Raw genomic sequence first — 144,179 nt, forward strand, 5'->3', positions numbered from 1 at the left:
AACATGTGAGCTTGGGAGAGCTGTAGGCTTTAAACAGTTCATTATAATCTTCCAATTTGTAGTCTAATTGAGAGCTCAGGCTGATATAAGAACGGGTCAAATTGCAGGGATAGGGCAAAACGGGTTGTGTTGCGAAGCCAGCATTGCTCAATAAGGTTCTCAACCTAGAAATCTAATTAGTTTAAATTACAGCTTTGATCTAAATGGATGTTAATTATGCAAGGCATGGAATTTGGCCTTTTTTAAAGCTACTTGAATCTGTCATTTTGGACAGAATAGAGAAGTGAAAATGCTGGAGAATCTCTGATCTGGCAGCATCTGTGGAGAAACAGCCATAATACTTTGAGTCTGTAATAGCTGTTCTTATGTTATGAAAACTTGTTATGAATATTAGGCTCGACACAAACACTATTCCTATCTCTGCAGATATTGTCAGCCATGCAGGTTTCTCCAGCATTTTCTGTCTCTTCAGATTTCTAACCTCTAATGTTTTGTATCTCAGGCTTTAGCAGTTGTAAGCAAACTTGTGGCTTGGGTATCAGTACATGGAGAAACCCTGTGTATAGCATGGAAACAAAAATTCTAAGAAGGATTTGATGTTTTAAAAGTTTACCTATTGTTGACATTTATATGGAACTGTTCCAAATCTAATTATGCATAATTCCCAGTGGAGGCTCACTGGATTGCTTCCTGGCCTTTGAGGAGGGATCATGACAATAAGAATATATTCCCTGGCATTTAGAAGAATGAGAGGTGGAATTGAAGCATCAGTTTGAAGGGGTTGGTAGGCTAGATACACTGAGCATGTTTTCCCAAGCTGGGAAGCTTGGAACCAAGAGTCATGGTTTCACAACCTGTCATTTCGGGCCAAGATGAGCAATTTATTTCCTCAAAACATTTTGATCCCAAAATGTACGACACCAAAACTTGGCTACTGCAATATGTCTTAAGACATAAAGGAGAGATTTTTGTTTTGAGGATAATCAACCTGAAATTTTTTTCCACAGAGAACTGAAAGGCATATTCAAGACAGGTTTTAGAACAAGTAAAGGCAAAGATTATGCAGGCAAGTGGAGTTGAGAATTATTGGCTCAGCAATATCATTGTTGAGGAGCAGAGCAAACTTGGCTTGAATGACCTCCTTCTGCTCCTTTTTGTCTTGGGCCTTAGTGGAATTCTCTGCCCCAGAGACCCATGAATGTTCAGTTATTGGGGACGCTTAACAGACAGTGACCTGTTTTTGGATATTGAAGGATGTAGAAATCAGTGAGAAGGCAGAGTTCAAGTAGGAAGATTAACTGTAGTCGAGAAGTGGGGAATGACATATTCCTATTTCTTAATTTGTCTTTGGTTAAAGTAGCTGATGGAGTTTAATTTAGATAAATGTGAGGTGCTGCACTTTGGGAAAGCAAATCTTAGCAGGGCTTATACACTCAATGGTAAGGTCCTAGGGAGTGTTGTTGAACAAAGAGACCTTGAAGTACAGGTTCATAGCTCCTTGAAAGTGGAGTCGCAGGTAGATACGATAGTGAAGGCAGCATTTGGTCTGCTTTCCTTTATTGGTAAGAGTATTGAGTACAGGAGTTGGGAGGTCATGTTGCGGCTGTACAGGACATTGGTTAGGCCACTCTTGGAATATTGCATGCAGTTCTGCTCTCCTTCCTACTGGAAGGATGTTGTGAAACTTGAAAGGGTTCAGGAAAGATTTACAAGGGTGTTGCCAGGTTTGGAGGATTGGAGCTCGAGGGAGAGGCTGAATAGGCTAGGGCTGTTTTCCCTGGAACATCGGAGGCTGATGGTGACCTTTAGAAAGTTTTATAAAATCATGACAGGCATGGATAGCGTAAATAGGCCAAATCTTTTCCCTGGGGTCGGGGAGTCCAGAACTCGAGGGCATAGGTTTAGAGGGCGGGGAAAGATATAAAAAAGACCTAAGGGGCAACATTTTCATGCAGAGGGTGGTACGTGTATGGAATGAGCTGCCAGAGGAAGTGATGGCGGCTAGTACAATTGCCACACTTAAAAGGCATTTGGACGGGTGTATGAATAGGAAGGGTTTGGAGAGATATGGGCCCGGTGCTGGCAGATGGGACTAGATTGAGTTGGGATATCTGGTCGTCATGGCCAAGTTGGACTGAAGGTCTGTTTCCGTGCTGTACATTTCTACAGCCCCATGACTCTGACTGTGTTTCTCGTCCAGCTTGTGTTCGTCTTCCTCAGTGTCTGGGTCAAATTTTGTATTGTGTTGATTCCACAAAACAGGAACCTGGCTTATCTCGAGTATACAAATCTGCAGCATGTCTACAGAAATAGTTTCGAGTATTTACAACTGTCATGGATGTGAGGCTTTAGGAATTGGACTTGCAAGGTTCAAAGTACTCCCAAACAATAGTTTTCAATCCCATTTCTAATATCAACTTTATATAAACTGAAACAGCTTTTATCACCATGGAGCTGGTTTTTGTAATGTTTTGAGACCAAACATTATAAAGCCTTTTCTTGTGACCATGTGTCTTGTACAGTCAGCTGCCTTCTCATTGCTGGAGCTGAAGACGACGGGTTCTTCAGAATCCTGTATTGACCTCGGCAGTTACCCCTGCTGGTGATGCATGCGTTAGCTTGAAACTGTTTCACGGATATCTATGACTGGGAACAGCTGGTTCAGTATCCCAGCCACTTGGCAAACGTGGACAATATGGCTTTTGGAATTTAAAATGAGTACTAGAACAATGGATCTCACTACATGTTAGTAATAGTTGGGAAAGACTGCTTCTGTCTGATGAGCCTTTCCTTTGGAAGTAAAATATTTTGCGTAACTGGATATCATGAACAATTAATTTATTTTGGATCAAAAGCTCAAAGGATTCAAGTATTCGCAATGACCTATTATGTAGCACATTGGGGAAAGCAAAAACTTTTGTTAGTAATTTTAAAAATTGCATAGGATCAAAATCATAAGAATATTTGCAGCACAGGAGGCAGCAATTTGGTCCATTGTGTTTGCACTAGCTCTTCAAATTAGCAACTCTCCTAATGCCATTCCTTGCGTTGTCCCTGTAACCTTACGCTTTGTTCACTTTCAGATAACTGTAATTTGAGTTTTTGATCAAAAGTCTTTTTGTCTGCAGAACCACCTATGGTTAACAAAAGTGGTCAAGGAGAATATGTGGCTCAATGGTTATCATTGCTGCCTCACAGCACCAGGGACCCGGGTTCGATTCCAGCCTCTGGCGCCTGTTAGTGGAGCTTTCACGTTCTCCCAGTGTCTGCGTGGGTTTCCTCCAGATGCTCTGGTTTCCTCCCACAGTCCAAAGATGTGCAGGCCAGGTGAATTGGTCATGCTAAATTGCCCATAGTGCTCGATGTATTAGGCAGAGGGAAATGGGTCTGGGTCTACTCTCCGGAATGTCGGTGTGGACTTGGTGGGCCGAAGGGCCTGTTGCCACACTGTCGGGAATCTAATTTTAAAAAAAGAAAAACTAAGACATAGAAAGCGGTGAAAACTCTCTGCCCTGGCACCAGTGTTAATTTGTTGGAGCCAACAGCGGCTGACAAGAAAGCTAATAGAGGGAGAAAGTTGATTATGGAAGTAAATCGGCAAGAAATATAAAAACAAACAACAAGGGCTCCCACATGTCTATGTGTGGAACCCTTGGAAAGTGCAGGCCGAGATTTGTAACAGGGAAAAGACAGGTATTTAAACTAATATTTTGCAAGTTTTTACTGCAGAGGGCACTTAAGGTGCACATGGGAGAAAAGATCTTTTAACAGGCTGTATTGTACAGAACAAAATATTTGGTAAGCCATTGGAATAAAAGGTAGGCGTGCTGCAAGGTCAAGGAACTGACTGCAGAGATAGAGGGGTTGGTTCACCTACTACAGGAATCTTCCAATGGATTGAAAAACTGCTGATATGATGTTCAGGGGTGGGGAGGGGCGTCTGAAGAAGGAGACAAAGCACGAAACTGTGGGCCAGTTGTCAGGCAAAATGATAAAAACGTAAGTAATAGTAGGACATTTTGAGAAAAGCTTAATGCAGTCATCTGAGTTAACAATAGTTTTGTGAAAGGAAAACAAGTTTGGAAAATTTGCTTGAGGTCTTTGAGGACCTAATGAGCAGATTTGATTAAAGAGAACCAGTCCGGCTAGTATATTTGGATTTTCAGAATGCAGTTGATAAGGTGCCACATAAAAGGTTATGACACAAATATTAGCTCCGAGCCCCATCAGGGTACTGTATCAGCATAAATTGAGGATTGGCTAATGTACACATGGCCAAATTTGGATTAATGGGTCGTCTTCAGGTTGGAAATATACAACTAGTGGAGTGTTTTAAGTGTCGGTCTGAAGGGGACCAGACTATAAATGCAGAGGTGGGGTGGATAATAAGTTTGCAGATGATGTGAAGATTGGACAGGCAGTTAACAGTGAGGAGGAGGGTGTTCGGTTACAGGAGGATTCAGATGGTCAGGTCAGTGGCACTTGAGATTTTAACCTTGTTAAATGTAAGGTGATGCACTTAGGAAGAAGGAACAAGACAAGAGTACTTAATGAATGGCAAGAGGAACAGAGGAATCTTGTCCACAGATCCCTGAAGGTGGCTAGACAAGTTAAAGCACACTGGATGCTTGCCTTTATCAGTTGAGGTATAGGTTACAAGAACACTGAGGTATGTTGGAACTGTACAGAGCTGTACGAGGATATTGCCCGGGATGGAGAATTTCAGCTGACCAGCGGCTGAATAAACTCAGATTGCTTAAAAAGAAAACATGAGATGGAACCTGATTGAGGTATATAAGCTTGAGTGACATGGATAGGGTTGGTAGAAATTGCTGTTCCCCTTAGTCCAAGGGTCAGTAACAAAGAGGCATAATTTTAATACAGGAGATTTTGAGGGAGTTTAAGGAAAAATCTTTTCTTCCAGATGGTGGTGGGCGGTCTGACATGCACTGCCTGGGAGAGTTGTAAAGATTGGAAACTGCAAACGTTTTTGTTTTTTTGACCAAAAATATTTGGATGAGCACTTGAAATGTTGTGTCATTAAAGGTTGTGTCCCGAGTGCTGGAATGTGGAACCAGTGTAGGTAGTACCATATTTTTGGAGGTGGGCAAAGGGTGTCTTTTGTACAAGATGATTCTATAAATATATCCGGATTTGCTGACGACACGAAAGTAGAAAGGTGGGCTTTTTGGTGATAGTTTGAGTACGTCAGCAAAACATTTGGCATGCAATTTCATGTAGGAAAGTGAGAGACCATGCACTTTGGTAGGAAGGCTCAAAAGACAGATTATCAAATGGAGAGAGACTCCCAAAATGAACCATCCGGGTATTCTTGTTAACAATTGTTAGCCTGCAGGTGCAACAAGTAATAAAAGGACAAAATGGAACTTCAGGCTTCATTACAAACAAGGTTAGAGTTTAAAAATAGAGAAATCTTAACTGTTGGTTACGCTACGCCTGGAGTACTGAGCACCATTTTGGTCCCCTTATTTAAAGGTATTTGAGGCAGTTGAAAAGAAATTCCCAGGATGAAAGGGATTCTGTACATCCTGATGATTCTGTGACTTATCAAGAACAACTAAATAGATTAGGTCTTTATTCATTGGAGTTTAGGAGAGTGAGGAGTGACCTTATTGAAATATACAAGACAGAGAGGCAGTTGGACAGATGTTAAGATGTTTCTACTTGTGCAATTTCAAACAGAATAAGGGGATACTTGTTTAACACTAAAATGTAAAGGAATTTCTTCTCCCAGAGGATAGCTCATGTTGGCATTCTCAATCCCTGACTGTTGTGGAGGTTAGGGCATCAAAAGTTTTTTTTTTGTATTTGTAAAATGCAAGGTTTTGTACAACTTGAGTTCATGGCTATGTGCAGTTGGCATAAATGAGGAATTGAGGATTTCTGCAGATCTGCCATTGGCGGAAGTCCGCAGGTGGTTTCCTCAGTTGATGCTGGTTATGGAGTGATTTTCTTATGAGACGTTGAGTAGGTTGTGCTGAAAATCTTTGGAATACGGAAAAGTGAGAAGTCATCTTAGTGAAACATAGAGGATTGTTAGGGGGCTTGAGAGGGTAGCTCTAGGAAGCTTGTTTCCCTTTGTGGGTGAGTCTAGAACTGGAGGGCATTCGCACGAGTTTGCCCATTTGAGACAAATGAATGGAAACAAAATCAGGAATTGCTGATAAAACTTAGGTCTGTGGAGAGAGGGCAGAGTTAATGTTCAGGTCCAGTGACCCTTCTGAACATGAATGCATTTGATTTTTTTGTTAGCGTAATTAATCTATGAAATTTGTTATTGCAGAGGACTGTTGAGGCAAAGTCATTCAATAGATTAAAGGCTGAGATTTACTGATTGGAAAAAATGTTCTTCTCAGTGACAGAGAGCTACCTGCTGCATGAAAGACTGCAATCATTAGGTTGCTGTTCTAATTTTTTCCCCTACAGGAGTGCAAACATTGCACAGATCTGCTAGCTTGCAAAAGCATGGTTCTTACAACTTTAATTTTGTTCATGAAATGATCAGTGTACAATACTTGTCATATATTTATACTGAGCTTAATATTTTTTCATAGCTTCACATCTTATTTTGTGTTTTCTTGTCAGAACTTTGTGAATTTCAAACTGTTGTAAATTGAATCTGAAGAGGATTAATAGACAACACACTTGCTTTACTTAACAAAGGATTTCAGGATGCATAATTCTCAAACGAGATTTCAAGGGAAGATAAAGGTTGCTTGAGAATGATATAGCACAAGTCTATCTTGAATTTGTACATGATTTAAAGCTTTGATTGTGTTACCTCCTTAATTGAATTATGTGTAACTGCGTTAATATATATGTTCACCTGTGACGTTGTCCTGCTTTTTATACTTCAATGTTTTTGACTTTCGGGTCACTCTTTGCAGTAATTCAATTATTCAGATCTTTAGTCATATTGCACCAATTCTTGCTGCTCCCAGATGCATAAATGCACTTAGAAAGTGAACTATTTTAATTGTCTAGTTACACTGTGGTTTCACTTGAAAAAAGGGATAGAACTGCAGGACATAGTTGTCCAAAGTGAAGTAAAATGTGCCAAAAAATTGAGAGATTCCAGTTGCTTAACATCAAAAGTCATGTTGATCCTGTAACTGAAGATGTTTGCAGCCAGACCAAACCAAGTTTAATCTTTTGGTGCCAACAAAGAACAGTGTATGTGAGGAATTGCTAATAATGGCTTTATTTTAAATGAGCATTAACTTTGAGATGAGCAATTTGTTTTACACTACCAAAAGTAGAATTCAAAATGATGTTTTTCCCAATTTTTTGAAGACTATCAAAGTTAGAGGCTGATGATTTGCACGGTTCAGTGGCCCTTTGTAAATTGGTTAGACTTGGGTGTTTTTCACCTGCATGTTGTATCTTGCACTAGAAACTGTCTTGTAGAACATGCTGACAAATAACTGGGTATTTATATATGGCTTAAGGCACAACATGGTATGGAAAGCAAGTGGAATTGCACCATTTACAGCAGTAACAATGATGATATCATGTTAAACATACTTTAAAAGTGTTATTTTTTTCATGGTTAACGTAAAATGTTTGTTTAGAAAGGTTGGAGAGGTGTTTGAAGAGACCAGACATTGTAGGTTTTTGAGTCAAAACTTGCAAAAATCATCGCATGTCACAAGCAAACAAATTTCATGTTTGGCCCTGCAGAATATGCAATGCTGGATTTAAATTTAAAGCACTCTGCCTTGTTGAATGTTTGTCCAGAGTTTTTGATTGTTTCAACCTCATTTTGTTTGCAGCAACATAAAACTGCACAATCCCAATTCATTTTTCATGTCCCCCTCAGATGGACTTGTCTCAAAAGATGGCAAACTTAAAAATACAATTTTCTTTGATTTAATGGCTATTGTTTTAGTAAATGATTGCAATACAAGTTGCTTTTATTTGGTTTATTTTGAACTACATTTTTGTGTTCTTACAAGTTCAAAACTGGTCCAGCGCTTGATGAAATAATACATCTGAAGTGCAAGATGTCCTTCAGTGATGGGATTTGTATCACCAGGCGCCCAGGTATCTGCATATGTGTGGAATGGCAGAGTGAAATATAAACTCTTATGTTTGGAAAAATTAGTGATTTGTGTCCAAGGGGGAGTACTGTGTCTTAATCACTTTTAGCCAGGTGGTTGCAAGACAAAACATTGTAAAGCAACCAAATCCTGCTCTTGTCATTGGAGGCTGAGAGGTGACCTTTATAGAGGTTTATAAAATCATGAGGGGCATGGATAGGATAAATAGACAAAGTCTTTTTCCCTGCGGTGGAGGAGTCCAGTACTAGAGGTTTAGGATGAGAGGGGAAAGATTTAAAAGGGATCTAAGGGGCAACTTTTTCCACAGAGGGTGGTGTGTGCATGGAATGAGCTGCCAGAGGAAGCCGTGGAGGCTGGTACAATTTACAGCATCTAAAAAGCATCTGAATGGGTATATGAATAGGAAGGGTTTAGAGGGATATGGGTCAAGTGCTGGCAAATGGGTTTAGAATAGGTTAGGATATCTGGTTGGTATGGATGAGTTGGACTGAAGGGTCTGTTTCCGTCTTGGATTACCTAGTGTGAAAACAGGCCCTTCGGCCCAACAAGTCCACACCGACCCACTGAAGCGCAACCCACCCAGACCCATTCCCCTAGATTTACCCCTTCACCCAACACTACGGGCAATTTAGCATGACCAAAGCACCCGGAGGAAACCCATGCAGACACGGGGCGAAGGTGCAAACTCCACACAGAGTGGCCTGAGGCGGGAATTGAACCCAGGTCTCTGGCGCTGAGAGGCAGCAGTGCTAACCACTCTGCCACCGTGCTGCCCACCTGACTTGTATGACCGTGTAGGTTTGTTTATAAAAGGGATGACAAGAACTGGAGTGTTGTGCTGAACCCAAGTTAGTTACTGGTCAGAATGTTTGTGTGTGTGTGTGTGTGTGTGTGTGTGTGTGTAGTACAGTAATTAGTATTCTTGAGCTTCAAAAGTAATTTTGCAGTGATTGACAAGCTCCTCCCACTCCATATGTTTAATGATTCATACCCTGTGCTTATGTATCTTTCTTTGAAGTAATTTAAAAGTTAGGGAGAAAATGCATTTTATTTTCTCTACTAACTTAAACCTATTGCTTTAGACGGCAGCATTAACACTAACACTAGCAAATAAACCTGAACATGCCTGATGACTCAGCATTTTAGTAGGCAAGATTAGTCTTTGTTTCCAGCTCACTCTGTTTATTGACTGTAGGTTTGATTTCAGTCAGTCCACTTCTGCATTCATAGACTACTATACTTGAGACAATAAGTTACTTTTCAATAACACCTTGGTGCAATTCAGTTTTTGCTTTGAATTCTGAGCCAGAAGTAATGAAATGCCATGATTTGAAAATGATCTCTCAAAACAGTCGTCATCAATGTCAAATGAAGTCAGACTAGACTATGTACTGGATAAAGTATGATAAGAATGACTTGTCACAGCAGAGTTCCAGCTGTCTGAGGCGCACAGACTAGTTTAGAACCAGTGACAATGGAGTGAATTCATTCAGCTCTGTCATTTGCTGTGGTGAGGACAGATGGCAATTTAGCAGTAATACAGTGTTCAAGCATAGTTTTTCCGTCCAAGTCTTTTTCCCCATGACTTTCTACCTGAGTGTTACTTGGTTCAGTTTTGTTCAAGAAAGGTTAGGTGAGAAGTTCTGACTCTGCAATATCTGCAGCTGCTGTTGAGAGAAGGAAATCCGATTGGGGTGAAGGTGGGAAGTTAGTTGAGATAGATGTAGTGGGTTAGAAAATAGCCAAATTTTGTTTTATGTACTGTTTTTAAATTCTGAGGGTGACCTATTTCTATCTTAAAACTAATTTTCTTCCCAACCCCTAACCACCTGAACTATCTCACAGCTTTTCTGAGCCAGCAGTGAGGCTCACTAGGAGCTAAATAGAAGGGACAGCCAAAACGTTGTTGTTTGTTGATATTGATATACAAGGTTCCTGTTGGGTATTCTAGTTTGTCGTCTGCCATGTGTATAACTTCAAGGAAATTACGTTGGTTCTTGGATTCAACTGAAGGAGCTATAAAAACTCATGGAGCTCCTGAACTACATATGTGTAACTACAAAAATTACATGGTCCTGGTTTTACTTGGTAAATTAGCAGAGGCACCTCATGGAAATCAATTGGGTAAATTTTTGCACCCAAGTGCAGAACATGATTTGCCAGATTGTTTCATAACATTGCACCACCAAACCAGGTCAGTTGAATACAGGGACAGGTATACTTAAAATATTGGCAATGGTGATTGTGGGGCAAAGGACAGAGAAAACAATTTTCTGACCCACTTGCAAATCAAGTGTTGATATTAAACTGTTTCCGCAAGTCACTGACATGGGTCCTGTAGTAATGCCTACAAGACTTATTTCAAGCTTTTGCTGTTTGAAAAAGTGTTTTATTTAACTTCCACTGAGTTTTAAGAGTTACTTTCACCTGACTTTACCTTATTCCATCCTGCCTCAGCAGTATACTTTGTGTCTACACCTACCATGATACAAGTTGCTAAATGTTTGGCAACCTATTATTTTGGATGATCTGTGGATTTACTGATGTTTTTAAGCATCCTTTAAGGGAAGTACGATACCTCTGATGCAGTTGGAACTTGGACCTAGGCCTTCTAGCCCAAAGGTAGAACACTATCCCTTCCACAAGACCACCACTGAACTGGATTTATATACTGACGGTTTTGAAGAATTGATGTGTTATTATTTAGAAACTGTAAGTAGTTTGTTGCTGATTGCTAATTGTTGGTTGTGGTGTTCTCTCATTTCGAATTTTTGACTTTGAACAAAGTGCATGTGATAAGTAGACTATCAAGCAGCTTGCAGTCATAGGGCTAGTGGAGCTTTTTTGTTCAAATTGTTTATAATCAGTGTTAATTATATTTGCATTTGGGTCTTTAGTTGAAGAATGAAACACTATAGAGTCATTGAGTTTGTTCCTGCACAAACTGTTTGTCATTTGGACCATTGTGATCTCTATTCATGCCAGGCAATGACTCTGGGTTCTCTCTTTTTGGACAATAATCTTGTCATGGTTATACCAACAGTGAATACCCTTTATGAGCATTTTTGGGGTTCCCATTGCCCAGAAACTGAACTAGACCAGGTCAATAAATACTACAGCTACAAAAGCTGGTCAGAGGCTGAGCATTCTGCAGTGCAGAACTCATGTTCAGATTAAGGGAAGCTGATGGCCTAGTGCTATTATCACGAGACTATTAATCCTGAGATTAAGCAAAAGTGAGTAATATAGATGCTGGAATTGAATATCAAGAGTGTGGTGCTGGAAAGGCACAGTAGGTCAGGCAGCATCTGAGGAGCAGGAAAATCAATGTTTTGGGCAAAAGCCCTTCAGGAATCCCTGATGAAGGGCATTTGCCCGAAATGTCGATTTTGCTGCTCAGATGCTGCCTGACCTGATGTGCTCTTCCAGCACCACACTCTTGATATTAATCCTGAGATCCAGGTAATGTTTGGGGGGGCAGGTTTGTATCTGCCACGACAGCTGGTGGAATTTGAATTGAATTTTCAAAAACAGTCTGGAATTAAGAATCCACTCATGACCATAAAATCATTGTCAGAAAACACCATCTTGTTCAGTCGTGGACTTCTGGGAAGGAAATCTGCCATCTTCACCTAGTCTGGCCTACATATAACTCTAGACTCACGGCTATGTGGTTGATTCTCAATTGCCGTCTGAAGTGACCTAGAAGCCAGTCAGTTGTACCAGTTGCTATGAAGAAATGAAACCAGATAGATCACCTGGCATTGACCTTTGCACCAGAAAAGACAATGATAGAAACATTGAGGCAAATCTAATTCTAGAGCGAATTATACAATGAACGGAAGAGTCTTGGGAAAAGTCGATGAACAGTGAGATTTGGGAGTGCAGGTCCATTGTACCCTGAAGGTGGCTGCACAGGTGGATAGAGTAGTCAAGAAGGCATATGGTAAGCTTGCCTTCATCTGACAGGGTATTGAGTATAAGAGCTAGCAGGTCATGTTAAAATTGTACGACGTTGGTTTGGCCGTATTTAGAATACTGTGTACAGTTCTGATTAGTTTAGATTTAGTTAGATTCCCTACAGTGTGGAAATAGACGCTTTGGCCCAACTTGTCCACACCGACCCTCCTGGAGAGCAACCCACCCAGACCCGCTTCCCATATTTACCCCTGACTATTGCACCTAACTCTATGGGCAATTTAGCATGACCAATTCACCTAACCTGCACAGTTTTGGACTGTGGGAGGAAACCGGAGCACCCGGAGGAAACCCACGCAGACACTGGGAGAATGTGCAAACTCCACACACTGTTACCCGAGGCTGGAATCTAACCTGGGTCCCTGGCGCTGTGAGGCAGCAATGCTAACCACTGAGCCACCATGGTCGCCACTTCATCAAAAGGGTGTGGACGCTTTGGAGAGGGTGCAGAGACGGTTTACGAGTATGTTGCCTGGTATTAAAGGTGCTAGCTGTGAAGAGAAGTTGAGTAGGTTAGGTTCGTTTTCCTTCGGGGGGAAAAAAGAGATTGAGGGGGAACTTGATTGAGGTCTACAAAATCAAGAAGGGTATAGACAGGGGAGATAGAGATAAGCTTTTTCCCAGGGTGAAAAATTCAATAACAAGAAGTCACACACTCAGGATGAGAGGTGGAAAGTTTAAGGGGGACATACGCGGCAAGTACTTTAGAGGGTGGTCGATGCCTGGAATGCATTGCTGGTAGAGGCAGGCGCAGTAGATTCATTTAAAGTGCATCTGGATAGATGCAGGAGTAGGTGCGGAGCAGAGGGATACAGATGCTTAGGAATTGGGTGACGTTTAGACAGTAGATTTGGATCGGCTCAGGCTTGGAAGGCTGAAGGGCCTGTTCCTGGGCTGTAATTTTCTTTGCTCTTTATCTTTGAACCCCTGTCAACTCTGCCAAGTCCTACTCCGTACAATCTGGGGTGTTTTGCCCAAATTCAGAGGGTTGTCTCTCAGGCTAGTCAAACAACAGCCTGATAGCCATACTTGCAGAATCATTCCTTACAGTCAATGTTCCAGACACCACTACCACCAACCCTTGATATATAACCATGCTGACTATCCTTGATCACATTATTCCTATCTGGGGTGTTTTGCCCAAATTCAGAGGGTTGTCTCTCAAGCTAGTCAAACAACAGCCTGATAGCCATACTTGCAGAATCATTCCTTACAGTCAATGTTCCAGACACCACTACCACCAACCCTTGATATATCCTGTCTTTGCTGGCAGGACAAACCCAGCAGAGGTGGCAGCAGTGGTTTATCTTGGTGTGTACAACTTAACAAAGTTGTACAGATACAGGTCTGTAACCATTGTATTTCTGACGTTTGTTTGTTTATTTTACTTGAAGTTAAATTTACAATGTCATTTTGTCAGCAACCCCATAATCTAATTAAAGACACCAATTGTGAAACTTTGAAAAAATCAAATTAGGTCATTAATGTCAGGTCTTTGAACTATACCTGAAGTTAGATTTAATATGGATATATGTGGCACTGGGTTATTGTTTGCTAACATCTTCACAACCAGTTGGCTTTATTACATTTGACAGCAGAGTGGGAGCAGAAGCAGCAAAGAATGCTGCGTTCACCTAGCCTGCTGCTGCAGCTGATGCTACTGCACTTCATGCTCAGATGCGCTGGTATCCTCCATCTGAAGCATCTTGTCAAGATGGAAGTCTCATCAGTTTTGCTATGAATTTAACTGCCCTTCTGCAATTTAGATTTCTCCATGGAGTGGTGTGCAAGGACAGACTGGATTTTGTTTTCAGGTTGGAGTTTACTAAAGGAGTTTTTGGATAACTGACTTGTTTCCACTCAATTTGGAGGGGGTGGAGTGGTCACTGAGGACTGTGAATTTAAGAACTTTACAGATGAACACTGTTTTTTCCATGTTGGAGGATCCTGGGTATCCTATCTACAACATTGACGACTAACCTTTGTTGTTATAATCATTGTATGCCTTGTGTCAATAACTTGAATACTGGCTGTCAGATTCTTATGAATAAACTGGAAGTGCCTTTAGTTGGTTATCATGGAATGATAAAAGGAGGGAATGAGATTTTAAGCGGTTAATTTGCTCGAGTGATCTGTAAGAAATTGGATGCCCTGGGAGAATGGTGGTATGTCTCTTTTATAGGTAGAATGCATAGAATTTACAATCCCATTCCTTGACATTCAGAGCCATTTCCTAATTATTCAGAGTAAAAGAATTACATTGTCCAACCCTATTCAGAAATCAATAAAAACATTTCAATTAAAATTCTGACAACTCCCTGCAGTTTTTAAAAAAAGATTCACAACAGATCTGGCTATTAAGGGATGATTTACATTACATTGTTTCTGGACATGTGATGACTATACTGTCTTGAGTGGCATATAACAGGAAAGAGAATGGCTGGGGGTCGTCTTGTGGGCATTACTAACTGTGATGTAAAGATTTTGTATAGAAGGACTGTCCCTTTGTTCAGAGGTCCTTTGACACGCTTCGCAAGCATTGCAAAGAGTGTTAAGGGTTCCTCCACAGCTTTTGTGTACTTAATAAATTTTGGCTGTTCACAGAAGTTGGCATATTGCAGTTGCATCAAGTGTGTAAGAAAAATAAATGAACGGGTGAAGCCACCACACAGAATTCCTTGCATGCTAAACAGCATAAGTAGCAAAGTGAAGCCACAGCCAGCAGATCAGATCGAAGCTCTGCAGTTGTGCCATGTTCAGTTGTGAATGGTGGTGGACAATTAAAAAAACTCATTGGAGAAGGAGGCTCCACAAATATCCCCATCCTCAATGATGGAAGAGCCCAGCACATGAATTCAAAAGGTAAGGTTGAAGCTTTCGCAGCAATCTTCAGTGGATGTGTTCAGTGGATGATCCATCTCTGTTTCCTCCAGTGGTCCTTAGCCTTTCAGATTCCAGTCTTCAGGCAATTCAGTTCACTTCACATGATATCAAGAAATGCTTGAGGGCACTGGCTACTGCGAAGGCTACGGACCCTGACAATATTCAGGCAATAGTACTGAAGACTTGTTTCCCAGAGCTTGTGACTTGCCTAGCCAAGTTGTTCTGGTTTGGTTGCCCAGTTGATGCCAGCGGCCCAATGTGGAAACTGCCCAGCTATGTCCTCTGTGCAAAAAAGCCGGACAAATCCAATTTGGCCAATTACTGCCCCATCAGTCGACTCTCAATTGTCAGTAAAGTGATGGAAGGTGTCATCAGCAGTGCTATCAAGCAGCAGGTGTTCAGTGATGTCCAGTTTGGGTTCTGCCAGGGCCTCTCAGTTCCTGACCTCATTGCAGCCTTGGTTCAGACATGGACAAAAGAGCTGAGTTCCAGAGGTGAGAGTGACTGCCCTCGACATTAAAGCTTCATTCAACTGTGTGGCATCAAAGAGCCTGAGCAAAACTGGCATTAGTGGGTACCAGGAGGCAAATTTTTGGGTGGTATGAGTCTGGAAGATGGTCCTGATTGGTGGAGGTCTGTCATATCTGCTCCAGGACATCACTGCAGGACTTAATCAAAATAGTGTCCCTGAGCCTAACTACCTTCAACTGCTTCATCAATGCCTCCATCGTGAGAGCCAAAGTGGGAAGGTTTGCTGATGAGTGCAGAGTGTTCAGCACCATTTGCAACAATGAAGCAGTCAGTGTCCAAATGCAGCAAGATGTGGGCAAAATGCAGGCCTCAGCTGTCAAGTGGCAATTAACATTTGCACCACACAAATGCTAGACTGTAACCGTCACCAATAAGAGACAGTCTAACTACTGCCTCTTGACATGCAATGGTGTTGTCATCATTGAATCCTCCACGAAGAACATACTGGGAATTATCATTGATTAGAATCTCAACTGGACTTACTGCATAATTGCACTGGCGACAAGAGCAAGTCACGGGCTGGGAATACTGCAGGGAGTAACTCCTCTTTTGACTTGCCAACACCCCTCCACCATCTACAAGGCACAAGTGAGGAATGTGATGGATTAATCCCCACTTGACTGGATGAGTGCAAGCTTAATACTATCCAGGACAAATCGACCCACTTTTATATCCTAAGTGCCACCCCCTCTACCACCGGGACTCAGCAGCAGTGTGTACTATCTACAAGATGCACTGCTGAAATTCAACACCAATCCTCAAACAGCACTCCAAACCCACAGCCAGTTCCATCTAGGACAAAGGGAGTAGATATATGGGCATCCCACTACCTTCAAATTCACCTCTAAGCCACTCACTGTCCAGACTTTGAAATCTATTGGTATTCCTTCACTATTGCTGGGTCAAAATCTTGGAATTTCCCTCTCTAAGGGCAAAGTGGGTCAACCGCTGCAGGTGGACTGCAGCGGTTCAATACAGCACATCACTACCACCATGTCAGAGGCAACTAGGGATGGGTAATAAATGTTGGCCATCCAGCAACGCCCGCATCCAACAAAATGAAGAAAATATTATTCAAAGCCTGACCAATGTTTTACCAGGTGTAAGTCAGCAGTGTGGTGGAATATGTGCCATTGCTCAGATAAGTGCAGCTCCAAAACACTCAAGACACAGTCAGAGATTTAAAAAAAATACACACTTGATTGGCAGTCCATCTAACAGGTTTAACGTTTACTCCCTCTATTTGACTCGTGACATTTACAAAATACACTGCAAAAATTCATGAATGCTTCTTAGAATCTACCACACCTATGACCTTTTATCACCAGGAAGGACAAGGACAGCAGATATATAGGAACAACACCACCTGCAAATTTATCTCCAAGCCATACATAATCCTGCGATCGTGGTGGTGTTCTTTCACACTTTGAATCTTCTAACTCTATCCTTGACAAGATAGTTGTGCCAACACCACATGGCCTACAATTCAAAAAGGCAGCTCTCTGCTGCCGCCTTGAGGGCAATTAGGGCTGGGCAGTGAATGTTATAGTATTAGCACACTTGTATCCTGAAAATTATGTATTTAAAAATCAGGGCAGAAAATTTTAGGCATCTCAAAACATTTCTCCCTGAAGGCTAAGCTTAATACTATAACATTTGACATTGTTCTGCTGACTTTGACTAAAGTTCTGCCTGACCAGCAACCTTTCGACATGCTGTTATCCTTGTTGCATCATTGTGTTTCATGAAGTGTATTTTTTTATTGTCTACACAGTAAATCTTTGATTCTGTTTATTCAATCTTAGTAACTTCATTAATCCTCAGACAGACACTTATGCAATAATTTTAAAGAACAAGTTCATGTGGCATTTACTACTTGGGAAAGAGCTGATTCACATCTGTGACTCTTGATGAGATGCGTTGTCATCTCCATGGCAACAATTGTAGTTTACAAATGACTTGCTTATATCTACATTACTCTTAAGCATGCATTATGTCACTGTACATTCTGTGGCATTCTCTTGCCCATCTTCCCCCAACCCCTCTGTCCATATTCTTTGCTCCACTGTAACTAGACAATAGAGATTTCCAGTTTTCAGTATGCAATTTCAGTGATGCATTGGGCATATTGGGGGTCGGGTGGTGGTGAAAATGCCCTCTAACTATGTATGATTCATGGTTAGCCATCTTTTTTGTGATGTCTAAAGTGAGCTGGTGATTTAAATCAATGGGCAATAATCACACCAACTTTTTTATTTCTTGTCAATGTTCAACTCTTCATTACCCTTTTTAGCTCAAATTTGTGTATTATGTTGTCCATCAAGATTCTGAATTACTGCCAGGTTTCCCAGTCATGAATAGTAAATTATTTATTGTCTGAAAATAATAACATGACTCTCGGATCTATAGTGTAACTGTATACGTGATGTCTACACCAAATGATGATGGAAAGCTGTTGACAGCCATAGTTAATTGAAACAACCATGCATAGTCACTGTTACCATCTCTAATGTTGCTGACCAGTTACATACGTTTTAAATTTTTGTGCTCATTAAGTTGTGGGCAGTTAGTATAGAAGTGGTCTACTTTGAACTTTTAACCTTGCACAGCACACTTTCACAATGAGTTTAGCACAACCAAAGTCAGAAAGATATTTCTGTCTCCTTGGCCTTAAATGTATGCTTGACTCCAGTGCACAGAAATACTCCTTGCTACTCTGCTGAGAAACTTATTTCCTGTGGCCTCTGAGGCAATCCCAAGAGCAGCGTTTTTCTTAATAAAAAAAACTGCTTGCATTGTGTTCTTATAACTTCATCTTATTTGATTACTGAATTGTTAATTGGTCTATCCACTCTAACTTGATTCTTCTTTGAGAAGATACTGTTGAATTATTGGAGGAGAGTAAATTAATGTATGGATTCATGGTTAGTAAAACCACACAATTGGGTTACTGCAATGCAGGGAAACACATGTGCTGTGCTGCTTGTTAATTGAGATCTTCAAGTTAGATGTCTTGTCTTGTAGTTGACACATGTATAGAATTACTTTGTTGTTTTGATTTGTTTGAATGTTCCATACTTGTAATTTGTAATGGTTGCTTCTCATTAGCCATAAAATTCAAAAGTGAAATAAAAGTATGGTGAGGCCTGCAACTTGTTCAAGCAGAAGAATATTTTAAAACTGTTATGTAGAGCTAAGCATTTGTATTACTGCTGTACTGTTGAATTCATCAGCACAATTTAGGCTGAAAATACCAGGCGATTGTGTTCCCTATGCATCTATGTACAAGGGGGTTAGGAGCAGGAGTGGTCATATGGACCCTTGAGCCAGCTCTGCCATTAAATAAGATCATGGCTGTTCTGATTTGTCACCTAATTTTGCATTCTTTTCTCCTGGTATGAATGTATCCTTTTTTTGAAAAAAGGAAATTCTAAGATCTGCCAACATCTGACAGCACAATAAATATGAGCGGTGGTAATCTGCTTAATGGCATATCCTCTGCTCATATTTCCATAGTCCTGCACTTTGATGCTTGTGTTTAATTTGAGCAGTATGACTGAGGAAAAGATGCATAGGCTTAATTTTACCCCTTGAAGTGGGCACTCTCTCCTCAATGATTTCCAGTTATCTGGTCATTGTTTCTTTAAGGTTCTGGCACTTAAGAGTTACCCCAAAAGATGCACAGTTTCTGTTGACCATGGCTTGAAAGCTTAGCATTTGACTTTTATCTGGGGTGATTTGCAAAAGGGCAAGGATTACTAGTATTCGCCACCCTGGTTGTTAAATGTATTGTTTTCATAAGTCTGAGATGGTCTTTTGCAGAGATGATACGAGCTTTTTCAGAATCTAGGCAGGCTTGTGGGTTAAGTAAATTTTGGTTTTATGACTTTACCCTTAATGAACAAAACCTGATAAGATAATGTGTGGAGCATTTAATGTTAAAATGCAATTTTAATCAGAGAGGCTTGAAGAATTTGTGGGAAGCAGATAAAGGAGTAACAAGTTTCCAAGTATACAAAGACCTACTCTGGGCTCTTGGAACATCGAGGTAATGTTTCTCCCTTTCTGGACCAGAAGCTCCATCTGCTCAGGAAGTGTTGTAATATGTCTGACCTTCTTTTACAGAAATGAATATTTACTTTCCTGTTGTATTTTTAGTTTAGTGCCCTTGAAAACTCTGTTTTTCCAAGTTACTACTAATTTCTGCAATATTGAACACAGAAGCTGTTTTTCATTTGTGTGTGCCATTTATTACTTTGCAATTCTGAAAACAAATAGTGCAAAATTGTAAAGAAGAAATTTGTTTGGTTTCAACTGACCTTCTATTTAAAGCACATCTTTGAATCTGTTTGGGTGAGGACACTGCTAGTGTCTCCTTACTGCTGGTGTGCGAGTGCCTCTCAATAATTGATGCACGAGACAATGAACCTCCCTGAGTTTGATGCTGGGCACAACAGTAGCTTATCCTGCAGCTGTTGCAGTCTTCTGGAGAGAGTTTGTTTCTAGGGTGACAACCAATCAGTCTTTTTGAGGCAAGCTGTCCATGATGCTTGCATCTTTTGAGCTGGCGTATTTGGTTGCATAGTCAATTGACAGGCGTACCAAGTAAGGTTAATTTTATCTTAATTTACACAATAAACTTCTGTAACTTCCTATTGGCTTAACCCACATATAGTTTGCTTTCTCCTGTCCTTTTGTCTTCACTTTAAATTGTTTTCATCTGTTTGTTAATTTGCCTCAGTTGGGATTTCTTTTATGCTTTATTTCCCCTTTTGGATGACTGATAAGCTTCTGAATGCTGTTATCAACTCTGACAGGTAATGTCTCTTGGGATATGCGACATGTGTCTGCTAAATCTGGTATTAATACAGCTAGCTATTTTGTTTCCTGTGGTGCCATCATTGTTGGAGCATTTTAGTAAAATTTGTAACTGAAACAAAAGGCAGGTATTGTAAGTCGTTTGAAAATCGTAATTGACTTGGAATTATTTATATGCGTACTTGTGTATAGCTGAATCAATATATTGTAGGATCTGCATTTATGTAAATGATTGGCTATTATTCTTTAATATCATTTTTGAATAAGTCGATTAAGTTCTAATCTTGCTGTTCTTTTTTGAACTCCAAATGCTTTTCATGTTGCCTGTCACTGCTCATACCATGCTCTTGATAGCTTTGGACAAAAGAAACTGAATTCCCTGTTTTGCTTGGTGCTGACATTGCTCTGTTGATGGCATTTACTTTAAGGTACGCACCAAGTGCATCTGAACATAATTTCAGGTCACTTTAAGTGGTGATGTTTGATTGCCAATTTGTGATGTCTGTTTTGATCTTGAAAGCTAGATTTTACCAGATTATATGATACTATGGCTTTAAGTGTTGTCTTTTATTCTATTTCTTGATGAAGGAAAGTTAAGACAGAAGTGCTGAGTAAGTGGCTTGTGCAGCCTTGGAGTTTTTAAAAATTGTAACGATAGAAACAGCTTGAATGGATGGGGTCAAGTTCCCATTGCACCAGGGTTTTGGTTTTGGTTTTGGTTTTAGCTTTAGTTTTGTGCAGTTGCTGAAGACTTGAAGCTGGATGTAGAAGCTCTAATTCCTCTCTGTCACAGCGACAACTTGGGGGTCTCTTCCCTGCTGCTAGAATTGTATGAGAGAAAATCTATTTTAGTGAATTTGCTTTTGCCAGGGGTATGATTATGGGAAGTTACTATATTGGAACAGTTAATTAATGATTAATATATAACATTAAGCATTTCAATAGTTACAGTTAAGCCAGTTTTTTGTTTCTATTTAACTACTGTAAAAATTGTTTGGCTTAAAGTTGAATAGTTGACTAATTGAATTGCCTCTGGAGCGCAATACATTATATTTAGTCTAGGCCCTAACATTTTCTTATTTTAAGGCTATCTCAATATGTATTGAGGGGGGGTTTGATCTAGTCTGTAACAAATGATATTTGCACTTGTCATGTATGTTAGGTAATTTGCATACAGCTAAGTCTTTCTGTGACAACTGGCCTTGGATGCGTATTTGGCTTATTGATTGGCTAATTGCATATTGTCAATACATTGCTCATCTTGCTGTGAGCAATGTTGCTCATGATCAAAGAACCATTTAATAAAAATAATGCATAGTGTTCACTCCTGTGCAGCATTACATGAGGCTGTTCTTTTTCACTCATGGTAAGATTATTCCTTGTAATTTTCTTAGAGCAGCTTGACTCATGCAATTTAAGATACGACAGGGGGCTGTTGACTGTTGAGATTCTTCAATCTGCACTCCTGGCCCTGAACCCACTCTTGACTTTTTGTGTCCTTTCCACTAAATTCAGCTGTGTCACAGCCTTTGTCAAGTATTGCACTAGATGTGAAGTTTTTTGACGCAAAGACACCATATTTTGGTGTACCTTAAATGTTAATGGAAAAGGAAGCTTGAACGTCCATGTTAAGAAAATAAAGACAACAGAAATTAATAGAATTAGTTCGCGTTAACCATGTTAAAACAAAAACACCGATTGTATTTATTAGCTTATCACTATTACATAATAAAAGACAAGGTTCTGGGTTTGTTTAAAATGTGATAACGTTGAACATTTGGAAGAGAACTCTGAACCAAATGATTTATTATTCCCAGCTTTCCATGTAACTTTAACAGCAAGTCACAATTTTGTTTGTATCTCTCTATGTATGACTCTATTGCTCTGTCTTGCTCCTTCATTTGGGGAATTATGGGGAGGGGGTGGAAGAAATCCTGAATTGATTATCAGCCTACTAAATTTCATCATGGGCACTGCTTTTCATGGCTGACTAGTCTTGGCATTTGACTTAAACCCAGAACTTCTGGCATAGAGGTAACAATGTTTCAGCTGTGTCACAAGATGTCATATAATTCTTTTCAGTCGACATGTTCAAGCATATTCGAACCTGCCACTGGTAGGTAGGCCTTGAACCTGGACCACCTTGTTAAGAAGTAGACACTAGTACTGCAGCACTAAAAAAAAATATCAGCTACCATGGTGAGATTTGAGCCCGTGCCATCTGGGCCTCTGAGTTACAAGTCCAGCCATGTTAGAACAATGCCGGCACATTGCTACTACGGAACAATGTAAAATGAGAACTGTCTTAAAAGATAATGTCAGGTAAGTTAAATGAAGTGGAACAATCTGTTATATTCAGTTATGATCTATGAACAGTGCTTAAAAAACTTTTTGTGGGTCCATATTCAGCTGAATATTGGATTTCCCTTAAATACTCATCAAAAATATTTGCAAAAGATGGTGTATTTAGCTGACAGTTTAAGTTCTATTCCTGTTAAAAGCGCTGTTCATTCTTCTGCAATTGAACATCAAACTTTGCATTAATAAGTTTATGCTGACTGGAGTATAAAGCATGTTCCAGTTGGCTAAAAATGTTTCAAACAAGTCATTAATTCTGATCACAAAGCTTTTTTTTTAATATTTTAATGGCATGCTAAGTTGCATTAAGGCAATGAATGAGCCTGAATGAAAACCTTGATTAGTTGAAATATTCTTGAGACTGTTGAAGACTAATCTGCCAGTTAGCAACTTCCACAAGACTGTTGCAAAATTCAAGTTACAGACCACAAATAGTTAGTTGACACAACTAAACTGTTAAATATATTTTGTTATTCTGTGCCTCGGATTCTATTCATGTGCATTTTCATGGAAGGATTTTTTAGTTTATTCTGTAATATGTGACATTTAATGTACAGATATGCTTAAGTATACTTTCGCATTCTCTCTGCATTGAGGATGACTTCTATTCAGGTTACCTGGATTCTGTGGTCCAATAATGGATTCTGAAGGTGGCATTTGAAGTGGTCGAAAAGTCTGATGCAATGGATGTTTTATGCACTGGTCATTCTTGGAGCTTGTCTTCCAGCTGAACCTGTCAGATGTTCCATGTTTGGAGCCTTTTGCAATACTACTTGAGTTTGGGCACTCTTAGGGTAAAGGTTCCTGCTCGTTGGTCAGGATATTGTGTTTCTTTTACAGAGGAATTAAGGATGCCCTGTCCACTCAAGTGATTTAATTTTACAAGTTGGACAACTGTTGCAGATTGCAGCATGGTATTTTCTTTTTGCAAAAAATGTCATTGTTTTGTTCATGAGTCTTGGACTGAATTTGAAGATTTTTGTCCTGCAGCTCCATTTATTTGATCAAATATTTTATCAAGTTTCCATCAAATAAGCGGGATTGTAGAACAAAACTCTTCAAATTCAGTTCAAAACTCAAAACTTTCTTGCTTATGCAATTTACAATAATTAGCCAGCTTGTGAAGTTAAATCATTCAGTTGAGTGAAACATGACTTGAGAATAAACAGCTCAGTTGTCATCAACTTCAAGGGTAATGGTTCCAAATTTTGCATAGTTAAATTTGGCAATCTGCTAACAGCTGTTGAATTGCCTCCATATGGGTCGACAAAGCCTGGCTCTCATCTTGGGGAGATGTTATCTTTGCAATTTGTAGCATCACCTGTGTCTCATTGTGGGAGTGGCTAATAAAAACTGATTTTTTTAAGGCAACAGCACCAAATCATCAAGCATCATTATATCTTCAGAAGCAACTTTTGCTTTTTCTGTTTCTTTCAGTTCTCCTTGTTCTTTAAGATCGCAAGATCTGTTATTTCATAATGTGGATAAAGTAATTGCGTGTGTGCACTTGCAGAGTCATCTGCATGCTGCAGCTCAATGATGGAAGTGGTCTTGGATTGTTTTCCCACCTTCCCTGCCTGCTCTCCCTGTCTAAGTTTATGTGAATATTGCAATGCCTGATATGAAGTGAGGGATATTTTAAACTCTTAAATGTTTGTGCATCTGAATGTTGTCACTTATGCACAATTTCAATTGTTGCTCAGTTTTGAATATAATTGCACTAATTGAGTAGTTGTAGTATTGTTAATCCTTTTGTTTATAATATGTTTGCAAATCAATTTTGCCTGACTATTATAACATTATATTTCCAGTTTTATGAATGACAGTTTTGGACTCCTGTTCAATTTTGGCCAAGTTAGTTTGAGTAGAGCATTGTTTAAATACAGCTTTGAGTTTTCCTTCTGCTGCAATTGGTTGTCTTAACACAACAGGATGCCATGTTTTGCTGAATCATAGCACATTCCTTAGTTCTCAAAGTGGTCAAACTCAAGATATTTTAGATGCATTATCAATTAGAACTGAATCGTGGATTTATGTTCTGCCCTGACCAAACTAAAAATACCGCAATGGGTTTTAGGTGCAATCTGTCTAAACAATTGAATAAGCTTAATTAGTTTTAAGTGTGAAATGAAAGCTGTTGAAAATTTAGGGAACAAGATACAGTGGAAATTTGAAGTTTAGTGTCATAGATGAAATGTTTAAAGCACCTGGACTCAATGGAGGCTCATGATGGAAATATAGAATTTGAACAATAGATTATCTCCGATTGGAAAAATTTGGAGACATGTCGTGGAGTTGGACATGATCGAGGCATTGCTGAAGCAACAAGAATGGCAATTTTCTTTCAAATGTAGAGCACCCTTCTTTCATAACAGAGATGTTCAACTTTTGTTGCCTTGCCTTGTTGCTGAATCAACATTATGGAACTCTATTCACTGGTAGCATTGTGGCTGTACCAGCACTAGGCAGTGAGTCTGGAGGACTGCTGGCCACAGGCTTCTCAGTGTCCACTAGGGATGGTTAGTAGCTACAGTTAGTTATACCCATCAAGGTTCTCTCTAAGCTGCGTGGTCACACTGCCACTCTGAGGATAGGCTGTCTCTGAGGTCTCTGCAGACAGAAACATAATTACCCAGAATGCTGATGTCAACATCCATGAATTTATAAATCGCAGATGAAACCCTGGTTTGTTTTAACCCTTCTGTCCAATCATTTGTTGTCTCTTTCTCTTCAATATGGATCATATGGGGAATGGAGTGAAACAGAAGGTAAATCAGTATCCATTCCTGCTTCAGCCCTGTCATGTTCTTTTTCTTGAGATTCTTAAACGCTTGATACAACTGCAATACTCCAACTTTTTTGAACAGTCACAAATTATTTCAGCAAGTACAAGCTTTAGGAGGATCACTTAAGACTCTTCGCAATGCTTGCGGAGCATCTCAGCGAGGTTTTCTGAACAAGGGAACGGTTCCCCTTTATAGAGAATCCTACATCACCATCAGTAATGCCCACGAGCCAACCCCCTGCCACACCCCATAATCACATAATACCCAAAAACAAAGTATAGCAATTAGGTTATCTCTTCTCAAAGTGAGAGATTAGGTTATTCCTTGAAACAGTTGCGTGATTAGATGAGATTCCCTACAGTGTGGAAACAGGCCCTTCAGCCCAACAAATCCACACCGACCCAGACCCATTTCCTCTGACTAATGCACCTAACACTGGGCAATTTAGCATGGCCAATTCACCTAACCTGCACATTTTTGGACTGAGGGGGGAAACCGGAGCACCCGGAGGAAACCTGCACAGACACTGGGAGAATGTGCAAACTCCACACAGTCAGTCACCCAAGGCTGGAATCGAACCTGTGACCCTGGTGCTGAGAGGCAGCAGTGCGAGCCACTGAGCCAACTTAGGCTGTCACATCTTCCCTGCAAGAGAGGGAAAAAAAAACCCTCCCCCTCTCTGGCATCCAATTTCTTAGGTGTCAGCAAAACAAACTTAACGCTTTAACATCTCAGCCCCATTCGAGATCCAGTGAAATCTCAGCATCATAACATTTTTGGCAAGCGGTTGAAACAAAATGACTAACTTTAAACATGGGTATTAGTTAAAATGGCTTGAAGGTCTTGTTGAAGACTAGGTTGAAGAGATTGACAGTTATGAAAGCCAGATATTTTCATAACACTAAAATAACAATACTACAGATACTGGAAATTGAAATTAAACTAGTTTTTTTAAACTTCTGGGATGTAGACTTTTCTGGCTGTCCAGCATTTGTTGCCTGTCACTACCTGCCCTTGAGAAGGTAGGGTGCGCTGCCCTATAGAATTGCTACAATCCACATGCTGTCTGTTGACCCACAATGCCTTAGAGAGAAGGCTAAGATTTTGACCCAGCAATAGTGAAAAAAATGGTGATATAATTCCAAGTCAGAGTGATGAATGGCTTGGAGGGGAACTTGAATGTAATGGTGGTGTTCCTGTGTATCTGCTGGCCTTGTTATTCTAAAGGGAAGTGCTTGTACGTTTGTACAGGGTTTATTGTAAAGTTTTGCAGTGCATCTGGTAGTACACACTGCGCCTAAGCATTGGTGGAGGGAGTGGCGGTTTGAGGTTATGGTGCAAATCAAGTGGGCTACTTTGTCTAGAATGGTGTCAAGTTTCTTGAAGCTGCACCTGTCCAGGCAAGTTGGGTGTACTCCATCATACTCAGGATTTGTGTCTCCTACAGACAGACTTTGGGGAATTGGGTGAGTTACTTGCCACAGTATTCCAAGCTTCTGTTTATTAGCGAGTCCGGTTGAGTTTCTGGTCAGTGGTAACTTACATATAGGTTGATAAAATCAAGGCGAGTGGATAGATTGAGTAGCCAGGTGTCCATGTCCAGCTTCAATCTGTTATCAAATCTAGAACCGTCAAGCTCTCAGCAAGGATAGTCTTAACTATAAGTCCATCAAGGAAGCTTGTGCTTATTCCTGAAGTTGTTACTATGTGCAGCGTTAAGCTTCATATTGACTTTCTACATACTTGCAGTTGCTCATTTCAGCCTTCCTGTTGTGAAGGAACAAACATTTGAAACCAAATGCCACTCCCAGATAGAGGGAAAACGAAATGGTCCTTGTATGCCCCACCTTGTGGCTATTTGTAGGGCAATATAAGTTAAGATAATGTGATCAGATTACATTTTACATTTCCAAGTTGGAAGGATACAAGGCCAGGGATTGTGAAGAAGAGAACAACCGTTTAGTTTTTTTTTTAACTCCTCCATTCTTCCTGTCTCTTCATTTATTGAAATGTCATAAATAAAAAGTATTTACTATTTAATTAACTGAAATTTGAATTTGTTGGATGCTGCCTATCCTGTGTTGGTATGCTTGTTCAGCAGCCTATGTTCTTAAGTTTGCTCGTGAAAGTGAATTCGTCTTCAGAATACTCCTCTAACTGCAATGTGGTGCAGTTGAGAGACAAAAGGTATATTCTTAGAGGGAGCATTGCACTTTTTGGCAATTATAGTTTTGGATAAAAGTGTCAAGATATTGATTACCTAAGTTTATATCTAAGATTGCAAAGAGATACTCTTGCAGAAAAATGTTGGTAACTTCATAAATTTCTTTTGTCAATTTTCATTTGCTCCAAGCATTGAGCAAACGTGATCCCAATATGATCTTAGATATGCATGTGGTTTGTTAATGTACTTTTTAGGGACGGAAATCTGCTATTGCCTGTTTGGCATACATTTCATTGTAGATTCTGCAATATGGTCAATTCTTCAGTACCTTCTAGGCAATTAGGAGTGGGCATTATATGTTGGTGGTGCCCATATTACATGAGCATATAAAATAAAAACTTTGATTAAACACATCTGGTTCCACTTTATTTGTTAACAATGATTTTTGTATCAATCTGAGTTAAATGAGTCAAATTACTGAAGTATTTGAATTTTGTTTTCCAGCGGGGATCTGACGAGCTTCTTTCTGCTGGTCTTGTTAACGGCCCATCTACCATGAGCAATTCTACTCCAGCTACAGGTACTTGTGACTTGCCTATCAAATCTGATTAGTAATGGCATTTTGAATATCTGAAACTAAGTGACATCTTGCTTGCTGACACATTTTTAAATGTACTTAAAGTTATTATTTGACTAATCTGAAACTAATGCAACATGTTCAGTATTGTTGGATATTATAAATTATAGCACAGCACATTCTGAAAAAGTGAACACAGTGCTTTGAAAAGCTGGTGTCTTAACTATTGGTACATAAAAACTTATTTGTTTGTATAAATAGAGTTCTGACTTTGTGGTGACTTTTTGGTTGTAAAAATTAATTTCAACAATGGATTGTGTTGATTTGTAAGCATACTGTAATTCATTATAGTTTTAATCTTTTGTTCTTGCACTACATGTGGTGGTCTGGGCCCTGATTTTAATTTTGAAACTTCCCTTTGTTAAAACCATATTACGTTTTGCATATCTGCCCCTCATTATTTCATGAATCATAACTTTGAGCACAAGTTTATCTTTCTTTCCTAATTAGCGTGTTAGGGCATTAGAAATTGCAGTGAGTTGAAATACTATTTATTTACTATTGGGACTTGAATATGACTTTTAATTTTCTTTGCATGCTATTTGCTTAATGGCTCAGTCAATAATTGGCACACCGAAAATGGTTTTCAAGGGCTTGTGTTTCACCCCTGCCCTGTTGTAGGATGTTTTTGTGCTCTCTGTAGCTCTCACTCTTGCGTACTGGTGACTCCCTAGACTCATCATTTATTTACAACAAATAATATTGCCATAAATAATATACCAATGGAGAGGAAAGGCCATCATTTGTGGTAGTTGAAAGTTTATGGGACAGAAAAGGTTGCTGATGTGACTTTGAATTACTGTATAGTGTCTCATTTTAAAGTCCAGCTATTTGAATGTCAAGTGATAGCATGATTAGATTTCTTCAGACGTCCTACGGGTGTTGACCAGCAAACAAAAAACATTGTCTGGGTAGTGCAGTCTTGAAAATATTAGCCATATAAGGATATGAATATGCTTGGAACTGTACTACAACATGATTCACCACTCGTAGCCGAGGTGACAAGGAAACAAAAAATTGAGTTTGATATCATTGTTTCTCATTTGGCCTTAAACATAGGCACAAAACATGTATAAATTGTTTCAGTTAAAAATAAATTCTAATAGGTACTTAGGTTGCCAGTAGTCTAGCCTCTGGAGAATGATATTCAGGTCCTTGCCACTAGTGATTAATGATTTTAGCTAAATATTTACCGATCCAACAGAACAGCAGTGCCCAATTGGTTCATTGCTTCCTGACACATTGATTCCAACTCTGATAATTGTCAATTTTCAAATTATTTCCTGTAAAGTTTGAGTACTGTAACAGAGGATGGGTTCAGTTTTTGTCTGTGTCCATGGCAGGCAGTAGCAAGTTTCTTTTCTATACCTGGTGTTGTAAAACAAGTTCTTCCAACTAAATACGGGATGACAGAAGATATTACCAAGAAAGGCTCATGGAAATTAAATACTTGTGGCTGATGTGTCATGCATAAGCAATCAGGCCTGACTATTCCTGGAGTCACACAAAAGTTAAAGGCTTTACGTGGAGTCCCTAGTTTACCTGCCAGATATTTACAGGTTAACCGTAAATGTGGACCAGGTTTCTGTATTGAGCGTTGATTTATTAAAAATTGATGGATTATAATCACAGGAAAATAATTACAAACTTCCATTCTATCAGTACTAGTTAAAATTGTAACCCCTCCTTAACCCCCCCACAAAAAAAACCTACGCACATGTGTGCATGCACAGACCAAAACAATTGTTTTATGGCTAGAGGGGAGAATGGAACTGGGAACCTCCATTCAACAGCACAATCCACTAGATTTGATGATTTTGCTTGCCAGGACTTTGTGTCCTTGAGTTTCCTTTCTCCAGTCTCTTTTTCGCTTTGCAGGTCAAAAAACTGCTAAGTCTAAGTTAGTGGGTAGAGGGCCTAGCTTAAAGCAACTAATGGGAGAAGATAAACTGGCTTTCTTCAGCCGAGACATTTTCAATGAATAGGCACCACTTCCTCTTCCAGAGATTTAAAGACTTCTCACTTTATTGTTCATGTACACAAAAGCTGTTGATCTACCCAGGAACCAAAGTTGTCATCAGGCTGAACTTTGGCATCCAAAAGTGGTTACCATTCCTCAGACCAATTGTCAACCTGCTGTTTACCAAATCTTCCTATATATATATTCCAGTGTCAGGACCTCTCCTCTTACTTTATTTCCATTGCTTGCATTCAGTAGCTTGCCTTCTGATAGTACAGTAATTCCTTATTCAGTCTTTTTTGCAAAGTGGTGCAGTGAATTGCGAAAAAGACTGTGGTTAGCACTGCTGCCTCACAGCACCAGGGTCCCAGATTCAATTCCAGCCTCTGGCGACTATGTCTGTGCGGAGTTTGCACATTCTCCTCGTGTTTGTGTGGGTTTTCTTTGGGTGCTCCAGTTTCTTCCCACAGTCCAAAGATGTGCAGGTCAGGTGAATTGGCCATGCGAAATTGCCCATAGTGTTAGGTGCATGAGTCAGAGGGAAATGGGTCTGGGTCAATGTGGACTTGTTGGGCCGAAGGGCCTATTTCCACACTGTAGGGAATCTAATCTAAGAAAACGTAAAATGAACAAATACGACCTTTGCATTATGGTTAAAGTTGGAAGGTTGAAGCATTTACATGCTTTAGAAAACTTTTTTTAACTTAATTTGAGACGTAGTAGATTTTTTTTAACATTGCAAGTGCTGGAGAAGTGAAGGTCATCTTTACAGCATCTGCAGAGAGGAAAATTGAGTTAACATTTCTCACCAAGGGTCACTAGACTCTAAACGTTAACTTTCCTCTCTGTACGGAAGCTGTGAGACCACTGCATTTCTTCAGCACTTGTTTTTGAGCTCCAGAAAGCATCTACAGTTCGGTTTTAGATTTGCATATTCACAGAATAGGGTGGCACGGTGGCTGTGGTTCACACTGCTGTCTCTGTGCCAGGAACCTGGGTTTGATTCCACCCTTGAGCAACTGTCTGTATCAAGTTTGCACATGGTCCCTGTGTCTGAATGGGTTTCCTCCAGGTGCTCCGGTTTCTTCCCGCAGTCCAGAGCTGTGTAGTTTAAGTAGATTGGCTATGCTAAATAGCCCATTGTGTCCAGCGATGTAGAGCTTAGATGGATTAGGTATGGGAAATGCTGGACTACAGCGATAGGCTGGAGAGCTGAGTTTGGCTGGGATGCTCTTAGGAGAGTTGATGCAGACTCGATGGGCCAAATGGTCTGTTTCCACACTATGATTGTAATAAAACCATGTATGCATTCTCGACACGCGTGCACTGAGAAAGTACTCTGCTATATGTGTATTGAGATCAGATCACTGAAACTTGTCTTAGGTTTCAATGTCTGGTGACACATATTGCCTCTATCTGGCATTCTAAATGGAACAACAGAATTAAAAATAAAAAAAATTACATCCCAAAGATGAATAGAAGGTAACAAAGCTAGTCCAGAGAAGGCTAGGTACATTGACGCCAAAGGTTGGCTGGAATTTGTGTTCATCTTTTGGTTCAATTTCAGATGCCTTAAGTTAACATTTTCAGTCTGACAACAAGGTATATTTATGTACTATTGTGAATATAGTCAGTTTTTTTTTTAGGAGAATTGTAAATCCAAGTTTCTCAGCTGCATAGAAGATATTTGGGTAGAACTCCAAAAGCTTGCTCATAAAGTTAAGGTTTACAAGAATATGTCAAAAGGAGGAAAGGCAAGTGTAGAGAGTTTTAGTCAGGGAGTTCCAGACCTTTGGAGGGTTTAACATGGGGTTGCTCAATAGGCCAGCATTAGGAGTGCAGGATTCTCAAAACAACATGGAGCTGGAGAGGATTAAGGATGGAGCCCTGCAGGGCTTTATTAGCAAAGATGAGAATTTAAAAATTCAAGCGTGGAAAACAGCTTCCAATATGAAGTTAGGGTTGGACACGGTTGATGTGAGAGGAAGACTTGAAACATGTAGGCAGTTGGGTGACCTCAGGCTTACGGAGAGTTGATTTTGGAAGGCTCGTTAGGATTGTGTTGGATAAATCGCATGTAAAGATACCCAAGTACTGACTGAGGGTTTCAGTTGCATATGAAGCAAAGCAAGCATGGAATTAGGTGATGCTACAAAGGTGGAACTAGGCTCTGAATGCGATAGCTGTGTGGTCAGAAGTTTGTCACGGTCAAATCTGACACCTTTGACCTTGAGCAGTTGAGTGGGATAGGGTCACTGGTTAGCAAATTGAGTTGATTGCCATATTTAATTGGAAAAAAACTTCTGTTCATCCTGTGTTGGATATCGTACAAATTGCCTGAGGATATGTTGAAGGAGATGATATTCAAGTAGAACTGGATAGAATCATAGAGATATACAGTACGGAAACATACCCCTCAGTCCAATTAGTCCATGCTGACGAGCTATCTGAAATTATTCCAGTCTGAAAGCCAGCATTTGGCCCATGTCCCCCTCAACCCTTCCAAATTGTTTCCCTCCTGATGTCTTTTAAATGGTGTAATTGTGCCAGCCTCCACCCCTTCTGGCAGATCATTCCATACATGCACCACCCTCTGTGTGAAAAAGCTGCTCCTTTGGTCCCCTTTTAAATCTGGAAGCTTTTGTTCTGTTTTCAGTTGATGGTGCAAAGGCGCAATTTATAGATCAGAAATTAACAGTCAAGTATGGAGGCTGGAGATGTCAGACGTAATGGTGTTGGTTTCCAAAACTTTTTGAAGTTTGTTTTTCTCTCTTCTATCCCCATAATTTAAAAAAAGTCATTCAAGATACAAGCGAGCGAATAGCCAATTTCCTGTTGCTAGTTTTTGATGGTGGTTTTATTGGATTCTGTTGAATAGAACACTGATTTAACTACTTGCATCACTAATGTAACAGCATGCTCGATATACGATAGGCATATTACTTTGCCTCTATGTTTAAAGGGGTTGGCTCAACCATTACTACTTTTATAATGTTAAGAATGCTCTTATTGGTGATGCAGGCTGCTGGACTTCTAATCTCTCAATTCAGTTGCAAATCTTTACTCTCTAATCTTCTAATGGGCCACCTGTAACTTAGTTTGTGATGTGCTCAAATTTATAAAGTATTTTGAGGCCCTAGCTTCAGAGGTCATGATGTACCTGTATGATGCTTGATCAGAACACAACTTCAAAACTCTCAAGTTCTGGTCGCTAAGAAGCGAAACTATTGGGCCACAGACATTGCTTGCCAATGCTTAAGTTCATATGTCGTGGTAGTGATGGAAACGCACTGGTGCTGTCTTTTGACTGTGGTCTGGTTCAGCTTCATACAGTTGAAGGATAGGGTTGGAGTTGATAGCAGGAACAGAAGATAATTATGAAATCAACAGATTCAAAATCATTGTTTCTTTAATGTACCGACAAGAAATTGTTGATTTCATTTAAAGTAACACTATTTTCGTCTTAACCGATAAGTGTCTTCCAAGTAAAATGCTTACAGTTTGTCAAAAATTTCTAGCAGCTTTATTGAGATGCTAATATGCGAGCGGAAAGGTCCCTAATTGTTACATAATCTGAGCGCTTTTGCTTCACTGCATCTATTTGGACCCACATTTGTGTTAGTGCATGCAGGAGAAATAGCTGCTATTCTCTATTAATGTTCATTTGCTTGCATACAGGACCTTATTTTAAATTCTGTTCAGTTTGTTTGAGGCCACTTTCCATTCTGTGTACTATCTGTCATATATGTTAAGATAATCTTTTGTAAAGGCCATAGCTTACACCAGGGATCGTGTCACATACAGGTGACCCCACTGCACCACACAGATGCGCTGTCATGTGCTCACGGACGCTCCTGCAGACACGCTCTCGCTCTCTCTCGCTCTCAGACTTATACCCCTTTGCATTCTCTCATAAGTTTGTGGTCTGAATTTGTGCTTGCATAATTGCATTTTATTTTGCTCATAAACTGCATGAATCCACATAAGTTTCTTTAAATCCCTTTTTTAGATTAGAATTAGTCTGAATATTGGGCCACAGACAACCTCATTTAGGGTACCTAATACCTTCAATGCATTATGTAGGCTGACATGGCACCTATTGTTAAAGTAACTTTTTACATAAAAAAAAGTTCTGGGATTTACATATGAAAGAACTGAAACCAACATGTTCATTCTAAAAGATGAGATTTAACAAACAATCCAGGTCTTGTTAAAAATATAATTTCAGCTACATCACACTGTAAACTTTGTGCTATAAATTCTGTCTTACAATCTTACCTTATACTCCACAACCACTTGATAAAGGAGCAGTGCTCCGAAAGCTAGTGCTTCCAAATAAACCTGTTGGCTTATAACCTAATGTTGTGTGAATTTAATTTTGTACATCCCAGTCCAACACCTGCACCTCCAAATCATGACACCAAGGATTAATCTTGTGCCACATTTCCACCCTGAATGTTGATTTTTAGTGACCACACCTTGAGAGTTTTGAAGTTGTGTTCTAATCAAGCATCATACAAGTACATGGTGACCTCTGAAGTATTTTCTTTTGGACAAATGATTTTTGAAAGATGGTGAATGCTGCTTCACAACATTTGGATGTATTCAACACATGAGCTGTGTGACTTGACTTTATTCAAGGCTGTACTTATAAATAATTCATAGTCATTGCCTGCCATTTGTGTGGCATATATGTTAGTTGCCACTTATCAGCCCAAACTCTGATATTGCTCAAAGTTTGTTGTATTTGAACATGGACTCCTTTTTAATATCTGAGCAGTTGCACATGATGCTGAACACTTGGGAATTGTCAGCACATGGTGCTGAACACTTGCAATCATCGGCACATAGCTGCACTTTTGACCTTGTGATGGAGCAAAGGCCATTGAAGCAGCTGAAGATGGTTGGGCCTAGGGCACTGTCCTGTGGAACTCCTCAGAGTCATGGAACTGAGATGACTGGCCTCCAAAGCCATAATGGTCTTCCTATGTTCTTTATATGATTGTAACCAGTGGAGAGTTAACCCACCCCCACTTCCCATGGATTCCAATTTTGCTAGCTGTCCTTGATGCCATATTCAATTGGATGTGTCCCTGATGCCAAAGACTGTCATTCTCAACTCCCGGCTGGAATTCAGCCTTTCTTTTGAATTGAGGTTGTAAATGAGGTCAGGAGTTGAATGGTCCTGGCACAATCAAAACTAGACATATTAAGCAGGCTGACGCTCATCTGGTGCTGCTTAGTAGCGCTGTTGGTGACACCTTCAGTATCCACTGCTTCTGATAATTTCTTGATATCATGCAGAACGAACTGAGTTGTCTGAAGTTTGGCATCTGTTCTGGGACCACTGGAGGAGGCAGAGATGAATCATCCTCTTGACTGTTCTGCCTGAAGATGGTTGCAAATGTCTCAGCCTTCGCCTTATATTTAGCACTAATGTGCCTGGCTTTTCTATTTTTGGACGAGGCAACTTCACAAATATCCCCATCTTCAGTGCGTTGTTTAATTTTACAGTGCCATTCATGACTGATTGTAGCAGGACTTCAGAGCTTAGATCTAATTGTGGGATTATTTTACTCTCTTTATCCTTGCTGTCCTGCTGTTTGACATGCAGGTAGTCTTTGTTTGGTAGCTGCTTCAGTTTGACACCAGGTTGCCTTGTTTCTGACCAAGTTTTGTATTTCTCCACTCCCATTCTGGGAGAACAGTTTCAACTCCCATACCCATCTGTATTCTGCAAGTTATCCAATTCTTAATTCCCACATTTTCTCCTGTACTCTCCTTTTCTGTATTTGAATTACTTTCTTTTTGGTAGAGACTTAACAAAGATCTTGTGCAAGTCTTAAGTTGATCCCTTTGCAGAATTTTTCATCATCTATTTAAGTTGTATAAGGAAATTGATAAAACAAGTCAATTGTGCTTTTGAACATCTCAGACTTGCAAGATCCAAAGTCATTTCTCAAAGGAACTTTCTTGTCAGTTTATTAGTTGTATCATTTGAACTATCAAAATTGATATATGCAGTTTAACATAATACAATTTTTAAGTCCTTAAATTAACAGGTCTGTTTTTGAACACTTTTTGTTTGTAGAATTGTGGTTCTTCCTCACTACTGTTGAAATTTTGGAACGGTGCACCAAACCATGAATGTAAAATTTTTGGCCAACTTTTCACTGTGGGTGCAATTTTAATGGCCTGATTTTTGGAATGACAGAATTCTACCTGAGGGAATAGTTAAAATTATTCTGTAATAATTGATTTTTATCGTACTTTCAATTTTTGAAGAAAATGCTAGTTAAACAATGTTAGATCAAGATATAATTTTAACTGTTTTAACTTCAGTCAATTTAAAATCTAGTTGATTCATTGAGGCAGTTGTTTTCAGTGAAAATGCTTTTGTGGTGTTTCTTCTTGACTGAAACAGTTTATCTTGAAAGGGCTTACTGATACAGATTTTGAAGCATACATTGTACCCGTTAATACAAGAGGCCATTATAAGCAGATGTTTGTTGTAGCGTCTGGCTTAAACTGTATTGCTTTATTTTGTTCTGCACCATTTGATCTAGTTTTTTGTTTTGGAACAGCAATGTGTTGCACACTGAGTACTCTTCAAGGATTCAGTCTTGAGAACCCTTTGCCACAGAACTTGGGGACGGGAGCAGTTCATGGGCTTATTTTAATGGCAGAGAAATTGATTTGTGATCAGTAGCGGAATCGAGGGTTATGGGAAAAGAATAGCAAAGTGATTGTGAAGAATGTCAGGACCGACAATGATCTTGTTGAATGATGGAGCTGTCTAGAGGGGTTGAATGGCCCGCTCTTGTTCCTATTTCTTGTCTTAATGTAGTTCAACTGCATGGGAAGTAACTAGTGTGAAGGCTTAGAACAAGTAAATTTCTTAAAGATTCTGCATTCGACCAAGTTCTTCAGGTTTCATTCACTGAAAATTACTGTGAACAAATTAGGGAGATTTGTAACAAACGTTGCAGAGGGTTAGGTAAGGGAATAGTTAAGCTCCTGAAATTAATTGGTGAGGAGGGCTAGATGGAATGATGGGAAATGTAACATCCTGTGTTTGTCAAGGTTGACTTCCTAATTGTGAATTCAGCATTCCCAACAAGACCCTGCTGGTCCCATCTGCCAGCATTTGGCCCATATTCCTCTAAGCCCTTTATGTTTATATACCAGCCAGTTGCCACTTGAATGTTGCAATTGTACCCACCTCCACCACTTCCTCTAGCAGCTCATTCCATACATGCACCACTCTCTGTGTGAAAATGTTGCCTTTTAGTTCCCTTTTAAATCTTTCCCCTCTCACCTTAAACCTATGCCCTTTCAGTTTTGGACTCCCCTATGCTGGTGAAATAACTTCTGGCTGTTCACCCTATCCATGCTCCTCGTGATTTTAGGTCATACTCGGCCTCTGTTACTTCAGGGAAAGCAGCCCCAGCCTATTCAGCCTCTCTCTATAGCTTGAACCCTCCAGCTCTGGCAACATCCTTGTAAATCTTTTCTGAACCCTCCCAAGTTTCACAACATCCTTCCCAATTTAGATAAATGTGAGGTGTTGCATTTTGGTAAGAGAAACCAGGGCAGCAATTAGACAGTTAATGGTAGCACTCTGGGGAGTGTTGCAGAGCAGAGACACCAAGGCTTTCAGGTAGATAATTCTTTGAAAGTGGTGTCACATGTCGCCCAGAGTGGTGACAAAAGTATTTGATATGCTGGACTTCATTGTTTCGACCATTAAGTATAGAAATTGGGACGTCATGTTGTGGCTGTACAGAATCTTAGGCCACTTTTGGAATACAATGTATGGTTCTGGTTGCCTTCTGAGAGGAAGGATATAGTTAATTGGAGAGGGTACAGAGATGATTTACAAGGATGTTACCAGGACTGGAGGGTACAAGGAGAGGCTCGATAAGCTATACTCTTTTACACGGAGCATAGGAGGTTGAGGTGTGGCATTTATAGAAGTTTGTAAAATCATGAGGGGCATAGCTAAGCTGAATAGCAAAGGGCTTTTCTCCAGGGCAGGGAAGTCAAAAACTAAAGGGAATACGTTTAAAGTGAGAGGGAAAAATTTAAAAGGGACCTGAGGGGCAACTTTTACACAATGAGAGTGGTGCATATGTAGAATGAACTGCAGAGGAAGTGGTAGATGCAGGTACAGTCACACTTAGAAGACATGCGGACAGCTACATAAATAAGGAAGGTTTTGAGGGATATGGCCAAATAAGGCAAAAATGGGACTAGTTTAATTTGGGAAAACCTGGTCAGCATTTGTGTTGGACCCAGACTTCGGTTTCCTTGCAGTATGATTCTGACTCTTATCTTGCGTCATTTCATAGGATGACAGGAATAAGAGTTGGCCATTCAATCTATCAGGCCTGCACCACCTTTCAACTCAACTGTGGCTGATCATTCATTTCAAAGCCTTTATCTCACGGTATCAACATTTTTGGTATGATTGATCTACCACTTTAAATATCCTTGACGACCAAGTTTCCACAGCGCCTCGTATGCACAATTCCAAAAGTAAAACATCAATGCTCCTCCCACGTATGATCAAAAGTAGGATTGCTTACTGATGATTTTGACAGGGTTCAATAAACTCTGATTCCTCAGATGCTAAAGCTGCCTGTGCTGGAAGCAAGCATATAAGAGGCTGGGAATTCTACAGCTCAAAATATCCATGTCACAGCAGGCCATTTAATTGACATTAATGAATGCTTCAAATAATGTACATAATGTGCACTGACAGAAATACAGCACCAAACCTACATTACCAAATTTTCTTTGTCAGCATCTTGTACTCTACCATCTAAATGAAATAGAGCAGCTGACATAATGCCGATGACCACCTGCCGGTATTCCTCTAAAACACTTATCATCCCATCTTGGAAATATATTGTCAATCCTTTACTGTTCCTGAGACAATCTCCTGGGACACTTTTCCTAATAGTACTGTTGAGTGTACTCCAGACTGCAGAAGTTTAAGAAGTAATTTGACATCAACAGCAGTTGGGAATTGGAAATAGCCGCTGGCCTTGTGAGATTGTCTTTCTTCCCAGGAATGAATAATTTTTTTAAAAAACAAGAGGCAATATAAGTCAAAGGTGTTTACACAAAGCAAACAGTAGGGGTTATTTCTGGAAGGAAAACATTGGAAAAGTAGCCAAGTTTTTACCATGCTTGCAACAAACTTACTTGGTTAACATATACAAACATGCGCATGGTTAGGCCATAGTTGGAGTCCAATGTGCTGTTTTGGCTTTCCATATTATAAAGGGGGTATAAATGGTGACATCTTGAAAAATATCCATATTAAAGAGGAGTTGGTGCTGGATGTCTTAATGCACATGAAGGTGGGTACATCCCTAGGATCTGATCTGGTGTACTCCAGAACTCTATTGGAAGTGATTTGCTGGGGCCCTTGTGGAGATATCTGTGACTATTGATGATACAAATGAGATGCTGCAAGACTGGAGGTTGGCAAATGTGCCACTATTTCAGAAAGGTGGTAAGGAAAAGCAGGGAACTCTAGACTGGTGAGCCTGACATTGGTGATGGGCAAGTTGTTGGAGGAAATTCTGTGGGACAGGATGTGCATGTATTTGGAAAGGCAAGGACTGATTAGGGACAGTCAACACTGCTTTGTGCGTAGCAAATCATGTCTCACTAATTTGAGTTTTTTGAAGAAGCAACAAAGATGATTGATGAGGGCAGAACGGTAGATGTGATCTGTATGGACTTCAGTAAGGCATTCAACAAGGTTCCTCGTGGTAGACTGGCTAGCATGGAATACAGGGAGAACTAGCGTTTTGGATACAGAACTGGTTCGAAGGTAGTAGACATAGGATGGTGGTGGAGGATTATTTTTCAGACTGGAGGACTTTGACCAGTGGTGTGCCACAATGATTAGTTCTAGGTCCACTGCTTTTTGTCATTTATAGAAATGATTTGAACCTGAACATAGAAGGTACAATTAGTAAATTTGCTGATAACATCAAAATTGGAGGTGTAGTGGACAGCGAAGAGGGTTACCTCAGATTACAACAGGATCTGGACCAGATGGGCCAATGGGCTGAGGAGTGGCTGATGGAGTTCAATTCAGATAAATGCGAGGTGCTGCATTTTGGAAAAGCAAATCTTAGCAGGACTTATACACTTAATGGGAAGGTCCTGGGAAGTGTTGCTGAACAAGGAGACCTTGGAGTGCAGGTTCATAGCTCCTTGAAAGTAGAGTCACAGGATAGTGAAGAAGACATTTTAGTATGCCTTTCTTTTATTGGTCAGAGCATTGAGCATAGGTGTTTGGAAGTCATGATGCAGCTGTACAGGACATTTGTTAGGCCACGATTGGATTGGTGCATGCAATTCTGGTCTTCCTCAAATCAGAACGATGATGTGAAACTTGAATGGATTCAGAAAAGATTTACAAGGATGTTGCAAAGGTTGGAGGATTTGAGCAACAAGGAGAGGCTGAATAGGCTGGGGCTGTTTTCCCTGGAGTGTCGGAGGCTGAGGGGTGACCTTCTAGAGGTTTATGAAATCGTGAGGGGCATGGATAGGGTTAACAGACAAAATCTTTCCTTGGGTTGGGGGAGTTCAAAATTAGAGGGCTTAGGTTTAGGGTGAGGAGGAAAAGATCTAAAAGGGACCTAAAGGGCAACCTTTCCACACCAAGGGTGGTGTGTGTATGGAATGAGCTACCAGAGGATGTGGTGGAGATGGGGACAATTACAACATTTAAAAGGCATCTGAATAGGAAGGGTTTAAGGGGATATTGGCCAAGTGCTGGCAAATGGGACTAGATTGGGTTAGGATATCTGGTCTGCATAGAAAAGTTAGATTGAAGGGTCTGTGTCCGTGCTGTACATCTCTATGACTATATAGAGGCACTGGAGAGATTACAGAAACTGTTTACCAGGAATTTGGGGGTACTGATTCCATGAGCTGACAGGCCTCTTCTGTACTGTTATGATTGTGTGCGCATAACTAAGCTTACGTGGCTTCAAATGAGAGAGATTTTTGACGGGTGACCTGATTTGGATCTTTAAAATTGAGAGATTTTGATACCAGCAGGCACAGTGTGCTGCTTGTTATACAATGGCAAACTAGAGTCATAAGACAGTCACCAAGTAATTCAAATTTAGATTAAACTTCATTTGAAAAAGATGAACCTTCAAAGGTCAGGGTGAGAAAGTTCAACTTGCTTCCAAGTACGTCTGGTACTATAGATCCATTTAACAGAAAGCTACCAAACCATATTAGTGAGAGGTATTAGTGATCAGGCTGGTGGAAAATTGAATGAAGAAGGAGATGAGGTTCAAATGAAGCATAGACATTGGTATCGATTAGGTGTGCCAAGTGACCTATTTGTACTGGTGTGGATGTCCACAATGCAGATATCAGGGTCAAAATCATGTTATAGCTGAGCAAGTGAAGTTTGAGAGAATCTGTGCAGAACCCATTATCCCTTTTCACGAGGTGCCAAAGCCTCTTTCACATACTATTTAAAGTCTCTTTATTTGCTGTTATACAACTAACCATCCAGTAGCCATCATATAAGCAGCTAATTTGTGATTTAAAAAAAATTTAGTTCACCTCAAAATTTGTGCAAACAGTTGGAATGTTGACTGCATCATTATATCGATCATGGTCTTTCTCTGCATGCAGTTGAACATGGGGGGGCAGGGAGCATAAATGCTGTAAGCTACTTAGAAGGTAAGTGAGCAGAGGTGGGTCTAGTGGCAGGTGCCTCCTTCAGTAGAGGCGTGGAAGATATCAGGACAGTTAACGGGCTGTATGGGGAAGTGCAGTTGGGGATATGAGAGTTAAGTATGGGTCAGTTGAATAATTACTCAGGAATTAGACTTTATTTAATAGTTTACTTATTTGCTTAGTTTCATTGGAACCCTCATGTCTCTTTTTAAGAGGAGACTTTGAGACTGTTGCAGACACAGAAGAATTGCCCAGTGAAATATCCAATTTTTTAGGCAATTCCTTGGAAGTATGCTGAGATGGGAGTTTCTCTGGCTTCCTATGTGCACATCTGATCTAGACCAAAAGAATAACTCCATATTTCTTCCATGTTTGCGCTCTCCATTTGCCACACACACACACACACACACACACACACACACACACACACACACACACACCTGGGTCCTTTGATCTCCCACATTTTGTTCTACTAGATACTTGTTTAGTTTTGGCCCAGCTAAACAGGATTTATGAAAGGCTCAATCCCAATCAGTGTCAGGGATGCAGGAAATCTGTTATGAATGGGCAGGGCGGAATCGTGGCTGATCAGTTAGGTCTGGTTGAGGGCCCTGTCAAGCTCTGGGTGAGAAAATGCAATTATGGAAGAAGGAATCTGGGTGGCACAGTGGCTCAGTGGTTAGCACTGCTGCCTCATAGCACCAGGGTCCCAGGTTCGATTCCAGCCTTAGGCGACTGTCTGTGTGGAGTTTGCACATTCTCCCTGTGCCTGCATGGGTTTCCTCCCACATTCCAAAGATGTGCAGGTCAGGTGAATTGGCCATGCTAAATTGTGCATAGTGTTAGGTGTGTTAGTCAGAGGGAAATGGGTCTGGGTGGGTACTCTTCGGAGGGTTGGTGCAGACTGGTTGGGCCGAAGGGCTTGTTGCCACACTGTAGGGAATCTGATCTAATGGACGGCACAGTGGTTAGCACTGTTGCCTCACAGTGCCTCAGGCAACTGTATGTGGAGTTTGCACATTCTCCCCGTGTCTGCATGGGTTTCCTCCAGGTGCTCCGGTTTCCTCCCACAGTACAAAAATGTGCAGGTCAGGTGAATTGGCCGTGCTAAATTGCCCATAGTAATGGTGTGTTAGTCAGAGGGGAATGGGTCTGGGTGGGTTGCTCTTCGGAGGGTCGGTGTGGACTTGTTGGGCCGAAGGGCCTGTTTCCACACTATAAGTAATCTAAAATTTGAAGACATGTCAGCAGCAATTTTTAGGAAGGTGGCATCATCTGATCAGATGCAGCACAGGCGAAGGAACAGGGAGAATTGGATGAATCCTTGTAGCATGTGGGTGGGAAGAGTTGTTTGTGAATGTAGCTGTGGTAGTCAGTGGATTGCAGTGGACAGTTTATTCCCCAAAATGGAGACAGAAGTCAAAGGAAAAGAACGGAAGTGTTGGAAATGAGCGATGTGAAAGTTAGAGAGGGGTGGAAATTGGAGGCAAAATGAATGAAGTTTTTTTCAAGTCCAGATGGTAGCATGAAGTGGCACCAAAATAGTTGTTGTCCTGAAAAAAAGTTGTGGGGCGGGGCCAATATTGGGCTGGAGCAAGGATCATTCCACATAAAGAGGCAGGCATAACTGGGACCTGTTCGGGTGCTCATGGCCACTCCTTTGACTTGGCAGAAGTGAGATGAATTAAAGGAAAAATTATTCAGTGAGCAAACAAAGTTCAGCCAAGTGGAGGAAAGTGGTTAGTTCTCTGGTCAAAGAAGAATCGGAAAGCTGTCGGACAAATCTGGTGGGGAATGCCGATACAGAGGGATTGAATATCCATGGTTAACCATAGGCAGTTAGGGCCAGGGAACTGGGAATTGTCAAAATGGTAGAGGGTATCGGAGGAATTGCAAATGTAGGTCGATAGGGTATGGACAGGTGGAGAGAGGATGGAGTCCAATAGTGAGTAAGTGAGCTTGGTAGATACAGATTCCAGCATCTACAGTAATTTGCTCCCAGGAAATACAATATTCATCAAAATTGTGTGTTAACTATTGTCAAGTGGGCCAGTGGTTGAAACAGTGCAGTGTTTGTTTCAGTTGGCTGTAGGGAAGGGAAGATCCATGGTTTCTGCTAAAGAAAATGTGTAGGAATGCTGTTTGAATAAAATTGTCGTCCATTTGAACTGAAACGTTTTACTACCAGATGATTGTGAGCAAGAATTCTTGCATCTTCATTCCAAGATTTTCATAATAAGTTGAGGTTCCCATTCTTGGAGCAGATGTGAACTTGAAATTTTGATAGAATGTCAATTTCTTGTAATGATTGTGCAATTATTATAGAAGAGCAAAATCCAACAGGTACTAAGTATGTGCCCAAATGGTTCATTGTCTGTGTATTGTACAGTTGCTTAGTTGTTTAAAGTTGGCAGGCTTAATGTTAAATATACGATATTAACTAGAAAAAAATAAACAAACTGAGTAATCATACGTTTTCTTTTTTTTTAAAGCTAATGGGAACGACACCAAAAAATTTAAAGGAGAAGGATCTCCAAACCCACCCTCTCGTGTTCTTCACATTCGTAAGATTCCAAATGAGGTTTCAGAAGCAGAGGTCCTTTCACTAGGTTTACCATTTGGCAAAGTCACTAATCTGTTGATGTTAAAAGGGAAAAATCAGGTATGTGGATTTGTATACTCTATCAACTGCAAACCAGTTTTCATGCAACTAAGTTTGGTTTTAGGCACAGTACCTTGCATGTGGGATTTCAGCAATGTCTTGCTCATAAACTTAAGGCTTTTTTCCGAAATCATCATTCTGTGAATGTTAAATTGGACAAATAAACAATCATTCATCCATCTTTCAATTCTTAATGCAATTTTTAGTTTCATTGGGCTGTTAAATGACGTTAATCTTTACTCCAGGGCTGTTTTAGCCCATTGCCTGACAGCCATGAGGAATGTGGAAGAGTTTGTGCCCTCTGGTCTCTGTCAAGGATGATGCATAGTATGAGCAGAAGATGTTAGAAGCTAAGCAAAAGATGCACTGTGCCCTATTTCCATGAATTTGCAGTTAAATGCCAATATTCCACCCAGTATTCATGGTTCTGGTTACCATGTTATACATGCGAATCCTGATGACATGCATTCTACTCCTTTTCCAAATGAAAAATATATATTTTAAAAAGTCAGAACATGGCTCAGCTTTGCAAAAATACAGGGTGCTGCCCTTTATTGATAGTGTTTTGCATTCACTGCAGACTAATTGAGTTGAAGGCAGTTTATTTAGACACTCTATGCTTGAAACACAAGCCATCACCTGGAGGGAAAAGCCACCTTTAACTACTTTTTTTTCCTAGTACTGTCCTTTTATAGTAATTTTCTTTTGCAGAAATGCATTCAACAGGTTATGCTTGAATTGCAATCTTGTGAGAAGGGTTAGAGATGTAATCCTAAATGTACACATTTTGGAGAGTTGTTCTGATCCTAACTTTGTGCAGGATCTTCAGACCAAGGTAAACGATAGCAAGTAGCTGTCATGCATATGTGTGAAACTGGAATTGAAACCGCAATGCTGAATGAATTTGCAAAGTTTTCCTAATCACCTGTTTGAGGTGTTGTGATGTCTAAGACAGAGCTATGATTTAGAATTGTACACTGCATCATACGTGTCCATCACATTTTTTGTCATAAAAACATGCTGTCCAATTTTGTTAGTAGTATGACGACTAGGGATCTTGTAATTATCTGTTTACTTTCAGCAAAATATATTTTGTCAAAGCATCGTAATGATTAGGATCATAGAGCACGAAAGGAGACATGTCAGCACAGCATGTATTCTTGCTCCTTGAAAGACCTATTTCATTTGTCTGCCCTATCCTATTCTTTCCTGGTTCTTCACTTTTCTCCCTATGATTATTTATCCAATTTTCTTTCATCTGCTTCCACCTTCAGATAGTGTTCTTTTTCAATTGTGGAAATTCAAATGTGTGAGCACAGGTTGTTTTCATCATTATAATACAATGAGATTGTTCAGATTTATGAGCCTCTCCCACCTGTGGTCGTACTATAGCAGCATATTTCTGTATCTCCAATGTAATTGAACTTTTCCGAAGAGAAATCCTGAACTAACTTTGCTTCCCAAATCTCACTCCCACCTGCCTGCACACCTCCACCCCCAGCAATGTCTGTCTCACGCATCCTGCCCCACTCTTGAAATAAGAGCCAACATTCCATCAGCCCACGTACTTGATTTATCAATATCATCCTGTAAAGCTGTTGGTATGCCTCTCGCTGCCCTTGAAGGTGGTGAGTTGCCTTATGGTACCATTGTAATCCCCACACTCTTGATTGGCCCACAATGCCCTAGAGGATTCCAGGATTTTGACCCAGCAACAGTGAATGAATGACCACATAACTCCAAGTCAGGACAGAGAGTGACTGGGAGGAGAACTTGGTGGTGGTGCTGCTTGCATATATCTGCTGGTATGGACCTTCTAGATGGAAGTGGTTGTGGGTTTGGAAGCATTGGTGAATTTTTGCAGTTCAACTTGTGGATAATCCACACTGCAGGTGCTGGTGGGAGTGGCTGTTTGAGGATATGGTGCCAAGTAGGTGGGCTGCTTTGTCTTAGATGGTGTGAAGCTACACTTAGGCAACACTTAGATGGTGTGAAGCTACACTTAGGTGTATTCCATTGCACTCTTGGCTTGTGCTTTGTAAATCATGGGCAGTCAGGAGGTGAGTTACTTGCCACACTATTCCCAGCCTCTGACGTGCTCTCGAAGCTAGTGTGTTTAGTGGCAAGTCCAGTTGAGTTGCTGGTCAGAGGTGATTTTCCAGAGCTTGATAAAATGATGAGTGACGTGGACAGGGTGAATACCAAGGTCTTTTTCCCACAGTAGGGAGTCCACAACTAGAGGACAAAAGTTTATGGTGAGAGGGGAAAGATTTAAAAGGGGCAACGTTTTCGTGCAGAGGATGGTGCATGTATGAAATGAGCTGCCAGAAAAAGTGGTGGAGGTGGGTACAATTACAACATTTTAAAAGGCATCTGAATGGGTATATGAATAGGAAGTGTTTAGAGGGGTATGGGTCAAGTGCTGGCAAATGGGACTAGATCAGTTTAGGATGTCTGGACGGCAGCAGACTATCTTGGCTATACTGGAAGGCCCTCTCAGACCAGTCCAATTGTCAGAACTTCATGTTAGTATGATTGTATTGGAGATTCTAACAGAGCTGTGCAAGTCGATAGCATCCCAGGATCTGATGGTCTACATCCCAGTACACGAAAGGTGGTGGTTATGGCTATCGTCGATACATAGGTGGCCATGTTCCAAAACTCTAAAGGTTCTGAAATTTTTAAAAATTCACTAATGGGATGAGGGCATCACTGACCAGGCAGCATTTAAAACCCTGTGGATTGGAGCAATGTTGCACTAATACTAATAAATGTGTGAGAAAGAACGCTGGCACCTATGGACTTGAGCCTTAACTGATAATATGGGTAATGCTAGAATCTACTGTAAAGGTTGGAGTAAGTCTACATCTGATTGGGGATAGTCACTGTGAATTTATGAATGGAAAATAGTTTGCGATGAATTTGGCATTTTTAAAACCTTTTTCTTGCCCAACATGTTAAAGGGGAGACCTGATGAATGTAGTAGACTTGGATCTTCAAAAGGCTTCTAATAAAGTACCCAGGACATTGGTTGAAAATAATTCAAACACAGGATTCATGATTGGCTGACAGACTTTAGGAAAGATAGGGAGTCACTCTCCTGTTGGCAGTGTGATTAGTGGGATATGACCAGGATCAGTATTTGGGGCCCCAGTTGGTTACAATATAGATCACGGTTTTGGAGTTGGGGATCAAGTGCAATACTTCCAAATTTGTGAATGGTACAAAGTTGTGACTGATGTGAGGAAGATATCAAGTGGCTTCAGGAGGATTTGAACAGGCTTGAAAATGAGGTTATCTACTTTGGTAGGTGAAACCTGGGCAGTTTGTTTGTTAAATTATAGCCGAGAAAGTATAAATGAGTGAAGGACCTAGGCATCCTTGTCAATATGTCACCGAAGACTAAAAGTTCAAGTGCAGCAAGCTATTCGGAAAAGTAATATAATGTTAGCCTTCATTCCAAGGGGATATGACTGCAGGTGCAGTAAATCTCTCAATCTATATAGGAGCTTGGTTCAACTGCATCTGGAGTACTGTGTGCAGCTTTGGTCTCCTTTTCTCAGTAAGTGTAACAAAAGTTCACCAGACTTGTTCCTGGGTGGTGAGACTGTCCTGCGAAGAAATATTCGGCAAAGCGGGCTGATATCCTCTAAAGTTTGAACGAATGTGAGGTGATCTTATTGAAACCTACAGAATACTTGAACCAGGGGGTGGATGCAGGTGTTTCCTCTAGTTGGAGAGCCTAGAACTAGGAACACAATTGTTTTTAAAAAAAAAATGTGGGGTGCCACTTGGGTCTGAGATAGGAATTTCTTTTTACTCAAGTATTGTGAACTTCGGCATTCTCTACCATAGAGGGTATTAGAAGTCCTTTTGAGTATGTTTAAGGTAGAGATTGATTTGATTGATGGACTGATTTCTGATGACCAGTAGCATACAGGATTATCATGATGGTGAGTACTAAGCATTGAAGAACAATGATCTATTGAATTAGCAGGGCATATTGAATTGAGGGCAACCACAAAAGGTTGAATAGCCTATTTCCTGTTCGTAAATACAATTTGTCTTGGATGAATCCATGTTGATTCTGCCAATTTAAGCATTCTTTCCTAAGTTTCCAAATATCGCATCCTTTATAATAGATTCTGAATTTTTCCTATTAACATCAAACTGAGAGGCTTGCAGTTCTTCATTCTCCATTTCCTAACACTAACTTTTCCTCTATCTGCATAATTTTGAAAGATAATCATCAAAGTATCCTGTATTTTCTAGCCGCCTCCTTCAACAATTTGAGATGTAGCTTCTCTTGTCCAAGGGATTTGTTAACCTTCAGTCTAATTAACTTTTTAAGTACTGCCCCTTCTACAGGGGAACCTCGATTATCCGAATGAGCTGGATGGGCACTATTTCGTTCGGATAATGGATTATTCGGTTAATTGATTTAAATGGCTTTCCTCCTGGGACTGAGTTTTTAACGTCTGCTCCCCTTCAGGAGACTGTAGAAGCGCACAGTGCGCATGGCCCCACCCCTAACCCTGGCAGCCCCCAAAATACCCGGTCCAACACTGCCCCCCTCTCGTCTCCTACTCTCCAACACTGCCTCCGGCCCCCAACACCCCCGCCCCAACGCTGCTCCCCCTGGCCTCCCAACCCAGTCCAACATCTCCACACACACACCCCCCCAACCGCCCCCAAACCCCCTCCGGAGCAGCCAGACTGCACACCCAACAGTCAGACTGCTGCTGCCTTTGTGGGGCAAGTCTCCAAATAACTAATGCGCGCGCACACACAGCCACATACACAACCTTTTACTGCAGTGTTTTGATAGGTTCCACCTCTGCCCTGTACAGGGCAATGTTGGTCAGATTATCTGGAGACGAGGGGGTTTCGAGTACACCCCTCTGTAGAATTCCAGGGAAAGTGTGGGGAGAGAGAGGGCAGCAGGTCACTCATTTGGAGATGGTGCCTGTTTAATCACTTAAAACAAAAAACACGATCACTGTTAGAAACATTACAAAGATGTGTTTCCATCAGGACCTCAAGATCTCCTTCAGGTAATCTGATTTTTGAATAATTGGTATTTGGATAATCGAGGTTCCTTTGTTTCATTTAATATTTTAAGAGTTGCCTTCTGAGAAGATGGGCATAAAGAAAGATGTTTCTTTACCATTTCCCCAGTTATAAATTCTCTTGTTCCTACGTAATGGGTCCACATTTGCTTTGGCTAATCTTTTCTCTTCCATACATCTAAAATAATTTTTTACCGTCCTTTTTTGTTTTTCAGTAGCTTGCATTCGGATTTCCTTTTCCTTTCCATTATCAATTTTTGGTCCTCCTTTTCTTGGTTCTAAATTGCTTCCAGTCTTCAGGTTTAACAATTTCCTAGTGTTGTTATTACCACTCCCTTTGATCAAAGACAATCTTAACTTTTAGCTGCAGTATTTTCCATCAGGTGTTTGTCTTGGGCAAATGTTTATCTGATGTAGAGTGGGTATTTCTTGAACTGCTGTTATTGATATCTGAAATATTCTGTTCTTATGCGAATTATTTTGGTACTTTTATTTGTATTTATTCTGCAGTTATGACAAAGTTTTTTTTTAAACCTTCCTTACACTTGTGTTACCATCAAATGGACTATTGAAGGATAGCTGTGATTCATAAATATCTGAGTAGTTTGTTTGCTCTGTGTGAGCAGTTATCACAAGGTGATGCATCTTTTTTCTTTTGCCATGCAGTTTGTGGCTCATGGTTCTCAACAGACCATTTCTGTAATGTTGCAAATTGAATCTCAATCATGTCCCTCACATTATCTACTGAATCTGAATTATGACACAAAATGGAATAGCTCATTTTAGATGAGGGACCAATGGTAATGTTGAAAATATCAATTTCAGGTTTGGTGTCTGGTATCAGCTTGATGCCCAGACTTCTCTAATGTATTATGCCCTGACATAAGGGCTTTACTTATTTGAGTTTAAAAAAAATGCTGTACTGTGTTGCTTTGCATTGATTTTTTTTCTCATTGAGTGCTTCTTTCCCCCCCCCCCCCCCCACCCCTTTCTGCTCTTGCAGGCTTTCCTTGAAATGGCTTCAGAAGAAGCAGCTGTTACTATGGTGAACTATTACACCACAGTCACTCCACACCTCCGCAATCAGCCCATCTACATCCAGTATTCCAACCACAGGGAACTGAAGACTGATAACTTGCCCAACCAAGGCGTAAGTCTACCTTAGTCTTGTGTATGTGTAATTTTATTTTCCTTTTGAAGGTGTTGCCATGTTTGTGGGGTAAAATGTTGCTGATACTGATGATTTTCTTACAGAAACAAAAATGTAGAAATTGCTCAAGTGTTTAGTGTGAAGTTAGGATTCCTTTTCTTTTTATAACCCAGGGAAAGGTTTTAGAAAGCTTATTTTAAGTGAAGCTGAATGCTGGCAGAAACATAACTGTAACCTATAAATAAAATCAATATACCCTATAATTTTTTTTGACCGTGTCCCGTACTTATTAACGGACTGTTTAAATTGTTTGGTGCAGTCTCTTAAATAAGCAACTTGTGGATGGCCTATGCAGAGCTGATTCAGTGCACCACATGGTCACAATGGTGCACCCTATTGTGAACGTTGATGGGAACCTTATGCTCAACATATTGATCTGTTACTAAGCTTATCTACTTAATTGTTTCTGCTTTTTGAGATTGAGGGGAGAGAGCTCATCTTAACAAGGAGAGTGGAAAGTTGGCCTGATAATTCTTTGCGATCTGCAACTGATGTACGTACATATGCATGTGAAGGTTGTAACTTGTCTACTTTTTTTTCAATCTGGTTGACTCTATTCACTATCCTGGTAGGAGTCTGCTATGATGTAGAGAGCAAACATGGGTGTCATAATTACAGTATTTGTAAACACTTTCCTATCTGACCACTTGCATGGTTCATTCTGTCATCTTCTATTTCCCTTCCTTTCCGCTCCTTGCCTTGCGCTGCCCTGCTGTGCCCCAATTTCCATTTTTGGTCGTCTTTATTCCCCTGCAGTGATGTAATCTGGCTGAAGTTAAGCTTTTTCAAAAGCAAACTCCATTCCACTACAGTTTGCTTTACAGTCCCCTGACTGTATAAATTATCAATAAGGTAATTTTCCCCCTTAGTAAGTTATGACCAGATGGACTGCAGTGGGTTGATGCAAGCAAACATCTGCCTTCTGGCGTTGCATACTAGTGTTGAGTTTTAAGTTATTGATCATCTTTTTGCGACAGCCAGGACCTGATTGCAAATTTATAGACCTGTACAGAAAATATTTCTGCTTGTGGAGGAGTATGCCCGAAACGTCGATTCTCCTGCTCCTTGGATGCTGCCTGACCTGCTGACCTTTTCCAGCAACACATTTTTCAGCTCTGATCTCCAGCATCTGCAGTCCTCACTTTCTCTAAATCGAGGGGGCCATAATGATATCACTCTTTGCAAGTCAAGTAGATAATTCCTCCGGGTGCTCCGGTTTCCTCCCACAGTCCAAAGATGTGCAGGTTAGTTGAATTGGCCATGCTAAATTGCCCATAGTGTCAGGTGAAGTGGTAAATGTGTAGGGGTGGGTTGCGCTTCGGAGGGTGGGTGTGGACTTGTTGGGCCGAAGGTCCTGTTTCCACAATGTAAGTAATCTAATCTAATAATTCTGGATAATCTGCTTTACCCAGAGAATTGGGCAATGAGAGATGAATTGAAGGGGTAACTGCTATGCATGTGAGTTGGAAGGATATGCTGATCAGGTTACATGAATGTCAAAAGGGTAAGGCTCAAACGGAGTGTTAGCACTAACAAGGACTTGATTAGTCAAGTTTCTGTGCACATTCTACATATACTTTATGTAATGTTGTACTTTATTGATGGTGTCAGCATTAAAACAATTGGAGGTGGTTCTCAATTGCCTTCACGAAGCCAAGTTAAAAACCTCCGCCAGTAGAAAAAAATTGTGAAAGTGAAACTGTTTTGTTGCATGAAGACGACCCTGACAACAAAACAGAATTTGACAGCTCTGAGTCTGTATGTTTTTATAATTTCTTATGTAATTGTATGTTTCTAATACGCTATCAAATTTAATTTGCCTTTATGAACAACTGATAGGCTGGAGCTATTTGGAAAGCGAAGAAGCAGGCATGATTTGTCTTTGAAATTCTTGTTTGCATTCATGCCCTGGGAGTGGCCCAGAAAATGAGGCTCGATTGTGTACAATGAATGTTGGTTTTAAAATGGAGTCACGTTGGACTAAAAACAAAACTCCAAAAGTAGTTCAGCTGGTTTTAAGTATGTTCTGTTGTGCCTCAAGAGCACACTGTCAGTGGAAAAAATGTTGTTTGTTTAACTTCTTTTAATTCAGGAAATTCATCACATGACAGGAATTAGCTGACATCTGTTAAATGAGATTTAGCTGAATACTCTTTTTGAAACCACTTCACATGAATTGTAGGTAACCTTTATATTTCACGTACAGCCATGATCAGTTGTTGCAGCGTTGGGCATCCAAGGCTACAAACAAATCAAGATTTGAAGGATTTTGATTTTTAGTCTTTGTTTTTGCCATTTTGATACAAGCTGACTACTTCCAAAACAATATTTCAAATTGCATGATTAACTAATTAATTTTGTTGGCTTAAAGGAGGTACAAGTTTAAGGCTTGTCATTTTCAAACTATTTCTACATTTAGAATTAAATATAAGCATGTTTTTATTTCTCACTTTGGTTGTGTGAGGAGCTTCTGAGCACAGGTCCTCCTGAGCTGAATTTCCTTTATACCTCACCTTTTAAAGATTCTGCCAGCTGCTTTTTTTAGTTAAATGGTGCTGTAGCTTCTGAGACACTGGACTTGGGCTTTGCAGGAAAACCTTTACTAAGTTGTGGCTGTATTCTACTTTATACCCCTTAAGTTTTAATGCAGACAGCTGTCTATCTGTCTTAAACAATGTGCAGCACTCCATGCAGGGCATGCAAATCAGCATATCCCCTTCATTTGACTCTGTACTCCCCATTTGCCTGGTCGGATGCAGCTCCAATAACATTGAAGAAGCTTGGCATTGTCCAGGACAGTGATTTGATTGGCAGTACATCCACTCCCTCTTCCACTGATGCTCAGCAGTATCAATGTGTGCTATCAACAAGATGCACTGCAGAAATTCACCAGTGATCCTCAGACATGAACTTCCAAACCCATGGCCACTTCCATTTTGAGGGACAAAGGCAGCAGATACATAGGAACATCACCACTTGCTAATTCCCTTCTAAGCCACTCACCACTTTGACTTCGGGATGTTGCTGTTACTTTGCTGTCACTGGGTCAAACTCCTGGCATTCCTCCCTAAGGGCGTTATGGGTCAGCCCACAACAGATGGACTGCAGTCATTCAAGATGGCAGCTCACCATCACCACCACCACAAGGGCAACTAGGGATGGACAATGAATGCTGTCCAGCCAGCAAAGTGCTTATCCCACAAAAATGAATTTGAAAAATTACACGTGTTTTGTCACATGGTGTGTACATGTCCAAATTATGCAGTGTCGCATTCATTTAAATATAATTTGCTGACCGGAAAGCATGAGCTGTTCTATTATGTTGTTGCACTCTGTGATGGCTGGAATATCATTGCTGTTACTCTTCTTCACCTGTTACTATCCATGTTCTATGTAACATTTTTGGAAAGACCATAAATTGTAAAACAAACAAACCTGTGGCTAATCACAGGAAAAACTGCAGTGAAAATCTCCTAATTCTGTTAACTGATTGAGATAACATATCATATTGGTGGTTCTGTCATTTTCATCCTTGAGTTGGGGCGATCCTGCAGCAGTGAACTAGGGAAATCTGTTCAAATGTTGGACACCACTTGCGTCTTGGATTTTTAGACTGAATGCACAAAATGTGCAGTTATTAGTTAAAATAGTTTAATAATTTCTAGTTTTAGCAGGGTATTTCTGTTTGTTATCTGACACAGTAGTTGAAACTTGATGACACAGCAATTATAAAACAAACTGCACATACACTTGCAGGTAATCTTTTCTATTGTCTTGTTTAATTGTACTTGAGCAAATTGGAATATACACTGCTATGGATCATCTGAAACAATATTTGCTGAACCTTAACCCACACTTCTGCTACTTGGCATTAACTGCCCAAGCCTAGTCAGTTTGCAGACCAGTCAAGAACAATGTTTTTCTTCCAATTTCTCTCTTTTTTTTCACTGTCTTCGTAAACATATTATTTACTGGGGTTTTTTGAGGGGGTGTATACACTGCTGGAATGATATTGTTGTTTAGGTGCTGTCTACTATTTCTAATATGTTCAGTTAGCAAATACCTCAATAGAACCTGATCCTTTTCCTTTAAAGGCTGATCAGTTCCAACTTGAATCAATTGAAAAGCATCAGAAGGTGAAACTGAAACGGTGTATTTGCTGTCATCTTTGCACATTCTACTCCCATCCCCCTGCTCTCTGAACCTGAATCAGACTTGAAATGACAGTATTCTTGATTCAATTCCATTATTTCTGCACAGACCAGAGCACTTGCAGATTCCACTGTTCACTGAATAATCTGCATCAGCACCAGCAGACTTCACTTTTCAAATTCACTTCTTGTTTGGCATTACTGTTATATATTTATATATGTTCTGTTTACTGTAAATGAAGGTGTGCTGAGATTGTAGTGCCAAGTAAGAGATCTTATCAACTCCATGAGCAGGTAATTTTAGGAGCAACGTTCGATATATTGATATTTGCAATAAACTAATGGCACGTGCACCATGTCAACCTACACCACATGGACGACAGTGGCTCAGGGTAGCAGCTCACCACCATTACCTACTGGAGGGCAGCTAAGGACGGGCAGTGACTGGTGGCCCAGCCTGTGAAACACTCATTCTCTGAATTTTAAAAAAAACAGTTCAAGGTATTAGTGTGTTCCAGCAGCAGCTGCGCCTAATTTTGTACCCTCTGGTCAAGTCTTGGAGAGACAGCATGGAGATGTGAGGCCTTTTTTTTAAAAAGTATTTTTGGAGCAATAGAGACAGCATGATTGTGCGGAGCGCAGATGAGAATTTGCAAAGTAATCACTAGTGGAAGCGGTTTGTCGGCCTGTACAATGGCTGCACAGTAGGATAAAGTAGAGAATAGGTAATGGGCTTGCAAGAAATTTACTCCAAACATCACAGGAGACTTTGCACAAATCAAGTTGCACAAGTAGCCTAGAGAGTGAGTTAATACTGTATCAGAACAGTTTCTTGAAAAAACATAGCCTGGAATCCAGACTATTTTGGAACTGGGAATGTGAAATGAAACAGGATTAACTAAAGACAGTGTAGTCATCTGGACAAGACAAGAAGCATCGTAATATGAAAGAATTTTCCTTTTGGTTTGAGACTAGGAAATGTGGATCTGTAAATATCTTAACGACAATTGTAAGAGTATGTGGTCCAGGGTTGACTCAAGTGGGCTGGATGGATGGCTTAAACGGGAAGTTGGTAGTGATGCAGTGGCAGTTGCGGGATATTTGCTAACTCAAAATAGATGTATTCCATTGAAGAATTCTCAAGAAGTTAACTAAGGTTAAGAGTGATCAAATAAGGCAAGTTTTTAAACCCTACAGAGATTAGTAATAGGACATAAGACTGGAAAGATTTAAGAAACTAACAAATAACTAAAAGGATAATGAAGGAGAAATTTGAGCATGAGAAATACAGGCAAGAAATATAAACTTGTAAAAGTTCCGACACTCATCCTCAAAGGATGATCTTCAACTTTAGCTACTCTTGCAAAAATCAAGAGTAGCTAAAGTTGAAGATCATCCTTTGAGGATGTGTGAAAACTAATCATGAGAAAGGACGATATGTTTGAGCCTTTGTATCATTTTTCATTCCAGAAGACACGATAAGCAAAAAGGAAGGAGGCATTTAATTACCACCACAAGAGAAAAAGTAACAAGAACATTGAGAGTCAAGGCTGATAATTGTATTTTGTATTAGGTCAACTTCATGAGAAAGATAGATAGAAACAATATTGGGAGGAGCTTGAAGACTGCAAAAGGATACAGGCGTGTTAATTGAGCGACCAAAATTTTGCTGAACATATGTCCTCTAGTTCTGGACTTCACTACCCCAGGGAAAAGATCTATTTATCTTATCCAAGCCCCTCATTTTTATAAACCTCTATAAGGCCAGCCCTCAGCCTCCGACGCTCCAGGGAAAATAGCCCCAGCCTCTCGCTATAGCTCAAATTCTTTAACCCTCACAACATTCTTGTAAATCATTTCTGAACCCTTTCAAGTTTCACAACATCCTTCTGATGGGAAGGAGACCAGAATTGCGCACAATATTCCAAAAATGGCCTAACCAATGTCCTGTACAGCTATAACATGACCTCCCAACTCCTGTACTCGATGCTCTGACCAATAAAGGAAAGCATACCAAATGCCGCCTTCACTATCTTATCTACCTGCAACTCCACTTTGATGGATCGATGAATCTGCACTCCAAGGTCACTTTGTTCAGCAACACTCCCCAGGATCTTACCACTAAGTGTGTAAGTCCTGCTCTGATCTCATTTTCCAAAATGCAGCATCTCACATTTATCTAATTTAAACTCCATCTGCCATTCCTCAGCCCGTTTGCCCATCTGGTCAAGATCCCATTGTACTGAGGTAACCTTCGCTGTGCACTACACCTCCAATTTTGGTGTCATCTGCAAACTTACTAACTATACCTCCTGTGTTCACATCCAAATTATTCATATAAATGATGAAAAGCAGTGGGCACAGTGCCAATCCTTGTGGCACACCACTAGTCACAGGCCTCCAGTCTGAAAAACAACCCTCCACCACCACCTTCTGTCTTCTACCTTTGAGCCAGTTCTGTCTCCAAATGGCTAGTTCTCCTTGTATTACATGAGATCTAACCTTGCTAATCAGTCTCCCATGGGGAACCTTGTCGAATGCCTTACTGGAGTCCATATGGATCACATCTACTACTCTGCCCTCCTCAATCCTCTGTTGCTTCTTCAGAAAACTCAATCAGGTTTGTGAGACATGATTTCCCACGCACAAAGCCATATTGACTATCCCTAATCAGTCCTTGCCTTTCCATACACCAGTAAATCGTGTCCCTAGGATTCCCTCCAACACCTTGCCCACCATTGATGTCAGGCTCACTGGTCTATAGTTCTGATTTTTCCTTATCACCTTTCTTTAAATAGTGGCACCACATTCGCCAACCTCCAGTCTTCTAGCATCTCACCTGTGACTATTGCTGATACAAATATCTCCACAAGGGCCCCAGCAATCACTTCCATATCTTCCCATCCACTTACTTGCGTTTCAAGACATCCAGCACCACCACCTTTTTTCAAGATGTTGCCATTTGTTTCCCCATGTTCTGTATCTTCCACATCCTTCTCCGCAATTAAGACTGATGCAAAGTACCTGCCCCCCATCCACACACCCACACACACGCTGCCTTGGTGATCTATTTGTGTCTGAGCTACCCTTTTGTCCTTTAATGTATTTATAAAATCCCTTTAGATTCTCCTTATTGCTATCTGCCAAAACTGTTTCATGTCCCCTTTTTGCCCTCCTGATTTCCCTCTTGACTATACTCCGACTGCCTTGATACTTAAGATTCACTCAATTTCTGCTGTCTATACCTGACATATGCTTCCTCCTCTTCCTTAACCAAAATTTCAATTTCTCTAATCATCCAGCATTCCCTACACCTACCAGCCTTTCCTTTACCTTAACAGGAATATACTGTCTCTGAACTCCCATTATCTCACTTCTGAAGGCATCCCATTTTACAGCTATACCTTTACCTGTAAGCGTTTGCCCCCAATCAGCTTTTAAAAGTTCTTGCCTAATACTGTTTAAAAATTGGCCGCCTTCCAGTTTAGAACTTCAACTTTTAGATCTTGAAGCTTAAGCACTAGCCATGTATCAGTTAGCCTGAAAGGCCTATTTCTGTGGTGCAGTATTGAGATGGAGAATATAAACTGTTGGCGGAAAAAAGAGCTAGTTAAGACTTAGGATCACAAATCTGCAACAAAACGAGGTGGTGAAGTAGTTTGCATGCCTGGGTGCCAACCTGGCTGCTGGACGTTGCACCTGCTGTGACAACTTTTTGTACTCTGTTCTTCTTCTTGCCTCTCGTTGAACTTCAAGTTTCAGACATTTTGTCTCGCCTATGTCTTGACTATGTCACAATCAATGTCCCATTATCTCATGCAAATAAGTGTTGCAATGTCGTCATCTATTTCCCCAATCTTAAGTACATCACAGCATCTCCAGTTTCTTTTCTTGTGTGATGTTTTATTCCTTGCTAAATGCATTTCATTGACGATGGATCCAGTAAAGGATTCTCGCCTGAATAATTTATTTGTCTGTTCTTTCCACAGATGTCTGATGTGGTGAGTGTTTTTGTTCCAGAATTAACTTTGTTAAATTCCAAAGAAAATTATTCCATAATATTTTTCTTTTGTACTCCTGTCTCTAAAATGAAAAGGAGGTAGATTTGGCAAACCATCTATTTTTTTAAAATGTTAAAACCTGTTGAAGTGCAACATGGTTGCCAAAGTCGTCAAAATGAAAACCTTTTCAATTTCCTGGTGTGTTGCTGATATTGGGCAAATTCCATCATGTTTTAAGAATTAATGGCCAGTACTATATTCATTTTCTTTCTGTTCTTTGGGAATTTATGAAGTCCCCTTAAATCTTCATTCTTACCATTATCATTTCCAGTTGTACAGCCGTTATCAATTTTACTAAAACTCAAATTTCACTGTATCAGGCCTCTTAATTTTAATTGTTGGTCTAAAGGAAGCGCCCGTGCATTTCTATTGCCTTTGCTTTGGTCCAGCTGATTTCTTGTGTTTAGATTTCTGTATTCTTACAACTCCTATTCATGCAGTTTGTTTATTACTGGTGCTTCATCTTTGGTAGGATGCAGGTTATGATGTAACATGTGCATATTTCCCTAGACATCTGAGCCTCTCGATATAAATTGTTGAAATGATTTTAGCCCGGTGCAGAGTGTGCATGCATTCTACCACCAAGGCCAAAACAGTGCTGGAAAGTACTCTTTTTCTCTCGCTTTCACAGTCAGGTTCTCCCTTCACACTCTCAAAAAAAAAAGCTTAACTCATAATGGATTTTTGCCAGTACAGGATATCACCTGAAAGGCACGTGGTCAAAGGAAGTTCATAGGGTCAGCTCAACTGATAATATCATCTCTTGGTCAGTATGCATGAATTAGAAATTCCAGTGTGTACTTATTACTAAATTGTAAACTTCTCATCGTGTCATCAGGATTTGATGTTTGAAATTTGACATTAAATCCACAACAGTATCAGGTACAATGCATTCATGATTGGTTCAATTCCAACCAACCTACTACTTAACAACTCAGTCATCAAAAAATTAAGACATTCTAATACTTTGGCCCAAAATTGCACCGTCTCGAAGGAGCCATTTGTGCAGTATATTGGACTTCTTTACCTCAGGTAAGAATGCCATTGACTGAGTAATTCAATTCCCCTTCCACCATTTCCAAAAGTTTTATTATTTGTTACTGATGCACTTTTGTTACAACAGTTATAGTGTTATTTAATATTGTATTGCAGAAATTGAATAAACAGTTCAAAAAATGCATGTTTTCTTGCAACATTTTGCACAGCACCCCCTGAAAGGGCTGATTCACAAGAATGGTTATGGTTAAATTATGAAATTGAGATGCTTACACTTGTTAGGTAGGGTAATTGATTGTTTTGGAACAAGGCAGATGGATGGAGTTAAGGTATACACGGTCACCTTAATCTATATGCTGTGCTGTAGACTTGATATGGAACTTCATGTTGATGGCTTATAAATACTATTGGAATAAAACTATGTCAGTTTTGATAATGTGATATTTGTTTGAATTCCTTAAAGGCAAAGCTGTTTCTATTCATTTGCAATTGGGCATTTCCTTCCATGTCATAGTTAACTATTGAGAGTTTATTCCAGGAATTGAATAATTTCTTCTATTTTGTGTTGTTGCTTTTAAGCTTGGCATGATCTTGGATTCTGAAGTTGAAATTTTCAATCAAAGAATAATGGCCCAGTTGCTTGTATCAGCATCTCTGTGAATATATGGTCACGCTGCTTAGTTTTGCTGGTCCCTACTGCAGAGACCACCCACTAAAAGATTTGTGCGTGTGTGTGTGTGTTGTCGATGTAGTGGTTTTAACTGACTTTTATTTCAATTTAGTGTTGTCATTTTTCTGCTTTCAATGTCTCCACTGACCAACCATTATCTGGATCCCCTCTTTTCTTCTAATTTGCCAATACTTGGATGCCACTTCCTCTGGAACTTATTTCCACATGTGAACCACTTTGTTTATAAAAAAAAAATTAAGCTTTCTCCCCTCATTTTAAGAATATGCCTCCAGTCTTTTGAAATAGCCCACACTGGGGAAGACACCTGCCATTCACCTTACCTGTACTCCCCCATGATTTTATAGAGCTATGTAAGGCTACTCCTCAACCTTCTCTGCTCTACTGAAAAAAGTCCCAGCCGAACCAGCCTCCCCTTATAATGCAAACCCTCCATTCCTGACAATATCCTAGTAAATCTCTTCTGAACCCTCCTTAGCTTAATATCTTTCCTATATCTGAGTGACCAAAACTGGACACAGTCCTCCAGAAGATGCCTCACCAATGTTCTGTATGATCTCAACATGGCTTCCCAACTTCTATACTCAAAAGTCTGAGCAATGCAGCTAAACACTGCTTTAGCCACCCTATCATTCTGTGACAAACTTCCAAAAAGTTATATACCTGAGATCTGAGGTCCCTGTTCTTTAACACTAACAAAGCCCTACTTTTAACTGTTTAAGCCTTGACCGTTTTTTTTTCTTTTACCAAATGCAATACCTCATATGTATCCAAATTAAACTCCACCTGTCATTCTTCAGCACATTGACCCAATTGATTAAGATCTCTTTGTAATCTTGGGTAACCTTCACTGTCCACTACACCACCAATTTTGGTGTTATTCACAAACTTACTAACCATTGCGTTCTATATTCCCATCAAAATCATTTATATAAACGACCAACAAAATTGGATCCAGCACAGATTCCTACAGAACACGGTTGGTCACAGCCCTCCAGTCTGAAAAACACCCTCCACTATTATTGTAGTGTGTCATTAAGCCAATTTTGTATCCAATTGGCAAGATCCCTGAATCCCATGTGATCTAACTTTTACTAATTAGTTGATCATGCCAAACCTTGTCAAAGACTTTAAATTCCAAGTAAACCATGTCTACCACTCTGCCCTCATCACTTCCAACAACTTATCCATCCAGTCAGTCACAGAACTACAGTTCCCAGGCTTTTCCTTGCGTCCCTTCTTGAACACAGGCACACCATAAGCCATTCTGTCACTCACCTGTAGTTGCATGTGATGCAAATATTTCTATAAGGAGCCTTACAATTTCCTCCATTTCTAGTCCTCTAGTTCTGACTCTTCTTGTAACACTGATTTTGATCGCTCCTTCATTGGGAGTCATTCCTTTGGCTGTCTTGGCACCAAGCTCCAGAAATCTCGAAATTAAAGAGTTCTCTATTCCTTTTAAGATACTTGGAAACCTCTCTCCAAGCTTTTTAACCACCCTGCCAAATACCTACTGATGTAGCTTGGTATCTGGTTGTTTTCAGTGTAAGAGCCATATTTATGTGTTGTTGATGTGTTCTTCCAGTTCTGCTATGAATTTATAGTATAATGTTTTTAAACTGAATACTCTTTGAAACTGTGGGGACATAAATGTTAGGGAATTTATGTCCATTGTTTCAAGCTGCACATAGCCTTTCTTAAAAAATGAAATATTTATTTCTCTCTACAGCGAGCCCAGGCTGCTCTGCAGGCAGTAAATGCAATGCACACTGGCAACATGTCAATGGCAGGCAGCACAGTCAGTGAGGGAGCACAACTAGCTGGTCAAAGTTCAGTCCTTCGCATCATTGTGGAAAATCTCTTTTATCCTGTGACTCTGGAGGTTTTGCATCAGGTGAGAATTCATGACATTTGACTGTGAAGAATAGCTATTAAAAGCAATATAGCTTAAAATGACTTATTAATGATACTAAGTGAATTGAATTTCAGAATTCCTAGAAATACAAACGAATGTATTTAAATATGTAAAGCATATTAACAATTACAGAATTTAGAACATTATCATCTTTGCACCCCCTGCTCCCCATAAAATTGCATCTTACGTTGTGTTTTGGATTTTGCCACGTGCCATTTTCCAACAGTGACCAATTTACTCCCAGACCCAACTAATGCAATTAATCCGGTTGCTTGGGGGTATAATTTTGAGTGCCATCATGACTTTATTAACATGTTTGGCCCTATTCAAGCTTGTGGACAAATATTGGGGCTGTGTTTGACACTGCCTGGTACAGAAATGTTGTGGAGTTTGCTAGGCATCATGTTAGAATCTTGTGTAATGGATCATTGGGCAAACATCTGTGTCAGAATACTCTGCCCATAATAAATATCATGCATGGACTTCAACTAATGTGTATTGTTGGTCAGTGAAATATAATGTTTTAATGGCTTCAGTTAGTGACACCATAAATCCCCCCCCTGAGAAAGATGATTGGATTATTTCCTTTGCCATTCATGCTTTAAGAACACACTATTGTAAGTGACTAAGGTGGACATTACAGGGGAACCTCGATTATCTGAACATGATGGGTAAGGGCACTATTTCGTTCGGATAATCGATTATTCCTTTAATCGATTAAATGTCTCTTACTCTGGGGCTCAGAGTTTTAAAAGTCTGCTCCCCGTTCAGGAGACTGCACCGGCACACAGCGTGCAAGTCCCCGCCCTCAACACTGTGCCCTGTCCCCAGCATGTGACCCACCTTCCTCCCTCCAACTCCATCCAATCCATCCTGCTCCTGCCCCCAATACCATCCCTGCTCTCACACTCTGTGTGCCCCCACCCCAACACCATCCAACACTGCTTCCTGCCCCCCAACCCCATCTAATTCCAACTTCGCCCCTGCCACCTAAACCCATACCCTCTCCAGGGCAGCTGGACTGAACACCAACAATAAGACTACTGCTGCCTTTGTGGGGTAAGTCTCCAAATAGAGCGTGCATGCACATCTTTTTACTGCAGTGTTTTGACAGGTTCCACATTTGCCCTGTACAGGACAGTGTTGGGGAAGGGGTGTGGTGCGGGGTTAGCGTACACCCCTCTGTAGAACTCTAGGGAAAGTGGGGCGAGATAGAGGGTGGGAGGGCAGTCGTTTGGAGACGGTGCCGATTTCATCATTGTAAACAAAAGACGCGATGACTGTTGGGCACACGTCTTTGATGTTTCAATCGGGACCTCCAGATCTCCTTCGGATAATTGGTATTCGGATAATCGAGGTTTCTCTGTACACTGTTATCCTCTACGTTTTGCAGAGCAACAAGGCTTTGCTTTTATTAAAAGACGAGTTTTTGTCATGTGTTGGACTTACACAGACTTTGTGTATTGTAAAATAGATTCATGTTAGCCTGCCCTGCCTTCAACTCATTGATGACTATTAATGCTCACATGTCTTTTCATTGATAATTGTGTTGGGCCCTGGTACTCTGTCATTTTCTGTGGCTGCTAGCAACGTGTCAGTTTAGTGGTTTTGTTTATTTACTGATGCACATTTTACTCCAAACAGATCTTTACCAAGTATGGAACTGTGCTGAAGATAATCACTTTCACAAAGAACAATCAGTTCCAGGCATTGCTACAGTATGCCGAACCAATGCAGGCTCATCATGCTAAACTGGTTAGTGTTGGGTGCAAGAGGTCATCCTTCTATAATTATTAGCTGCTACATATCTATTAAAACAAGTTGTTTAACAATTTTGAATCTGTAGGGCTAACACTATCTTTTTGATTATACTACTACAATTGGTGCACAATTTCAAAACCTTTTAAAATCTGTTCATTTTTTGTGAAAGGCTTACTCTTTTATATAATCACCGTCTCCTTTTTATCAGGTTTCCCATTACACATACACATACAAACCCATACAGCACTTTGAATAGGGTTTGTCCATTGCTGCTCTGTAATTAGCTAAGAGGAGGGGCCGAGCTATCTTGGGTGGATTCCTTCCACTTTGCTTTTTTTTAGCATTTCTCTGGGAATGCAATATTATTATAAATTATCATATAGTATTTACTTCAAGATGTCAGGAATAGAATTGTGCTTCATTTATTTATGCAATGCATGGTGAGCTTTAAATAAATTCTATGAAATGGCACCTCTTACTTACACGTATGAATTGGTGTCTAATACTGTTCCTCCTTGACTTTCTACAGGCTTTGGATGGCCAGAATATCTACAATGCTTGCTGTACTTTACGTATTGAGTTTTCAAAGCTGACTAGTCTTAATGTTAAATACAATAATGACAAAAGCAGAGACTTTACACGTCTTGATCTTCCTTCCGGCGACGGCCAGCCGACCGTTGATCCTTCTGTGGCCGCCGCTTTTGGTAAGGAAAGCTCACTTCTAGGTAAATACATAATGACAGGTAAATTTTATTTTTGGCATTTGTTGAACTTTTTCATTCCATTCTACCTTCAATTTCTCTCTGCTGTGTCCAAAACATTTAAATGAATTAAATCATTAAAGTTCATTGTTCTTCTCACTGGTCATTGATTAGGTGGGAAACAACTTTTTCTCAAACAGTGGAATGAAGAGCCAGAGGGTAGTAGCTTGGAAGTTAATTGACAAAGAATTTGAGGTGAAGAGGAGAAGAGGGAATGGGTATTTCATTGAAAAGAGAATGTGTACTGACATATAGCAAAAAAAACAAGGAATTGGTACTGTTGGAAAAACTAGTACAGATGTGATAGACTAAGCAGTTACGTTCTGTGATGTCCATTCAATGAATATGTCAAGCCATCTGCTAACTGGAAGACATGTTTTATCATTTTAAGCTATCATGTGTATTGTGCAGATCAAGATGGTAAAAGGCCTGTGCCAACCTGATCGGCATTGTTGTTTGCTCATGAATGTCTGAACAGCATTATTTTCTAAACAGAGTAATGAGCTGTGTATTCAGATGTGCATGCAACATTGTGTTTTGGAACACGTGCTATTTTATCTAGATTGAGTCCAGAATAACTTCAGTGAACTAATTAGAAACAAAATCATCAAATTATGTATTTTTTTAAACTAGTTCATAGCATCCCTGCAACGTGGAAGTAGGCCATTAGGCCCATAGAGTCACAGTAAACTTCTGAAGACAAGACATACCCCAACTCTGTAACCCTGCATTTCCCACAGTTAATACACCTAGCTTGCACATTCCTGGACACTACAGGCATTTTCGGCTGGCCAACCCACCTAATCTGTACATTGTGGGAGGAAACTGGGAGCACCTAGAGAAAACCCACACAGATACAGAGAATCAGCAAGCTCCACTGATGAGTGTAATGATGCTGCCCCTTTAACAAAGTTATGTTGTCCTTCGGTTTTATTTTCCAGAGGTCATAAAGACAAAGATTTGGGGTTGATCTACTTGAAGCTTTTAAGTTTAAAAAAAGCACCTGTGCAATGAAAGAGTGACCAGTTCTCCCAGTTCAGCTTTTCTCTTGGTTTGGTTTTAGCAAGCTGGCAGTTTGAGGCTGCTGGTCCATGAAACAACTACATGGGAGAATGTGTTCCAGCTGAATTTTTTTTGCCATCTCTCTCTGCTGTGCACACTTGTGCTCACTCCAGACCCTGTGTTGGATTTGTCCTTTTTTTTTTTATCAAGGAGTTTTTATGTGGATTGTTGCAAGTATTTGGAACAGCATCATTAAGTTGGGATAATCTGTTGAGTTTTAGGATACTTTAAGTTATTCAGTATTCTGTTTTCTTCTTGTTTCATTCAGTCATCTTCTAAATAAATGCTCTTTTATTTAAAACTAAGTGATTGGGCCAGCTGCATCACCCCTGGAATATTCACTTTACATCTGCTTAAAGCAACTGGGAAAGTTAAGTGGGATATTTTCTTGAATTGTTTTGAGGGAGTCTAGCCTGGTCCATAACAGGAGCCCGAACCTGGGTCCATGGTGCTGAAGTAGCAGTGCTAACTACTTCACTGTTTTTTCCCATTATTTTTACATGGGGTAATGCAAACTTGCTTTATTAAACAAAAAACAAATTTTACATAGAAACATAGAAAAAGATACATTTTCTTTTTCCTGGCATTTCTACATTTGTTGTTTTTTTTATTTCTGCTTTTTGTATCTTGGATTATGGTTCTGGTTTTCGTGTCTAAGTTTTTTTTCTAGTTTGGCTTTTTGTACATAAGATGATACTGGAGATTGGAAACTTTGTACCCTTTTCACTGTACTCCTGTACCTTTGTACTTGAGTAAAGGTGACAACGAAACCTAATTCGAAAAACCTGTTCCTGACCAGTTTGTTTTTTCTGAATATGTATGTCTGAGATTAGTTTCCAATGGAAAATTTAGATTGTATTCCAAAGAGAGATTTAGATAGAGCTATGATTTTATTTCCCAGTTGTGGTTAAAAACATTTTGCAGCAAAATTGTCTGAGGATGAGGAAATAATATCCTCACAATCACTTTCTGGACCAATTTAAAAATGCAGATCATTTATAGCTGGTCAGTAGTTTGCTATTCAATGGAACGCTATAATTTATCACTTCAGTTCAAATGGACTAACTTTGTGTCAGTATCCACTTCTCAAATTATGATGAATAGCATAAAGGAGAATGCCTAAGAGTTTGATTAATGAGAGGTGTCACTTCATGACTTGATTACATTAACAATTTTTTAAATTCATTGGCTATTTTTAAGTTTTCGATTGTGAATTGAGGGATTTTTGGTGTACATGTACCATGTCCTCATCTTTGTAAAGAAAATTAGTTGTTCTTGATTGAAGTGTTTACTTAATTATGGTAATTTTATTAGTAATTGGCTATTTTTCGTAGAGATGTGCGTCAATGGTCAGTGCTTTTTTGTTTTCTCTTTCCAGCACAGCTTTCAGAAACTGTTCTGCAAAGCATTGAGGCTTAACAAAGGAATATCTTCCACCTGTGAACACATTTCAGCAGAAGTTAAATTGAGTTTGCTGAGTTAAGGGAGTTGGGAAGTAATTGCACCTTCAGTGGTGATTCTGATTCCATAATGTAACTCAAAGTTCATTCTGCATGGTTCATCACTGTCCTATGAAAAATCAACAAAATTATAGCATGCCATATATGACATTCTTTGCTTGAGGCATGAGCTGGGGTGCTGAGGTGAGAGAGAAGCTGCTTGAGATCTTTGCCAATTAGGTCTGATAGTGCCATTTGCTCATTGCAAACAAGTTGCCATCCAAGGGTTGAAGGATTAGGGTTACTCAAAGTTGTTATCTGCTTGAAAACTATAATGCATAACCATACGTGTGTTTATGAAATTGAAAAAAAATGATAATTTGAAAGGTTTTTTTCTATTGCTTCTATCCAGTGCTATGGCATCTGTGTCATAGGTATTTCACCTAAGTAGCATAATTTAAATCTAATTGAGTGTAAAAACTCCCAATTTACAACCAAGTGAATATTTTATGTAATCTCTATTTTAGGTATATTAGAAAAATCCTTGTTGCTACTTCTGTAGGTGTCAGGTATGATTATGGGGGTGCTGTGTGTTTGCACATGTTGTAAAAAATGAAAGTATAAGCAATAATTTCATAAGGAAAGATTTGACACAAAGTATCTTTTCCACACAAGTGGAGCATTAATTCTTACAAAAGATAACCACATTGTTGAAAGAGTAGGAAATGCTTTTAAGTAACTGTACAAAATTAATATTTGTGTTTCTTTCTCTTAGGTGCACCTGGTATCATTTCCAACCCCTATGGGGGTGGTGGATTTGGCCCTGCCCTTGGCTTTCCACAAACTGCGGGTAAGCATGATCAGGATTGCCACTTGTAATATTAAAGCTGTAAAAAAAAAAATAATAATTTTTGCAGATTGTTAGAGGAAATCTAACTTGCAATTCCTTTTTCAACTGAAGCAATTGTCATCTTTTTGGCTCATGTAAATAGTGTATAAATACTTCGGTGTTTGCTAAGTTAACTGATCTTAACCAACACCCGAATTTGATGACTATCCAGTTATCTTCACCTGGATTGGTGCAAATTGGTTTGGTGTTCATTGTCCATTTCCACGTGAGGTATTGAAATGAGCCCATTTTTGCTTAGTCAGAAAAGGAAGGAATGTGTGCTGCACTTCGAGGTTTAATTTGTATCGTTTGAGGCGTATATGTTATTAACGCCTCATGATGGGACTTGAACTCTCATTGTTACTTTTAAAAAGTAACTCACATATATTCTCATCAATTCAGAATCTGTTTTTATTAACCTTTTTGAAATTCATTATGTGAAGAAAGCACATCTGCTATGATTGATATTAAAAATCTTTATCTCCAGGTCTGTCTGTTCAAGGAATCCCAGGAGGGCTTGGGCATCTTGGCCTTCCACATGGTGCAGTTGGTGGCCGTCTAGCAATGCATGGTATTGGCCCAGCAGCAAACTCTGTCTTGCTAGTTAGCAACCTAAACCCTGAGGTTGGTGATATCACTAAGAACCACAGTATCTCTGAGTCTTACTATTTTCTTTCACTTTTTCTCTTCCCCCCCCCCCCCCCCCCCAAGAAATTCATTACTTTGTGTTGAGTTGGAGCTTTAACTGTTTTTAAAATGGCTTTTGGGAAGGCAATGATTTCGTTTTTATGCTTGGTAGTGTGTAACTAGTAATTTGTAATATCCATGTATGCAGAAATCCTCCTTTCACAGTCTGATTAATTCAGAATCAAATCAATATAGCATTAATATCCATTCCCAGTAGCTAAGTTTTTTTTATAGTTTCTCAAACTGAAGGAGTTGCTTGATGGTTTTGTTTGCAAATACTCATATATACAGTACATAGAGGCAATAAACGTGTTAATCATTTTGGCTCAGCTTTGGAGCTCACATGTGTTACCACTAACTGTTAGTGGCTCCAGTATTTAGCATTAATGTTCTGACTGGCTCTGGTGCAGGACAAGTGATGCTTGTAGGATACTCCTCGTTCCTGAAATCTGTGCTCTGCGCAATGTAAATTCATGTGTTGCATGCTTAACCAGAGCCTTGTATATTTGCACATTTATACCAGTAGCACTTTGCATTTCTGATTTGTGTAGTGTCAATATGATTGCCAGTTGAGGGGAGTTCCTATTTACTGCATCATCTTTTAACACAAGGAATTGTGCTAGCTTTGTATAATGGTATTGACCTAAGTCTCAACTGATTTTGGAGCATCATGCAACTCCTTGCATCGTACTTGACTTCCTTTCATTTTGCATGCGATGTGGGCAAGGCCAACATTTTCAGCTTGGTCCTAAGTGCCCTGTAATTGAGTGGCTTCCTTGGCCATTTCCAAGGATAATAAAGAGTCACCCACATTGCTGTGCATCTGGAGTCCAACATGACTCCATGTCCATGTCCGACTAGGAGTGATAGCTTTTTTTCTCTCAAAAGCAATAGTCAACCTGATGAATTTTCAGTGAGACTATTTTCACTGGACTGTCGGAATTTGAGAGGTGATCTGTAATGAGAGGTATAGATAGAGTTAATAGTATTTGTGTTTTCCCGATGATGGGGAGTTTCAAGACTAGAGGGCATATTTTTAAGGTGAGAGGCGAGAGATTTTTTTTAAAAAAATGGTCTGGAATGAACTTTCTGACAAAGTGGTTGGTGCGGGTACAATTGCAACGTTTAAAAGACATTTTGATGGATACATGAATGGGAAAGCTTTGGAGGAATATGAGCCAGGAAGCGGCAGGTGGGACGAGTTCAGTTTGTGATTATGTTTGGCATGGATTAGTTGGACCAAAGGGTCTGTTTCCATGATAGTTGACTCAATAATAATTGGTGATTTGATTTTCCATGACTGTCTTTTTCATTTTCAGATTTTATGCAATAATTTCAAATTCGACCAACTTTCATTGTGTGATTTTTGACACTTGTCCTCTTTTTTTTTAATCACCCTTGGGGTGTGGACATCATTGACTTGGCCAGCATTAGTTATCCATCCAAAGTTGCCCTTAAGGTGGTGGTGTTCTACCTTCTTGAACCACTATAGTACTGGGAGCGATAACTTGGGTTCATAACACTATGGCCTTGTCTTTCCTGAAACATGCATCAAAATTGAGCTGGTTTGATCAAAATCTCAATTACTTGAAATCACAAAGGGTTAGCATACACTAACAGCAAGTAATTAGTGGAAGGCAAGTGGAATGTCGGCCTTTATTGTAAAAGTAAGCAAGTCCTGATAAAATCTCACAGGGCATCGGTAACACTGCACCTTGAGTACAGTGTGTGGTTGTGGTCTCTCTCATTTGAGAGAGATAAATGAATTAGTCAGTTCAGGAGTTTATTCGGTTGATTCCTGGGGTGAAGGGGTTGTTTTAATGAGGGAAGCTGAAACATTTGGTCAATACACATTGAGTCACCAAGCTGTTCAGCATGGGAACAGACCCTTCAGTCCAACTCATCCATGCCAACCAGATATCCTAAATTAATATTGTCCCATTTCCCAGCATTTGACCCATATCTCACTCAACCCTTCCTATTCATTTACCCATCTAGATGCCTTTTACCTGTTGTAATTGTGCCAGCCTCCATCACTTTGTTTAGTTCGAGACTAGAAAACTGCAGCTACTGGAATCTAAGGTAGACAAACAGGAGGCTGAAAGAACACAGCACCCCAGGCAGCATCGGGAGGTGAAGTAATCAATATTTTGGTTGTAACCCTTCTTCAGGACTGGGGGTGGGTTCAAGGGGAGCTGCAGAAAAAGGAGTGGGGTGCTGAGGTGGGGATAGATGAACACTGGCAGAGGGTACGTGACTTGGTTGGTTGATAGGAGAAATGAATCCAGTTGGTGGCTCAGAGGAAGTGTCAATCAGAGGAATGGAAAGGAATCAGGTGATGGGAGGGGGGTTATTAAGATGAGGTGCTGTTCCTCCAATTTGCGGTCTGATTCATTGTGGCAGTTAAATGATGATTTTGTAAACCTCGATAAGGTCACCACTCAGCCTCCAGCACTCCAGGGAAAATAGCCCCAGCCATTCAGCCTTGCCCTATAACTCAAACCCTCTAACCCTGGCAATATCCTTGTAAATCTTTTCTGAACCCATTTCAAGTTTCACTACATCCTTCCGATAAGAGAATTGCTTACACTATTCCAAAAGTGGCCTAACCAATGTCGTGTACAGCCGCAACACGACAATTGGACTTCAAAGAATGAGTGTTTGTCTTATTGAAATGCTTAAAATTTAAAGGGGATTTGGCAGGTGGATGCTTAAATGATGATTTGCTCTCGAGGGAATCTGGAACTTAGAGGTTTCAATATGACAGACCACCCAGTTAAGATAGAGATGAGATTTATTGTTATTTCTGCGAATTATATTTTCCAGCAATGGCTGGCCATTGAATATATTCAGGTTGAACTAGGCAAACCTTTGATCTCCAAGAGAATCTGCGGTTTTTGTGACAGGCAGGATAACCAGCTTGAGGCCATAATCAAATTGGCCATGATTTTATTCAGTGACCGAGAAGTTTGAGGGGCCAAATGGCTGAATTCACCAACTTTTTTTCTATGATCTAAACCAAATATCTCTCAAACAACTTGGAATATAATTTAAAAGTCTCACAGCACCAAGTTATAGTCCAACATGTTTATTTGAAAGTACAAGCTTTTGGAGCATTGCTCCTTCATCAGGTAGCCGTCTTACGAAAGAGCAGTGCTGTGAAAGCTTATACATTCAAATCAACCTGTTGGACTCCAACCTGGTGATGTGATTTTTTTTTTAACTTTTGTCTACTCCAGTAGACCGGCATCTCCACATCATAACTTGAAACACAATAGAGCAATAAGAACTGACAACTGTTTAATTGAAATTTTAGTGCATGACCTGGTGTCTGAATGCTGGATGGAAGTATTTCCTTCAAGCCATTTTTTTTTCCCCTTTCATCTTTCTGTCAGAGAATTTCCAGGTTTATTGTAGAGTACCCAAAAGCACATGTTCACAGCAGTGAATCTCAATTGCAACTTAAGTTTTATGTTTTTCCTACTAATTTGCTGATTCTAACTATTCTATTAAAAAATAAAAATAAACTCAGTTGAAAGATTTACCAGAAGTAAATGTTAATGCCATGTAATAAAGAATTACCTTTCTTCACCATCTTGTACTCTTAACAATGTAGGTTACCATTTGAGGTTACTCGTTGAATAATTGCAGCTCTCATTGATTCCCTTCAGTATTTGCTCTTGTCAGCAAGTGGTCAATATCCTTTTGTTTTCATATTCTTTGGTATTTTCTTTGGTGTTTAGATGAATGTTACATTTGTGCTGCATGCAAATTTTAAAAAAATTCTGTATTGTGCTTGCTGTCGAGCTTAATTGTAATGTAATTATCAACTTGCCTTTATCGTCACTGCCTCCTTGGTCTGTCAGAACATTCTTTCAGTTTAGAGAAAAGAGCTCAACATCAATAAACGAGGTCCTGTTCCTAAAGCAACATTCATTCATTTATGTGATTTTGTTAATATTTGCTTAATTTTAAACTTAAATGAAGCCATATCACTGAAAGTATTGTGAAGTTGTAATTATTTGTTAGAATTCAAGTACTTTTCTCAAGTACTCAAATATTCAAATTGAATGTCCATTGACTTTAAACTGAACAGTTTAAAAGAAATTGTTCATAGTAGTTTTGGCCAAATGTTTCACAGTAAAATTAGTATTGAAGTCAAAGTATTATAAGATAACAAATATTTTTAATTTTAATTAGTTTCTATAATGCTAGAAAAGTGAGAAAGAGTTTGATACCCCACAAAGAAAACAAAAGAATTTTTCTTGCATGCTTCGGTGTAATGCCTTGGCAAATAAAAGCTTATTGTAGTCCTCAATACTTTGTCAAAGCTTTGCTTTTGTCAGCTTTTTGAATGGAACATGGGTATAGGCATTAAATGTATAAGCTTTATTATCTACACACCTGTCTCCTCTTAGGTTTTTATTGGCTGTAAATTATAATTCTAAAAATGAGAATCCAGAATGGCCACTCAGTTAGGTCATTATGTTCACCAGATCCGTGGTTTTACTTAATAATTGATTGCATCCGTTGAGGTGCCTGTGGAGGGTTAAAGATAGGTGAAAGGTAAATACCTTTTTAGGGAAAAAAAATTATTTGAACACTCGTTGCTGACTGGATAGTATTTCTTTCTTTCCCCTTCACTGTCCTGCTTCACTATTGCATCATTGTCCAAAAAGTTACCATATCATCAACTGTCCCTAAAGTGAAAAAAAAATTACTGCGTTTGAACTTTTATATTTTTTTTTGATCAAATCGATTGCTTGATGAATCATAATGGCCTTCAACTATAATGCTGAAATCCTCTTCGATATGAGTGATTTGATGATGTTTGTCTCCAGTCCATCTTGTGCTGACTTGTTTTGTTTCCCCTTACTACAGAAGGTTTCACCTCACTGGCTGTTCATCCTCTTTGGTATGTTGTCATTTCCACTGCTGTTTTACAGTGTAAATTTTTGTTTGCATTTAAGTTTGTGCTTCATTCAACAATGTCTCACATCTATGAATTTTATGTTAAAAGATTAAAATGCATGAAATTTAATTTCTGCACTGTAGCATTTGTTAATATGTGCACATGTCATTTTTTTAAACGTCTAAGTAATGGAAAATTATTTTCCTTTTTCCTTGACTGATTCTGTCCTGTTTATACTCTGCTTTGTTTTAATTTGTCACTGTTACTTATAGTGGAATTGATTTTTTGTTTTGTTTGATCACCTTAAAGGAGTTTATGGTGATGTACATCGTGTGAAGATCTTGTTCAATAAAAAAGAAAATGCCTTAATACAAATGGCAGATGCAAATCAAGCTCAATTGGGTAAGATTCATGGATTAGTTTTACAAAATATAGTTTGCAATTTAGTTCCACCTCCAAAAGACACTTGATCCTCAAGTGCCTGCTATTTGGTGAATCATAATATTGATGGCTATTTGGCCTGCGCATCACAGTTGAAGTTACTCCTATCTTTACCGAGCCTCCAGATACAGAGTCTGTAGATAAAGTTTCAAAATACCAGTTTGTCAGTGTTCTTTATTTTCCAGTCTGAGCGCTGAGGGCAATTGCAATGCCTTTGTTTGCTACTTGCTTAAGAGTAGCCAGTTTAGATCAGTCACATTTTTAAGTCATTGAAATCGCTGATGTAAAAATAATAAGTTGAATCTGATTACTTGGGATTGAAATGATTGACTTTATTATTTGATCTGAAAGATTGTATCCAAATCCAAGCTCCATTCTTTCCAATATAATTGGTGGCGAGCAAATTATCTTCCTGGTGAATATATCAATTATATCAATATAATCCATACTTTATGTAGCATATTTCTGGTAAAAATGTTTCAAAAATCCTTTTGAAATAAGGTGTGTTTGTCTGTTGGGAATGGTTTGGGGATAAGAGGAATGCATTTAGAACTATGCTTTATTATCACATGTATTCAAGTATAGGAATACAGTGAAAAGTTGTCATTCTTCAAGGTAGCTAGAGTCTGAGTCCAACTGCATGGAGACTGGCCCTTTGGTTCATGCTGGTCAAAATGTCCAGCTATGCTAACCCCATTTCCCTGTAATTGGCTGTATCCTTCTAATCCTTTGCTTTCCGTGTATTTGTCCAAATGTCACTTCCACTGACATCTCATTCCATATACTTACTACCCTCTATGTGGGGAAGAAAAAGGTTGTCCCTCAGGTTCCCATTTATGTTTTCCCCTCAAATCTTAAACTGATGCACTCCTACTCCTCAATTGCCCAACCCTGGGACAAAAGACTGAGTATATTCACCTTCTCTATGCCTTTCATGATCTTATACACTTCTATAAGATTCCCCCCATCAGTTTCCTACATTCTAAAGAAAAAAAGTCCTAGCTTGTCCAACCTCTCCCTACAATTCAGACTGTTGAGTCCTGGCAACATCCTTGTAAATTTCTTCTGCAATCTTTCCAGTTTAATAACATTCTTCGTTACAGCAAGGTGACCACAATGCTCCAAATGCGGACACACGGACATCCTGCACAACTGCAACATAACTTTCCAACTTGTATACTCAGTGCCCTGATTGATGAAGGCCAGTGTGCCAAAAGCCACCTTCTGTTGTGCTAACCTGTGACCTTACTTTCAGAGAACTGTGAACCTGAACTCCAAGATCACTATTCCACTACACTCCTTAAGGCCCTACCATACTCCATGAAACTCCTAGTTTGATTTGACTTTACAAAATGCAAGACCTCACACTTATCTATGTTAAACTCCTATGCTATTTCTCAGCCCACTTCCCCAGCTGATCAAGATCCTGCTGCAGTTTTTGATAATCTTCCTTACTGTACATGTCACTTGCAAACCTAATTATGCCTTGTACATTCTCATCCAAATCACTGATATAACTTAACAATAATGGGACCAGCACTGATTCCTGAGGCACTCCACTAGTCACAGGCCTCCAGTCCAACAAGCAACCTTCCACTTTTAACCGCAGTTTCCTACAGTCCTGCCAGTTGTGTATCCAATTTGCCAGCTTGCACTGGATTCCATGCAATCTAACCTTCTGGAATAGCCTACCATGTGGAACCTTGTCAAAGGCCTTAGTGAAATCCATATCGATTACGTCTGCTGCCCTGCGCTCGTCAGTCTTTCTGGTCACTTCATCAAAAGAACTCTCACAAAGTTGTGAGGCATGATCTCTTAAGTGCAAAACCATGCTGTCTACTCCTCATCAAACCTTGTCTTTCCAAATGCACATGTATCATATCTCTCCAATGTTTTGAATTAATTTAACTACCATAGATATTAGGCATACAGGTCTGCAGTTCCCAGCTTTTTCGTTGCAGCCCTTGAAGAAGGCACAACATTCACTACCCTCCAGTCTTCCAGGACCTCACCCGTGGTTAACTTTGATGCAGAAATATCTGCCAGGACCCCAGCAATTTCTTCTCTTGCCTCTTGCAATGTCCTTGGATATATCTGGTCAGGTCTAGGAGATTTATCCACCTTCATACATTCTAAGACGTCCAACACTACCTCTACTATGAAATATTTGATGCGTGGAAGTAGACCACTTGCACATACTCTTGAGAAGTGAACTGAAGTAATGATACAGTCTCTTTTAAAGTGTCTGTAGGTTGGCATGAGGAAAATTCAAGCTTAAATGTTCTTTTCTCCTCAGCCATGAGTCACCTCAATGGGCAAAAGGTTTATGGCCGGGTATTGCGTGTGACTCTGTCTAAACATCAAATGGTTCAGCTTCCTCGAGAAGGGCAGGAAGACCAAGGTCTGACCAAGGACTACAGCAGCTCACCACTTCATCGTTTCAAGAAACCAGGGTCGAAGAACTTCCAGAATATTTTCCCTCCATCATCCACCCTGCATCTCTCCAACATTCCGTGAGTAACTTCATGAAAATCCGAAGTCTCCCCAAAGGCTGAAAGGCACCAGAACCTCTCTTTAAACTAAAACAAGAGTACAGAATGAATTAATAGGGAAACATTTGTGGCTAAGAAAAATTATATTAGCATGTCAGTTAGAGATTAGTTCTAATATATTTTTAATTTATTGATTTCTTTTTTCAAGAAAAGGACCATTTAAAAATTGTCATCTAGTGATCACCTTATGCCCTAAAACACCACTTTGTTTGCATCATATCCGTAACCCAATTGAATTGCCCAGCTGAGTTAATACTAGTGACAATTGTCTTTATGCTTTGATTTGCGTCCCTTCCTGTTTTGAGACTGACTTATATTGACAGCCATCTTTGGGCTAGTTCTGTTTTATTATTAATTCATGTGGATGTTGGTGAAAAGGCTAGTGTTTATTACCCATTTCTTGTTTCTTTTGAGAAGGCAGTGCTGGGCCACTGCAGTTGGGATGGAAATACTCATAGGTTTTTTAGGAAGCAATTTCCAGGATTTTGACTTGGCCACCAATGAGTAACATTGTTTCCAATTTAGGATGCTGAGAGACTTGGGTAACTTGAAAGTGATCATGTTCCCATGTGCTTGTACTCTTTCTGAGAACAGACTAAGGGTTTGAAAGGTGTCATTGAAGAAGGCTTTGCAGGTTGGTGCAGTGCATCTTGTAGACACTACACATGGCAGTCACTGTTCTTTTTTGATGGTGTGTGTGTGTGTGTGTGTTCAAGATAGTGAAGGAGTGCTTGGTCCTGAATAGTACTGGGCTTGAATGTTGGAGTTGTACTTTTCAGGCAAGTTGGCACGACTTCATCACACTCCTAGCATGATATTGAAATAGTAGGAAGATTTTGGGTTGTTAGAAATTGAGTTAACTGCTGCAGAGTTCCCATCCTCTGACTTGTTATAGCCACAGTGTTTATGTGAGTGGGTCCTGTTGAATTTCTAGTCAAAAGTGATCTCCAAGTTACCCGAGTGCCAATGGTAGGTGCTTAAACTCTCTTATAGAGGTTAATAATGGCAGTTGTGTCAAAGGGAGTTGTCAGCTGGAGCCTGAATTTGTTTGTCCAGGTGTTAAATTCAGGACAGACTGTTTGTTTCTTTATCAAAGAATATTGTACTTCTGACCTTTGTGGAGAAGACATTGTTTAATATCTGAACTTGATTAGACTGTTCTGAGGAATTCTTAGTCATGTCCTATTCACATACTGAGTCCTGTTCTGCTGATTTTACCAGGTTGGCACATCATTTTGAAATATGTCAAGTGTTGTGCCTGACTTATTAACCCAGGGTTGGCCCACTGGCTTGATGATGTGGGAGATAAGGGTAGCCAAGCTATGAATTTAATAATAGTGTTTAAATGCAGTCCTGTTGTTGGCCTTTTCATGGATGTTCAGTTTTTAAATTGCTAGATATGTTCTGTATCTACCTCATTCAGCTTAATGTCAATGTAAGACAAAATGGTGGAGCATGTCCTTACTGTGAAATGGGTCTTTCTCTCTGTAAGGACTAGAAAGAGATCAGACTTCGAAACTGTGATGGGCAGATGTTTCTGCAAATGAACAAGTGAGCCACCAGGCCAAATACGCATTTGCTTGTGTATTCTCTCCCTCATTAACTGCTAACGGACCAGTCTGGAACCTGTGTCCTTCAGGACTATGGCAGTGGTGTTTCTGAACCACTGTTAGTTGAATGCATGGTGTCTTTTTTACTGTTGGTGTTTCTTCCAAGTTGTGTTCAGAGTGGAGGATCACTGATTTTAACAGGTGCGTGAAGACAATGCAATGGTAATCAGGATTCTTTGTTGCTCATGCTCATGTTTGTTCAGATGCCATGAAACTTCATGGAATCTGCAGCACTCCCATTTCCATATGGATTGTACCAAGGGCTGTTGTATTTTAGTCTGGGATGTTGGCTGAAAGATTTATTATTTGCCTTGCCTGTGGGTCAACTCTCTCAATCTTCACACCAGTCCATAGATGTGAATGAGGTGGATTGGGGCAATTTGTCATGTCCAGGTCTGTTGCCTAGATCATTGCCTGACGAAATGACTAATTTTGTTTTTGACTTGTTCACAATGATTTTGCGTGACCAAGTGGCTTGCTGTGAGACCAATTTGACCAGAGGGTCTCAGCCGAACTGGGTAAGGAGAACAGATTTCCTTCCCGAAAGAAATTAATGAGGAATCGTGAGGTGATCAAGTAGTTATTTGGTTGGTACTACATTTAACTCCAAATATGTTTAACTTAATTTGAATTTGTCATCTGCAGCGATGAGATTCAAATCCTGCCTGAATAGTTCAGGCACATGATTACTAGTCCAAAAACATAACCATGAGACTAAATACTGCTTTGTGCATTTCTCTCAGTGCAAATGTAGGTTTGTGCCTCAATAGTCAAGATCTATGACCTGACTGTTTGTTTATAGTCACCATGTAAGACCTGAAGAATTTAAATAGTATGATAATGCTAGTATTAAGTTATGTAACCATGAGATCAGCTTGAAATTCCTGCAATAATTGGAAGACTTTGAAAAATTCCTTTTTCTTCAAACCCTTATCCATTTTGCATAATTTGTAAACTGTATTGCTGTTGCAAGTCTGACTTGCTTTTGCATTTTTCTAAAATAGTATTGAATTGTCCGCTTTTTGTGCTCTTTTTAAAGAGCTGTTTTTTGTGTATTTGTAGACCTTCAATAACCGAAGATGATCTGAAAAATCTGTTTGAAAGTGCTGGATACTCTGTGAAAGGCTTCAAGTTTTTCCTGTAAGTCTAATGTTGTTATGTCTGACTTCTGCTTGACACAGCATAATAATACTGGTTGATTGTAAAATTAAAACAAAGGAAATGCTGGAGAAACGTATAGCATCTGTGAAGAGAGTGTTAACATTTTGAGCATAAAGACAACTCATCAGAACTTCTTTAACAGCCAAAGTAGGATTAGAAGGGATGAAGTCAGAGGAAAGGAGAGCAGAAGATGATTCCAGAGGGGCTTTAGTACCTGTTTAGTTTTTGGAGCTTGCATTCCTTTTAACACCCAAAGAAAAGAAAACATGTTTTTTTTTAAATCTTCCAGTGAGTTTGAAGAATAAAGTTAAGTTAGAGTTGAGGACCACTTTGGCATAGAATGAAATGATGCTGATAGAGAGGTGAAGAATGTTCTGAATAAGAGACTTTGAACTTAAATCTGTTTTTGTCTCAGATGCTGGCAGACTACCTAGTTTACTCCATTTTCTATTTTTATGAAGTCGGTTTGCTCACTGAGCTGGGAGGTTAATTTCCAGACATTTCGTCACCCTACTAGGTAATGTCTTCAGTACGCCCATTGAAGATGTTACCTAGTAGGGTGACAAAACGTCTGGAAGTGAATCTCCCAGCTCAGCGAGCAAACCTACATCCAGAACCTCAACCTGAGCTACAAACCTTCTCAAAACTCACTTCTGTTTTTATTTCAGATTTCCTTCGTACATATTTTGTGTTTATCTCGGTTGACCATTTTCAGAATTCAGTCTTCGTTGTTATCAATATTTTCATTGTGATTTGATTTTCTACTTCAAATGACAGTGCTGTTATTACTGCCTAGTAATTGCAGCATTTCTGTTTTGTAAATGACTCTAGTATGGAATTGATAAGTTAAAGCTGTATTTATAGCTTTATCTCCTGATGTTATAGCATATTGGTGTAAAGGAAGAAGGCAGTTTGTTAGTGTGATGCAATTAGATTTGTGTTTTTAATACCTTTAATGGAGGAAGGAGGGCAATCTTTGACCTAATATTGTTAGTAAGGGATTATGAAACAATGGTGTGTGAAGGTTAAGATACAAATTTGCCTTGATCTAATAGAATAAACAATGATCGGAAAGGACTTGTGTTTCCAAGCTGCTGTCTAGAATATTTTAATAGAGACTTGTGTGACTTCGTTGAGCATTGATTTTGTTAAATTCAGAGTTAAAATTCGCAGTCTTGAAACTTGTTGAAAATTTAAAAGCAAAGCACATGGATGGCAAGCTAATTTAAAGCATTAAGTTGTTGCAGTTGCAAATTAACTTGTTATAAGATTGTCCCAATTGTTGTTTTTTGTCCCTGTCCCCAAAATATCATTGCTTTCAACAAGCATACGTTGAGTTTTAATTTTTCTCCCTCTGATTTCATTTGTGAAAATAAGAAGTACTTTTGGATTGTTTTACTTTGAATTGTTAAATTACAATGTGGGAAGGAAGAAGTTGAATGCACATTATTGTCCCTTTCTTGCTATTTCTGTGATGGGTTCAGTTATCTAGGTGGTAAGCACTATCGATCTTTCTCTAAAAGAGGTGATTTTGACAGTTTTTCACTATTCATTCTGCAGGCACAATATTTTCTTTTATTTTTAAAAAAAAAATTTAGTTCCTTTTTATATCACGAGGAACTTCAAAATTGGCATTATTCCTTGTTAAGCACTGTAATATTTTTTAAACTAATTGTTTGTGTGCTTAATTTCAGACCTCACCTGCCCGAATCGGAAAAAGTTTAAAGCAAAGTTTGTCTGAATTGCAGTGATCCATTGTTTATTCAATCATTTGAGGTCAAAACCCTTAGTGATTACAAAACTGAATGCTCCCTAATTTCTTTTGGCTCACTTAACAGGCTTTGACCAATAGTGATGTGTCACAGTGAGGCTAGTTTTGAGATAGAGCAGTTTTGTGAACTTCAGATCACTCCCCATTGCCTGCACAATCTTGGTATAGAAATGACTGGCATTCAGTATTTGTCACTTCCCGTAATCAGTTCAATGACACATCTGAAAAGGAGCAGTGAGCGTGTGGACTGATGACCACTAATCTTAGGTGTGCTCAACATAGGGAAGCTCCGAACCTATTGCTTGTCATTGTACTAAAGTCATGCTGATTTGGCCTGTCAACTCCCTAGGTCTGTTTGTCAGGTGTTTGTGTTTGCAGGACCACAGATGCTTTTATCTCAAACAGTGGCTCAGGTGCAGAGGTAATCAGTTGATTTTCTTCATAGTCTCATGTTGAAAGGATCTCTGTACTGGCACTTGCAGAAAGAAAACCCATGGCTCCAGCTGCAACTGTTCGTCTTGTACAGTGGAGCATTAATGTACATATCAAATGTTAATACACTCAAAGCAGAAATGCCCCAAGTTACTTCATTTGCTTCTTTCGACCCTTGTTCAGAATGTATGCTATGTTCTGTTGTCTAAACTTCAATTAAAAGATGATCTCTAAGCAGTTCAAAATTGTGTCACTTGAACTATTGCTTGTCTAGTTTTATGCCCTTCTTATTGAAAGAGAAGACCTGTGGTCTTGTCGAGAGGGAGAGAAAATGGGTTGGAGTCATAGAGATGTACAGCATGGAAACAGACCCTTCGGTCCAACCCGTCCATGCCGACCAGATATCCCAACCCAATCAAGTCCCACCTGCCAGCACCCGGCGCATATCCCTCCAAACCCTTCCTATTCTTATACCCTTCCAAATGCCTCTTAAATGTTGCAATTGTACCAGCCTCCACCACGTCCTCTGGCAGCTCATTCCATACACGTACCACCCTCTGCGTGAAAATACAGCCGCAACATGACCTCCCAACTCCTGTACTCAATACTCTGCCCAATAAAGGAAAGCATACCAAACGCCTTCTTCACTGTCCTATCTACCTGCGACTCCACTTTCAAGGAGCTATGAACCTACACTCCAAGGTCTCTTTGTTCAGCAACACCCCCAAAGACCTTACCATTAAGTGTATAGGTCCTGCTAAGATTTGCTTTCCCAAAATGTAGCATCTCGCATTTATCTGAATTAAACTCCATCTGCCACTTCTCAGCCCATTGGCCCATCTGGTCCTGATCCTGTTGTAATCTGAGGTAACCCTCTTCGCTCTCCACTACACCTCCAATTTTGGTGTCATCTGCAAACTTACTAACTGTACCTCTTATGCTCGCATCTAAATCATTTATGTAAATGACAAAAAGTAGAGTGCTCAGCACCAATCCTTGTGGCACTCCACTGGTCACAGGCCTCCAGTCTGAAAAACAACCCTCCACCATCACCTTCCACCTTTTGAGCCAGTTCTGTATCCAAGTGGCTAGTTCTCCTTGTATTCCATGAGATCTAACCTTGCTAATCAGTCTCCCATGGGGAACCTTGTTGAACGCGTTACTGAAGTCCATATAGATCACCTCCACTGCTCTGCCCTCATCAATCTTCTTTGTTAGTTCTTCAAAAAACTCAATCGAGTTTGTGAGACATGATTTCCCACGCACAAAGCCATGTTGACTATCCCTTATCAGTCCTTGTCTTTCCAAATACATGTGCATCCTGTCCCTCAGGATTCCCTCCAACAACTTTGCCACCACTGAGGTCAGGCTCACCAGTCTATAGTTCCCTGGCTTGTCTTTACTGCCCTTCTTAAACAGTGGCACCACGTTTGCCAACCTCCAGTCTTCTGGCACCTTACCTGTGACTATGGATGATACAAATATCTCAGCAAGAGGCCTAGCAATCACTTCTCCAGCTTCCCACAAGAGATCTGGTGTTCTCGGGTACACCAGATCAGGTCCTGGGGATTTACCCACTTTTAACCGTTTCCAGCACTTCCTCCTCTGTAATCTGGACATTTTGCAAGATGTCACCATCTATTTCCCTACAGTCTTATACCTTCCATATCCTTTTCCACAGTGAATACTGATGCAAAATATTCATTTAGTATCTCCCCCATTTTCTGTGGTTCCACACAAAGGCTGCTTTGCTGATCTTTGAGGGGCCAAATTGCACTTTTTAAAACAATCATCTTTTGAGAAACAATCCATAATGCAAAGTGAGTTGTGATTGAAATGCTCTTTCCATTTGTTTCTTTGCCCTGTTGAATTGTTTAGATCAGTCGTGCCCAAATGACTCACATCTGCTTTCAAACTTTCTAGCTTTAAATCTTAGTGAGTGATGTTTATGGTTTTGATTTCTAATTGTGCTTTAAGGATGAGGTATGATAGCTCCAGAGGTGTTGGAAAAGCCACATTTGTTTCCCCTGGAGAAGGTTGAAAGGAGATTTGATAGAGGCGTTCAAATTATTAAGTGCCTGGACAGAGTGAATAAGGCAAATATGTGTTCACTTTCATGGAAGGATAGAGAATGAGGGAGTGTAGATTTTAGTTAAAGGCAGAAGTAATGATATGAAGAAACAAATCCCCCCCAATCAATAGTGAACGTTCCAATGCAGTAACATCCCACAACCACACTCCTGGCAAAGGCAAATTCAGTAAAATAGATTGTCTCGCACGCAATTCTAGCAGCAGGAAAAGAATTCCAATCTTTTAGCTGTGACAAAGAGATGAAAAAACAGTTTCCGTATCCAGCTGCAAGATTTCAGCAGCAACTGCTAAACACTAAAACTAAAATCCTGGTTCAGTGGGAGCTTGACCCCACCAATTCAGGCTGTTTCTATTGTTCCAACTTACTTTCCTCAAATGGTGGCCAATGCTAAATTAATTGTTAAATTTAAATCTGAGGGAAATTTCTCTTAAGCATGGGTGTCAAGGGATAGGGGCCCAAGGCAGGACTTAAGCCACAGAGCAGTCATGATCTTGTTGAATGATGGCGCGGGCTTGGGAGGGCTGAATGGCCTATGTCTGTTCCTATGTTCCAAGGTGGCTGAGAAGATTTGTGGAAGCGTTGATTGTGATCTTTTAGCAATCACCTGAAGTCAGGGACGGGGCTAGAGGACTAGAAAATGGCTAATGTAGCACCCCTGTTTACAGAGGGAGGGGTGCAGACAACAGGAAATTATAGGCTGGTTAATCTGACCACACTTGGTTAAAAACTTTAGTTGACTTTTAAGGATGAGATTGTGGAGTTCTTTAGAGTGCATGGTAAAACAGGACTGAGTCAGCACATCTATGTCAAGTGGAGGTCATGCCTAACTAATCTATAAGAATTCTTTGAGGAGATCCTAAGAAAGTTAGTCACAAGAGAGCCAATGGATATGTTTTTTGATTTCCACAAGGCAATTGACAAGGTGCTGCACAGAAGGCTGCTAAGTAATGAGTCCATGCCACTGGGGGCAAGGTAAAAGATTGACAATGGCAGAAGGTAAAGAGTGGGGAATAAAGGACTCTCTTTCAGGATGGTAGCTGGTGACTAGTGAAATTCCGTAGTAGTCAGTGTTGGGATTGCAGCTGTTCATATTAAATGGTAAGGATCTTGTAAAAGGAGCCAAGGGCATTGTTGCTTAGATTGCAGATGACAAAAGATAGAAAGGCGGGACTCACATTGAGGAAGCTGGGAAGGCTGCTGATGGACTTGGGCAGGCTAGGAGAGAGGGCAAAGAGGTGGCAGATGGAATACAATGTAGGAAAGTGTGAAGCTATGCTCTTTGAGAAGCATATACGTGTAGATATTTTGTGAACGAGGGTGGGCTTCGGAAATATAAAGCTCAGAGTCCTAGTTCAGAGTTCAGTTAATCTTAATATCCAAGTTGATTAGCAGGAAGGTAGAGGCAGATGCCACATTAGCATTCATTTCGAGTAAGGTTGCACTGCTGAAGCTGTATTCAGGCTCTGGTTATACTGCATTTGAAATATTGAGAGCAGTTTTAGGCCTCATATCAAAGGATGGATGTCTGGATTTGGAGGAGGTCAAGAAGAGGTTCACAAGAATGATCCCAGAGATGAAGAGCTTGTCCTATGAAGTACAGTTGAGGTTTCGGCATCTGTAGTCAATGGATTTTACAAGAATGAGGGGAATCTCATTGAAACTTTGAGAATACTGAGAGGTCTGGTTAGAATGGATGTGGTGAAGATGTTTCCATTAGTAGGAAAAACTAGGACCAGAAGGCACAGCCTCAATGAAGGGATGGCCCTTTTAGAATAGAGATGAGTTCCTTCAGCCAGAGGGTGATGCATCTGTGGAATTTATTCCTGCAGAAGGCTGTGAAGGCCAAGTCATTGAGTGTCTTTAAGATTGAAAGAGTTTCTTGATCAGTAAGGGGATCGAAGGTTACAGGGAAAAGCAAGAAAATGGGGTTGAATAATGCATCAATCATGATTCAGTGGCAGAGCAGACTTGATGGGCTGAATAGCTTAATTCTGCTTCTGTATCTTATGGTCTTGACTAGTCGGGCATTTTTAATTCCAACAAATAATTTTCTTTGCGTTATTTTAAATACAGATGCTGCCAGACCGGAGTTTGTCCAGCACTTTCTGGTTTTGTTCAGATCTCCAGCGTCCGCAGTGATTTGTTTTATTCTAGTGTATAACAACTTTCAAAAATAATTTTGTTCTGTATTGCAGGAAGGACCGTAAAATGGCCCTCATCCAGTTGGACAGTCTTGAAGAAGCAATCCAGGCTCTCATTGACCTTCACAATCATGATCTTGGAGAAAACCACCATCTCAGAGTTTCCTTTTCTAAATCTACAATTTAATTCCTCTCCTGTTCTCCCTATAGACTGGGACCACCCAATGTGGTAAACTAGCATTCAGACAGAGACTGAAATACCAATGACCAACTATGCCTGCAAGAGATGCTTAGTGTAATATTTTAAGTGGAACACAACAGTGATGATGGGATCCTTCCTTTGTTTATCCATCAGTTTAAGCTTCAATCAATATAAATTTTCTTTGTAATTTTTGAAATGGGCGGGTTTGTTGCAAGCAGTCAATAGCCATAAATTGATCATTCACCTGCTGTTAACAACTGGTTCAGTGAAAATTTCTTTTTGAAGAAGTTTACAATTTTGGGGGAGAGGGAAAAGAAAATCCGGTCTAGATCTAAAAGATTTTGACACACTTTAAAGAAATTATTTTGGTAATATTGGGGAAAAAGAATTAAACATCATGGGTTTTCATACCACTATAATCTGAAAGAAATTATCAGTTTCATATTTACTGTGTACTTGTTTAATTATCATGTGCCTTATTATGTGCTTATAATCAAATAGATTAGAGGCTTTTCCTGAGGTTTCTTCAGTACAACTATTGTGGGTTCTTTCAAAGGGAGTCCTTCTCCTTGTAGATTTAGGTGAATTTTCTTTTGTGTATGTTGCAGTGTTGCAACAATTTAATGATTTTTATTGCAAATTAGCACACAGTTGGGAATGGAAGCCCAAGCTTTTTCCTGTCCTTGGGCAAACTGCAAATCTGTACTCTCTGTACCATCCAAAACTGCAGAAATGCTGTATAAAAGCCTGTGCTGCAGATCCTTTTGAATATTATTTACAGTGACAAAACTGCAATGTCCATGGTTGATTTGATTTGTCCCTTGAGTACCTGTAAGGTTCTAAATATTCAAAATCCGATCTGTGTGCTATGAGTTTGTTGTATGTTATCTTAAGTTTTTTTCATTTATTTTGATGTTCTTAGTGTGAACGTACCGGTTCATTTTATGAATGTTAATTGTTATTATTGGCTATTTTTTTTCTTTGTTGCGGGGGGTGTGTTGGTTTAGGCTTTTGAATGTTTCCGTGTAGGTACTTTTCTGAAGTCCCCTCTGATGGGATTTTTACTTTTGTTTCATTAGACTCCCTAGCTAATTAACTAGCGTTTTTTGCCTGCCTTGTTTTATTGAATGCTCTCTGGACTAACTGCCAGTCTAGAAAACATGTCCTTAATTCTTCCATTCATTCTGAAAGAAAACTTTAGAGCTGCACAGACTTCGAAGCTGCAACTAAACCATGGTTAGAACTGTACTGATTTATTAAATACAAGACTCTTTCATACCATTTGGGTGGAATTCCATGATACTTAACAGAAAAAGGGTTAAATATTAGTGAATGATAAGGTAGAGAAAACAGAGCTTTTTTTTCAGGGTTTCGGAGAAAAACCAAAACAGGACCAAAGTTGATGTGCCTTCAATAGTCTTAATCATTTTTTTCTCTTGCCTCCAATTTAATATTTTTTCTTTTACTATATTTACACCTAAATTAGAAAATTATTATGAATGTAGTTTCAAATAGAAAAGGAGGGGGATTGAGTAAAAGAAGAATTTTCACTTTTCATTAGGGGGTGCTTTGTTTGCTTGCACCTAGCTCTAAGGAGAAAATACCTTAAGGTCGCTAATTTACATTGAATTGGATCTGTCAACTCCTGCATGCTGAGCATGGAACCAGAGGTTCACTTCATAAAAGAAGCATCTTAAAACAGTTGTTAGGAATCTCCCAGTAATTTCCATTTGTGGTGCCCTGAGCCAGAACTTTCCCAAAGTTGTGATTTGTATTTTCTTTCATCATTCCGCAAATACAAAGCCGAAAAGTGTTTTGTTTTGAAACACCAGGTGGTGTGGTGTAGCATTCTCAACAGTGGTCAAATGCATTGTTATACTGTCTTGTTAAGGCAGAACTCGTTCTTTCATTAGTTATTAGAAGCTGGTGTGACTATATTTACTAGTGATATTTGTGACTGAAAAGAAAAGTCATCTGACTTTTAAATTGGCTGACACCATAGGCAACCTGTATTTATTTGTTTATGAATTTAAAAACTGGACTGATGTTTGTTTGACATCAACAATAGAAAAGGGTCTAGCTGATGTGTCTTGGTGCACAGTTGATGTCAGTTAGAGATTTACCAGTTCCATCAGAGTAGGGTCACCAGTGATAATTGACATGCAGTATAATGACACTTGAGACATAAGTTGCAACTAGAATGCTCCCACCTGGGCAATTTAGGCGAGGGTTGCAACATTTGTGGAATCCTTGAACCTCTCTTTCAAGCTGCTTTTCTTAAGTCTTTCCCTTCTAGCATTGAGGTGTTGGCAGGTATGTAGTGCTTTCCTCCCTGTTCGTTCATGTACTTGATCTGTTCTTAAAATTCCTGCTTTCTTGAGTTTGTAAGAATGTTCAGCTGATGATGAAAATGCTGTAAATATTTGTAACAACTTTTTTTAATGAGGTTTTTTGGGAACAAGATAAAGTACAAACTGGTTTTTATATGAAAACATTGATTGTCTTGTATATTTTGATAAGCAACAGTACCAGGTTTCATTTGTAAAGCGGTTTGTGTCAATGTGGAAGAAACAAAATGGATTCCATTTCTGTTAAGATTTGTTTTTAATGCAGAGATGTTGAAATATTAAAAAAATATTTTCTAATTGTCTATTGCATGTCTCTGTATACAGTGTTCCATTTCTTTCAATGTGTGTATTTGCTTGTATCGCCTTGGTAATCTTTCCTCTAATTGTAGCATGCTTTCAATAAATGCCATGACACCTCTTGATCTTCCTGCCTCTTTGTCTACCACTTTTAACTTTCCTTTGTTTTTTTCCCCCCCTTAATTCTAGATCAGAGATTTCCAAACTGTTGTTAGGCTGGGGTACAGAGCAGAGACAGGAGACAATGTGCTTTGGATATCTGTAGGATTTAAGATGTACTCAAACAGTTATGTGGGGGTTATGGATTTGAAACATTATTTAGCCTCAGCTATCAACGTCTGTGTCCCATTCTGCCAGCTGAATTGTATTTTTCTTGCTATCAGCTTCCATGTGTGAGATGTCTGCTGGACAACTGGATGATTATCTGATTTACAGCAGAGTAGAGGTCCATCTGATCCACGTCCTTTTCACTGTTCTCCACACAATGCAGTAGGATAAAATAACATTTTGTAGTGCAACACAGGCAGTGTCATGAGAATTTCGAATAGGAAACTACATGTAATGCAGGTGAAAGACTAAATGGGAAACCAGAGATTTTATTCAATCTACACAATAGGGGCCCCAATACGTATTTCACTAATTATTCCTCCATGAGTATTTAAATTAATTGAGTTGCAAATATTACTTGGTGTTTTTTAAAGGTAATTAACTTTTTTCAAGTGTTGAATGCTGGTTTCTCTCTGACCTTGTTTTTTTTAATGAAAATCAGTTACAAACTTAAGCTGCAGAATGGCATCCAGAGGGTTTAGAAGCTGTTTGAATGTAAAAACTGGTTTGTAGATAAAACAGATTCTAATCTTAATTACTGACATAAAAGCAAGTCATCAAGCTTTTTTGTTTACTTTGCTTTAGTAGTTGCATTGTAGTGGCAGCTGCAGTATCTAGTGCTTTGTCTTGGGTATTATGTTAGCTGAAAAAGTGAAGTCTTGTTCTGTGTTAAATATAGTTTCAGTGGGCTCTGCAAATTGCAAGGAATATGAATATCTGAAGTGACTGTTCAACCAAAAGTTTGTTAACCTCTGTTCTAGATCTATTAACTTGTCTTTTTTTGTTAATCTTTATACCTCAAGTCTGTCTTGCTGAAATAACATTCTTAAAGCCATTTTTTAATGTTTTATTAAAAGTATTAGTATGCCATTATTTTACTGTTTACAGCTGTACTGTTAAATCCATTCTGTCAAGCACCATCTTTGAAGAAAGTTAACTTTTCTGTCTTTTAAGGAAACAAACATCATTGACTTATTGCAGAGCAGTTTTTAAAATATTGCAAAAGTTCGACACTTTGTACATCTGAAAGTATGAACAGTAATAGTCTTAAAAATAATTATAATTAATCACTTGCTTTGTAGGATGTTTTTAATGACTTCACTATCGCCCTGTTTTAGTTACATGAACACCGTTTAAATATTGGATTAGTGGTGCTGGAAGAGCACAGCAGTTCAGGCAGCATCCATGGAGTAGCGAAATCGACGTTTTGGGCAAAAACCCCTTCATCAGGAGGGCTTTTGCCCGAAACGTCGATTTCACTGCTCCTTGGGTGCTGCCTGAACTGCTGTGCTCTTCCAGCATCACTAATCCAGAATCTGGTTTCCAGCATCTGCAGTCATTGTTTTTACACTGTTTAAATATTGTCCCTTGACTAATACATGGAAGATAGGCAACTTGAGATTACGATAGATCTGAAATAGCAGTAATGTTTTACCTTTTACTAACCTCTGAGGTTACCAAATCTGGTTTGACAACACCGCATGTCAAAAGCAAACAGTTCAGTAAGTCCCTAGCGAGTCTTAATTAAGCACCTAGCTATCTGATAGCTGTGCAAGAGAAGCTAATTATAAACTCTTTTCAGTTTCGTTAGTTTAATATTCAACATTTGACAGAGTCCACAGGATAAGGGTGAGATTGGAAATTGAGTTTGGGGAGAAGAGAACCAGAGAGGCATAAATTACCACTGTGAAGGACAAGGTAGGGTAGTGGACTAGTAACTCTTAAGCAAAAAAAAAGTATTGCAGTTTGATCACTTTTAACATTTTAATGAAGACAACTTGTATAAGTAAAAGTGACAATAAGCTGTTCGATTGTAATTTTTATCAAAAATTAAATTTAAAACAAACACTGCTGGAGAAGCTCATCTGTCGAGAGCAAGCATAAGTTTTCAATCCAGTATGATTCTTTAGAACTTAAGTTTTTTAAACCATGCCTGACTCTGAACATTAGTTCGGTCTCTCTTTCTCACTCCCCAGATGTCAGACCTGAGTTTTTTCCATGACTACTTTTAAACATCTGCAGTATTTTGATATTATTAGAGTGAAAAAGTTTGATTCACTGGCATTTTTGAGCAAAATCTTATCCAAGCACAGTTTATGTAGCCCCAGTCGTCATTAGAATCGAGTAGTTTGTTAACTGCCCTCTTCTAGTTTTGCAAGGCACTCGTATCAAATTGCGCCCTAAAGATATAAAGAAGGCCCTTCACTTCTTGAGAAACTAGGGATGGACAAGAAATGTCTACCCTGCTGATAGTGCCCACAGCTTGAATGAAAACAACTTTCAAAGAATTTAAAACCTTTTAAACAACTTTTTTTCTGGATAACTCCTGAACAGGTCACCTTGTTCTTTGACATAAGCTTGCATTTCTGTACATCTAATTGCTAAAAGGTCACAAGAGTAGCTGGGTTAGTTAATTTTCATTCACTTATTTTTGGGTGACTGCCTCCATTGTGCTCCAGTTGTCCGAAGCAACTCTGAAATCAAAGCTGAAAGTGACAAAATGTGTGATTTTTTTTTTAAAACAAACATACCTTGAGGGGTGACTGTAAAGATTTACAAAGTCATGAGGGGCATGGAAAGGGTGAACAGCCAAGATTTTTTCCTAGGGAGGGGTGAGTCCAAATCTAGAGGGCATAGGTTTAAGGCGAGAGGGAATAATTTAAAAAGGAGCTATGGGTAACTCTTTCATGCAGAGGATGGTGCGAGTATGGAATGAACTGCTAGAGGAATTGGCGGAGGCAAGTACAATTACAACATTTTAAAAGGCATCTGAGTGGGTATATAGATAGGAAGAGTTTACAGGAATATGGGCCAAATGGGACTAGGTCAGATTGAGATGGCTGGTCGACGTTGATGATTTGGACCAAAGGGTTTGTTTCTGTGCTGTATGGCTCTTTGGCTCTCATGCTCGATAGGCACGTGAAGAACTAGAGTTTAGACAAGAAACAGAAACCCCAATCTATTGGCAAATAGAATTAAGGAGAATCCAAAGGGTTTTTACAAATATATATTAAGGACAAAAGGGTAACTAGGGAGAGAATAGGGCCCCTCAAAGATCAGCAAGGTGACCTTTGTGTGGAGCCACAGAAAATGGGGAAGATACTAAATGAATATTTTGCATCAGTATTTACTGTGGAAAAGGATATGGAAGATACAGACTGTAGGGAAATAGATGGTGACATCTTGCAAAATGTCCAGATGACAGAGGAGGAAGTGATGGATGTCTTGAAATGGTTAAATCCACAGGACCTGATCAGGTGTACCCAAGAACTCTGGGAAGCTCGAGAAGTGATTGCTGGGCCTCTTGCTGAGATATTTGTATCATTGATAGTCACAGGTGAGGTACCAAAAGACTGGAGGTGGGCAAATGTGGTGCCACTGTTAAAGAAGGGCAGTAAAGACAAGCCAGGGAACTATAGAATGGTGAGTCTGATGTCAGTGGTGGGAAAGTTGTTGGAGGGAATCCTGAGGGACAGGATGCACATGTATTTGGAAAGGCAAGGATTGATTTGGGATAGTCAACATGGCTTTGTGCGTGGGAAATCATGTCTCACAAATTTGATTGAGTTTTCAGACTGGAGGCCTGTGACCAGTGGAGTGCCACAAGGATCGGTGCTGGGCTCTCTACGTTTTGTGATTTACATAAATGATTTAGATGCGAGCATAAGAGGTACAGTTTGCAGATGACACCAAAATTGGAGGTGTAGTGGAGAGTGAAGAGGGAGGTGTAGTGGAGAGCTCATTGAAAGTGGAGTCGCAGGTAGATAGGATAGTGAAGGCGGCGTTTGGTATGCTTTCCTTTGTTGGCCAGACTATTGAGTACAGGAGTTGGGAGGTCATGTTGTGGCTGTACAGGACATTGGTTAGACCACTGTTGGAATATTGCGTGCAATTCTGGTCTCCTTCCTATCGGAAAGATGTTGTGAAACTTGAAAGGGTTCAGAAAAGATTTACATAGATGTTGCCAGGGTTGGAGGATCTGAGCTATAGGCTGGGGCTGTTTTCTCTGGAGTGTCAGAGGCTGAGTGGTGACCTTATAGAGGTTTACAAAAATGAGGGGTATGGATAGGAAAAATAGACAGTCTTTTCCCTGGGGTTGGCGAGTCCAGAACTAGAGGGCATAGGTTTATGGTGAGAGGGGAAAGATATAAAAGAGACCTAAGGGGCAACTTTTTCACGCAGAGGGTGGTATGTGTATGGAATGAGCTGTCAGAGGATGTGGTGGAGGTTGGTACAATTGCAACATTTGAGGCATTTGGATGGGTATATGAATAGGAAGAATTTGGAGGGACATGGGCCGGGTGCTGGCAGGTGGGACTAGATTGGGTTGGGATGTCTGGTCGGCGTGGGCGGGTTGGACCGAAGGGTCTGTTTCCATGCTGTACATCTCTATTACTCTAATGGAAGGCTGAGTTCAATAATGAGTTGGTACATTTCAAAATATTGCCAAGATAGCTTGATAAATGTGTAAAAAAAAAAAAAAGCTTTGTACTGATTATAGTTTTGTTAATATTCTGTTTAATATTACAACGAATTGATGAACTATAGTCTTTATGCCAGAAGCTGAATAGAGTCTTGATATTTATGTCCAAGGTTCTTTGAGTACGATGTACGTTACTATCCTATCATCCTATATCATCCTATATCAAATAAAAGTGATTAGTTTAAATATTAAGGACTCATGCTGGGATATTGCAAGATACATCTAATGTATAATGAAAGAAACAAGTCATTGGTCAATATCTTGTTGGATATTCCCATTCTTAAACAAAATTTTAAAGACTCCTATCTTGTTTATCATGTTTAAAATTAACACTTGTGCTTATCAAATCTTCACGTTTCTATCTGAATTCCAGGGAATCTTGACTTTTGATATTGATAAAAGGAAAATCCACAAACCCGTCAATGATTGCCTCAGTCAGGAAAAGATTTCCGAAGTCATTTTTGATCTTTACAGTACATAGAACATTACAGCGCAGTACAGATCTTTTGGATCTCCATGTTATGCTGACCTGTGAAATTAATCTGATGCCCACTTAACCTACACCATTCCATTATTATCCATATGTATGTCAAATGCCCATTTAAATGCCCTTTAACGTCAGCGAGTCTACTCCTATTACAGACAGGCCATTCCACACCTCTGCTACTGAGTGAAGAGACTACCTCTGATATCTGTCCTAAATCATCACCCCTCAATTTAAAGCTATGTCCCCTTGTGTTAGTCTTCACCTCGTGTAGCTGTTTATTCCCAGAGTTCACTATTACAAAAGCTGCTTACAGTACAATATGTAGGGAATTTGGTTAAGTCTCATACTAGCCACTTATAAGGGATCATTCATTCACATTGAGAATATGAAGCAGAATAAATTTTCTTGCTCATTGAATCAAAATAGTTTCAGCCTTTTCATTTTCCATTAAATGACTAAGTGGTAAATACTAGAACATTTTCCTGTAGTGTCAGTTAATTGACAGTATTAAGGTCCTAACTTAAAGTTTATTTGACAGTGGCTTGTATTATAGCTCACTTACTGTGCATTGTTGGATGCAGGCACTCAGTAAAGCATCAGTTGAAAGTCAAAAGTATTTTTTCACTCCATGATTGGAATAGGGAAAAGAAATGTGATGTAAGTTCACACATTTTCTCTCCATATTGATGCATCTTTTAACCTGTTGTCAAGAGTTGTAGTTGGAGCTTATAATTGAGATTCTTCACTTTGGAAGGATAAATTCTAGAGTTTTTATAAAATAATTTTTCCTTTTCATATGTTTGCATGTCATTACATTGTAAAGCAAGTGGAATTTTCATAATTCCACCTCCTATACAATGCGACGTTTGTATGTTTTTTTCATTTGCCTGCTTAACTTCTTAATTTTTTTTCCCTTGTGTTGAGTTTGAACAAAAGTATAAAGGATGGCAGGATGGCTTTGTGCAACAAAACTCAATTTCTTAGAGCATCTCAGCCCTTGGGTTGAGGGGAGATTCACTTTTGCAATTAAAAAATTAACTAGTGGCATCATCCCTATGTTGTTTTCCAGCCCTTTGTCTAGTGCTTGACACAAGTGTTGGAGTGGTGCTGGAAAAGCACAGCAGGTCAGGCAGCATCCGAGGAGCATGAAAATCGACGTTTTGGGCAAAAGCCCTTCAATCAGGAATAGAGGCATGGTGCCTGCAGGGTGGAGAGATAAATTTATCTCTCCACCCTGCAGGTGCCCTGCCTCTATTCCTGATGAAGGGCTTTTGCCCAAAACGTTGATTTTCCTGCTCCTCGGATGCTGCCTGACCTGCTGTGCTTTTACAGCACCACTCTAATCTAGACTCTAGTTTCCAGCATCTGCAGTCCTTTTTTTTTATATCTACAACAATAGTATTGCAGTGAAAAACTGAACTGCTCAAATGTAAGTCACCAATATCCCTTCCAGTTAATTGATGTTGCAACCAGCAGCATCTCAAAGGTTTTTTGATGCAGTGATGGTGTCCCTATCTCTGTGCCTTGAGGTTCTGATTTAAGTCCTATGTGCAATTTACATGAATAGGAAAAGTTTGGAGGGATATGGGCCAGAAGCAGGCAGGTGGGACTAGTTTAGTTTGGGATTATGTTTAGCAAGGATTGGTTAGGGTCCGTTTCTGTGCTGTATGACTGACTCCATGCCCAAGCAGGTTGATTTATTAAGAAACTCCCAACGAACAAAAAAGTTAGAAGCTGATCTTCATACCTATTAATGACCATAACATGTTGCCCCTAATGTCTCATTATCAACATGCTTGCTGTGTTCTTGCACTTGATTTTGGTACGAGCTTGCATTGTGCTAACTAAGTACAGGGGCGTGGTTGGGGGCTACCATTGACAAGAAACTCAAATGCAGTTGCCATATAAATACAGTAGCTGCATGAGTAGGAACACTGCAGTGAGTATTTATCTCCTGACTCCCCAGAGGCTGCAAACTCTGTTCAAAATCAAGAAAAGGTAGAATTAGGGAAGAAGTTCATGAGTTAAGTCCTTGACAGCTGAAGAGACAACTACAAATGCAGGAATGTATAAAGTGTTTGGAGGTTGGAGGCGGTGGGGGGGGAGAGGGGGATGTGAGTGTAGACATTTTAGAAAGACTGTAAAATGAGGGTGATACAAAGGTTGAAAAGGACAAAGCCAAAGAACAATGTTGGGATTATAGGGAGCAAGGGGTATTTAAGAGATTTGATGATCTGTCCTTTATGGCTGTGTCTAAATTTGTCTCATAATGTTTGCACACTTCTGGTTTGATATATTGTCACATAGTGAGATGCAGTGAAAAATATTGTTTTGTGTGCCAACTAGACAAATCATACCATCAGGGTACTTCTGTATTACACAGTACTTCTGGGAAATGTGTTGTTGGTTTAATGTTATGCCTTTTTAATAGGGACAAGTGCAAATTTCAGTGACATCAGTTCTATTAATGGGTGGCACAGTGGTTAGCACTGTTGCCTCACAGCGCCGGAGACCAGGGTTCAATTCCCGCCTCAGGTGACTGTGTGTGGAGTTTGCACTTTCTCCCCGTGTCTGCGTGGGTGTGCTCCGGTTTCGTTCCACGTCCAAAAATGTGCAGGTTAGGTGAATTGGCCATGCTAAATTGCCCGTAGCAGTAGGTGAAGGGGTGAAATGTAGGGGAATGGGTGTGGGTGGGTTGCGCTTCGGCCAAAGGGCCTGTTTCCGCATTAAGTAATCTAATGTAATCTATTAACAGTATTTTGGGTAAACCGTGGGAGCTGGTCACCTAATATGCACAGCTCCTGAAACCAACTTTGTGTCAATTGTTAATTCTTGTGTCAGGATACCAGCAAATCAAGACTGTGTCTCAACTCATCGTGAGGTGCTGAAGCCAAACATTCTGAAAATCCAATTGGGCAAAAGGGTACCATTGCTCATTAAGTTTCAGTAGCTTTGTGAGGTGGGAGGCTAGTGTATTAATCCATAAGTTCTGCTGAAGTTCTGGGGTCCTGGGTTTGAATCCTGCCACAGCAGCTGATGGAAGTTAAATTAGATTTTTTTTCAAAGCTCTAGAATTAAGAATCTACTGATAACCGTGAAACCATTGTTGGGGAAAAATGATTCATTAGTAAATCAGTTCCTTTCCACGAGGACATTAATGTTCTTGAGGGAAGGAAATCTGCCCTCCTCACCTGGTCTGGCCTACATGTGACACCAGACCCACAACTATGTGGTTGACTCTCAGTTGTCCTCTGCAAATGGCCCAGCAAGCCATTCGATTGTACAAATCACTACAAAGTCATATTCACCAGAATTATACCTTGCAGAATGTCCCAGACATCACCATCCTGGATATACCCTGTTCCACCAATAGGACAGACCCAGCAGAGCTGGTGCCACAGTGATATACAGTGGGGGAGGGGTTGACCTGGGAACCCTGAACATTGACTCTAGACCTTGTGAAATCTGGTGGCTTCAGGTTAAATTTGGGCAAGGAAACCTGCTGATTACCATGTTGTACTCCATGTTTAACACACTTGAAGGAAGCACTGAGGATGGCAAGGCTACAAAATGTATTTTAGTTGGGGTTTTTCATGTCTACCACAGAGTGGCTCGGCAGTAGAACTATTGATCGAGCTGGTCAGGTCCTAAAGGACAGAGCTGCTCGACTGGATCTGCGGCATGTAGTGTAGGAACCAATAAAGAAAAAATGTGCTTGACCTCATTCTTGTCTATCTGCCAGTTGTGGATGCATCTCCATGACTGTATCAGTAAGAGCGATCACCATACAGTCCTTGTGGAGACTGTCACGCCTTCATATTGAGAATAACCCATCAATCTGTAACCTCGTGGCCTGGCTATCCCACACTTAACCATTACCATCAAGCCAGGACATCAACTCTGGATCAATGAAGAGAGCAGGAGGGCACGCCAGGAGTAGTACTAGGCATGCCTGAACGTGACGTGTCAGTATGGTGAGACTTGCAAGAAGCTACAGCATAAGCAGCAAGTGATAAACAGCTCAGCAATCCCACAACCAATGGATCAGATGTAAACTCTGTAGATGTGCCACATTTAGTCATGAATGGTGGTGGACTATTAAACAACTCACTGGAGGAGGACGTTCCACAAGTATCCCCATCCTCCATGAAGAGACTAGCATGTCAGTGCAAAAGATAAGGCTAAAGCTTTTGCAGCAATCTCAACCCAGAACCACTGAGATGATGATCCATCTTGGCCTCATTCAGTGGTCCCTAGCATTACAGATACCAGTCTTCAGCCAATTCAATTCATTCTACATGATATCAAATGTTTGGAGACACTGGACACTTTAAAAGCTCCAGGTCCTGACTTGTACTCCAGAGCTTGCTGCTCTCCTAGCCAATTTGTTCCAGTACAGTTGCGACACTGGCATCTACCCAACAATGTAGAAAATTGCCCAGCTATGTCCTGTATGCAAAAGGTTTGACAAATCCAACTCTGCCGGTTACTATCCCATCAACCTCCCAGTTGATCATCAATACAGTGGTGAGAGGTGTCATCAGTGGTGCAATTGAGCAGCACCTGCTCAGTGACATCCAGTTTAGGTTCTGCTGGGCTACTCAGCTCCTGACATCAATTTGGCCTTGGTTCAAACTTGGATAAAAGAGCTAAATTTGGGAGGTGAGGTTAGATGACACCCTTTGACATCAAGGCTGCATTTGACTGAGAGACATCAAGGAGCCCTAACAAAACTGGAATCAATGGGTATTAGGGGGCAAACTCTCCAGTGATTGGGATAATACCATGACAGAAAAGAAGATGGTTGTGGTTGTTGGAGGTCAGTCATCTCCGCTCCAGGACATCTCTGCAAGCGTTCCTCAAGGTAATATCCAAGACCCAACTATCTTAGCTGCTTCAATAATGACCTTGCTTGTTCAAATGCAATGGATCTGGACAATATTCAAGCTTGGGCTGACAAGTGGCAAGTAATATTCGCGCTACACAAATACCAAACTATAATCAATACCAATAAGAGACCATCTAACCACTGCCCCATGACATTCGATGGTGTTACCATTACTGAACTCTTTCCCCTCCCACTGTCACCATCCTGGGGTTTTCATTTACCAGAAACTCAATTAGATTCACCACATAGTAGTTACAGGTCAGAGGCCAGGAAAACTGCAGTGTGTCACACATTTCCTAACTCCCCAAAGCCTGTCCGCCATCTACATAACACAAGTCAAGAGTGTGATGGATTACTCCCTACTTGCCTGGATGAGTGCAGCTCGAACAGTACTGAAGAAGCTTGACACCATCCAGGACAAAGCAGTGGCTTGATTGACACTTTGGCCCTCCAAGTCTGAGCCGATCCAAATCCACTGGCTAAACCTATTGCCCAATTCCTAAGCGTCTGCATCCCTCTGCTCCTCACCTACTCATGCATCTGTCCAGATGCACCTTAAATGAATCTACCGTGCCTGCCTCTACTACCTTTGCTGGCAATGCATTCCAGGCATCTGCCACCCTCTCTAAAGTACTTGCTGCGTATATCCCATAAACGTTTCACCTCTCACCTTGAACGCGTGACCTCGATTGAAACGCTCCCCCGGGGAAAAAGCTTATCTTTTTCTGTCTATACCCTTCATGATTTTGTAGACCTCAGTCAGGACCCCCTCAATCTCCTTTTTTCTAATGAAAACAATCCTAACCTACTCAACCTGTCTTCCGTAGCTGTCACCTTCCACACCAGGCAACATCCTCATAAACCTTTCTGCACCCTCTCCAAAGCATCCACATCTTTATGGCAAAGTGGCGACCAGAACTGTACAGTTATCTAAATGCAGCTGAAACAAAGTCTTGTACAATTTTAACATGATCTGCCAGTTCTTATACTTAATACCCTGTCCGATGAAGGCAAGCGTACCATATGCCTCCTTGACCACTCTATCCACCTGAGCAGCCACCTTCAGGGTACAATGGACCTGAACTCCCAGATCTCTCTGCTTGTCAATTTTTCCCAAGGTTTTTCCGTTTACAGTATAGTTCACTCTAGAATTAGACTTCCCAAAATGCATCACCTCACATTTGCCAGTTCTCCACCTAACTCTCCAGTCTATCTATATTCTCCTGTATTCTTTGATCATCCCCTATGCAATCTGCTACTCCACCAATCTTTTGTGTCATTTGCAAATTTACTGATCAGACCAACAATGCCCTCTTCCAGATCATTTATGTATATTACAAACAACAATAGCCCCAGCACTGCTCCCTGTGGGACACCACTGGTCACCTTTCTCCATTTCAAGAAACTCCCTTCAACTACTACTCTGTCTCCTGTTGCTCAATCAGTTCTTTATCCACCTAGCTCGAACACCCTGCACACCATGTGACTTCATTTTCTCCATTAGTTTATCATGGCGATCCTTATCAAATACCTTACTAAAGTCCATGTATATCTCATCTACAGCCCTTCCTTCATCTATCAACTTGGTCACTTCCTCAAATAGGTACAGCATGATCTACCCTGCACAAAGTTATGTTGCCTATCTCTGATAATCTATTTATCTTTGGAAAAGAATGGGCTTTTATCCCTCAGTACCCTCGCCAGCAACTTTCCCACCACTGATGTCAGGCTCACTGGTCTGTAGTTACCTGGGATATGTTGTGGTTCTGTTCGCTGAGCTGGGAATTTGTGTTGCAGACGTTTCGTCCCCTGTCTAGGTGACATCCTCAGTGCTTGGGAGCCTCCTGCGAAGTGATTCTGCGATGTTTCCTCCGGCATTTATAGTGATTTGTATCTGCTGCTTCCGGTTGTCCATACCAGCTGTCCGCTGCAGTGGCCAGTATATTGGGTCCAGATCGATGTGCTTATTGAATGAATCTGTGGATGAATGCCATGCCTCTAGGAATTCCCTGGCTATGTTCTGTTTGGCTTGTCCTATAATAGTAGCGTTGTCCCAGTCGAACTCATGTTGCTTGTCATCTAAGGATAGCTGGTCATGTCGTTTTGTGGCTAGTTGGTGTTCATGGATGCGGATCGTTAGCTGTCTTCCTGTTTGTCGTAAGTAGTGTTTTGTGCTGTCCTTGCATGGGATTTTGTACACTAGATTGGTTTTGCTCATGCTGGGTATCGGGTCCTTTGCCTGGGGAGTTGTTGTCTGAGTGGCTGTTGGTTTGTGTGCTGTTATGAGTCCTAGCGTTCGCAGTAGTCTGGCTGTCAGTTCAGAAATGTTTTTGATGTATGGTAATGTGGCTAGACCTTTGGGTTGTGGCATGTCCTCATTCCGTTGTCTTTCCCTTCGGCATCTGTTGATGAAATTACAGGGGTATCTGTTTTTGGCGAATACATTGTTCTTTTTCCTCTTTTTGCAGTTCTGGTGTACTGCAGTGTGTTGTGGCACTCTCAGACAACAACTCACCAGAACGAAGGACTCTATACCCAGCATGAGCAAAACCAATGTAGTGTACAAAATCCCATGCAAGGACTGCACAAAACACTACGTAGGACAAACAGGAAGACAGCTAATGATCTGCATCCATGAACACCAACTAGCCACGAAACGACATAACCAGCTATCCTTAGTAGCCACACACTCTGATGACAAGCAACACGAGTTCGACTGGGACAACACTGCAATTATAGGACAAGCCAAACAGAACAGCCTGGGAATTCCTAGAGGCATAGCACTCATCCACAGATTCAATCAATAAGCACATCGACCTGGACCCAATATACTGGCCACTGCAGCGGACAGCTGTAACGGACAACCAGAAGCAGCAGATACAAATCACTATAAATGCCGGAGGAAACATCACAGAAGCGCTTCGCAGGAGGCTCCCAAACACTGAGGGTGTCACCTAGACAGGGGACGAAACGTCTGCAACACAAATTCCCAGCTCGGCGAACAGAACCACAACAACGAGCACCCGAGCTACAAATCTTCTCCCAAACTTTGAATACCTGGGATATCTCTACTACCCTTCTTGTACAGGGGGACAACATGAGCAACCCTCCAGTTCTAAGGCACTTCACTTGTGTTTAAGGATGCCGCAAAGATCTTTGTCAGGGCGCCGCTATTTCCTTTCTCTCTTCCCTCAGCAACCTGGGATAGATCCCATCCAGTATTTGTCGACGTGAATATCCTTTAGCCTACACAACACATCTTCCCTCCTTATGTGAACGTGATCCAGAGTAAATAAACTTCTATCTCTAATCTCAGCATTCATCACCTCCCACTCCTCTGTGAATACTGATACAAAGTAATCATTGAGAATCTCACCCATTTTCTCAGGATTGACACACAACCTTTCTTCCTTTTATCCTCTAGTGGACCAACCCTTTCTCTTGCTTCTTATATAAGAATAAAATGTCTTGGGATTCTTCTTAATTCTGCTCACTAAAGTTATTCCATGACCCCTTTTTCACCCGCTTGATTTCTTGTTTAAGATTGGTCCTACTCTTCCGATATTCATGCATAGCCTGTTCTTAGCTGCCTGGACCTTATGTACACTTCCCTTTTCCTCTTGGCTCATCGCACAATTTCTCCCGTCATCCACTGTTTGCAAATCTTGCCTTTCCTATCCCTTGTTTTCAAAGGGATATGCCTATCCTGCACTATCTTCAACCTATCTTTGAAAGCCTCACAAATATCAAATGTGGACTTTGCTTCAAATAATTGTGTCCAATCCGCATTTCCCAGCTCCTGCCTAATTTTGATATAATTGGCCTTGGCCCAGTTTAGGATCACACTCACCTTTGTCTGAGTTTTCAGAATTGTGATCACTATTCCCAAAGAAATCCCCCACTGAAACATCTACCATCTGGCCTGGCTCATTCCCCAACACCAAGTCCAATATGGCCTCTTCCTGTGTTGGACTATTGACATACTGCTGTAGAAAATTTCCTGGACACTCCTTACAAATTCTGCCCCATCCATACCTCTGACACTAAGTGTATCCCAGTCAATATTTGGAAAATTAAAATCTCCCATCACCACCACCTCATTGCCCCTCCATCTATTTATTCTTCTACCTCACGCTCACTGTTGGGAGGCCTGTAATACAGTCCCAGCAATGTTACTGCACCTTTCTTACTTCTCAGCTCCACCCATAACACCTCACTACTCAAGCCCTCCATAGTGTCCTCCTTTCACACAGCTGTGATATCATCCCTGACCAGCAATGTAACTCGTCTCTTCCCCTCCCCTTTTACTTCCGTCCCTGTCCTGTCTGAAGCATCTATATCCTGGAACATTTAGTTGCCAATCATGCTGTTCCTTCAACCAAGTGTCTGTAATCGCAATAATGTCATACTCCCAGGCACCAATCCAAGCCCTAAGTTCATCTGCCTTACCCACTATATTCCTTCCATTAAAGTATACGCACTTCAGGCTGCCAGTTCTTTTGCGTTCATCTGCTCTCTGCCTACTCTTCCTCTTGATAATACAAAATTTGTGATCCTTCCAGTTTCCACCTCATTGTCTTAGTAGTCTTCTGGTTCCCAGCCCCTTGCCAGATTAGTTTAAAACCATAGCAGGAGTCTAATTGCATCATTCACCTTTCTCTATTTAAATCCTAAGACCCATCTGGTTCATTATATCATTTCCAGAGTTAGATTTGCTGTCGTTAAAGGTCTGGTCTGAGGAGACTTGAGCCCATAGAAATGTGGTTGACTTTCCTTTCTCTCTGTCTTGGCCTAGCAAGCCAGTTTGTGTAGGGAGCTTGCATTGTGTTTAGTCTATTCAAGAATGTGTCACACACACCAAGATCCCAATCCAAAATATTGGGTAATACTGCATAAAAGCAATTGATTCATGGCAGAAGTCTCATTGCATCCTTCACCTTTATTCAATTCCAATCTATATTAGAATTGGACTTCATTTTCAAACATGTCTAACAGTTGAGGTGCAGGGTGGAATGAAATTTTGCAAGCTAGAAAAGTCTTGTAGATTATCTTTGGTTTTCAAACCTCAGACTACCTGTTGTCCTGTAACATAGAAAACAGGAGCAGGAGTCAGCCATTTGTCCCTTTAAACTTGCTCCTCCATTCAGTAAGATCCTGGCTAATCTGAGTACGGTCTCAGCTCCTCTTTTATGTCAGCCCCCAAAACCCTTTACTCCCCAATCTATCAAAAATCTCACTTGGCCTTTACAAGGTTTACTTTATCTTGTAGGGAAGACATTCACAAGCTTTGTGTGTATCTAAACTGTATCTGTACCCTTTCATCACAGGAACCTATTTGGATGCAGAAATGTGGTTCCCTCCCAATTCGGGTCAACTCCAGGACCCCACTATGGGAGTGGGCAAAACAAAATTTGAATGGGCAAGAGATGCTAAGTACAGCATAGCAATTTTAGGGGTCTGAGCACTACAATTTGCTTCATGATTGCTCAATCTGCTGCTCTCATCAGCTTTCAAAGTACTTATTAATATTGCTTTCAAGAATAGTCACTGCAAAATGGAAATTAGACTTTGCGTTATCCATTCATTATCCCTACTCTTCAAACACTGCTGCTTTCACCCCTTCCCTTGCAATCAGAGGTGGGATAGGGTCCACCTAATCCTTACTGTCATCCTTTACTCGCCACCCCACCCCCAACTGTGGCTTAGCTGCTATTTCTGTCACTCTTTTCCAAAGGCCTGTCCCTCCGCAACACTCAAGTCCACTTCTCAGTCAGCCTTCCTGTTCTGCCACAATTTTTGCAAGCAAGTGCAAGAGATACAGCACTGTCCCTTCTCACCATGTGAGGCCTGGAACACTGATTTGCTTGTACTTTTAATTTAACATACTGCATTTCTGCTCCCTGCTGCCTCCTGGGGCAACCAAACCCAGTCAGGGTGGCCACTTTGTAAAAATATTACCATTCAGTCCACAAGTACAACCCTGAGCTTCCAGTAGCCTACCATTCTAACTCTCTACCTTGGTCCAACTCTGGTCTCTCTCTGTCCTTGGCTTGCTGTAGTATTCCAGTGAAGCTCAGTACTAATTCAGTGAACAGCACGCCTCATCTCTTGACTTATCACTGCAGTGTTCTGGACTCGACACTCACTTTAAAAATTCTTAATCAGAGTTTAGCCCTTACTTTACAAAATTCTTCCTTTCTTGCTGCTTGTATTCTTTATTGCTTCTCACATAATTCTTTTGTATTCGAATAACACTCAGTAAGGATTTTGCCATTCACACCACACTAGATGGGTCCTTTCGGAACATACAAAATAGGAGCAAGATCAGATCATTTTTCCTTTCAAGCCAGCTTCACAAATGTGTATGATAATGGCTGATCATTTAACTCATTACCCTGTTTCTGCTTTGGCCTTTGTGCCATGAAAACTGTCTAATTCCTTCTTGAAAGCATTTGATGTTTTGACTACCACTGCTTTCTAAGGCAGAGAATTCCGCAGGCTCACCACTCTCTGGATGAAAATGTTTCTCCTCCTCTCAGTCCTAAGGCAGTCCCTTGCTGACATCGTGGAGCATGTGCGCTCTTCCCCACAAATATGCACAGGCGTGTTAACTGATGTGGCTATGGATCAGGAGAGGTGAAGAGTGCTGGGGAAGAAATGTGGTGGGAACATTTGTCTCCTCTGTGTCCGAAGATGATGATAGATCTACTGAACAATTTTTGTTTATTGTGATATTCCTATCAACTGTGTACCATTTTAAATAAATTATCTACATAACTGACTGTCACAGACTTGCTGACTGTGAGCACATTACTTATCAAAAAGTACTTCCAAAGATAACCCTGCCTTATGTATGAAGTAAATGTCTTTGAAACCACTCTGAATGACAGGCAACTAATTTTTACATGACAGTGTGCCTGATGCTGTCAACCTCTTGTAATTGTATAAATGGTCTGGTGAAATGTTATTTTTTTGCAACCATGAACAGGTCCTTTTGATGGATACAAAATTTTATGTGTTCTAGATCATGTGTTTTAAATCAGTTTCTAAAATTCAAAATAAACTCCTGCGCTTATATTGGTTTCCTATCCAACAATGTCTTGAATTATATAAAACTCAACCTGATCTCAAATTGTTTGAGTAACCCCTTCTACTCCACTCACTATCTCCATAATGGAGGGGAGGGCTGCTACCTGCATCTCTTTCCTGGACATCCTACTGAGACACTGCAGAGGAGTGATTTCTCTGTGACCGGAGAAAGAGGTAAATCTCCAACCAAGTAGGCATTGCAGAGCCAGCCAATGGAGTCGGCAGCAGGAGTATGATCTCTCCGAATTGGATGTGATGGAACCATGGGTTGGGTACTTTTGAGGTGCCAGACCATAGATTCTGACATCCCCAGCATCTTTCTGTACAGTACTTGAGAGTAGCACACCTTGCAACTCAACTTTTTCCTCTGAAAACAACAAATGCTGGAGATCGCAGGTTGGACAGCAACCATGGTTCGGGAGCAAGCTAACGTTTGGAGTTCAGATGACTCTTCTTACTCAACTTATTCCTCTCCTTGCCTCAAATTGCCATGTGGACATTCAGCATTCACACTCTCTCTTATTGTCTTCCAACACACAGATCGCACAGTTACTCTACACAACCTCCTGCCATATTTCTCTTGTGTTGTAACTAGCTCCTTGCAGAATTAAAAAAAAACTTGACCAGAGACAGAGACCACAGGGTGGGGAATTGGCACTCCAGCAGCACTGTCAATGCACATCATCCAGATTCACTGAGAAAGAGGTCTCATTCCAGTAGCGTTCTACTGTGAAAGCTGATGTTCCTGCATGATTCACTGTCAAATGTTTTGACGTTCTGTCTATGTTGGAATCTTACCTCCCAGCTGGATCATATTGTCTATCCCCTGTTCTCTACAGAGGAACGGACCACTGAGGAAACGGGAACTGGTACTGCAACTGTGTTGCTATTCCTCTTGATCCTCATCAGGGGAGGAAGGTGCAGTTGTATGCATGCTGGGTTGAAGGCTGACAACTGCAAAGCACTGCTCAAAGTTAGGGAAGTGCCTTCGGAGAAGCTGAGATCTCCATTGAGGATTGACAGCATTCTGAGGAAGGTGCTTTGAACAGAAGTCCTGACCAATGTTGAACTATTCAGCTTGTCAATTACACTGAAGAAGCTTGTTACTTTGTGTGCTTGTCTCAAAGGTTTTGCTGGTCATTCGGGAATAGTTTCCTTGGCTGGAAAATCCAGAAGTAAAGATTTAATCAGTTTTTAATTGACTTTTTAAAATTACCTTCAAATGGCCACACAACAGATTCAGGTGGATTACTGGTTTGTCTTCAATCTCACGCTGGTGAAATAAAATCTGGAAGATGTGAATTCTGGAAGTAAAAACAAGCTTAATGGCAATCATTGTCTGTTGGTACAAAGGTCCACCTGGTGCATGAATATTTTTGAGGGAAGGACATCATCCATCCTTATATGTTCCAACTTAAATGTCACTTCAGTGTGGGTGAGTCTTAATTGCTCTTTGAAATAGCCCAATAAGGCATTCAATTCAAAGCAGTTAGGGATGGACAATGAATACTGACCCAGCCAGTGACGTCCACCTCTCAGGAACAAATGGCAAAAACAGAGGGTGGGAAGATGCTGGGATCCTCATAAATCCACACCCTTTTTAATCTTAATTTGTTTTGTTTTGGATCCCTTGACTGAGTGATCTCTTGGTCTTTGGGAGTTGATCAGTCAGGTCTCAGAAGTTGAGATGGGCCCTGGTCTTCGAGAGTTGGGACAGTCTCCTGGCTATGGTGGCGGCTGGAATATCAGCAGCAAAAGGCAGCTTTGGCAGAGGCAACATTCTGGGTCTGGTCAGTGGCATGCTCTGTGTAGTGGTCTCAGGGATAGCTTTGGCAGCGGAATGTGGCAGCATCCTGTAGCCAAATGGGAAATCAAGAAACCATGGCTGGAACGAGAAATGAAGTTTGTCCTAATTTTGTATGATTTATTTTTATAATTTATGTAATTAACATGGTGCCAGCTTATGGCAACTTCCACACATTTTGCTGTGTTTTCATAAATATATGTAATAAGTGACTTATTGTTGTTAGAACATATTAACTTAGGGAATTATGCAGAGCAAATACCCCAAATCGAAATAAAGTTGAGAAACTAGTTAAAAAGTGCATGAAAAAAACTTTCTAATATCACCCCACCTTTTATCTCTAGCCCAAAATCTTTACTTTTTGTTCATTTGTCGGATGTGAGCATTGCTGGCTGGCCACAGGTTATTGCTCATCCCTAGTTGTCCTTGAGATGGTGGCAGATGGCTGCCATTCACCTGCTGTGGGTGAACCCACAATGCCCATAGAGGGAATTCGAGGACTCCCAGGAACAGCAATATATTTCCAAGTCTGCATGGTGAGTGGTTTGGAGGGGAATTTGAAGGTGGTGGTGCTGCCCTTGTTTCTAGATGGAAGTGATTGAGAGTTTGGAAGGTTCTTTGAATTTTTATAGTACATCTTGTAGATGCTATACACTGTTGCTACTGAGTATCAATGGTGGAGGAAGTGGATGCTTGTGAATGTAGTGCCCCTCATGCGTGCTGCTTTGTTCTGGACAGTGTCAAGCTTCTTGAGTGTTATTGGAATTGCACTCATCTAGGCAAGTGTGCTCAAAACTGTGTTCCCAGTTCTTGGATTATCTGCTGTTTGGAGCAGCTTTACTTTGCCTGCTTTACCTAAATCTTTTATAACCTTGTACATTTCTTATCAAATTTCCCCACAAACCCTTTTGCTTCACGGAAAGCAACCTTGTAGCTAAACCTCAAGTCATTCTCATAAATCTCCTCTGCACCCTCTTAAGGACTCATATCCTTGACTGACCAGAACCAAACGCTACTCTCGTAGCCTAACCAGAATTTTATAAATTCCCAGCTGTTGTACACAATGCATCTATTTGTGAGGCCCAAGATTACCATGCTAACAACTCTTTGAATAGACTATAAATAAAATAAATGTTGATATTGGAGTAAATAAGTGCTCAAATAAGTTAAAATTCATTGATATATTGATATTGTACAAACCCCAATATATGAATAAATTGCAGACCTTTGTTAAATTCTCTTTCATTCCAATGCAAGATTCGCTGAATGTAATAGTAGCAATAATAGTGACATGGAAATGACTTTGTAAAAAAATATCAAAAGTTAGTAAAAATAACTTCACCCGAGAATAAAAATTAAACATGTCCATATTAAGAAACAACCTTCTAATCTATTATGGCCATACTTATCAAACGTAACCAGGTTACTGTGTGGGCAGGCGGCTCTGACAGAGCCTGCTCAGGATATAAGGACAAGCAAAACCTCTCCTGGTTAAACTTAGTGTTTGTACTGATCATGTGGATGGGACTAACCCTGGGCTGGAGCTATATTACCCTTGTCCTGAGCATGTATACAGGGGTCTTATACACTGGCTTCCTCTGCTTGAATGGTAAGTGCTAGTTTTATTAATTTTAATTGGAATTTATATATACCTTCCTGCCAAAGAATTTTTGACCGACGTACAAGGATGTTTTTTGAAATGTACGTATGGCAGGAGATTCAGTTCACCTAAGTAACTTTACAATAATATATATACTTCTCTTAAAAGTAAAATTGCGTATTTAAATACAGGAGTTCTCCAAGTATCAGTTTGAATGTGTACTGGTGAGATATTTGCATTTAGTGATTATGAATTGGTTTGAAAAACCTGTATTGCATTTTGCAAGTCTTTATGCTTTTAGGAGCCCCAGTGTTTCTTTGCTGTCACTTGGTGATAGTTACCATCGTGGTAATTGTGGGCTGATTATCTCAAACTTGTCTTCAACATGACACCATGAGTCTATACTCTAAAATAATCTGAAGTAACGGCTTCTGCTGATATCACATGGGGTCTTGTGAAGCAGAGGCACTTATATTTGATCAGTTAAAACCTTTAAAGTTAATGTAAGTTTCAGAAATCTACTATAATCTTGAGGCAGGGTGGGGAAAAAACAGGTCAAACCTTGAAATTAAGTTTATAGAAAATGGATCCAACTTTTCAAGTAAATTTATAAGACAGTTCTAGTTTTAACAAACCAACTTTATTACTTTGTGGTTCAAAACCAGTTGGGTAGGTAATCAAAATCTTTAAAGTTATGAATGGATTGATGAGGGCAAATATAGAGAACATTTCCAATTAGTTTCCAGTTGTAGGAGAAGATCAAAACTGGACATTATTAGTTCAAGAAAATTGCCAATCAGAAATTCAGGAGAAGCTTCTATTATCTAGCAAGTGGTGAAAATATGGAACTCTCCACTTATTGAGATAATAGGGGAGCTGTAATTAAGTGGAAGCTCGATACAAACAGCTGAAATTGGAGCAGAAGTAGACCATTCAGCCCCTCAAGTCTGCTCTTGCCATTCAATCAGTTCATGGCTGATTTGTTTGTGTTTCAAATTCCACATTCCTGTCTGCCTCCCATAACCATTGATTCTCCTGCCATACAAGAATCTATTAATCTCTGACTTTAAAATGTTCGATAACCTCCCCTCTACTGCTTTCTCAGGGCAGAGAGTTTCAAAACTACACGACACTCTGAAAGGGGGAGAAAGAAACTCCTCATCTCTATTCTGAAAAGGTGACCCCTAATCTTAAAGCAATGTCCCCTTTAGTTCTGGATTGACCCTTGCAAGAAAACCTCTTCTCCACTATCCACCTTGATAAGACCATTCAGAATCTTACACACTTTAATTCAGCCACCCTTCAGTCTTCTAAAGCCCAGCTTGTCCAAGCTATTCCATAAGGCATCCCTCTCATTTTGGGTATCAACCAAGCAAAATTCCTTTGAAACACATTTACTCCTGAAGCATTCACGTCTGCAAATGAGGACACTAAACTTACACATTAAACAAGATATGGTCTCCCCATTGCCCTATATAACAGAAGCATAGCATCCTTCATTCTTGGGGAAAAAGTGAGGACTGCAGATGCTGGAGATCAGAGCTGAAAATGTGTTGCTGGAAAAGCGCAGCAGGTCAGGCAGCATCCAAGGAACAGGAGAATCCACGTTTCAGGCATAAGCCCTTCTTCAGGAATGAGGCAAGTGTGTCCAGCAGGCTAAGATAAAAGGTAGGGAGGAGGGACTTGGGGGAGGGGCGTTGGAATTGCAATAGTTGGAGGGAGGTCAAGGTGAGGGTGATAGGCCGTGTTGAGCCACGGGGTGGTTGGGTTGGTTGGTCCGGGTGTCCCAGAGGTGTTCTCTGAAACATTCCGCAAGTCGGCGGCCTGTCTCCCCACTATAGAATCCTTCATTCTTCTCATTATAAAATAATCCCTTTCACCTTCTTGAACACCCAGATACTAACTTCTGTGACTAGAGCACCAGAACAAATGAATCCCTCTGCATTTCGAAATCTGTAGTCATTCTTTGTTCAAGTAATACTCTTTATTTTCCTGCCAAATTAAATTCCATCTCCAAATTTTTGCCCACTCGCTCAACCTATATTTGCCTTCAGTTTCCTTATATCGTCTTCAGAGTTGTGTGTGTAATGCTGGAAACGCACAGCAGGTCAGGCAGCTTCTGAGAAGCAGGAGAATCAACGTTTCACGCATAAGCCCTTCATCAGCAATCCTCACTTTCTCCTAGTTTGTCTTCACAATGTATTTTCCAAGTTATGTTGGTGTTACCTGTGAATTTATCTACAATGTCTTTGCTCCCCACAATATAATCATTGATGTCAGTCGTGAAACATTGAGGAACAGATACAGGCCCCTGTGGGATTCTACTCATCACACCCTGCCAAGCAAACATCCATTGCTGCATGCTCCCTGTATTCTGCTAGCCAGCCCATCTCCTGGACATGCTAATATGTTAACCACTTTGTCAGGTGCTTTTATTTTCCTCAGTAGCCTTTGATGTGGCACCTTATCAAATACCATTGGAAATGTAAATATAGTATATCTGAAGGCTCCCCTTTATCTACAGCACATTACTCCTCCAGAGAACTTGAATCACGTGGTTTTCCTTTCCAAAACCATGCTTGCATTACCTTGTATGGCTATAATTTCAACTGATCGATTTTTAACATCTACTCCATGAAGACAACAGACGAACTAACTGGCCTGTAAATTTCCTGTTTTCTGCCTGCCTCCCGTCTTAAATGAAGGGATTACATTTGCTGCTTTCCAGAAAGATGAGATCTTACGTGACTCTGGGGAATTTTGATTCATTAACACCAATGCATCTACCGCCTCACTAGCAAACTCTGAAAGACTCGAGGTTAAAATCCATCTGGACTCATCTGTCAGCCTGCAGCTCCATTGTTTGCTCAGTCTAGTCTGTACTGCTGTAAAACAGTAGCTGCGTTCTCATGTAACCTCGTGTTATAGAAAATAGCACAATAGGAACAATGGGACTATGGGAAAAAACAGGGTTGGGCAACCCACTACAAATACCAGCAAAAATCAAAACAAAAATAATTAGTCTAACACAAAGAATAGCGCAGTCTAAGTAAATGTTAAAATCATAAATTTTCATGAAGTAATACAATAAATTTTAACACTTGAAGGGGTTTCCGTGTTTGAGTTACAGTATTGTATTAGGACAGGGGTTGAGGGTCATCATCAACATTATTTTCAGGTGCAGGTCTGAATGCAGGGTTACAATGAAAGAAAATATTTAATCCAAAAGTGGATGGGTGTGGTTCATTGTCCTCAGACCTTTTTGGTGGGGGAATGGGGTTTGGCTTGAAAAAGGCAGAGTTTTTGCTGCTTTGCCATCTTTCTTCTTTCATGAAGAAGTTGTTAATAGGGTGCTAGATAAGATTTTATGCCACAAACTGCTGTCCTACTGCATTCTACATTGTGGTCATTATCTTCTAAGAGCTGCAGCTGCTTCTCAACTTCCTTCAGGACAGAAGGCAAAAGAGAAGTGGGAAGCTCTCGTGGTGCTGGACCCTGGTGGTCTTCATTTGCATTGTGAGCTTCAATTTCCCCCATAGCAACAGGTTGTTGTAGATCAGTCTCCACTTCTTCAAATCCAACTTGTATTTTAAGAGAGACACACTGTTTTTTGACTGCTGGAAGCTCCTCTGACAGTTCAATGCCTTTAAAATCATGAAGAAAATCTGGGAGAAGCTTTCATCAAACTGCATGCAAGCAATGCTTACTGACATCATCCCAGGCCTCCACAATGAATTCTTAATGTTAAAGATCCTCCGAAATTGAAGAACACTGTCCTCTTTATAACCGTCAGCTGCAAGCAGCTTACTGAATGTGTGCTTGAAATAATAAGCTTTAATAGCTGCTGTTGCACACTGGTCCATGGGATGTACAAAAGAGGTTGCATTCAGAGATAGAAATAGCATTCTGATGTTTTTAGAAAGCTCACCAATGGTGGGAGGATGGCTTGGTGCATTGTCCAGAATGAGGAGAATCTTGAAATCCAAATCTTTTGTGATAATTTCTAAAAACATTCTCAAATATATCAATTGCAAGGTCAGAAAACATTTGTCCAATCATTCAATCTCTTTTGCTTGACCCGAAGTAAACATCCCGAGTGGACCTAATGTAATCAGGGATGGAATTGCATGATAGCCAATGGGAGTTCACGATTTTAAAACTTTGTTCCCGAATTCACCAATTGCATTACAGCCAAACAGTGTTGACAAAACGTGTATTTTAGAAGAACGGCCTCATGATTGTAATTTTGCTTAGTTCCTCACTCCCTCCTACCTCCTGATTTACAACTCTGATTGAGCACCCAAGCCCAGTGCTGGGGATAGAGGATGGTGGTTGCTGGCGAGACAACAGCACAGTGGCACTCGAATCAAGAGATGGAGCCATTGTGGGAAGGGCCCAATATGGAGCAACTGCAGGTCCATGGCTAAAGAAGGACTGTAATTTGAAACTTTTAACTTTATTTCTTATTTACTATGTTATAATGAGAGGAACTATAATGTTGTACTTATAACATATGTCTTTATTTTTCAACTTTTTACTTAAGATTTTGTACTATGTACCTAAGATGGCGCCGTGAATGGTGACATTGTAAACTTTTCACTGTATTCCTGCATCCCTGTACTTGAGTACATGTGGCAACAAAACAGAATTCTAACGTCTTTTCCAATCTCTGAAGGCATCCATCATTTCCTTTATTATCTATTATTAACTCTCTCTTCTCACTCTCTAGAGGACCAATATCTTTGTCTCTATCTCTCTGCTGCTCTTTCTATCCTCCCCAACTCTCTCCCTTTCCCTGACCACTTTGCTATTCTCCTTTTCCAATTCCTTTACCTCCCCATTCAACTACCTCTTTGCCTTCTTTCACTACTCCCCATGTAACCTGTGTCTACCCTCCCCACCCCTCTCACTATTGTCCTTAATTCTTTTCTGCCTCCTTATGTCCCCTACTTCCTCACCTTCTCACTACACCTCAGACCTGTGAACTATACTCCCTACTCCTCTACTGTCACTCCCTCGCTCAGTACTTTCCTAGCCCTCTGATACCTCCCTATTCATTCTCTCTCTCCCTCTCTCCCTCTCTCTAATTACTTTCCCCAAACCCTACTTTTTATGGCTGGCTTTTGTTTTATTCTTCAATGTGGTGAGGGCATCGTCTGCTAGATTAGCATTTATTATCCCTCCCTTACTGCCCAGAAGGCAATTAAAAGTCAACCACATTGCTGTGGGTCTGGAGTCATACGTAGGCTAGACAATTGTCGGAGCCTGCCTTCCAATAACTTAATATCACACTCTCTGGAGTTCCCCTCCAAAAGTCCTCCATTTCCTCACCCCAGCCCATTCCTCCTTCAACTCCTTTAACCAGCTTTTGGTTTATCCAGGCAGAACATGGGGCGGCACAGTAGTTCAGTGGTTAGCACTGCTGCCTCACAGCACAAGGGACCTGGGTTCAATTCCTGCCTCGGGTGACTGTGTGGAGTTTGCGCATTCTCCCTGTGTCTGTGTGGGTTTTCTCCGGGTGCTCCGGTTTCATCCACAATCCAAAGATGTGCAGGTCAGGTGAATTAGCCATGCTAAATTGCCACGCCAAGGGTAAATATAAGGTAGGGCATAGGTCTAGGTAGGTTACTCTTCAGAGGGTCGGTGTGGACTTGGTGGGCCCAAGGGCCTGTTTCCGTCATGTAGGGAATCTAATCTAAACACTCCAAATCCTAACTAGGCAGAGAATCTAAGCCAGATGCGGCCTTCAGGTGAAATGTGTTTGAACCACAGGCTTCAGGATATTTACCCAGTTCACTGTGATAGGGCGAGCATGTTTTATATGTAATGAGCAGAAGAATCCATTCAGGTTGTGCTTACAATACTTGGTTTACATTCTCTTCACCTGACTGCATTCATGTAATGTGTAAAGTGTCACACTTACAGACACCTGGTTTCCACCACGTTATTGCTCCATATCCAACACACTCTTTGCTTGGAAGATGGATGACCTGTTGCTCCTGTGAAAACTTGAGTTCTGTTTATATTGGAACAATGTATGCACTGACTAGCCAGCAGTCTTGAAAGAGGACTTTAAGCAGGCAAGTGAACAAATCAGCTCTTTGCTGTTAACAAATGTGTCATCCAAAATTGAAAATTGACCTTGTGGACAACAAAGGATTACTTTGGTGAAGCAGGATTGTAGAGTGGCTGGAGGTATTACCTTCAAAAGATGCGCATAGAATCAGATGTACAGCATGGAAACAGACCCTTCGGTCCAACTCATCCAGGCCGACCAGATATCCCAACTCAATCTAATCCCACCTGCCAGCACTTGGCCCATTTCCCTTTTAAACCCTTCCTATTCATATACCCATTCAGATGCCTTTTAACTGTTGCAATTGTACTAGCCTCCATCACTTCCTCTGGCAGGTCATTCCATACATGCACCACCCTCTGTGTGGAAAAAGTTGCCCCTTAGGTCACTTTTATATCTTTCCTCTCTCACCCGAAACCTATGCCCTCTAGTTCTGGATTCTCCCACCCCAGGGAAAAGACTTTGTCTATTTATCCTATCCATGCCCCTCATAATTTTGTAAACCTCTATAAAGTCACCCCTCAGCCTCCAACTCCAGGGAAAACAGCCCCAGCCTGTTCAGCCTCTCCCTATAGCTCAAATCCTCCAACCCTGGCAACTTCTAAATTTTTTCTGAACCTTTTCAAGTTTCACGACATCTTTCCGATCGGAAGGAAACCAGGATTGCACATAATATTCCAAAAGTGGCTTAACCAATGTCTTTGCACAGCCACAACATGATCTCCCAACTCCTGTACTCAATACTCTGACCAATAAATGAAAGCATACCAACCGCCTCCTTCACTATCCTATCTACCTGCAACTCCACTTTCAAGAAGCTATGAACCTGCGCCCCAAAGTCTCTTTGTTCAGCAACGCTCCCTAGGACCTTATTAGTATGTGTATAAGTCTTGCTAAGGTTTGCTTTTCCAAAATGCAGCACGTCCATCTGCCACTCCTCAGCCTATTGGCCCATCTGATCAAGATCTCATTGTACTCTGAGGTAACCTTCTTCGCAGTCCATTACACCTCTAAGTTTGGTGTCATCTGCAAACTTACTAACAATAACTCCTATGTTCACATCCAAATCATTTATGTAAATGAATCTTTACTCATTCACAAGCTGTAGGTGTCACTGGGCATTTATTGCCCATTCCTAAATGCCCTCGAGAGGGTAGTGATGAGCAGTCCATTTAATGTACGCCCAACACAATGTTGTTACAATTCAAGGATTTTGACCCAGGGCAATGAAGGAACAGTAATATAGTTCTGTGATACATGACTTAGAGGGAAACTTACAGGTGATGATGTTCCCGTGTCTCTGCTGTCCTTGTTTTTCTAGGTGGTAAATGTTACAGGTTTGGAATGTGTTGTCAAAGGAGTGTTGGTGAGTTGCTGCAAAGCATCTTATGGATAGTACATGCTGCTGCTACTGAGTGTCACTGGTGGAGGGCATGGATGCTGAAGGTATTAGATGGGATGCTAATCAGGTGGGCTGCCTTGGTCTGGATGGTGTTGAGATTTCACAACATTCCTGACTTGTTCCTTGTGAACAGGCTGTGGGACAGTGTTGTGATGGAGGCTGAAGGAGTGCAAATGTTTTTCTCTAGTTCCATTACTTCACTGGTCATAACATCAATGTTTTACCCAGTTAGCAGCATGGTCAATTACATACTTTATCCATATTAGTTTCAAAATGTTCGAAACATCCATCAACCAAGTTATTTTAATAAACAACAAAGAGATTGATTTATTATAAAGGCAACTTGTTTAACAAAATTGCAAAACTGATTACCACAGAGTTTAATATTTGAAAGTAAAATTTTAACCTTTCTAAATCAACTATCGGACATATGCATACAGACTAGTTAAAGAAAATAAAAGAAACTGTCTTTGCAGAGATCAACTTTACAAAATAAACTTTGGTTAGAACAATTGTAAATTCTTGAAGAATAAAGGATAAGAGAACTTTCAGATAACTTTTGGTCTGATGTCATGGTATATGGAGATGGGTGTCAATGAGCACATGTGGTTGTCATTAGGATCTTCTCAGAAGCCTTTCATTCAGGAGATGTCAAGAGGAACTCTTCCAAAGGCATCTCAGGAGAGTAGCTGCATCATCTTTACATTTCACACGCTGGACTCTTGAAAAGAGTTTTCTCAAAATAGTGTGAAAGAATATGTTTGGCAGTTTCTTTCAGAGCAAGCTGTACTCCAGTTATTTTTTCCAAATCTTATCCAAGAATGCAAAACTACTCCTTACAGTCATAAACTCAGGCATCTGACATCCCTGTAAACAAGTCTATGCAAAATAAATGGTTGGCACAGACAAGTTCGGCCTGTTTTTGTGCTGCATGACTCTAAGACTAATTCAGACTCTATGACTCTGTTAAGCTCCTGCTGTTGACTTGGTTTAATTGTCTCTCTTCTGGAAAGTGTTCCAAACAAAAAAAAATCCGAAGTGTCCTTCCTGTAAAGTTTTAATTCCAGGCATCCCAGTCTTTCAAATGAACTAGTTTTTGCAATACTTTGAACGTGAGTCCTCAAAAAAAAAATAGAAGCAACTTCACAACAGATTTCAGGATGTGGTGAGAAGTTAAAAGGACCAAATATGGTTGGGGGTGAGGTGTCCAGTCCAGTTCAGTGTTGAGTGACTGTTTTACCTTTCTGTGCAGCAGCTACAATACCCCCACCGAATGTGGACGTTTGTTCCACCTGTCACGTTAATGCTTCCTGCACAACCAAGGATGGAATGAAAGCCTGCACCTGTAACTATGGATTCTATGGAAATGGAAGGAGCTTCTGCACAGGTAAGACATTTGGAAACGAATCCACTTCAAGGTCTGTGAATGACAGAAGCGTGAAGCCAAAAACACTGTTAAACTTTTAATCCAAAATAACAGCCTCGTAACAGTGGTTCATTAATAACAGTATTCTGTGATCAGTATTTAATTTGCAATTTTTAAATGACAAATGTTTGTTCAGTTGTGGACGGTTTACTGCGTATCTGCCATAAACTCTTAAATTCAAGATTAGAGTGGTGCTGGAAATGCACAGCAGCTCAGGCAGCATCCGAGGAGCAGGAAAATTGACGTTCATCAGGGCTCCTGCCCAAAACATTTGATTTTCCTGTTCCTTGGATTCTGCCTGACCTGTGCATTTCCAGCACCACTCTAATCTCCAGCATCTGCAGTCCTCACTTTCACCTCATAAGCTCTTAAATTGCCTCATTTTATTCATTCATGGGATGACTGCATTGCTGGCTAGGCTAGCATTTATTGCCCATCCCAGAGGGCAGTTAAGAGTCAACAGTGAAAGTGGTTGCTGTAGTAGAAGTTTGGTGTCTCCACGTTCCATTGTCTAATGGACCGATTAATAGATCAGGATTGGATTACAAATACTGAAGCTAAAGACAGCACTGAAGCCATATCCAATAATCTCGCTAACATTACATTGTCTTGAGTGTCCACCTTGGTTTGTTGAGTAGTGCTCCAAGGCAGAGTTCAAGCCCTCCTCCACAGTCATGGGAGTACAATATGTATAACAAAATAACACCTCGGCTGATTGCACTTGACAGAGCGGTTGCTACATTGTCAGTGATGCAGTCTTTTGGACCTGGTGCTAAAATCAAGATCACAACGATCCTGTGGGATGTACAAGGTCCCATGGCACCATTTTTAATAAGAGCCAAGGAGTTAGCATGAGCTCCCTGAACAACATTTATCCCTTATTCAAGGTTCCGAGAAAACAGGTGGATTTTGTTTTATCACACTACTATGTGTGGGATCCTGTTGTGTGAAAATTGGCTGTTGTGTTTCCTACATAACAGCAGTAACTATACTTCAAATTATTTTATTTTTTTTAATGGGTTTTTGGATATTCTGTGTTGCTGGCAAGTGTTATAGGATGCAAATCTTGTGTGTGTTCTTGGAAATAACTTTGCATTTTGAATTAGGTTTTAAGTTCAGATGTAATGGTTCTACTTCAACTTTTTTGGTGAAGGGAGAAAAACGAAGCAGATTTGATGCTTGTTGCCAATATCTTTCATTGTAACTTCTCTAAGTTAGTGGAAACGATCAGATCTTTGCAGCATAAGTAGAGGCCGGTAAATCCACCACACCTTTTCGGGCTGTTTTCTGAATCAATCCAAAATGAAACATGTTGTCATGTTTTCTCACTGGGATTTCCCCTAGTGATCCTCTGAATAAATCGAGATTGAACAGACTCCCTATCTCCACCTGAATCGGGAATTTTCGCTTGCCTTTGTTAAATCCACTAATGGTTCTGAAATGGTTAATATCAGCCAATGCAATAAGTTTCACCACGTCTGATGATGGCATTCAATCTTGAGTGGGGAACGGGAGACCAGCTCCCAAAGGATGACCCAAAAATGATTGATGTGTCATCCTTGACTCTTGATAGTCTTGGACGTATTGCTTAATTATAAGCACAGAATAAATTGTGTCTATGGACTACGTTTTTGTTAAAACAAGTGTCTCTTCTTGTTAAGTAGTACCATTTCCATCCTCTTACCAAACAGGACTTTGGATTCAGTAAATAAAGGAGGATTGGTCTGGGCATCTGCAGTCCCTCTGTTGGGGGTTGGGGTGGTAATGGCGGAGGTAGAGAATGAGCTGATGGTCCACCTGTAACATTAACGCTTCTTTTCAGGCTCATGTGGCAAGTTGTTAGTGTTCCTATTCTGGGTTAGGGGGCCTGGGTTCGAGTCCCACCTTTTTTAGAGAGTTTGTCATAACATGTCTGAACAGGACAATTAAAATATTGTTAGAACCCTCACTGATTTTTAATTATTTTTATTTTATTCTTACGTCAACTTTGGTTTGGAACTGAGAACTGTAAGTTGAAGATGATCTTTCGACTGTGAGCAGCAGCTTGTGTTAAAAACAACAAAAATGGAACAAACAAGCTGTTATTTGTTTGCGAGGCCAGGCCTAAAAGTTAATTGCACATTGGCTCTTGATCAAAAGGGTTCCATAGATTCTTCGATACCGGGATTGTGGGGAGCAGTATGTTTGACCAAATAGCAGAAGTTTGGACATTATCGAGGTCAGTACTGGGAAATTAGTGCCATCAAATCTGGAGAGGAAGATGATGGTCAAACCGATGAAGGGGCCAGACTTTGAACTGGTTTATGGACTCTGTTTCTGGGAGGCATTTGATTATTGATGTTACAGCATGAAAGTTTGAAAACTTCCTGCCTAAGCTCCCATTATCAGCTATTGGAAGTTCAGAGAATAATAACAAACTTCTAAGTATCGCTGGCTTCCTCAAAGTGAGCTGAAACATGGCCCTGATTGTTTCTTGGTCAAGTCATAAAGATGTTCATCACAAATGCAGGGGAACTACGCATCATGAAATCTGCTCAAAAATAATCTGGCCAGTTTTGTATTTTCTTTTATTTATTGATTGATTGATTTGACTTGGCTGTCTGTCCCTGTGTTGTCACAATATCTATATTTGGAGGATTGGTGGTGGCATTTAACCCCAACCATTAGCAGTAGTGATTTTGTAAAACCTAAACTTTCAATGGCTGATTGGGAGGATCAGACAAAATTTTTGGTTGTCCACTATTTTCACTTCACGTGACTGTTGCTTTTATGGATAGGTAGAGGTGGTGTCAGGGTAACATAGAAGTATTGAAAATGGAAACAGCAGTCGGCCATTTGACCTTTGGAGCCTGCAGCTTCATTCAATATGATCACGGCTGATCATCCAAATCAGTTCTCTGTTGCCACTTTCTCCTCAGACTATTTGATCTCTTTGGCCATAAAAAGAATATCTCCTTTTTGAAGCCACTCAATGTTTTGACCTCAACCACTTTTCGTAGCAGAGAATTCCACAGGCTTGTCATTCTCTGGGTGAAGAAATTTCTCCTTATCTCAGTCCTAAATAGCTATTCCATATCCTTAGATTGTGACCCCTTGTTCAAGACCTCCCCCCACCCCCGATCATCAGAAACATCATTCCTGCATTTACAGCTGCCTAATCCTGTTGGAATTTTATAGATTTTTGAGATTTCAAGCCTACCCCCTCACTCATTCTTCTCGACTCCAGTGAATATAGCCCTAAGCAATCTAGTCTCTCTTCGTCTGTTAATCCATCATCCCAGGAATCAGTTTGATAAATCTATGTTGCACTCCATCCATAGCCAGAACATCCATCCTCAGATAACCGTCCACAATACTCCCAGTGAGATCTCACCCAGGTTCTGTATAACTCCAGCAAGACATCCCTGTACCTGAATACTTTCACTATAAAAACAACCGGACAACCGGAAGCGGCAGGGACAGACCATTATAAACACCGGCGGAAACATCAAAGAAACGCTTCGCAGGAGGCTCCCAAGCACTGATGATGTCGCCTAGCAGGAGGACGAAACGTTTACAACAAAAACTTCCAGCTCGGCGAACAGAACCACAACAACGAGCACCCGAGCTACAAATCTTCGCAAAAAATTTGTTCACTATAAAAGCCAATATACCATTCGCTGTCTTCACTGCCTGCTATATCTGCATGGTTACTTTCAGCGAGTGGTGTACAAGGACACTCAGGTCTTGTTTCACATCCCCTTTCCCATTCTATCGGCATTCAGATAATAACCTACCTTCCTGTCTTGCTTACATTTTTTCTTACATTATACGTATTCTGCCATGCATTTGCCCACTCACTCAACTTGTCCAAATCACATGGAATTATCCCTGCATCCTACACACAGTTCGCCCTCTGACCCAGCTTTGTGTCATCTCCAAACTTGGAGAAGTTTTCCTGTGTTCCTTCAGGTCTCAGTTGTTCACAATATGAAGTATATTTGATTTTGAGGGAATATTTCTACACTTCCACTTTGGGGTTTGTGACTTTTGATAATACTTTTGACAGGGTCTCCAATCCATTTAAATCATAAGAAAAGATCAACATTTATTCACTCAATACCTAGAATATAAGCACAACAACCGGATTCGCTTATCTATCTATAGGTCAAGATGGAGACAATCTTCGCAGGTGAAAAAGATTTATTCACCCTGACTGTGCCTGGGTTGTCTAGTTGTTGTACAGGGTTCTATTCTTGATAAAGCAACAGACCCTCCTTGTTTGAGACTTATGTCTCACTGGTTCTTGCAACGTTGGGATTCATGACCTGAAGTCAGTTTTTTTTAAATCATATGATCAATAGTTCTATTGCCCAACAAATGAATCCAAATTAGAAACTAATACATACTGGGGGATGAAGATGGCTGATCATATCAGTTTGGGATAATCTAGTCTTTGTTAGAGATCAAGCTACCAGGCACTGCCTCTGGCAGGGGGCTATTGATTTTGCGTTTTGGCAAATACACTAAAATGGAACTGAATATTCCTGAAATGGGTTTGCCTCCAATATATCTAATCAAGGGAAAGCACCCCACCCACAGCCATGTATATTTTAAGAAGTTTCCAAAAGCATTCTGAGACACAACATAATCCTTAAACAGAAAGGGAGGTAGTGGTGGGGAACACGGGGGCATGGAGGGAGAGTGATGCAGGGTGTTACCTGACATTTTGTCAACCATTTTGAGAGGAAATAGTGTCCACTTCTTTAAAGTCATTTTGAAAATGTCCACATTGGGTACACTCTGTTTCTTGAAATTTAGGAGTATGATTTCTTTACTGGACATGAAAGTTGAAATAGTCCATTTGCTTCTAGGGCAAGCACAATGCAGAGGGCACTGGATTGAACTCTGCATTGCTGTGGAGGCATTTAAAATTCATCAATGGTAAATTAGTGTTATTAGCTGAGAGATCATTTATTATCCATCTTGAGATGGTGGTGATGAGCAACCTTCTTGAACTGCAGAATCCATGTGGTGTAGAATGTGTTGTTAGGGAGGGAGTTCTAGGATTTTGACTCAGCTACAGTGAAGGATCAGCTTCCAAGTTAGGATGCTGTATGAGTTGGAGGGAACTTGTAGGTTGTGGTGTTTCCATGTATCTGCTATTCTTGTCCTGTTAGAGTGCGTTTTATAGATGATGCACACTGCTGCCTCTGTGCACCAGTAGTGGAGGGAGTGAATATTGGCAATGGGGTGCCAGTTGAGCGTGCTTTTTGTCTTGGATAGTGTCAACTGTTTTGAATGTTGTTGGAACTGCACACACCCAGGTAAGTGGAGATTAGTTCATTACACTCCCAGTTATTCCATGTAAATGTTGGACATTTGCAGAGTCAGGTGGTGAGTGACCTACCACAGAATTCCCAGACCTAATCTGTTGCCACAGCGTGGGTATTAATATCTATAAATTTCTGGACAATGGTGACACCAGGACATTGATGGGGGATGGTAATGTTGTTGAACTTCAAGAAGAGATGGAATTGTTAAATACTGAAGGAAAGAAAATCTTGGGTTTATGTTACTCTTTTCACAATTTCAGAACATCCCAAAGAGTGTTATAGCCAATGGTGTACTTTTGTTCAATGTAGACACTGTTATAAAATAGAAAATGCAGCAGCCAATTTACACATAGCAAACTCTCCTGGACAGTAATGGGATAAATGACCAGGAAATGTGCTCCAGTGATGTTGGCTGATGGATAATTATCCATCCAGGATCCACAGAATTAATTGTCTGTTCTTGCTTCAGCAAAGCCATGGCATCTTTTCGATTCATCTGAGTGGCAGGTGGTGACTCCGTTTAATATCCCATCAGAGAAGTGGCATTTGAGTATTGACCTGGAATGGACTTGGACCCACAACTTCTACTTCAGATGACATTGCCACCCACTGAGCCCCAACTGACCCCGCCCAGCCCTCTTCGGTTTTATTTTCTCCAGCTTTCCACTGGAGAATTCATATGAACATGTCATCTACTCAGAAGCTCTTCTAAATCCTATCTGAGCTTTCCAGCAGGTAGTCAGAAAAATAGGAGTAGAAAATTGATTGTTTGGTTCACTTAATGTTATTATGTATATTTTTCTATCATGAAACAACAGATTAAATTGAATTTAGTATGTTCTTTTTAGATAAAGATGAATGCCAAATGGGTTCTATAAAGATCTGTGGGAACTATACAACTTGTTACAATACATATGGCAGTTATTACTGTACATGCAATGAAGGATACAGACCATCCAACAAAATGGAGTCATTCATTCCGAATGATGGAACTCACTGTACAAGTAAGCACATTGAATATTCAACCAATTTCATTTTTCTTTTGGGTGAGGAGAATGGGTGAAATTTGTGGTCTTGATTTGTAGGATCAGAAAAGCAAAGTCCATTGGAACGTTGATCATAAACTAGAAAATTTCGATGGCCAAAACACTCTTTGGCTAGAATAGTCTGTATATTTCATGAATGTTTGTGTTCTGTGTGCTTTTATGTCAACAATATTGTTTCAGTTTGCTCTGGCAGAGAGCTGACATGCAAACAGTGGTTTCAATGATTATAATGCAGGGGGAGACCATTCTATGATTTTACTTGGGGAGATTGCCTGCACCACTGAGCTAACACCCGCCTGTCATCTAGAAATCTGGTTTCGAATCTGTGCCAGATTGAGGAGATAAACTCTCTAATCTCCTAATGTTGAAGGGGTCCTGTGTAAATTTAGAGCATAGAGTCTCATTCCAGTTATTATAGAGTCATAATGTTGTACAGTATGGAAACAGACCCCTCGGTCCAACTCGTCTATGTACGTCTTATGGCTCTATGACTCTAAATGTTGTAATTGTATCAGCATCCACCAGTTCCTCTGGCAGCACAGTCCATACACGCATCATCCTCCTAATGAAATATTGCCCCTTAGGTCCCTTTTAATCTTTCCCATCTCACCTTAAACCAATGCCCTCTAGTTTTGGACTTCCCTGCTCTGGGAAAAAGACCTTGACTGTTTACCTTATCCATGCCCCTCATGATTTTATAAACACCTATAAGGTCACCCCTCAGCCTCTAATGCTCTGGGGAAAATAACCCTGGCCTATTCGGCCTTTCCCTGTAGCTGAAACCCTTTCAAGTTTAACAACAAGTTTATGGGCGGCACGGTGGCACAGTAGTTAGCACTGCTGCCTCAAAGCGCCAGAGACCCGGGTTCATTTGCCGCCTCAGGCGACTGACTGTGTAGAGTTTGCACATTCTCCCCGTGTCTGCGTGGGTTTCCTCCGGGTGCTCCGGTTTCCTCCCACAGCCCAAAAAATATGCAGGTTAGGTGAATTGGCCACGCTAAATTGCCCGTAGTGTTAGGTGCAAGGATAAATGTAGGGGAATGGATCTGGGTGGGGTTCGCTTCGGCGGGTCGGTGTGGACTTGTTGGGCCGAAGGGTCTGTTTCCACACTGTAAGTAATCTAATCTAATCTAAACATCTTTCCTATAGCAGGGAGACCAGAATTGCATGCAGTATTCCAAAAGTGGCCTCACCAATGTCCTTTTTAGCTGCAACATGACCTCCCAACTCCTACACTGAATGCACTGACTAATATTAGCCAGCATGAACCCACTGTATGAAGGAGGTTGGGTAACTTTTAAGAAGCTAACATAAGTTAGCTGGTGCAGAAAATGGAAGCATATCACACTGTAATAGTGGGAGTGGCTGCCATTAGAATTTCTTGGCGACTGCATATTATTGAAAGTTTTGAGAGCAATAATTGAATTGTGAGGGCAGTGTGAGAGAACAGTCGACTTCACACTTTTCAATGATGGTCAGCATTGAATGAAAAACACAACTGAAGAGGCAATGGCCTAATGGTATTATTGCTAGATATTAATCCAGAAACTCAGCTAATGTTCTGGAGACCTGGGTATAAATGCCACTTTGGCAGATGGTAGAATTTGAATTCAGGATCTAATGATGACTATGAATTGAATTGATTGTCAGAAAAACCCATTTGGTTCCCTAATATCCTTTAGGGAAGGAACTCTGTTATCCTAACCTGATGTACATGTCACTCTAGTCCCACAGCAATGTGGTTGACCTTAACTGCCCTCTGGGATGGGCAATAAAGGCTGGCCCGGCCAGAGATGTGCTTATGCCGTGAGTGGATTAAGGTAAAAGAGGCTTGATCTATACTGTACAGGAATGCAAAAAATATTCATTAAAGCAATGGTTGTGTTGTTGTCATAAGGTGGGATTGGAAACTTGAGAACGCAGAATGTCCGAGTGGTTTGTGGAGCAGGGTGGAATGGTTAACAAGTCAAAAACAGCAGAGACTGCGAGGGGAGACATTGAATGACGTACATAAGACAAAAATACTGTGGATGCTGAAAATCTGAAATAACAACAGAAAATGGTGGAGAAACCCACCTCCCTGTGGACAGAGAAACATTTCAAGTCTGGTATGATTCTTCAGAAATCAAAATAGCTGGAAAATAATGGTTTTTAAGCTGTAGACAGAGGAAGAGTGATTGGAACAAATGGTGAAGGAACCCTCAGCAAAAGTCAAAGGGAGTGTTCGTGGTGGTAGAGAGAGAAATAGAGAGGGAGATGTAAAATAGATATGAATGATGGGTGTGAATACCGTAGACTAGAGGAGGAAGGGAGTAAAAGGGCAAGTGTTGCACCTTCTGCAATTGCATGTGAAGGTGCAATGGGAGGGGATGGCATTAGGAGTGATGGAGGATTTGACCTGTGGAATTCTGACAGTGGAAAAGAGGGGAAGATGTGTTTGGTCATGATATCCTTCTAGAGGTGATGTAAATGTAGGACAATGATCCTTTGCATGCAGATACTGGAAGGGTGGAAGTCCTACTGCTGTTCCGGAATGAAGTGGATGAAGGTGAGGGAAGAATTCCAGCTTTAGGTGACTGTGTGGAGTTTGTACCTTCTCCCTGTGTCTGCTGTGTTCTGGTTTCCTCCTACAGTCCAAAGATGTGCAGGTTAGATGGCCTGGCTATGCCAAGTTGCCACGTAGTGACTAGCGATGTGAAGGCTAAGTGGACTGGCTATGGTAAAGGTGGGGTTATGGGATAGGGGTGGGATGCTGTTCAGAGGGTTGGTGAAAACCCGATGGGCCAAATGGCCTATTTCTGCCTGCGGGGATTCTATCATTCTATGAATCCATTATCCTACGATTCCTTGTACCATTACCCTTCCTTTACTACTTGCCAGAAAACCTCTCCTGGTAAGCAGATAATTAATGTCTGAGTAGTCTCTGCAGTTTAACTGCAGCATCACAATCAGGTCATGGCTCAGTTTTCAATGAGTCATGTACCTCTGACGTATGGGCATGCTCAGCTTATTTTGAACCAGAAACTGACTGCAATTAATTTGCCATATGACCAAATGCTGGACTTATTTTGGCAAATATATTGTAAGGAAATCATGTTTTGAGTGTACAATAATGCAATATACAAAATTGTAAACTAACTTATGTTTAACTCTTTGCAGTTGTTGATTGTGGATCACCACCATCTTTACTGAACACACTGTTTCATCAACCAGTCAACACAACCTACAGAAGCAGAGTTGTATACCAGTGCCAGGTTGGCTATGTGCATGTGACAGGAAATGACACATCAGTCTGCTCTGCCCAGGGACAATGGGAAGGAGCAAACCTGGAATGTGAAGGTTGGTGTTCCAGAATGTTTCACAGCCTAAGTTAAATTATAACTCTATGTAAATGACAATGCTAGAGTGACTCTTTATCCATAATTGCCTTTCAGTTGTTGTAGCAACACATAAATACTGTGTGGATGTTTGTCAATACGTGTGACAGCATGAGAGATACAAAAATGAAATTGTTATTGTAACACATTCTCTTTGTCCAGGCTGACTACACAATCCTTCCCCATTACTTTTCAGTTATTGTACACCTCGGTGTGACTGCACTCCCTGGGCTCCATTCTTAGCTTTTTTTAAAATTTTACATCTGCAGGATATGTGTCATTTGCTCCCCATCCCTTATTACCTAATCTATCAAGGCATAACCAGAGAATGATTTGGAGGTGCCCGTGTTTGGTCTGGGGTGTACAAAGTTAAAAATCACACAACACCAGGTTATAGACCAACAGGTTTAATTGGAAACACTAGCTTTCGGAGCGCCGCTCCTTCATCAGGTGCTTGTGGAGGACACAATTGTGAGACACAGAATTTATAGCAAAAGTTTACAGTGTGATGTAACTGCGGTTATACATTGAAAAATACCTTGATTGTTTGTTAAGTCTCTCATCTGTTCGAATACCATGATAGTTTCACTTCTTTCATGTGTAAATCACTTAAATTTTGTGATTTACACATGAAAGAAGTGAAACTATCATGGTATTTGAACAGATGAAAGACCCCACAAACAATCAATGTATTTTTCATTTCAATGTATAATTTTAGTTACATCACACTGTAAACGTTTGCTATAAATTCTGTGTCTCACAATTGTGTCCTCCACAACCACTTGATGAAGGAGCGGCGCTCCGAAAGCTAGTGTTTCCAATTAAACCTGTTGGACTATAACCTGGTGTTGTGTGATTTTTAACTAACCAGAGAATGACCTGCAATTACATATGCCCCACCCTCCCTACTATTACCTTTAATGTGTCTCAAGGATCTCCCACAGCAACATTATCTGAAAGTAGTGTTATTCAGTGCATATATGCTTGCAAAGTTTCACTTTACTTCACCTCCACTTTGCTCAACTCCTTCACCTTAATAAATTATGGGACTGTTCCTCTGAAATCCGTCACTGCAGGAACAGAAATTTCCTCCAAATAAGTATTAGGAAGAATGAAGGTGTTTAGGCATTTTTGATCCTCATTCCATTTCCTTGCTCCTGAATCTCTCCCTTTTCCTGGCAATAGTCTAAGACTAACCAGCCTGTCTGCAATCTTGGTATAGTATTTAATCCCAAATGAGCTTAATTCCAACTACATATTCATTTTATCACCAAGCTCATCTCCTTCTCATTCTGTAACTTTACCTCACTATGCCCTTGTCCCAGTTCATTTGCTGCTGAAATCTTCAGTCCTGCATTTGTTACCTTAAGAATAAACTATTCTATTGCACAGCCAACCTCCCTCATTCTATCTTCCATAAATTTCAGGGCACCCAAAACTATGCTGTCAATGTCTTAACTCACTCTGGACCTTTGTCCATGCTGATTTACGTCATTACCCAGTCAACCAATATTTTCATTTTAAAACTCTCATCCTTCTTTTCAAAATCCTCCTTAGCCTTGTTCATCTGTCTTTGTGATCTGTTTCAAAAATCAACCGTCCAAAATCTGAGAGCTCCTTGAATTCTTGTCTATCCTCAATGTATATCACTGTGGCATAGGTGGCAGCACCTTCAGTTACCTCAGACCCAGACTCTGGAATTCCTTCTCTAAGCCATTCCATCCCTTTACTTCACTTGGATCTTTAAAAATGCTCCTTAAAGTCTACCTCTTTACCCAAGCTTTTCGTCATCTCACCTTATGTAGAATCATACAGCACGGAAACAGACCCTTCGGTCCAACCAGTCCATGCTGACCATAATCTCAAACTAAATTAGCCCCTCCTGCCTCAATTTGGCCCACATCTCTTCAAACATTTCTTGGTCATGTACTTACCTAAAGGACTTTTAAGCTTTCTAAATTGACTCACATCTAGCACTTTCTCTGGAAGTTCGTTCCACACGTGAACCACTGTGTAAAAATAAATTGCCTGTATGTCTTTTTTTAAATCTTTCTCCACTCATCTTAAAAATATGCCCTGTCATCTTGAAATCCCCCACCCTAGGGAATAGACACCTGCCATTCATTTCATCTCTACCTCTCATTATTTTAAAAACCTCTATAAGATCACCTCTCAACATTCTGTGCTCCAGTGAAAAAAGACCCAGCCTATCCTTATAACTCAAACCCTCCAATCCCAGCAACATCCTGGTAAATCTCTCCAACTTAATATCCTTCCTATAACAAGGAAACCAGAACTGGACATAGTATTCCAGAAGAGCCTTACCAATGTCCTGTTACAGCACAGAAGGAAGTCATTTGGCCCATCATGCCTAGATCACTCTTTGAATGAACAATTTACTCTGGGCTGCCCTCCTGTCTTCTAGGATAAACCTGCATGGACTTTGTTTTTAGATAATATTCTAATTCCCCTTCTGAATGTTTTAATTGAACCCATCTCCACTACACTCTCATTGAGGACGTTAACCATTCATTACATGAAGACGTTTTTGTTTCCTTTGCTTCTTTTTACCAGCTACTTTATAACTGTGTCCTCTGAGTCTGGATTCTTCCACAAGTTGGAAACGTTCTTCCCATGTACTCTGTCTGGATCCCTCATGATTTTGAATTCCTCTACTAAATCTCCTCACAGCCTTCTTTTTCCAAGGAAAGCAATCCTAACTCCATCATCTACCTTCATATCTGAGTTCCTCATTCTTGCAACAATTCTCATGAACCTTTCCTACAACCTCTCCATTGCCTTCACATCCTTCTTGTAGTGCAGCCCCAGATCTGAGTGCAAAACTCCAGCTGAGGGCAAACTGATGTCTTATTAAAGTTCAAAATAGTCTTCTTGCCCTTGTGCTCAATGCCTGTATTAACCCGGGATTCGGTATGTTTTATTGTGCACTTTCTCAAACTGCCCTTCCATCTCTACTTGACTTATGGACATAAACACCCAGGTCTCCCTGCTGCTGCATCCCTTTAGAGTTGTGCTCATTATTTTATATTGTTGCTCCATGTTCTTCCCACTAAAATTAATTTCTTCACATTTCTCTGCATTGAACTTCACCTGACACATGTTCACTCATTCCATCAATGTGTCAATGTTTTTAGAAGCTCTACACTAGCCTCCTCAGTTCACAATTCTCCAAGGGTCATCACCTTCAACCTTCTCCCTTGTGCTCTCGAGGGAGTGTGGCGAAGGTTTACCAGGCTGATTCCGGAGATGGTGGGACTGACATTCGAGAACAGGTTGACTTGGTTAGGATTGTTTTCACTGGAGTTCAGACGAATAAGGGGGGGGGAGTTTCATAGACACTCATTAAATTCTGACAGGACCAGATAGGGTAGATGCAGGGAGGATATTCCCAATGGTAGGATTGTTCAGAACGAGGGGTCATAGTCTGAGGATTCAGGGTAGACCATTTAGGACGAAGATGAGGAGACATTTCTTCACTCAAAAAGTGGTGAGCCTGTGGAATTCAAGAGGACAGGAAGTAGTTAATACCAAAACACTGAATGTATTTAAGAGGCAGCTGGATATAGCACTTGGGGTGAATGGAACCAAAGGTTATGGGGAGAAAGCAGGATTAGGCTATTGAGTTGGACGATCAGCCATGATTGTGATAAATGTGGAGCAAGCTCGAAGGGCAGAATTTGCCTTTTGCTCCTATCTTCTTTGTTTCTATGTTTCAATGTAACCACTGCAGTCCACATGATATATATCTATATGCTGTTAGGATATGAGTTCAAGGATGTTGACTCAGTGATATCGAAGGAGTGGTAATATTGTTACAATACAGACCTCTACTTGGCTTAGAGGGGAACTTGCAGGTGCTAGTGTTTACTGCATCTGCTGTTCTCAACTTTCAAGGTACTAGAGGCCATGGAATTGGAAGGTACTTTCAAAGAAGCCTAGGTTTGGAGGGATTGCCTTATGAGCAAAGGTTAAACAGATTTGGACTCTAGAATTAGAGGTAATTGTACAATTACAACTTTTAAAAGGCATCTGGATGGGTATACGAATAAGAAGAGTTAAGACAGATGTGGGCCAAATACTGGCAAATGGGACTAGGTCAGAATGGGTTGTCTGGTTGGTGCAAATGAGTTGGACCGGAGGGTCTGTTTCTGTGCTGTATGACTTTATGACTCTATGATCTCTTTTAAACCTATGGGAATTTTAAGGGGCTTGATAGGGTAAATACTGAGAGGATGTTTCCCCTTACGGGAGAGTCTAGGACCAGAGGGCAGAGGCTTAGAAATGAAGGGATGCCAGTTTAAGACTGAGATGAGGAGGAATTTCTTCTCTCAGAGGATTGTGAGTCGTTGGAATTCCTTACCACAGAGAGCTGTGGGGACAGAGTCATTGTATACATTTAAAGCTCAGGTAGATAAATTCTTGTTTGGTAAGGGAATCTAGGGTTATGGGGAAATGAAAGGAAGTGGACATGAGGAATGGCTGATCAGCTGCAATCCTATTGGACGGTGGAGCAGGCTTGAGAGGCCATACAGCCCCCTGTTGTTCCTATTTCTCATGGCCTTATAGGTGAGGTGTCACCATGTTCTAATAGACGTTATGCACGGCTGCTGCTGTGTATTGGTGCAATGAGAGGCTATTGAAGGTGGTGGATAGGGTGTCCTTCAAGTGGGTTGTTTTGCTCTAGATGGTGTCAACTTTTTTGAGTATTATTGGAGCTTCACTCATCCAGGCACATGGAAAGTATTCTGCCATACTCTTAACTTGTGTCTTGTTGATGATGGCCAAGCTTTCAGGAGACAATTTTAGGTCTATCTGGCATATCTTCCTATAGTTGGTTGGTGAGGATGAGATTTTTCCCTGAAATTCATTCCCTTACCTCCTGTTGTAGATCCTAGCTGGCAGTTACATCCTTTAGGATTTGGCCATCTCTGTCAGTAATGGTGCTGTTGAGCCACTCTTAGTGATGGGCATTGAAGTCCCTCTAGCACAGGACATTTTATGCCCATTTTATCCTCAATGCTTCCTGCTTTCTCCAAGCAAAGATGGAGAAGTACCAATTCATTAACTGGGGCATGGGGTTGTGTGAGTGGTAGGTGGTAATCAGAGGAAGGTTTCTTTGCCCATTTTTGACCTGGTGCTATGGGAGTTCATGGGGTTTAAAGTCAATACTGATGATACACAGGGCATCTCTCTTCCAACTGTATACTGCTGTGCTATCTCCTCTCGTGAACAGGACGTACCCAGGGATGCTGGTAGTGGCATCTGGGACGTTGTAAATTACGAATTTGAGAGTCTGACTATGTCAGCCTGTTGCTTGACTAGTATGTGAGACATCTCCCACTTTTGGCACAAACCTCCAGATATTGGTAAGGAGGATTTTGTAAGATTGACATGGCTGTCATTTCTGTTGTTGTTTTCTGGTACCTAGATTGATGCTGAGTGGTACATCCCACTTCATTCCTCTGTCTAGATTTAGTAATGGTTTGACACAACTGTGTGTCTTGTTAGGGCATTTCAGAGAGCAGCCTCGGCGGTGTGTGGCTGAAATCACATGTAGGTCAAATCAGGTAAGGACGGTAGACTTCCTAAAAAAAACTAGATTGGTTTTTACTACAATAGAGGCATCGCTGCCTTTAGATCACCTTTTAATTCTACATTTTATTGAATTCAAACTTCACTATCTGCCATGGTGAGGTTTGAACCTATGTCATCAAAACAATAGCCCAGGATCCTGGATTACTAGTCCAGTGACATTACCTTAACATTATTATTTCTCTATTATGGACACTAATGGACACATACAACTATTTATCCTCAAAAGTCTCTTTCTGTGTGTCAGTGTCACATTTTGTACTTCCTGTAAAGTGTCTTGGGGTGTTTTATTATGTTAAAAGTGTTAGATAATTACAAGTTTGGTAGTCAGTGAGAAAATGAGTCTTGTAACATGCCAGGAAGTCATACAAAATAGGAAGATCCCAGTTTTAAGCCCCAACATTAACTTTTGTTTCAATGTATTTGAATATACTTAACTAGTATCTTTGTCTCTTTTCAGCTGTTGACTGTGGATCACCACCAACTTTATTAAATACAGTGTCATATCCGCCAGTCAACACAACCTATGGAAGTACAGTTAAATACCAGTGCCAGGATGGCTATGTCCCTGTTAGAGAAAATGAGACATTAATCTGCTCTGCACACGGACAGTGGGAAGGAGCAAAGCTGGAATGTAAAGGTCAGTGTTTTGTTTCCAAGCCTCAGTTAAAGTGAGGCAAAGACCAGAATGTTTGTGTTATAGTTCCAATCCTAGTGGCTTGCTGTTGTCTTGTCAGTGTCAGCCAATTAACCCCTATGAGCTGCCAGGCAATCTGAGGGACAGCTGGAGTAAAACTAATTGTACCAAGATCCTCAGTGAAGTATAAAATTAAACTGATGGAGTGTCTAAAGATTTCTCCTCGTGCTATGCACTGATTATAAGTGGAGCATGAAATGTGTAAGTGTGCATTGTCATTCAAATATGTGCAAGATGGAATGCATTATTAAAAATGCTCCTTAGACTATGCAAAGTCAAGCAGGACAAATAGAAATGAACCTGAGGAAATTTAGTTGAAAGTCATTTATTTTGAAACTGCAGAAGTGCTAAAGGGTCTGCAAAGTCATGCTCATTGGCAAGTTACAAATACATTAATTCAAATTCTGATTGGGAATCTTTGGTCTGTGATAGTTGAACTAAGGATGGCCTATTGTGCAATTTTCTTCTCGTTCAACTCACTCTGCCTTGTGTCTCTCTCTCTTCAGTTCTCCATAACATTTTCCATTTCTCAGGAGAATCTTTCATTCTATCCTTTTAAACCTGTCCCCATCATCTCTCAACATATGCTCACGTCAAGCACACCAGAAGATTGGGAGTTCAAATCCAGAGCCTGACATTGAAATCTAGGTGGGCATTCTTGAATACTGTAAAGGGAGCTCTGCATTGTCAGAGAAAGTGTCTTCCATGGGGATGTTAACTACAGGCCCATTTCTCCTTCTCGGCTAGTTGCGAATGATCGAGTGCACAAACTGAAGAGCAGGGGACGTTCCCCTTGTGCCCTGGCCAATATTTATCCCTTGAACAGAATGCCAGAAATAGAATGTACGGTAATTATTACATTGCTGTTTACAGGAACTTGTTGTGAGCAAATTGGCTACTTCATTTCCTACATTGCAATAGTGACTACACGACACAGTTGGCTTTCAAGTGTTTCGAACATGCGGAGTGTATGAAATGCACTATATAAATGCAAATCTTTCTATGCTGAAAAGAACATTCTTCTTGTAATATTTCCAATAGTCTTAAATTTTAAGATTATTTGTTAGCTTTGCTGCCTATATTATGTCTGGCACATCTCCTGTAATAATAAGTTTGTCCTTTGGGGAGTTCATCTGGGAATTAAGTTCTGGTGGCCAGTGACATCACAAGATAAGCTTTGTCTATCAGGATATAAAGGATTGAACCTTGGTGGAAATAACCAGTATCTTATTGGTTTCTAATTAGTATAGCAGTAACAGTTGGAAGTGCTAAAATCACTGTCGCTAATAGTAATGTGTATTTACTTTTAAATTGAGCCTTATAGTCTCTCAGATGTAATGTAACTATCTATGAAGTATTATGTAATAACATTTTATTGTTTATCAAGATCGAGCCCAACTTCTGAAAACCCACATGGGAATCCTTTCCAACTGGCTAACTGCATCTTAGACTAATATCAATAAGACGATTTAGGCAATTCTAATTCGAACTTTGCAACAACCTATCGTAGCTTTCTTCCTTGTTGTCCTCTGTAATGTTTTTCACAGTCTTTGCAGGGTATCTTATAAATAACTTACATCCTGTTTGATGTGAGTGTCAGTTGTTAAAGAAAACTGACCATATGATTGTACAAACATCAACTGGCCACTGCCAGACATGACCAGTACACTCGTTTTGAACCACTTAGACAACAAAGGACATAAATTCAACTGGGGCAATGTGACCATCATTGGTAAAACAGAGACACGTGAGAGAATTCCTTCAACCCTAGCACTACAACCTGAACTCAATAAATAAATAAGTACATTGAACTGGACCCCATTTATAAACATTCAGATACAGGACTGGAAGTACTAAAAAAAAAGACACACAAATACCAGGCAGGATAGACTACCAACACTTTATTGAAGATGCACTGACATTGTAATCTAGCGAGGAGACGAAATGTCTCCAGAAAACCACACCAGCTCAGTGAATGAATCTACGACCTCATCCACAACCCGAGCTACAAATCTTTTCAAAAACTCTCAAAGTCTTTGATATCCCAGAAGAATAGACTAAATAAACATTAACTGAGATGAACTCTAATATTATTGTTAAGCTTCATTATTTTGCAATAAGGTAAACACAAAGTACACAATTGTTATGATTGTAATTATTCCATTGAAACATATTACTTGATGCTATGGTAATGAAGCAAAAATTAAGAACACATTATATTTTCTCACTTCAGTAGTTGTTTTTACTTGATGAAGCTTGATTTTCCAAATTCCTAGCATTTTGGTCTCAGTGGACATCTTTAAAAAGCCTGGCAGCCTATGCAGCATCTTGTCTCTAAAATGCCTCTCGGCCACCTTATAGTTTTGATCCTCCTGTTGACGAACACAGAATTAGAAGGTTTCTAGTACAATGAATGTGATGTTCTTTTGATTGCTAAGATAGAATGACAAGTTATTTATTTACCATCTGTACAAATTACAACTTGAGTAGTTTAATTACTTATCGTTGTAGCCCTCTTTTTTTTTTAAATGAATGCACCAAGCTTATAAAAATCTATTTATGGTAACTCATTGTTCCAAGATGATGACTTAAGGAATTGCTGCCATCTCAGGCTTTTAACCACTGCAAGAGTCCCTGGCACCAAGCCTCTAGTTCTGCCTGCCCCAGCATGGAGTGAACGCCACAAATAGCCCCCTCTCATTCACAAGGTATGAACTGCACCTACTTCCAACAGGGTTGAACTCCAACTCTTGTTCAAAGGGAGTGAATTCCATACTCATTCCTTCACCTCAAATGATGTGAGCTCCACCCTGCAGCTCAAAATATATTGCTCATTTAAGAAAAGATATGCTTGCATTGGAGCCAAACCAGAGAAACTCGGCCGAACTTGGCTATGGAAGGACAATTGTCTGAGGAGAGGTTGTGTAGGTTAGGCCTTTTGCTTATTAGAGTTTAGAAGAATGAATGGTGACTTTATTGAAGCATCCATGATTCTTGGAGGACTTGACAGTACAGATGCAGAAAAGTTGTTTCCCTTGTGCAAGAGTCTAGGACCAGTGAGGGCATAATCTCAGAATAAGGAGCTGCACAATCTCAGAATAAGGAGCTGCACAATCTCAGAATAAGGAGCTGCACATTTAAGAGTTGAGGAGGAATTTCTTTTCTCAGAGAGTTGTGAATTTGTGAAGTTCTTTGTCATTGGGGGCTGTTGAGGTTGAGTAAGTAAATATATTCAAGGCTGAGATGGACAATTTTTTATCAGTGAGGGAACTGGGAGGAAAATGGAGTTTAGAATTATCAGATCAGCCAGGATCTTATTGAATGAAGAGCAGATTCGATGGGTTGATGGCCTACTCCTGTTCTATGTCTTATGGTCTTATTAAATGTTATCTAACAATAATCTAAAAGTCTTGCCTGAATTTGTACAAAGACCTGAAGAAACCACATTTGATCAGGATGTGACAGCTGCTGGGACGGCAGAGGGGCTTGCTGATAGAAGCTGTCCCAGGGACAGGATTTCCTCCCAGATGGGGGTGGTAGGTCAGCATCAAGCCAATTATATGGCAAACAGCCAAAAGTGACTGTGGCTCTGGTCTGGCTTTTACTTAAGAGGCAGGGACCGTTGTGTAAAATCCAGTTCATACATTCGTAACTCTTAGGCTAGTTCTCCTGTTCATCAGGTTAGATGTGATGGATAGGCTCAGCATTGCTTTTTAAACGTGTCAATATCAGAGGAAATGATCTAGAATATCTTGGGTTTGTGTCTGCTCAGCTCTGGACTGTGGATCACCACTAAGTTTACTGAACGCAAGGCCACGTCAACCAGTCAACACAACGTATGGAAGTACAGTCGTGTACCACTGCCGGGTCGGCTATGTCCCTGTGAGTGGAAATGTTACATCAGTCTGCTCTGCCCAGGGGCAGTGGGAAAGAGCGAACCTGGAATGTGAAGGTCAGTGCTCCAGAATGGCTCAGATTAACCCTGCTTGAGGAATAACAGGCTGGAACGGAGTTTCTATGAGCACAGAAGGTCATACCATCAGCCTTAGCAATTATCTTTAGGTTCAGTCCGAAGAGCAGTGGGTAACCAGTTAAGAACTTGTTAACATGACTTAAGATATAAGAGGAGGGCAGGCCTTTCTGCCCATCAGGCCTGCTCTTCTAGAGCTCTGGTTTGCAATCAGTTATAGAGCTATAGAGTCATAGAGATGTACAGCACAGAAGCAGACCCTTCGGTCCAACCCGTGCATGCCGACCAGATATCCCAACCCAATCTAGCCCCACCTGCCAGCACCCGGCCCATATCCCTCCCTATTCATATACCCATCCAGATGCCTTTTAAATGTTGCAGTTGTACCAGCCTCCACCGCTTCCTCCGGCAGCTCATTCCAAACATGAACCAACCTCTGTGTGAACTTGTTTTCTAAAGTTTAAGTGGTTCAAATTACCCCCCGATCCCTGGTTCTGTACACAACCTATTCAGGGAATGTGAAATGAAGAGGCAGGAGACAGGTGTTACAGGGCAAAAGAATCTATGCATTTATTTAAAATACGTATAATACAACAAAAATAGGTAAATGCAATAAAGAAGGACATTGACACAATTTGTTATTCAGAAGACAGTAGTGCTATTAAATACACTATTAGCTAGATTAACATGATAGAACCTTATCCTACGGACATTTGCAAAAAATAATAGTTTTCATTACAGAATCTTTAATTAGGCTTCCTACCTTTGAGGTCCCAATGCACTGTCATCACCCACTTTCCCTCCTGCTAGCTAGGTCGAAACTTTGGGGTTTTGGGAATTTAAGCTCACCACTAAGAAAACACAGTTTTGAAGTACGTCTGGCTGTTCCTATTTGCTGTACCCAGAACTTTAGTGAAGACTTTGGGCTGTGTCGGCTTCTCAGTTTGGGTTGATTCCGCAGATCCGTTAAGGTGCTTGTTGGATCTTTCGGGTAAGTACCTGGAGTTCTTTACTTTCTGCTGGCTTGTAGGCTCGGTGTTCACCTCAGAATGTGTCAAAGGACTTGTGGGGTCAGTTGGTCTGGAGAGTTGTCAATCTCTCGTTCTGCTGATTGTGGTCTGTTGCTGTCAGTTCTCTGGATTTGGAACAGGCCTGTGTCCAATAGCTCTTGTTAGAGAAGCTCTTAAGATTGCTCTCTCAGATGGGATTGGGGTGTGCAATTATAATGATTGTGTGTCCCTTATCTTTGTGTCAAATCTGTGCTTTTCATTTATTTCTGGTGTTTTCTTCTGAAGTTATGATTTGGAGGTGCCAGTGTTGGACTGGGGTGTACAAAGTTAAAAACCACACAACACCAGGTTAAAGTCCAACAGGTTTAATTGGAACCACTGGCTTTCAAAGCGCTGCTCTTTCTGGTGGTTGAGGAGTGTAAGATCGTAAGACACAGAATTTATAGCAAAAGTTTACAGAGTGATGCAATTTTCACACTCTAAACCTTTGCTGTAAATTCTGTCTTACGATCTTATATTCCATAACTACCTGATGAGGGAGCAGCGCTATGAAAGCTAGTGCTTCCAAATAAACCTGTTGGACACCCCAGTCCAACATCGGCATCTCCAAATCATAAATAGACAGGCAGGAGGCTGGAAGAACACAGCAAGTCAGGCAGCATCAAGAGGTGCAGAAGAATATCGACGTTTCTGGTGTAACCCTTCTTCAGGACCCTTTTCCACCTCCTGATGCTGCCTGGCCTGCTGTGTTCTTCCAGCTTCCTGCTTGTCTGTTTTGGATTCCTGCACCCGCAGATTTTTTGTCTCTGAGCAATAGTCGTAGACTGCAATCTCCATTCTGCTGGTTCTGTATTTGCTGCCGCCTCTGTCCAGTTTTTCTTTTTCTTTTTAAAAGTTTTGTAAGTCCAAGGTTTTGTCCAATATTTTAAACATTGGGGACTTTTGCTCGATCCTACATGTATTAAAGGATACACAATTCTTGGAGGACTTTTTGACAGGGTAGATGCAGAAATGTTGTTTCCGCTTGTGGGGGAGCCTCTGACTAGAAAGGGCATAATCTCCGAATAAGGTGCACATTTAAGACCAAGGTCACGAAGAGTTTTATAGCAGCCTCTTGCCTGCTAAAACGCAGGTAGATTGCTAACTTGACCATACAGCAAGGGATGCTGGTACATCGGCCAAGTTAAACTCTGAAATCACACAACCCACACAGCAGATATAGAGCAAACACAGCAGCCAGGTGCTAATAACATGAGCCTGATGTAAAAGGCAACAGTTACCTTGACAGACATACCCCCAGCAACTTGTCCACTAAACAGGAGGGCCCAGACAGGAAGACACCGGGTGCTGCTGCAAGACAATCGAATAGTAGAATGCCATCTAAATGATTGACTCTGTTTCAAATAATAAAGTGTATCTCCCTGATTGGCCAGAACTATAGAAAGTTCCAGAAAACCATCTAAAAGGTTCAGCATAAAAACAGGGGGTTTACCTGCAGATCTCTCTCTCTCGGCACTGCTCGCTTGAATCATCTGAGGCCTTCCGAGGACATCAGCTTGGTAAGAGGCAGAGACCAGCTGAACATCCAGAGAGAGGGTTTGTTTCCGGGCTGTACACCTTTATGACTCTATGACGCCAAATATTGCTGCTCTGCTTTTCTTCTGAAGTAGTGCCAGGGGCTCTTTTCATCCTCCTGATTATAATGGATGGAGCCTCCTTTTAATGTATCGCCAGAGGAGCACACTTTCAACTTTGGATTAACTTGTTGGCATAGAATTGGTGCTGAAGTTCCTGGTATGCCATAAAAACATAAATGGGAAGGAGTGATACTGAAATAGGAAGTTCAATGCTCAAGAATGCTTTTACAACCGAGTTAAAGTAAAGTTCCTTTTGTCATCAGATGAGAGAGTCCAGGTTGTTCTCCTGTGGTTGATCATTGTTCACATCCCTGATGAACTAATCCACCTACAGAAAGTCTGGCAAAGATTTCAAGACATTTATTTAAGTCAGCTCCTATACCATTGTGTTTTAGAAAGTTGACTCTCTGACCATTCTTCTGCAGAGTATTAACATTTGTCATTGAACCCATTGACTTCTAAATAAATTGTTTTGGCTCGGTCAATGTTCTGAGAGAACTTCTATCTTTAACAAAACTAGCAACAATGTGGACCTCCATTTAATATTTTGTTCTGATGGTAGAAAGGGCATTACTTGTCTAATAAATATTGTCCACTCTAGGGACCAGGTACCAACTCTTGTGTTGCAATAGAATGATGGCAGCTCTAAAATACCTGTAATCACATAAGTTAATTCAGGACACAATTTGCAATGATAACAACTCAGTTGCAATATATGTTCAGAATGCTGATAATACCTTGTATTTTTGACATCATTTGGAGATTGGAGATGGTTGCAGTTTCTATTTGTCACTTGCCCAAACAAAAATATTCCACACTCATGTGAATTTGTCTCTCCTCAGCTGTTGATTGTGGATCACCACCATCTTTACTGAACACATTGTCCCGTCGACCAGTCAACACAACTTATGGAAGTACAGTTGTGTACCAGTGCCAGGCTGGCTATGTGCATATGAGAGGAAATGACACATTAATCTGCTCTTCCCAGGGACAGTGGGAAGGAATAAACTTGGAATGTGAAGGTCAGTGCTCCAGAATGTTACCAAAAAAATTCACTCTGAAGTAATTGACAATTAATTTCCCAAAAAAGTACTTTATGGTGTGATTTTTTTCTCATGTATTCATTTTTCTAATTGAGTCAATTATATCTATAAATCCAAACAGTATATTTTGGAGCTTGGCACTCTCAGGACAAAGTACCTGCTTGATTGACACCACATCAACAAGCATTTACCCCCTCCTTCACTTCCACTCAGCAGCAGCAGTGTGTGCTATCCAGAAGATGCGCTGCAGAAATTTGCCAAAGATCCTTAAACAGCACTTTCCACACCCACGATCGTTTCCATCCAGAAGAACAAGTGCAACAGATACATGAGAACAACATCGCCTCCAAATTCCCCACCAAGCCAATCACCATCCTGCCTTGGAAATATATCACTGTTCCTTTGCTGTTGCTGGGTCAAATCCTGGAATTCCCTCCCTAAGGCATAGTGGGTCTGCCTACAGCATATGGATTACTACAGCTGAAAGAAGGCAGCTCATCACTACCTTCTCAAGGACAACTAGGGACAGGCAATAAATGCTAGCTGGCCAGTGATGCCCATGTCCCACGAGTGAAGAGAAAAATGTGTAAATGTGAAGGTTATCTGGGCTCAGTAAGGATAAAGTTGTCTAACTTCCACATTTAAATGGCCTGCGAGTGGCTTCATATCCCATTGTGGATCTATGTTTGTAGTTTATAGCAGTGCTGCATTGTTGGAGAAACCATATATCAGAAAAGACATTGGGGCTCTGTTTATGTGTTCAGAAGAATATAACAAATACCTTGAACCTTTTTAGAAGTAAATAGAAAGTTTCTCCCAATGTCCAGACCACGTTTCCTCCTTAAGTTAATGGCATTCATTATTTTCTCTGAATCTTCCTTTTTGAAAATTGGTTGATATAGAGATTTGGTTTCTGGTTTAAAAATGCATCATCAATACACAGACAAGCACATGAAACTGACTTTGAGTTGTCTCTCCTCAGCTGTTGATTGTGGATCACCACCATCTTTACTGAACACACTGTCCCATCGACCAGTCAACACAATCTATGGAAGTACAGTTGTATACCAGTGCCAGGATGGTTATGTCCCTGTGAGAGGAAATGGCACATCAGTCTGCTCTGCCCAGGGACAGTGGAAAGGAGCAAACCTGGAATGTGAAGGTCAAAGCTTCAGAATGTTGCCAAACAAATTCACTTTGAAATAATAGACAAATAATTTCCCAAAAATTACTTTATGGTGTGATTTTTCTCTCGTATTTATTTTTCTAATTGAGTCAATTATTCTTGTGAAGCCTAACAGTATTTTTTTTTGCCTGGATGAGTGCAGCTCCAACAGCATTTGGAGCTTTACACTATCCAGAACTAAGCAGCCACTTGATTGACACCACATCAACAAGCATTCACCATCTCCACCACTGACGCTCAGTAGCAGCTGCATGTACTATCCAGAAGATGCACTGTGGAAATTTGCCAAAGATCCTTAAACAGCCATGACCATTTCTATCTAGAAGGACAAGTGCAGCAGACATATGAGAACACCATCACCTCCAAATTCCGCTCCAAGCCAATCAGAATCATGACTTGGAAAAATATCACTGTTCCTTCCCTGTTGTTGGGTCAAAATCCTAGAACTCCCTCCGTAAGGCATTCTG

At 40.5% G+C, this 144,179-nt stretch overlaps 2 protein-coding genes across 15 annotated transcripts in view; both read left to right on the forward strand.

The window, feature by feature from the left end:
* Positions 1 to 8,394: 8,394 nt before the first annotated feature.
* ptbp3 (polypyrimidine tract binding protein 3) lies at positions 8,395 to 89,356 on the forward strand. 3 transcript variants are annotated; one of them, XM_043715888.1, is made up of 14 exons: positions 8,395 to 8,407; positions 28,101 to 28,179; positions 44,416 to 44,585; positions 50,658 to 50,804; positions 62,493 to 62,657; positions 64,323 to 64,433; positions 64,969 to 65,182; positions 68,477 to 68,551; positions 69,078 to 69,214; positions 74,159 to 74,192; positions 74,499 to 74,591; positions 76,927 to 77,143; positions 79,855 to 79,932; positions 86,444 to 89,356. In XM_043715888.1, exons 2-14 carry the CDS (start codon positions 28,155 to 28,157, stop codon positions 86,574 to 86,576), a joined length of 1,599 nt encoding a protein of 532 aa, XP_043571823.1. In that variant the 5' UTR covers positions 8,395 to 8,407; positions 28,101 to 28,154; the 3' UTR covers positions 86,577 to 89,356. The 3 variants fall into 3 exon arrangements, with proteins under 3 accessions (XP_043571823.1, XP_043571833.1, XP_043571840.1); XM_043715898.1 differs by having other exon boundaries at positions 64,969 to 65,164; XM_043715905.1 differs by having other exon boundaries at positions 64,969 to 65,143.
* Positions 89,357 to 109,764: 20,408 nt separating this feature from the next.
* susd1 (sushi domain containing 1) overlaps positions 109,765 to 144,179 on the forward strand; it is a 95,214-nt gene continuing 60,799 nt past the window's right edge. For 8 of the 12 annotated variants that reach the window (XM_043715919.1, XM_043715999.1, XM_043715935.1 and 5 more), the window contains exons 1-8: positions 109,766 to 109,923; positions 118,645 to 118,779; positions 124,982 to 125,137; positions 128,339 to 128,518; positions 134,630 to 134,809; positions 138,639 to 138,818; positions 142,326 to 142,505; positions 143,509 to 143,688. In XM_043715919.1, coding sequence (XP_043571854.1) covers positions 109,830 to 109,923; positions 118,645 to 118,779; positions 124,982 to 125,137; positions 128,339 to 128,518; positions 134,630 to 134,809; positions 138,639 to 138,818; positions 142,326 to 142,505; positions 143,509 to 143,688 — 1,285 coding nt within the window. In that variant the 5' untranslated portion in view covers positions 109,766 to 109,829. Of the gene's footprint in view, positions 109,924 to 118,644; positions 118,780 to 124,981; positions 125,138 to 128,338; positions 128,519 to 134,629; positions 134,810 to 138,638; positions 138,819 to 142,325; positions 142,506 to 143,508; positions 143,689 to 144,179 lie in introns of all 12 variants that reach the window. The other 4 variants (XM_043715989.1, XM_043715928.1, XM_043715961.1 and 1 more) reach the window with 4 other exon arrangements.

The sequence above is a fragment of the Chiloscyllium plagiosum genome, chromosome 2, assembly GCF_004010195.1.
Source record: "Chiloscyllium plagiosum isolate BGI_BamShark_2017 chromosome 2, ASM401019v2, whole genome shotgun sequence".
NCBI lineage: Eukaryota > Metazoa > Chordata > Chondrichthyes > Orectolobiformes > Hemiscylliidae > Chiloscyllium > Chiloscyllium plagiosum.

Excerpts from the sequence above, each read along its gene's own strand:
- ptbp3 (XM_043715888.1), top strand. The coding sequence starts at position 28,155 with ATGAGCAATTCTACTCCAGCTACAG. Across the intron at positions 50,805-62,492 it reads ATAACTTGCCCAACCAAGGC|CGAGCCCAGGCTGCTCTGCA; the intron begins GTAAGTCTACCT and ends TTCTCTCTACAG. Across the intron at positions 64,434-64,968 it reads AGGCTCATCATGCTAAACTG|GCTTTGGATGGCCAGAATAT; the intron begins GTTAGTGTTGGG and ends GACTTTCTACAG.